The 144,179-nt window shown below is 39.3% G+C and overlaps 1 protein-coding gene across 12 annotated transcripts; it reads left to right on the forward strand.

Moving 5' to 3' along the window:
• The first annotated feature begins 17,241 nt into the window (after positions 1 to 17,241).
• LOC137277737 (unconventional myosin-IXb-like) lies at positions 17,242 to 113,938 on the forward strand. Of its 12 annotated transcripts, XM_067809646.1 has the most exons (46): positions 17,242 to 17,457; positions 25,423 to 26,418; positions 50,455 to 50,549; positions 53,627 to 53,689; positions 62,369 to 62,468; positions 70,592 to 70,692; positions 71,699 to 71,753; positions 72,975 to 73,052; positions 73,631 to 73,720; positions 74,266 to 74,379; positions 75,075 to 75,173; positions 79,119 to 79,253; positions 79,551 to 79,672; positions 80,225 to 80,366; positions 80,645 to 80,735; positions 81,364 to 81,465; positions 82,792 to 82,867; positions 86,530 to 86,736; positions 87,102 to 87,141; positions 87,261 to 87,374; positions 87,624 to 87,704; positions 88,676 to 88,786; positions 89,343 to 89,465; positions 89,848 to 89,997; positions 90,343 to 90,521; positions 90,942 to 91,121; positions 91,568 to 91,741; positions 93,203 to 93,260; positions 94,639 to 94,740; positions 97,756 to 97,972; positions 98,410 to 98,496; positions 99,396 to 99,494; positions 103,339 to 103,610; positions 103,839 to 103,955; positions 104,603 to 104,848; positions 105,502 to 105,607; positions 105,929 to 106,002; positions 106,289 to 106,475; positions 106,783 to 106,911; positions 107,216 to 107,321; positions 107,523 to 107,654; positions 107,926 to 108,061; positions 108,203 to 108,333; positions 108,711 to 108,862; positions 110,058 to 110,076; positions 113,393 to 113,547. In XM_067809646.1, exons 2-46 carry the CDS (start codon positions 25,534 to 25,536, stop codon positions 113,445 to 113,447), a joined length of 6,132 nt encoding a protein of 2,043 aa, XP_067665747.1. In that variant the 5' UTR covers positions 17,242 to 17,457; positions 25,423 to 25,533; the 3' UTR covers positions 113,448 to 113,547. The 12 variants fall into 12 exon arrangements, with proteins under 12 accessions (XP_067665747.1, XP_067665736.1, XP_067665737.1 ...); XM_067809635.1 differs by lacking the exon at positions 110,058 to 110,076 and having other exon boundaries at positions 113,393 to 113,938; XM_067809636.1 differs by lacking the exon at positions 110,058 to 110,076 and having other exon boundaries at positions 98,419 to 98,496; positions 113,393 to 113,938.
• Positions 113,939 to 144,179: the final 30,241 nt, after the last annotated feature.

Below are 144,179 nucleotides of genomic sequence, written 5' to 3' on the forward strand. Positions count from 1 at the left end.
CAAGAATACCCGGTGATGATGTTCAAACAAGACCTATGTACATCATATATGATGCTTATTATCACGTAAACATAAATGTTGTCATTGTAACCTTTGTTTATGACATCAGAGTTAGTACATGACGTTACGTCGTAAAGATTTCTCATCATATACTGGACAAAAATAGTTAGGGATATATGAAAATTTTGAAATTATGAATAATAATGTATTTATTTATTGACATACTGATAAAATAGCAGTCATAAAAATACCAATATCCTTAACTGATTTTGTCCCGTATATATCAACAAAGTAATGATATAAAGTGGATTTATCATACACCAAGGCACATACACGACAAATATTAATTGTACATAAGTTTGTGATCTTACATGAAACAGCATAATTCGTGGTTTTCGATTCAGTCATTCGTTCATTACAGTGATCTCTTTCATTTTTTTTATTATCTGACAGTGAGCGGGATAAGTGCAAGCCTTCCATGAGTCACCGCGTTGTTATCTTTTTTGATGAATTTTCCTCGTCATTTGTGTTACAGAGGAACAGATTACACTGTAGTTATGTGACCATACGGGGATGTGAATCGATATCAGTATCGCAATCCACGTTTCTGTTGTGTCGCGATGTGAACGTTCCTCTGGAGGCTGAGAGGGCAAAAGCATGTTCTCGTCCTCCACAACCGCTCTGACACGACTTAATCCTGGCGTTCTATCATGTTTCGATGGCAATATTTAATTGCAGCAATTACATTTCATCCATTGATGTGATTTATCATGTCATTTACAAAGTACTGTGTCAGAGAAAGGCGAATAAATAACGTTAGTCAGTAAGTCCTGCTCACATTTGCAGAATTTGTTTTCATATAACAAATATTTAATGCGCTTCGTAGCTACGAGGAGATATTAATTAAGACAAGTTTTCTCTCTGTAAAGTAAATCAAGAGCCTATGTGATGCCTCGTGTCATTCTGATAGTCGCAGGGTTTGTCCTCAGAAACCTTCCTGGGGAACACTTGCTCAATTTAAACCCAGAATGTGTAAACGGTGGTTGAGTAACATCGTGTATCGCTGTCCTCTGTTCGTCACTATGGTTATGCGTCCTCTGTTCCTATGCTCTCCTCTATGCCCATGATCGCCTGTCTGCCCATGTCTACTGTATGGCCATGCTCTCCCCTATGCCCATGATCGCCTGTCTGCCCACGTCTACTGTATGGCCATGCTCTCCCCTATGCCCATGATCTCCGTATGACCACGTCTACTGTATGGCCATGCTCTCTCCTATGCCCATGATCGCCTGTCTGCCCATGTCTACTGTATGGCCATGCTCTCCCCTATGCCCATGATCTCCGTATGACCATGTCTACTGTATGGCCATACTCTCCCCTATGCCCATGATCTCCGTATGACCATGTCTACTGTATGGCCATGCTCTCCCCTATGCTCATGATCTCCGTATGACCATGTCTACTGTATGGCCATGCTCTCCCCAATGCCCATGATCTCCGTATGACCATGTCTACTGTAGGACCATGCTCTCCCCTATGTCCATGATCTCCGTATGACCACGTCTACTGTATGGCCATGCTCTCCCCTATGCCCATGATCGCCTGTCTGCCCACGTCTACTGTATGGCCATGCTCTCCCCTATGCCCATGATCTCCGTATGACCATGTCTACTGTATGGCCATGCTCTCCCCTATGCCCATGATCTCCTGTCTGCCCACGTCTACTGTATGGCCATGCTCTCCCCTATGCCCATGATCGCCTGTCTGCCCATGTCTACTGTATGGTCATGCTCTCCCCTATGCCCATGATCGCCTGTCTGCCCACGTCTACTGTATGGCCATGCTCTCTCCTATGTCCATGATCTCCGTATGACCATGTCTACTGTATGGCCATGCTCTCCCCTATGCCCATGATCTCCGTATGCCCATGTCAACTGTATGGCCATACTCTCCCCTATGCCCATGATCTCCGTATGACCATGTCTACTGTATGGCCATGCTCTCCCCTATGCTCATGATCTCCGTATGACCATGTCTACTGTATGGCCATGCTCTCCCCTATGCCCATGATCTCCGTATGACCATGTCTACTGTAGGACCATGCTCTCCCCTATGTCCATGATCGCCTGTCTGCCCATGTCTACTGTATGGCCATGCTCTCCCCTATGCCCATGATCGCCTGTCTGCCCATGTCTACTGTATGGCCATGCTCTCCCCTATGCCCATGATCGCCTGTCTGCCCACGTCTACTGTATGGCCATGCTCTCCCCTATGCCCATGATCGCCTGTCTGCCCACGTCTACTGTATGGCCATGCTCTCCCCTATGCCCATGATCTCCGCATGATCATGTCTACTGTATGGCCATGCTCTCCCCTATGCCCATGATCTCCGTATGACCATGTCTACTGTATGGCCATGCTCTCCCCTATGCCCATGATAGCCTGTCTGCCCACGTCTACTGTATGGCCATGCTCTCCCCTATGCCCATGATCGCCTGTCTGCCCACGTCTACTGTATGGCCACGCTCTCCCCTATGCCCATGATCACCTGTCTGCCCACGTCTACTGTATGACCATGCTCTCCCCTATGCCCATGATCGCCTGTCTGCCCACGTCTACTGTATGGCCATGCTCTCTCCTATGTCCATGATCTCCGTATGACCATGTCTACTGTATGGCCATGCTCTCCCCTATGCCCATGATCTCCGTATGACCATGTCTACTGTATGGCCATACTCTCCCCTATGCCCATGATCACCTGTCTGCCCACGTCTACTGTATGACCATGCTCTCCCCTATGCCCATGATCGCCTGTCTGCCCACGTCTACTGTATGGCCATGCTCTCTCCTATGTCCATGATCTCCGTATGACCATGTCTACTGTATGGCCATGCTCTCCCCTATGCCCATGATCTCCGTATGACCATGTTTACTGTATGGCCATGCTCTCCCCTATGCTCATGATCTCCGTATGACCATGTCTACTGTATGGCCATGCTCTCCCCTATGCTCATGATCTCCGTATGACCACGTCTACTGTATGGCCATGCTCTCCCCTATGCCCATGATCGCCTGTCTGCCCATGTCTACTGTAGGGCCATGCTCTCCCCTATGCCCATGATCGCCTGTCTGCCCACGTCTACTGTATGGCCATGCTCTCCCCTATGCCCATGATCGCCTGTCTGCCCACGTCTACTGTATGGCCATGCTCTCCCCTATGCCCATGATCGCCTGTCTGCCCACGTCTACTGTATGGCCATGCTCTCCCCTATGCTCATGATCTCCGTATGACCATGTCTACTGTATGGCCATGCTCTCCCCTATGCCCATGATCTCCGTATGACCATGTCTACTGTAGGACCATGCTCTCCCCTATGTCCATGATCGCCTGTCTGCCCATGTCTACTGTATGGCCATGCTCTCCCCTATGCCCATGATCGCCTGTCTGCCCATGTCTACTGTATGGCCATGCTCTCCCCTATGCCCATGATCGCCTGTCTGCCCACGTCTACTGTATGGCCATGCTCTCCCCTATGCCCATGATCGCCTGTCTGCCCACGTCTACTGTATGGCCATGCTCTCCCCTATGCCCATGATCTCCGCATGATCATGTCTACTGTATGGCCATGCTCTCCCCTATGCCCATGATCTCCGTATGACCATGTCTACTGTATGGCCATGCTCTCCCCTATGCCCATGATAGCCTGTCTGCCCACGTCTACTGTATGGCCATGCTCTCCCCTATGCCCATGATCGCCTGTCTGCCCACGTCTACTGTATGGCCACGCTCTCCCCTATGCCCATGATCACCTGTCTGCCCACGTCTACTGTATGACCATGCTCTCCCCTATGCCCATGATCGCCTGTCTGCCCACGTCTACTGTATGGCCATGCTCTCTCCTATGTCCATGATCTCCGTATGACCATGTCTACTGTATGGCCATGCTCTCCCCTATTCCCATGATCTCCGTATGACCATGTCTACTGTATGGCCATACTCTCCCCTATGCCCATGATCACCTGTCTGCCCACGTCTACTGTATGACCATGCTCTCCCCTATGCCCATGATCGCCTGTCTGCCCACGTCTACTGTATGGCCATGCTCTCTCCTATGTCCATGATCTCCGTATGACCATGTCTACTGTATGGCCATGCTCTCCCCTATGCCCATGATCTCCGTATGACCATGTCTACTGTATGGCCATGCTCTCCCCTATGCTCATGATCTCCGTATGACCATGTCTACTGTATGGCCATGCTCTCCCCTATGCTCATGATCTCCGTATGACCACGTCTACTGTATGGCCATGCTCTCCCCTATGCCCATGATCACCTGTCTGCCCATGTCTACTGTAGGGCCATGCTCTCCCCTATGCCCATGATCGCCTGTCTGCCCACGTCTACTGTATGGCCATGCTCTCCCCTATGCCCATGATCGCCTGTCTGCCCACGTCTACTGTATGGCCATGCTCTCCCCTATGCCCATGATCTCCGCATGATCATGTCTACTGTATGGCCATACTCTCCCCTATGCCCATGATCTCCGTATGACCATGTCTACTGTATGGCCATGCTCTCCCCTATGCCCATGATCTCCTGTCTGCCCACGCCTACTGTATGGCCATGCTCTCCCCTATGCCCATGATCGCCTGTCTGCCCATGTCTACTGTATGGCCATGCTCTCCCCTATGCCCATGATCGCCTGTCTGCCCATGTCTACTGTATGGCCATGCTCTCTCCTATGTCCATGATCTCCGTATGACCATGTCTACTGTATGGCCATGCTCTCCCCTATGCCCATGATCTCCGTATAACCATGTCTACTGTATGGCCATGCTCTCCCCTATGCCCATGATCTCCGTATGACCATGTCTACTGTATGGCCATGCTCTCCCCTATGCCCATGATCGCCTGTCTGCCCATGTCTACTGTATGGCCATGTTCTCCCCTATGCCCATGATCTCCGTATGACCATGTCTACTGTAGGGCCATGCTCTCCCCTATGTCCATGATCTCCGTATGACCACGTCTACTGTATGGCCATGCTCTCCCCTATGCCCATGATCGCCTGTCTGCCCATGTCTACTGTATGGCCATGCTCTCCCCTATGCCCATGATCGCCTGTCTGCCCATGTCTACTGTATGGCCATGCTCTCCCCTATGCCCATGATCGCCTGTCTGCCCATGTCTACTGTATGGCCATGCTCTCCCCTATGCCCATGATCTCCGTATGACCATGTCTACTGTATGGCCATGCTCTCCCCTATGCCCATGATCGCCTGTCTGCCCATGTCTACTGTATGGCCATGCTCTCCCCTATGCCCATGATCTCCGTATGACCATGTCTACTGTATGGCCATGCTCTCCCCTATGCCCATGATCGCCTGTCTGCCCATGTCTACTGTATGGCCATGCTCTCCCCTATGCCCATGATAGCCTGTCTGCCCATGTCTACTGTATGGCCATACTCTCCCCTATGCCCATGATCTCCGTATGACCATGTCTACTGTATGGCCATGCTCTCCCCTATGCCCATGAACCCGTCTGCCCACGTCTACTGTATGACCATACTCTCCCCTATGCCCATGATCTCCTGTCTGCCCATGTCTCCTGTATGCGTACATGACCCGTGAACATCAGGGTTAGAATTGGGTTTTAGCAACCCAAGCATGCCGCCAGGTGTCAGGCAGGTAGACTTGGTTGGCACATGTCATCGTACCATAGATCGGTGCCCATGATGTTGATTACTGAATTGTCAATACAAATGCAGACTCGATTTTTGGATACTGTGGCCATACAGTTGAAATACTGCTGAGTAAGGCGTTAAACAACAAACAAACCAAATCTGTGCCTGTATGCCATGTTGTTGTATGCCTGTGTATGGTTCTCTGTGGTGCCACTTCGATCTTTATTTCTGTTCAGTGCCCATGGTATTCTTTGTTCTCCCTTGTGACCGAAGTCCTCGAGTTACGTCACAATCTCTGTAGCATTTTGTCTATGCTTACTCAAAACTACAAAATACACGTTTGGACAGAGACATTAAAACTTCTCCCGCTGTGTTGAAAAAACAATATGTTACTTGACGTGCTTCTTTACAAGCATGCATCAGAATCGATTTAGTCGTTTACAAAGTCAGTAAACGCACTATTGTGTCACAGGATGTTCTGGTATACTGATCACTTGAATTGACTGCCTGGTCTGCTTATAGATCCCAGTCGATATGCAGATGTACTGCTGCTGTACCGTGTTGCATCAGACGCGAAATACCTACATTTCATGCACGGTACATAAAATTAAAACTGTGTTTAATTTCCTCAATGATCATTAATTTTACAAAATGTCAGGTGAGCTACATGACTTTGAACTGAAACCTTAACCTCGGTTTGTTGAGTATTTCAACATCAGTATTTTACCTATTCCAGAATACATCGCCATTGTTCAAGAATCTCTCATTAGCGGTTGTATTCCTCGTAAATCTTGTATTATAATGCTCTCACTGGGTAGGAAAAGAGGGGCTGTCTCCAAAGTCACATCGTGAATTAATATCACTTGGTCGGGGAATGTTGGGTGGAAAGCACTAGCGGACAGCGGAATTTTATTGATGATATCGATTTCAGCAAAAAAAGAGCTCTTAATTCTTTACCAAAGCGGATGCACGTCCGTTCATGCTCAACAAAGCTTCGAAATCATTAGCAGCCCATAAAATACGACGCTCCCATATTGTTGTGGTTACCCGAGGAAACTGGAAACCCTTGCATGCGAAATTATTAGTTTGTGTTTTGGTTTACTGGTTTGTCTGGTCTGGTTTACTTTATATTTCTGACCTGATTTTCTAGTTACCTTTCGTTTGGGGTGAACGGAGTTATCGGCGCCTCGAAACAAACATTAGATTTTCACTTTAAAGCTGGTCAACTTTTAGCCGTAGAACCGAGAAAAGGGTTATCGACCTCCCATATAGTCAACCATCTGTTTATGTGGGTTCCCCATGTAGTCAGTGGTCTTGTGTCTACGTTTCCTATTTTATTAATCAGTGGTCTATCCGGTCATGTTGCCCATACTGTCATTGGTCTGTGTATATTTGTGTCCCACAGTCAGTGATCTATTTCATTGTGTGTTTTTATATTATCGTACGGATTATTTATCCATGAGTCCGGTATAGTCAGTGGTCTTATTATCTAAGTGTCTCGTATAGTCAGTGGTCTTTCTGATGAGTGTTCCGCATAGTCAGTGGTCTATCTGTGGATATGTGTTCCGGATAGTCAATGGTCTGTTATCTAATCGTTCCGTTTAGTCAGTAGACTGTTTATCTAAGTGTCCCGTGTAGTCAGTGTTCTAGTGATTTCCGGTTCTCATACAGTGAAAAAGGTTCCTTGTTTATGTTACACTAAACAAAGACAATTAAACTTCAACTACTTTTTTGAGAACATTTAAGAGCATCTAGTTCAAGAAATTGCAAACAAAAATTTGCTTATAGGTGAAGCCAAAGGACTCCAACGAAGCTATAGGTATCCTCTGAATATTTATCTGATGGGACATTACGAAATACAAAACGATATCACACTTCCTTGAATCATATAAAGATCAATACAGACAATTGTGTTAGGTGTGTTTAGCAGCTCGTGACTTGTACTTCCTGGTTTGTGTGGTAATGACTGTATGATGTACGGAAGGACCTCATCACCTTTATCCTGGACAGGGACACTGTCTGTATATATGCTTAGTTACATGTAGTTGAGGCGTTTCTTTCCCCTTCAGCATATACTCAATGATTAGTTCAATGATCAGACGCGTATATAGTCGTTGCGTCTTTTTGTCGCGTGTATCTCTCTAAACACTGGACCACTGGGAAGCCTAGCAGTTAAAGCTCTCGCTCGTCGCGCCTAAGGAGAAGTTCGACCCCACGTGGGTACAAAGTTTGATGCCAATGTCTGGTCTCCCCCGCCGTGACATTGCTGAAATATTGACAAATAACTAACAATGTTACACTGTTAGGTATGCTTAAACATATAAGTTGCTGTGGGTTAGCATAGTGGTTAAAGCGTTCGCTCGTCAAGACTCGGGTTCGGTTTTCCATATGGGTACAATGTCTGATGCGCATTTCTGGTGTCCCCGTAAAAACGGCGTAAAACTAAACTCACTCACTTAAACATATACACCAGTATGTAAGTCGCACCGATCACACCATCCCACCCACCTACCGACAAAGCCTACCGACTTGGTTATTGATCAGGGGATAGGATTCTCGACCCATGACAAACTCCAAAGTACATTAACTATTTGTTTACTAATTCCCCATAATGGTGTTGTGCAGCTTGAGATAGCATGCAGTGGAGGCCAATGATATGCAGTTCTCACTTCCGACACAGGGAATAATGTAATCCACACACATGGGATATGCAACCACGCCAATATCCGACTGCAACCAACAGTCAACAACAGGAAGTGGGTCCGGTAAAACTATACTAGACGAAAGATTCCATGGAAGCCGTTAATCAGCACCACGACGATGCAGCCTGTTACGTAGTACCACGGCTTTTAAATTAATTTCATTCCTTTTAATTATGCGCGGTAAGTAAAATGTTATTGATCCACATAACAACGAATTTGCAAAAGTGGTATATGTGATAACTATGGCAAACGATCGCGGATGGTCATATAACTCATGAAGTCTTAAGGCTAGTGCAAACAAAACATCTCCTGAAACACTAGCAACGACAACAACGACTACGACAACAACCATGACGACGGCCTCGACTACAACAACAACGACGTTGATGACAACGACTACGACAAGGACAACGAAGACGACGGCCTCGACGAAAACAACGACTACGACAATGACGACAGCATCATCAAAGACGACGGCCTTGACAACAACGACTATCCATGCACATACACGTCTATTCAGACGAATTTATGTCTCATTTTTCGAATAATTTCTTCCTTTGAGTTGCTAGGTCATTTGTAGCCTGTCTCACAGTCCCTGAACCACATTATTTTGCCTACAGCCAAGCCTTCTCTGCAGTGCTTAAGCCGTAAATGAAGCAAGTCTAGATTTCCTCAGGTTTATGTTCTGAATCTTTGGTCTCCTTGGGGGCTCCTTTTCAATTGAAATGGGTTTGTTAGTTACTATCAAAATTATATATATTCTGAGACTAAGCACTGATCTACGGAATTCGTTGCATTTGGATTTGTAAGAAAAACCATCATTGCAAATTGCAGTGTCTCGTAAATCGACATAAGTTATAGAGCATTTTATTGGCATTATCTACGTTAGCTCCAGTGTGAGCATCTCATCCCAGTGTACTATAAAACACATCTGGCAGGGGTAACGCTGTGTATACGTTAAAAGAAAGGACGAAGGAGGCCCACCTTGTCTCTGACCTCATCAGTCTTCCTGTCACGTGAATGTGTGTCACGCACGGAAGGAATGCACGCGACTTAGATCTCACGTGACCATGACATCGTGACATGGATAATTAACACTCCGTCCGTACTTCTTCTACCTTCCCGAATGAGGCTTCTGTGAAAGTGGGATTTCAGAGGATTGTGTTGGATTAGGGACCAAATCTTAAACCAGACCTCACGTTCCTTGTCTTCTCACCCTTCAAGTACATGCACATACTCTAACAGGTGGCCGGTCCTGTACTTAAGACTGGTAATCAGGAACCTTTGTGGAGATTTGATCCCATGCTTAAAATGTCTGGCGACGATTCTTGATAAAGAAGCAACTGTACGAAACACTCTACTCTGTCCTATAAAGATCACATTGACGACTGAGTGTCCTTTATCGTGCCCAAACACTGTAACGAGAAACACAAAAATTCATAACAAACTATTTCCCTCTAATGCCTTGTGTCATGGGTTAAGGGTTATATGCATTTATGTTACCTGTGAGGCAAAGCAATAATCAGGTTTACAGGCCGACGGGAGAATACCTGAATGTAAAGTCCAGTGAGGAATCAAATACCTTACAAATCGCACCTGGCTGTGACGCTTACCTTCGACTGCTGATTCATGGGGACGATGTCAAATTTCTCCCTGATTATTATACTGATTCTGATTAAGATCCATGTATTGATATCACGCAGAAAGAACGTACGACATTCCTCCAACAATGTATACTGACCAACGTGCGTTAATTTGCGAAATTTGGTATTAACCCAATTAGGTAATATACAAAATCACGTTTTCATGTGATGTAACTGCAGTCATACAAAAGATTTCGTGTAATCCTAGCCTGAGTTTTGTCACTATACGTGAAAACATACTACTTCTACATTCAGCATGATCTGTGAATGTAAACATTGTCATCATCTCTCAAGATTGTCACGAATTTTGTACCTTCGTGCATACGTCATCTTTTACTGTCCCATTGGATGAAGCAAAAAATAAAATAAAAAAAATATTTCCTGTACCAATAGACATCTCATCTAAGGGCAGAACCCATTGCCACCACGGAAGATGCATGTTTCTGACCATGAATCTCTATCATAGTGATGATGCCAGGTGTTTGTGAGAAACGTTTCCCATTCATAACTACTCGTCTCTTTCCGTGACCTACAAGAAGAGTCGTTCGACCATTCGTTACAACTCGTGTCATTCCACCAAGCCGGATGGCGCAGAGGTCACGGAAAGAGACGAGTAGTTACGAATGCCGTCCGACTTGCCGGACTGACACGAGTAGTTACGAATGCAACATTTCCCCCTTCCTAATTTGAGTGCGCATGTGCGTGCGTTTTTGACTACCCAATCATCAGAAGCGCAGTAATCCGCTGTTTTTCAGCACCAAACCTCTCTTCGTAGATTTCGCCAAAGTGGTCACCGTCTGAGACTTGCATTACTTCGGCCTTTCCTCCCCAATCATGTTACTCGTAGTGATACAAGTGGATGACTGTTCAACACCAATTCACATGTGTACTCACTCTTCACACTTAATTATATGAGGGCAGTAGATCTTATTTCTGTGGTTCTCATCACCCGACTGACTGAAACTTGACCGGTGTTTTCTTTCTGCTGAGTGTGAGTGAGTTTAGTTTTACGCCGCAATCGGCAACATTCCAGCTATATGGCGGCGGTCTGTAAATAATCGAGTCCGGACCAGACAATCCAGTGACCAACAACATGAGCATCGAGCTGCGCAACTGGGAACCGATGACATGTGTCAACCAAGTCAGCGAGCCTGATCACCCGCTCCCGTTAGTCCCATCTTACGTCAAGCATAGTCGTCTTTTATGGCAAGCATGGGTTGCTGAAGGCCTGTTCTACCCCGGGACCTTCACGGGTCTGCTGATTCGAACTCAACTGATCTTGGAATTGCTGGCCTTCTGGGTCGGTGCTGGGATGGAGGCGGTACAAGACGCTAACCATAGATTTTGGTTGGGTTGGGTTGATTATTCAACCCGAAATAGACCAGCTATAATTGCGTGGTCTTTAAATAATCGTGTCTGGGCCAGACAATCCAGTGATCAACATCATGAGCATCGATCTACGCAAATGGGATTCAATGACATTTGGCTTCAGCCAAAGTCAGAGAGCATGACCACCCGAACACGTTAGACCATTTCTGACCCGACTCTTGTGTTATGGAGTAAGGAAACGTGTTCATGGTTCATGTCATGTCTAAAATTGAGACAGTAACATCTGATTCAGTGTGTTATGAACAGCAAAAGAAACGCATCTCTTGCTTTTTGTCAAGTTTTTAAATAGAAGACGAACATGAATGTTTATTCTTGTGAGATTTAATGTTTTCGGAACCTGCGTTTCTTTTGCTATTGTCTGTATTTGTCTCTGATGCTTCTGCTTGCATGTGTCATGTATTCAGTGCTGACAACAAACGATTATACTGTTCATATTTCCATTTCCTGAACAGACACAAAAAATATATGTTTTTAAGACATTTTTTTCTTATTTTTCAATTTCAGATTTCCCACAGGCACCCAAAGCACAATGAAAGTCTACTTCTTTTAGTTTTAAACCGACCCACCCAACTTGAGATCATGATGGCTACATGAAACACATAAATGAATTAGTTACACTCGTGACATGATATAGATTCGCCATATGAAATCATGGTCACGTGTTATCTTATTGCTCAACACAGTTGCTGCGATTGCGACTGATACTTAATTATACATGTGTGCAGGACATGATGGTGGCCTAGGTCAGTCTTGGTGATCACTTCCTCCTTCTAACAGTATTAGAGGCGGCGGGGTAAAAGAGATAAAAGCTGTCGCTCGTCACGCCGAAGACACTTTGATTCCTCATGGAATACAATAATTTCTTGTGTCCCCTGCCCTGATGGAATATTGCTACAAGCGACGTAAATATAATCTCACTCACACTAACAATTTTACATTACTCGATAAACATTACACCAGTAGGTAGGCCAGTGCATATATACCAACAGGTTTACATATGTACTATGGGAAATATCTATACAAATACTGCAGTGTATGTAGTTATACGTAGACACCACTATGTGTAACTATACAAAGTTATATCCATGTTGGGATACTTGTATATCTTCTGGGGACGGTGGGGTAGCTTAGTGGTTAAGGCGTTCGCTCATCACGCCGAAGACCGGGTTCGATTCCAAACATGTGTGAAGCCCATTTCTGGCGACCTCGCCGTGATTTAGCCGGAATATTGTCACAAGCAGCGTGAAACCCAACTCATTGAAAACCTTCAGGCCGAGTTCATGTGTTAGTATATTTAAAAAAAAAACTACAATACGAGATAATATCACCTGTAGTATAAACGGGTGAGAGTCCATCAGGCCATCTGTATTCACCTTTCTACTCATAGGTCATCTGTCTCCAAATTTCTACCCATAAGTGATCTGTATCCATATCTCTACCCATAGGTCATCTGCATCCATATCTCTACCCAGACGTCATCTGTATTCATATCTCTTTCCATAAGTGATCTGTGTCCATATCTCTACCCAGACGTCATCTGTATTCATATCTCTTTCCATAAGTGATCTGTGTCCATATCTCTACCCAGACGTCATCTGTATCCATATCTCTACCCAGACGTCATCTGTATCCATATCTCTCTCCATAAGTGATCTGCATCCATATCTCTACCCAGACGTCATCTGCATCCATATCTCTAACCAGAAGTCATCTGTATCCATATCTCTTTCCATAAGTGATCTGCATCCATATCTCTACCCAGACGTCATCTGTATCCATATCTCTATCCATAAGCGATCTGCATCCATATCTCTACCCATAAGTGATCTGCATCCATATCTCTACCCAGAAGTCATCTGTATCCATATCTCTCTATATATATCATCTGTATCCATATCTCTATCTATAGATCATCTGCATCCATATCTCTATCCATAGGTCATCTGCATCCATATCTCTACCCAGAAGTCATCTGTATCCATATCTCTATCCATAGGTCATCTGTATCCATATCTCTTTCCATAAGTGATCTGCATCCATATCTCTACCCAGAAGTCATCTGCATCCATATCTCTACCCAGAAGTCATCTGTATCCATATCTCTATCCATAGATCATCTGTATCCATATCTCTCTCTATAGATCATCTCTATCCATATCTCTAACCAGAAGTCATCTGTATCCATATCTCCATCCATAGGTCATCTGTATCCATATCTCTTTCCATAAGTGATCTGCATCCATATCTCTATCCATGAGTGATCTGCATCCATATCTCTATCCATAAGTGATCTGTGTCCGTATCTCTACCCAGAAGTCATCTGTATCCATATCTCTCTCTATAGATCATCTGTATCCATATCTCTATCCACATGTCATCTGTATCCATATCTCTATCCACAAGTGATCTGTGTCCATATCTCTACCCGCAGGTTATCTGTATCCATATCTCTACCTGTACACCATTTGTATCCATATCTCTATCCATAGGTCATCTGTATCCATACTTCTATTCACAAGTGATCTGCATCATGTATCTACCAATAAGTCACCTGTATCTATACTTCTATCGATAGGTCATCTCTATCCATATCTCTACCTGTACGTCAATTGTATCCATACTTCTATCCATAGGTCATCTGTATTCTAACCTCTATCCATATCTCAATATCTCTACTCACAGGTCATCTGTATCCATATCTCTACCTGTACGCTATCTGTATCCATATCTCTCTCCATGGGTAATTTGTATCCATATCTCTACCCAGAAGTCATCTGTATCCATATCTCTATCCATAGGCCATCTGCACCCATACTTCTATCAATAGGTCATCTGTATCATGTATCTACCCATAAGTCACCTGTATCTATACTTCTATCGATAAGTCATCTCTATCCATATCTCTGCCTATAAGTCAACTGTATCCATACTTCTATCCATATGTCATCTGTATCCATATCTCTTTTCATAGGTCATCTGTATCCATATTTCTACCCATGGGTCATTTGTATCCATATCTCTACTCATAGATCATTTGTGTCCATATCTCTACCTGTACGTCATCTGTATCCATATCTCTACCCACAGGTCATATGTATCCATATCTCTACTCATAAGTGATCTGTATCCATATTTCTACAAATATGACATCTGTTTCAATATCCTTGCCCATAGGTCACCTGTATCCACATTTCTACCAGTAGGTCAGTTGTGTCCATAGCTCTACCCATGGGTCATCGTTGCCCATTTTTCTACCCACAGATCATCTGTATCCATATATGTGTGTTTTACCCTCTATCCTTCCACATCCTCAAAAGCCCACCTCTCGCACACACGTGTGCAGATATATCCACGTGTAATTGGGTACGCATGTACTCACGAGGCGTGTAATACTAATACAGCGTTTTGCATGCAGTAACGTGTACATTTGTTCTGAATAGGTAAAACAGATGGTGATATCGATACCGACGGTATACCAGGGAAGTAATATCTGGATACATGTATTCTCGGTCTCGGTGGGCGCTCCAGCTGAACCCTCCTCTCACTGTGGTATAATCCCAACCCATTTGTTCAATATTGGTGTCCCTAGACACGAACTCTGTAACATACATGTAACTATATTGTGTAAACAGACCCTACCGAATATATTTGGCACTTAAATCCTTATGAACTCTGGAGTGATTTAACAAGTCTAGATTGCCGAGATCAGCTGTAGAAATAAACATTGCTCATGACTCCAGCTTGATTATAGTTAGTATTTTTTAAATATATATATATTCAGTAATGGAACTTTATTTCTGTGGGTAAATCTTGGTTTAGCATGTCGCCATAGTTCCAGGTCCGTGGTAAGCATGATGTAATTTACAGAGTATATATATTTTATTATTTGCATTTTTTGCTTGTTCAAGTTACAAAATGTAACCACACGTCTGACTTTAAGTTCGGAGTGAAATATCCTCTTAAAACTCGGGAATAGCAAATAAGCGATCTGCACCACACAGTACGTCCTCATTATAACGAGCGGTGTGTTTAAAACTTTTTCTTATCTCAAGCGTTTATGGTGGCTATCTGTATAATAATTATTCTCGGAAGATTAGCGCTTTTCAAGACCACAATACTACTATCCCGGGGCCAACGTAAGTGAACACTATTAACACCGCCCAGCGTTACTCGCTCAGCTCCACTTACTTCCGGGGTGATTATCTCTTCCGTTTGGAGTGCTTATCTCCCAGTCGGGATGACGAAGCCGGTCGAGGTGTTACGTCCCTGCTATACCGTGATATATGACTTATGCACTTACGTGTAGTATATGGATGTTAATATTAGCTTCTATTTCTGAAAACATTTGGATTTTATGTATGCGTTCTTAAACACATGACGTTCTTTAAAATGATCGGTATAGATAACCTAGATTAGGCCATTTAATTAGTCATCAGATTTTCATTCTCCAGACTGCTAGGAAACGTGCTGTTTATGAAATATATGTGCAGTGAAGCCTCGTTCATCCGGAGGGTTGTGTTTTTCAGCAAATTCGTCCGGATTGTATATACATGAAAATGGCTCGGGCGTCAATCCACAAGATAATTCACAAGAGGCAGTAATATTTCGATATGTATAGTGAATTTCAACATGTAAAGAAACGAGGCTCACTTGCAACAGACCTCCACATATTCAGGGATTTGGAAAGTTAACTTTGACAATGGGCCATTTTCAGGATTATTAGCCATTTTCTGAATTTCGAATGGGCTATTGCCCTTTTATCAATAGTGAACTTCAAAATTTTGATGGACCATGTGCAAACTGGCCCATGGCCCCTCTCCTAATCCCTACATATTTGCTGTACATATCAACTTGAGGATCTATATTGATTTGAGGCGTTTTCTAATGACGGACAGGGGAAGACATCTATTAATGTCTACATTCTGGCTTTATGTCATATATTAGTTGTAGACATATTGATAAAAAACGATATTTTAGGGGGAATAGTTGTTAGTCTGGTTATATATCTGGTTATAATGGTGTTTGCATGTCTATGTTGAATCGGGTTTGGGTGGCTCAGGGCCATGACCCCTCCACGATAAAGAGTATAAAAATAAAATGAAAATCCTAGAAAATATTCACTCGCTGAGCATGTGTAATGCATGAATTTAAACATTTAGGTTGATTCATTATATAGTATGGTCTCAAAAGCAGTAGAACACTTCCATTGTTTGTTTTTTCCCCCTAGTTTCTTTCGTTTCGACAGAGACATATTTCATTATACTTAAGGAAAGTCCATCATAAACACAAACTGTATCGGCTACATTAGAATATATTGGTTCCAACATCCTTATAAAGAAACAGGTAGGGTTGAACACACCTGTGTGCAGGGTACCGTCTGCACACCGGACAAGTAAAATGGATTAATTTGTCGAACAATATGCATGATTTTTGATACATGCATTAGTTCGTATGAAAATGTGCTCTACATTATTCACAAGGATTTGTGATGGTTGTTATTTTTTTCAACTCGAACACATCAGCTATCAGCGTTGGAATGTTAAATTCGACAATCGTTCGAGTAATATGTTAGGCAAAATTGAATTAGAAAAAATACGATGTCGTGCGTGAAATTGGTGTGTGATCAAACTACACAGTAAATAATCTGCATATATTCAAATAATAATCAATGGACGCAATGGGAAGTTGCCAGTTTGTGTATTTAGTTACGTAACACTCAGCACATACACACACGAAAAATGACGCTTCTGTCGGAAGGACCTGTCGAATATTGACCAATCAGAGCCAAGTGTCGCATTCGCTGCGGGCTTCTAATTTACTGAGCCCGCAATGAGTAATTTGTGTTTGCTAGACGTGTGGAGCTTACAGACACACGTTTAGAGACCAGTTGACCTAGTAGGAACCATGTATATCTGTACCCAACTTTGTATGTAAGGAGGATGTAAGATCTCGCCATGTAGACCAATTTGTGGACTGCAGAATGTTTGGCAGTATCGGCAGAATTGAAGCAGCGGGGTCTTGGAATATCCAGAGATCGTGAGTACCCATTTCCGATCAACCACTTGCTTGTTTACTGTCATGGGCATGAGTCGAGTCAATTAATGCAGCCATGTATTTAATTTCTCAGCCGAAGCAATGCTGCTTGAAATCTAGTGTCCTACATTCAACTTGGTGTGATTTAGTGACCCTACTCGCTGTGACATGAAGAGCCAACATATTTCTGTTACACCCTCTTTGCTTCCGCATGAGTAGCGGCGCCCCAATTCAACTCTTTGTCAGACTGGAAGATTTGTGTTACTGAATAAATCCCCGCGTTATATCACTAATAGTCGTAAACGGATCATGTAACGCTAATACTGGGATGTATTCTAACTTCGACGAAGCGAATGCTTGTTAATTTACATTAGAAATTATTCGTTGAAGTGAGTGTTCGTTTTTAAACGTTTGTTTACACAATTTAGGCATCTTACAACACGATCAGCCAAACCTTTCTAGGTTGGGTTCAGGGTAGGTATTTCACGTATTCTGTGTATCATAGGTTCAAAGGTAATTTTATGATCAGTAATATCATGTCACAACGTCGTATGTTAATATGTCAATGATGGTAAAATAACACATGGATATAAACCAAGAGCTTATTTTACTGTCAGTGGTCATAGCTATGGTATATTACGAGAAAGAGTGTGAAGATGTGTAATGTTGGTATGATCTTTACACTTATCACTCAACCTGAATGTTGTCCCATGTGTCTGGTCAGGTGAGATCATGTAGATACTAAATAACTGTGGTGATAGCAACTTTCCAGTATTACTAAATTTCAGGAAGGACAAATAAATGTTCCTTGTTGACAATACTGTTACCATTAGATAGTAGTCATGTTAGTAGATACCAACTCTCTGACACAGATCATTTGTCAGGACTTACAAAACCAAGAATGTGAAATGTTCAACATACACCTTACTGACAGGTGTTTTGGATGTATGGTCTACACCTCTGGTGTAAAAAATGGTTATTCACTCACTCACTTTGCATAGGTGAGGTCAAAGGTTCAACCACACTGCAGTGGTGATTAGTACCTGTCTGACGTTTGTGTTGATTCCTTCTTCCGTGCCTGGTCGTACGCCTAGGGGCATGATAATTAGGGTTTACTCATATATGCCTCACATAACATTCATTGATTGTGTCTTAGCAAAATATGCTATAAAATTCCTTTTTGCCCTACATTGTCAAAACAGACTTTCTATTCTCATCTTATAACAGTTTTGCAACTATATTCTACTTCCCTGTGTTGTGATCAAGAATTCAAAAAGTATGTGTTAAATGTTGATTTTTCCATGTTTACGTGGTTCTTTTTCAAATTTTGTTCATATTTAATAGTATGGCCATTAAGCACTGACTCTGCGTGCTATCCACTGTGAATACTTTGAACATTTGCTTAGAAAGAATATATTTATGTATAAAGTTCATAATTTATGTTTATTAGACATATTTTCTTGTTAAAATTGTGGTAGAGGTTGTTGCTTTCTATGATGTATGAAAAAGTCGTGTCAAATATGAAAATATTTATTTTGTGGTTTCAGATTTATTTTGAGCATTATAAAAGTGGCAAAATAACTTTGTTGAGTAACACTGACAGTTTTAGATGTATGTTGACTGCATTGAATTTCTGTATGTCAAGTCTTGTTTCCCTTCATTCATGTACCGGTAATCACAAAGTTCTTCCCTGTATCGCGTGTACTTGTATAGTCTCAGTCTGTGGCAACAGGTTTTCTGTGTAAGATTGAAGTTGTCTCCCAGTAACATTTTCAGTAGATTTTGTATACATTATAAACTATTATTTGCCAAGCATGTGAGATTTAACAGAAGTTTGTTAGACTTGATTTTTGGTAAAGTCACTGACTACAATCTGACATCAGATTGAATTCTTTCCTGTATGGCTTGTTCCAGCTTTGGCAAAGTAAACTCTAGTATGTGTTAATCAACTTTTTATACTGATACTGAGCTAGTCCACACTATCGCAAACAATCACAACAGATTATAGTGTGTTTTTGTGTTTAATCAACATCAAATGAAGTTCAACATGTTTCTGTTCCATGGCATTATAAGATGCTAATTCAGTAATTGTATGACAGCACAACTGAGCATTTACACTCAAACACCACCTAGATACTCCACACCCCTATCAAAGATCAAAGATTGAGAAGCATAGTGAACTCATTCATGTTTTCTGCCACCTTTTGGGATTTGTATAACCACAATGTTCTTTGAAAAAATCCAGTCAACATCTACTTCATCTGGCAGTTTGGTTTGTCAAGCAATAACTACGACTGCTGTGGTTTAATTATGTGCCAGCCCATGTATATCACTGTAGCTGTCTACTTAAGGTGTTTAGGTGAGATTAACAACTGCACCCCATTATGATTTAGCTGGTAATCTGGGATGGTGGTTGTGTTCTTACTGACTCACTAGACTGTTTACTGTATACAAAGATGTGGCATGCTGTTGCTGTCTTCAAGGTGGGCCTCTTCAACAAAGGTGTAAAGAAACATGGACAGTACACCATTTACTTTTGAAATTTAACTTTACCTTGACATACGGTACAAGTAGGCTGGTTTATTAATAGTCAATTAACTTTGAATATTTTTCAGTAGGTATTGCATACTAATAGTACTCTGTCCCTGAATATATATAATTTTGATAATACCTAATAGACCCATTTAAATTGAAAAGGAACCCCAGTCATTTGGGAGGTTCAGAACCTGGGGAAATATAGACTTGCTTCATTTAGGGCTTCAGCACTGCCTGAATGGCTAGTCAGTAGGGAAACTAATGTGGTTCAGGACTGTGAGACAGACTTGTTTGCTTTGCTTTCCTTCTACCTGTCTGTTCCAGGCTCTAATTACAAAGCTCTGTATCAAATAGATATTTGGTTCACATTGCAGCCAAGAATTCCGTCTGATGCAGTGACTTAGTTGATATAATTTTCATTTTACCGTGATGGGTTGGATTGTTGTTCATGATCAGATTGTCTGGTCCTAACTACTGCTGAGTACAGAGTTGAACAAACAAAACAGTGTGCACTGCAATTACCCACATGTACAGGTTAAATAATTCAGAATCAAACAGATGTAACCTTTCAAAACTCTGTGATCTGTGACTCTTATATCACACTAGGAAACCTAGGACACATATTACTTCCTGTAAAGAATGTTATCTAGTAATTCAAATAACACTGCATGTAGATGACGACTTTTTGTAAACTGTACAAATACTATGTACATGCTGAGGTGTGAAAAACACTTAATTTATATCATGCTTTTTTTTAAAGGTGAATGTTGGTTAATATTGGTTAAAGATGTGGTTTACTAGGGTAATTGACCATGTGTATGTTTATACTGTGTGGCTTAATTATGTATGCAGGCTTGGAATGGAAACAGATACATAACAACATGAACAAAAAACTTAAGGGAAAACAGGTGTGATGGTTTATGATCTTTACCCTTTTATATTTATCTGGTAGGATTATTGTGAACTTCACCATTAGATATTTTGTGATTGCAATGAAGAGAAGGGGACTAAATTGCCATCTTCTCGGTACCGTTAACTGAAACATTCAAGGGCTTTATGATTTTGCTCAGAAAGAAGATAAAAGTGGCACTGGCATACCGACTGAATGTACGGTGACATTTTATGGTTTGTCAAAGTCCGTATTCCTGATCAGATTATGTAATCCAATAAAATTAGTGTGAATGAATTTTTCATGCCTCACTGATCAGTGTTGGACATGTCAGATCATGTTGTTAAGTTATGAAAATGTAATATCATACATATTCAGTAAAAGTGTCTAATCTTTTTAGATATTATTGATCTTTTGTGTGCTACTGCAGAGCAAATTTCAGTGCTTACAACAATGTGTGTTACACTCAGTTCATGTTTTCAGTTACAATTAGTGATTTTTATTCCAGTGAGCTGGGGTGGTGGGGTAGCCTAGTTGTTAAAGCATTCGCTCGTCACACCGAAGACCTGGGTTTGATACCTCACATGGGTATAGTATGTGAAGCCTATTTGTGGTGTGTTGCTGGACTATTGCTGCAAGTGGCGTAAAACTAAACACATTCACTCACTCTTCAAGTGAACTGACCATGCCAAACACCTTGACCGTGTGGATGGGAGAAATAAGGATTTTTAGAAACTTAAAAACCACCATTAATCATTGCATGTTACATAGGCATTATTTGTGGTGGTTTATAATTGATTTATATTGATAGTAAACAGCGAAAGAGTTTTTTAAAGCATTTTTTTATTTCAAATCGAAGGAATAATTGTGTTTTCATCAATGCATATTTTTGAGTCAGTGGAGGGAAGACATAAGAGTTACAAATAAGAGTTACATATGTGAGTATGGTATAGTAATTAGTAGGCATTGGCTACTGTATAAAAAAACTCTTTGTTTTTATGGTTGTTTTAAGCCTTCATTTTGTTGCCTACATGACCAGCATAATACTGTACATCTATAGAATAATGCCAAGTATAATTTGAAACAATCGTGGCTGAAATGTACAAGACAGAAAATAATCCAATTACCCCGTTTAGTGAAGTTTTAGCATGTTTAAAGGAGACAGTTTCCTCTCCTGCACTGAACCTATTGAAGTAGTAGAAGCCTTTGAACTGTGTGTATGATTTAATTAGTGGATCTAGGATGTAGAACATGGGTTGTTAGGTTGGAATGGTGGTATAACACAGATTGTGACTAATTGATGTCAGGGTTAAAAGGCCAGGGTAGGGGTCAGTGCTGGTTGTTTTAACATGAACATGATGTACTTTGTGTATGAGTGCTATCATCACGACAGCTGGGGGCTTACCGAGGGTTGGATTTGGATGGGAGGTGCGTGGAGTCAGATAAGTGTCGGTTGGAGTCATAGATTCCATCAAGTTTTCGTGTAGTAAGGAAAAAGAATTAACCTGGTGATGGAAATAGCTAAGTCTCTGGAAATCAGTTTCTATGCAAAAAAATAACATTTTTTCACACACTGACTTTAGGCAAAGTATCAAGAAAGATGTAAGGATACTTTAGCATGTTGCTTCAAAGAATGTTTAAGTACCTAACCATTGTTCGGTTCTGTCTTTAATTGAGCAAAGCTTGCAGGAAATATTTAGTCGTAGTGTGTGTTTAATCCATGCCAGATTGTATTGTTACATATACACTGACAGAGATAGGTCTGTTGCCTGACTTATCTATCAACAAGATACTCATCTGTAACACCCTTCCTTATGTTATCAGTGTTACCAATAACTGTGTGAGGAGAGGACAAGCAGGTCAACAATTGCAGTAGTTTAATGTATTATTGCTTATACTGCAACATCTGTACCAGCATCGTACAGTACCACAGTGGCATTCCAGACATGCACAACACTAATGTTCTGAGGTCACACATAAAATTGTTTCATGTTTTGTGAGAAGGGTTTGTCTCGCTGTCTGTGACTGATATATATGTTCTATCTGTAATGCAAAATCTTTAAATGAAGGACGTCTAATTTAACTTCGATTTCATCACATTAGGGCCTCTTTTTCAATAAACAGAGTTGTTTGTTTCTATCCAATATATATAGTTTCAGAGGCTGAGTGTTAGTCTAGGGGAGCGTTAACAGATTTGAGGATCTAGTATGATAAAATCTCATGTGAAGCTGTGTTTGAAATGGATATGGGCACTGACAAGTTTCTACAGAGGAAGTTTATTTATAAATAAGAAACCAATGATAAAGTACCTTCATTTTTTTTTCATTTCATTGATAGGAACTTGAAACTATCATCCAAGCCTGGTTTCAGTGTCAGCATCTGATATTTTTGCTTGCTTCTCAGCTTCCTTTCATATGAGTAGTGTTCTACTGTCAGGCATGAGAGATCAGCTGTATACAAAATTACGGGCCTTTTTAAGAAACAACATAGATTTTCACTGGAGCATTTCCAATGTTGTGTAGACGTTTGGTCAGTCAGTACACTGCCATCATTTGTAAAGTTGTTGTTGAGTCAACAATCTGTTTTACCATCAGTATTTTATTAAATCCTTACCAGTAGTGTTGGGAATTGGCAACCAAATCCACTATCAATTATCAGAGGGCTTGTGGTGAACAACTATGAATTATAATAAAAATGAATACATTTATAATATAATGAGCAATTATAAGGGATTTTCCCCGGTTTTTCTTTCAAATTTTTTTTTATAACTAATACTGTCTTGCAATGAAATGAATGCATGCAAGAAAGACACTGGAATTGAAATTAAACAAGTGGATAAAATTTTACAGTGCGCATAGGTTTGTGCTTTTGAGTGTTTATTCATGAATATGCGTCAGATATGATGGATAGTTTACTAGTTTATGGGTGATATACCCAAACAGCAAAGTTCTGATGGATTGAAACACATTTTTTCAATCGATAATCATTTTTAATCCTTCATTCAATTGATTTTCAATTATTTTCAGTCACTGGAACACCACTGCTCACTAGGTTTGGTTTCAATATATTACAGTATCTTTACTGTTTATACTCTGCTGTGTTACTGTGTGTAACTGTAGGTATATCTGTATGGATGTGATGTTGCTGTAGATTGACTTCCTGGTTGCCTGGTTGTATCCTGACAGATAAGCATGATGATATATTTGGGCTCTCTAGGAAGTGAATTCCTGCCTTGAAAACAACTCTTATATTCAGAACCTAGTTTTACATGTAGGCTGCACAGGTCACCCAGTTGTCTCAATTAACTCTGAAAACAGATTTTGATGGAGGGTGATTGTTAGTAACTGTGAATTAAGCATTCAGGTAACAGGCTCTTAGTCTTAAATATTCTATAATTGCCATATTTTCTGGACCTGTGTGTGTTTTTTTTATCCAGGGTCTATATGACAGACTTGCAATATGTTTGTCACTTGTTTTTTTTCATACTAGAATATTTTCTCAGTGTTTGGTACAATTACTGGAAATTTAAAGTCCATACATGTAGATGGTTGGGGACTGCTTGTATAATGTTCATTACTTGTTGCATATTTAACTTGGTATTCACAATCGACAATATGCTTGATGATTAATTGATTCATAATTTCATGTCTCATTTTCGAAAAGTTGTATCAATGTATAAAATATATGTATACTGTGTGAGGAAACATCTGTGTACTAACTACTCTGGCTATCATTACAATTTACATAACAGCTTATCACAAAGGAAAATGGTAATCTGTGTGTAAACAGTATTAATATCAATTGAACCATCCAAAAGGCTGGTATACATCAACTAAGGGAGGTGTTCATGCATATATGACAACCATAATGTCTGTTGGCTTTGACCAATCCAGCAGTGTCTTTAGGTAACAAGTTACTTTAGCTATTGTCAACACTAGTTTAGTATTGGCAGTACACATGGTACTGTAGGTATTGGAGTTTATATTATGAATGTTGGGTTGGCTGGGCCATCACTGAAGAAAGTTACCATCCTTTAAAACTGCAGGTAGTGCAGATTTATAATAGGATGCAAGATGGAGAGGGCATGTGTGGTATCAGAAATACATTAACTTTTCAGTCAGTATTTGGGTTAGAATTATTCTCCAGCAAACAGTGGTGTCTTGGTTGATGCATGTCATTGTATAAATTGTGTACATCCCTGCTGATGATGTCAATCACTGGATTGTCTGATCCAGATTTTACTATTACAAACTCATTATATAGGTCATATTTTGCAGAGTTTTATGTTACAAAGTACTATATGGTGACAACCTCATTTTATGTTTGTGAAAGATTATTGTCCGGCAGCTTGACAATGGTACAAGAATCTGTATTAAATTGTCACATTCACTAAATAAAAGAAGTTGTTATCCATAAAGTTTGTGCAGTATTGTACCTCCCAATTTTTGAAAAGACAAACAACACATTGAGTTTTTGTTTAGTTATTGCTTTGGCTTTGTTCATTGCTTGTTTCTTGTTATTTAATGTTTGTTTCTGTGTTTCAGATGTAACTAAGATGTAGCGGAGTGTATCATGACGTTATCCAATATAGAGGGCTGTGTGTGTGGGCCGTTGCCAGCAGTGTATTACAGCATGTTCAGTTCTGTGAAGTAACCATGGCCACCAACTATGACATCTGTCCTTCAAGGGTTCAAATTCTGCGCCAGCTTAGTAGCATGGAAACATTCATGGTCAGAATTTACACAGGTTCTCTGAGCCAAGAGACCGAATTTGTCAGTGTAGAAGCGGAAAAAGGCACTCCAGCGTGTGATGTTGTCAAAGTTGCAGTTCGCAAGTTGAAGTTGGGGAACAACCCCCACAATTACGAACTTGCTGAAGTGTTTTCATCTGGAGGTCAGTTGTGTAAGGAAAGAAGATTGGACCCAATGGATAACCCGGTTCGAGTCCAGCTTCTTTGGCCAAAGGTCATCAATGCTGAAATTGATAGAGGTCAAGGCCTTTATACGGGATACCGTTTCTACATCAGAAAGGCAGATCCTGAAACACAAAAGGTTTCAGGATGGGTTGAGTGCAAAGATGCCAGTGTAGTAGACTCTTTCTTGAGTTCCTTTCTGAAGCAACCAACAAGCAATAAGGAATACACTGATTTGTGCAATCTGCCAGATCTGAATGAGAAAACATTATTGGAAAATATAAAAGCTCGTTTTGAGAATGCCAACATCTATACCTATGTGGGATCAATCCTCATTGCTGTGAATCCTTTCAAGTTCTTCCCAATATATAATCCGAAATATGTGAAAATGTATCAGAATAAGTGGCTTGGGGAATTACCGCCACACATTTTTGCAATAGCAGATGCTGCATATTCCACAATGTTGAGGACTAAACAGAACCAGTGTATAGTGATATCAGGAGAGTCTGGTTCGGGGAAGACGGAAAGTACCAACCTGTTGCTTCATCACCTGACAGCTCTCAGCCACAAAGGGCTGCATGGAAGTGGGGTGGAACAGACCATCCTTGGGGCTGGGCCAGTTCTGGAGGTGGGTAGTTGAAATAATAATTAGGTGGCATGTCTTTGTGTAGAGCAGCTGAATCCAGTATTTGGTAGACATCATTTTCTTAATTTCAGTGCATTTTTGACATCAGTTACATGTATGATTTGTCTGAACTTGCTAAATCAAGAACCATGTCATGTCAAGATTCATTCATCAGAGGAGTGTCTTGCGTTGGTTCAGGCCACTGGGTGTTGGTGACTGTGAAGTTTTACAACCTGAAGCCCAAGTTTACTGATGAGTTTAAACAGTTTATAGGAATGTGATTAGAATCTGATGGGATGGGTGACGAATATTGACAGATTGGTTATGATATGGAAATTTTACTTGTTGTGAAATCTGTTACAATTTCTTGCAAGAAACATTTTGATACATCTCGACCACTCCTAGCAGAACCATTCTCCTGTGGGCAGCTGTACATAGTTTATTCTGCTGTCATCAGTGCTTGTCAGTGTATAGAGGTTCCGATAAGATATCTGTTGTTAACACTAGTGCCAAGTCCCTTGTGGACAGTTCCACTGTTCTTGAAGCAGAGTGTTATCTGATTCTACATACTTTCCAGATGACATCGCAAACCATGTGATGAAGTAGAATATAGAAATTGTGATGGTTTGAATCTATAATTAATAAAAACTGACTCAGCAGATTATGTATGACTGCCATTAATATTCTGGTATGAGCTGCACTCAAAGTTCAGGGGTCTGGGGTGATTTACTCCAGTTTAATGTTATCTTTAATAGGTTCTGAGGTTTGGAAGTATCACAGATAAGACATCAGTATCTTTCTAAGACATCAAATGTAGCATGGCAAGGTTGCTTACTTGGCTCCCTAGTGTCGATGCACATGTGACCATGCACCATCAAGTCATAACCATGTCACCCGTGAAGGTCCCGGGGTTGAATAGGCCTTCAGCAACCCATGCTTGCCATAAAAGGCGACTAAGCTTGTCGTAAGAGGCGACTAACGGGATCGGGTGGTCAGACTTGCTGACTTGGTTGACATATGTCATCGGTTCCCAATTGCACAGCTCGATGCTCATGTTGTTGATCACTGGATTGTCTGGTCCAGCCTCGATTATTTACAGACCGCTGCCATATAGCTGGAATACCGCTGAGTGCGGCGTAAAACTAAACTCACTCACTCACTCACTCACTCACTCACTCACTCACTCACTCACTCACTCACTCACTCACTCACTCACTCACTCACTCACTCACTCACTCACTCACTCACTCACTCACTCACTCACTCATAACCATGTGTGATCAACCTGGATGTTCTGGACTATATTTTGCTTCTGTGTCATGGATCCTGGACCCTTTGGTCAGAGTTGGCAACTGGCTGTGAATGTACATGCAGCTAACAATAGAAATATCACACATGTGATGATGCCCATTTTGACCAGTCTATCAGTCTTTGACCACATGTGTCCTTGAGCTGGGGAACAGTGGCGCTTCTGGCACCAGTTGTTTCCCATGAGTTAACCTGTGGTCAGAGTTTGTTGAGGACTTACTGTAAGTGTACCTACTGGAGCCGTAGTGTTTGTTTGTGTCCAGGAATGTCCATGTTGATCCCAGCTGTCTCATTAACTGTGTTGCAAACACATAGCCTGCTGGGTGTGATGATTCATGTCCACTGTCTATCCTGCGAAACAGTAGTATAGGGGGCAGGTGATTCCATTCAGCTCAGGGACTACATCAGTCAGAAACTATAGATACCTTTGATTTGTTAACTGTGAAAGTGAATTCATATTATTCGGTTGACAAATGATGCTTTCAAAGTACATGTGTAAAGAACAAAGGTTAACTATTTATTATGCTCAGAACCACCTCCATCGTAACAGACTCTTTTATTGTGACTGTCAAATTTCGCTGTGTCATCTTCTTACTTTCCAAGGTGTCAGCAAAGCTTTTTTGCTTTCAGCTATCACAGTAATTTTTAGGGTTTGTTGCTTTAAAAAGGGACAGCTTGCAGTGTTTACTCTCACCATTTTTTATAAAAATGGGGTCTTTGGATCCATGTCTAAGTTTGTTTTGTGACAGAAGCCTATGTATGTTGTAGGTATATAGTTTTCCTGTGAGTATATAGCTTAGTGATGTTTAAAAGAAATGGTTCCCTGTAATGTTAATGATGGGTTTGATCAATTATTTACTGAATACAACAGAGGTTAGTCTAGATTCAGAGGCTTGCATTTGGAACAATCAGGTTACAGAATCGATCAAAATTAATGATATTTTAGCTGTGAATGAGTTTGGATTCTTTCATTTCAGTAGTGAACATAAAAATATTTTCTTTTGCACCAAATAAGCATTTTACTGGCTGTATTTGACAACACAATGCAGTTGGTGTTTGGTAAAGCGATGTGTGGGCAAATGTGTTGTATACATGGCAGCTGTTGAATCAAAGTGCCCAGTGTATATGAAGAAGTGACTGTCCTCCATAGCCTGGGCCTCCATTGCCTGTCTTCATAGCCTCTCGCTGGCTTCAGTGTGTTCATAGATGATGACGTGTATGTCTATCGTTTCACACAACACACCATTCATGTCATAATGTGCAAATCTGTGAGCCCTTTGTCATGTAATTTGGTGAAATATTCATGATGGAATATGTCAACCAATTATTGGTGCATTGTGTTGAGAGTAGCCATTGATTCAAATTAAGCTATGTAGAAGGTGTGTGAAGTATGTCGGACGGATTTCAAACACTATTTTTGACCTGTGGCCTCATATTGCAAAGTGGATTCTAGTTTTTATTCTGGGAAACTCTTGAAACTGACCTTAAAGTGAGTCTGCAGTGAGTGCTGCCTCAGTGTGTTGTAACAGAGTTTAGTAGTAATTGGGGTTGTAGCATGTTGACCTGTGCTGATATTTCCCTGTGCCATGTTGATCAGTGATAGCCATGTCGCAGATCCATTTGTCTAAGACTAAATGTTGAGAATGTTGAAGCAGTAGTAGTTTTCTCAGAAAATCAAATTTTATTTCATTACCACATGTGCAAATGGAGACTGACTTGATTGTCTCTGGTGATGTCAAATCTAGCTGGTCCATACTTGTTGTTATTTACTTCAACCTAAGACAATATTCACCCACATATAAAGTGAAGAAGGTGACAAGTGAAACAAACAACATCATGGACTGAGGTGTAATAAGAAGCTATATCCACCACCTAACCTCAGCATGAAGCATATCAGGGAGGCCATGTGTGTCCTGGATTTATGACGGGGTTGGCGTATCCTGGTGTTGGCAGCAGCTTGTCCAGGTGGTTAGCCACTGTCAGCAGCCTGGGATATACTACAGACTGTGGTGTGCAGGCATACCTTCCTCCTGACTGGTGTCACAGCTGGATGTAGACCTGTGGAGAGCCTTGTAGGGAAGTCAGTAGAGGAAGTCATCCTGGAAACTGGTTGTTTTCACGATTTAAATCAGGGTATGACTCCTTCCACCTTCCCAAGTTTAAGGGAAGTCAGTAGAGGTTGTTTTCACGATTCAGAGTATGACATCTTCCATTTACTCTAGTTGACTCTTCCATCCCCCCACCCCGAACCCCCAGATACGGGGTTATGTGCATCTTTGAAGGGAAGTCAACTCTCTGACCATTTGTTTTCAGAACATAGTTCATTGTGTGATACCTTACAACCACTCTTGAACCTGAAAAAGCAGTGTTACCCATTCCTTGAACCCTGGGTTGCAGTATGACCCGTCCCTTAAACCTTTAGAAGCAGTGTTTCCCACCTGTTGAACCTTGGGATGCAGCATAACCCAACCTTTGATCCTTTAAGAGCAGTGTTTATTAATTCCTTGCACCCAGGGATGAACCCCCCCCCCCCGTGATAGTGTAACCTTACCTTGAACTTTCAGGTGCAGTATGCACCCTTGAATGAGTGTTACTGCCAGTCTGCACACCAGTTCTCTCTTCAGAATGTTGTGGCCATCAATCTACCCCCAGTGGGTGCAGGTCTTTTGGGATCCTTGAAGGGAAATCATCCTGGTGGAAAGGTTTGTTGTTCAATATGCCTAGTTAAGCTTCCAGTTCCCCAGCATGACCACATAGAACCTGATAGGACTTGTACACAGGGAGTTCCTGTTACTGACTGCAGACTGGTCACTTTAACAGTATCGTTCAGTGTGTCACTTGCCCTGCTCCTCCCCCACCAAATTTAGCTGTTATTTCAGTCAGACCACAATGTGCAGACTTCAGCCTCTGTTATTGATTGGTCTTACATCTTGTTTCAGTTGGTAATATTTTGAAACTTTGCTGCTCAGAACACTCCTTTGTCGAGAGCATGATGAGCCCAGTGCACTCTTAAGTGTGAAGGCTAAATATATATTCTTTCATATGATATTGATATGAAATCAGTTAACCTGTGAAGAGAAGATCCAAAGAGTATTATGTCACAGCAAAAAAAAAATGTCATAAAGATAGCTAAATGAAGTGTTTTATTGGAAGCTAAACTTTAGTACTGTTAATGTATTTCTTGTGATTCCACACATTTATGATTATTCATAAAGTCCAAAAGCAGCCCTCGATTTAGGAGATATTAACTGACTTGCACCAGGTGCAACTTAAGATAAAAACATAGTTGCACCAGCCAAATTCCTTTAAGAGTGCCTTTATAAGTTTATTGTTATATGTAATGAAAGAAATATGAATTATTTAGATGTTTTATTTGGAAGTTTACCCACTCAAAATTTAACAAGGGTGTATTTTGTTGCACCAGTCAAGTAACAAACCACCAAAAGTGCAGAATGAGGATATATTCCTTGTGGTTTACTCATGCTCTTATGCTGAGGAACACATATTAGGCATGACAGTTTTAAATTGTAAAGCATAACTTTTTGGGGACATTTAAGTGAGACATGCATGCTAAATAGGTGTTAGTTGATAGTGATTGTTAAACATGTCACTATCCCTGGTAAAACTAAACATTAACACAGGTATGGAATATGGTCACAACAGGTGTGATGATCCTAATGCTTTTGACAGATATACTTCCAAAATGCTGATATTAAAACTTGGATAACACTGTTGATAAAAAGGAGACTGTTGTCACCTCTGTCGTGTGATAGTGCTGGTAAGTAATAGTTACTCAGCTTGTACAGACCCTGAAGCAAACATATGCATGAAAACCCATGCAAGTCTAGTTTATGTGGCAAGGCTAGTTTTCGAGTTTTTTTAATAATAAAGAAAAAGTCTCAGGGTACCTCTTCATTATGTTACATTTTTTTCATTATGAGCTGTTTTTTCTTTAATATAGGTTGATTTCATGGATTAATTTTTGGTTTAGCAGTTACCTTAATGCAATCTATCAAATGATTCTCTGTCATCTGTGATAACAGTCATCATATCGTTTTAGTTCTTTTATAAGCAAAGAATTGTTGAAAACTTTGCACATTTTGTCTGAGAAAGACTATTTCACTATTAATTCTCATGTAACAGTTCATGTCCTGATATATGCATGTATTGATTAATTGCCATTAGGTGATTATATAGGAGATGATCATGGAGATAATTAAAAAATATCAGGGTAATGTCCTAATTTATTTTATGCCTGGGAAAAGACTCGTTGGCACAGTTAGTGTTCACTTCAACCTTATAGGATTGCATCATCTTGACCTTGTATTTTAAAGATGGAAACTTTGATAATTCATATATGTAATACATGTTGTTGATGTCTTATATGTTGACAAGACAACATGAATTCGCATTGCCATATCTAGGAACAGAGCAATGCCAATGGTTTACAGCAGCAGTGTCTGTGTGAGATGTGCAGTCAGATGGTACTGTGTTCCTGGTGTGGGGTTGGAAGAAGATTGTGTGGGTGGGGCTGAGGAGATCCTGTCAGCCTGAGGTCATTGTGACCTACAGTTGAAGATACAATATCTGGCTTGATGTCTGATCTATAGCTGCTCTGCTCAAAGTCTTCATGGTCTCGCATTTTGGTGTTAAATGCTTAACGTTTGGATGAGTTAACATTTACGTCGTTTGACATTTGATGGAGACTTTATGCATGGACTGTAACCACTTTGTAGTGATTTGGCTTTGTTGTCACAGTTTATGTAAACACTTTTCAGGATATGAAGCCATGTAGTAGGTTTTTATTTAGGAATAATTTAACACATTAAAGGATTCATTTCAGAACAGCTCGAAGATTATGAATGTATCAAATACCCTGTGACAAGCCCAATTATCATGCAGTAAAAGCAACAGTTGCAGAAATAATGTTACATGTTAACAAAGAACTGAAGTCACATGTACATGTTGTTCAAACATGCATTATCTCCATGCCCCAAAACACTTTTGAGATTAGCATTGTGAACAAAGCCTTATTTTCAGTAAACTTTACTGTTATTATTTACATTCATAAGCAGTGCTTACTGGACCAAACAGAATTTGGTCTGAATATATTAAACAATATTCCTGTTTGCTCAAATGATCCTGTAATTCTGTGCTGACCTTTTGTGCTGGTATAAGTTCAAGAACATTATTTACTATCTATGTTATTGGATGCTCACATTTTCAATTTTCCATTGTGACGTTTCTGTTCTTAGTTCAGCTTGAGGGCTAGGTGAAGCTTGTATATTTCCCTGACTGGCACATTTTCAATTTTCCATTGTGACGTTTCTGTTCTTAGTTCAGCTTGAGGGCTAGGTGAAGCTAGTATATTTCCCTGACTGGCACATTTTCAATTTTCCATTGTGACGTTTCTGTTCTTAGTTCAGCTTGAGGGCTAGGTGAAGCTAGTATATTTCCCTGACTGGCACATTTTCAATTTTCCATTGTGACGTTTCTGTTCTTAGTTCAGCTTGAGGGCTAGGTGAAGCTAGTATATTTCCCTGACTGGCACATTTTCAATTTTCCATTGTGACGTTTCTGTTCTTAGTTCAGCTTGAGGGCTAGGTGAAGCTAGTATATTTCCCTGACTGGCACATTTTCAATTTTCCATTGTGACGTTTCTGTTCTTAGTTCAGCTTGAGGGCTAGGTGAAGCTAGTATATTTCCCTGACTGGCACATAACTTTATGAAAATGTTATTCTTATTTTTACACCATGAAGCCATATTTTCCCAATATCATACATTTATGCATATATGGGTTTGTATTGTTTTGCTTAATGTGCATATTTAGTCAGTCTCGCACTTCCAGATCCACAATATTTTCACTACTGCCTTGCTCTCTTTGCAATGTTAAAGCTCTACATGAAGCATGTCTAGATGTTTATTTTTGTTACTATCAAAATTATATATATTCAGAGATTTAGCATTAGTCATGTTATGCATCATGTTTGGTAACCTATTACAACCATTTCCATTAACCAGTTCCCAGTAATACAATAGAGACATCCTTCCCAAAAATATTTGAAACTGAGCTTGGCTTCCTGCATAGTGTTTGGTGGAATTTAGTGGTAGTTAATTCATATGCACACTTACTATCACTGGCAGAAATTGCCAGACCAAACAGAACGGTACTATACTCAGGCTTCAATCTAGGGGATTACTCTGTATGGACTGTCATTTGCAACAAAACAGTGACTTGTATTTGAACCCATGTAGAAGAGATATCTTCCAGCTTTTTAAGGTGAACACGTTTTTGTATTGCCTGGTGTGTAGTATCTTGATACTGATCGCTGGATCGCTGAGGCAGTGGGACGATGGGATAAATGTTATGAACGTTCCCATCCGCTGTTGATAAACTGCATGTAAAAATAAATACAGATTTTTTTTGTCCCAAATGTTTTGTGAGAGATGTACCCATTGGCCTCAATCTCAGACTGTGTCGCTGATGACTTGTGTTTGCATAGTGATGATGCTTTTTCTGCCCGGGTACTTAAAGCTGCTAGAATAACAGTGTGGATATTGTGTAGGTTGTACATATTGACAACTGTCAAATATTTTCTGGTTTGATGATTACCTGCTTATGGGCTGTATGTATAAAACTTTCTCAAACAGCATGTTCTAAAAATGTGTGCGTGCAGTATTTGCAAGTCATGATAATGATATCATTTGTTTAATGAGCGAGGAGCAAAAATGTGTGTTCAATTGATTCTTTACCAAATTTTTTTACAAAAATGTAAAGGTTATGTAATTGATGTTGTCAAATCTCTTTTATTCCTTTCAGGGAGCCTTGAAATCTATTACTCTAAAGTCTTCTGGTATCCTAGTTTTATAGATCAGAATAAAACAAGAATATTGTTTATAAATACTTAGGACCAGTAAGATAGATTATGCTCATATCTGTTTGGATAGTTGAACATATATATTTATTTGGGTAGTTTTATTATGTGGGTAAAGCCATGCTCAAGGAAGAGTCTGATGCATTAAGTCATCTTGTATGGTTAGGTTTCAGATGATATACATGTTAACTTTCCAAGTAACTCATGGAGTAAAGGCTCAGAACTGTTCCTGAGCAACCTGTTTTGGTTTAACAACAAAATAAACTACATAATATCTTATTCTTTCAAAAGGTTGAAAGCCAGATGTTCTGATTACAAAATGTCAATTTGTATTAAGAAGTAAGACTTTTATTTGAAAGATGGTAATTTGTAGTTGTGTTGGGGCAGATTTTACAGCTTTTGAAATTTGCAGTAGTTCTCCAGACCCAAACTACTAGGTTGGCTAGAGGACACATTGGTACTAGTCATAATTAACCAGTTACATTTTAGGTGATTATGAACCAGTCACCAATGCTTCACTTTTACTGAACATACAAACTGAACAAACTTGACAGATAACAAATATTCTTCAACATTTTTGCCCCATTAAAGCAAGACTAGCTGTAAGCTCTCAGAGTTAATGTAATAAAATTTCCATTTCTTCTCTGAATTAGTTTAAGAAAAACAAATTCCTGAGTGTGTGGTAATCATCCTGAGCCAAGTCTTACAAACAAAATGACATACTGGATGGGCCTGGGATATCGTCCAATACAAAGGCCCATTACCTAGTTTTAGAAATTTCCCAGTTTTTCACACAGCACAAACACTTTCTTTGCGAAGCAGCGCTGTGAACAGGTATACTTACAAATACATTTCGTGAAGACATTGCCGACTGACCTACTTTGGTTTTGTAATGAAAAGCACAACAGGAAATAATGCTTTTGTTTGTGACATGGGTATTGTTTTATTGAAATACTCATACCGAAGCATCAAATATCTGTATAGTTGAACATGGATGAATGAGTGAGTTTAGTTTTATGTCATTTTCGGCAATATTCCAGCATTACCAGAGCGAGGGACACCAACAATATGGGGAATCAAACCTGGGTCCTAGGTGTGATGAGAAGACACTTAAACAATTAGGCTACCCAACTGTCCCTGAAACATGCCATTGTAATAGGGTACAAACAAGTTTGCCTTTGCACTTCTAAAAGATATTGAAGTTGGTAATGTTGTTTACAGGTTGGAAAAGTGATTCTGATGTTTCAGTGAAGTTCAGCATATGTTCGATATGTGTTAACTCATTAAACTGTGATAAGGAAAATATTTAGAAAAAATGATTATCAGTATGTAATGGCCATTTGTATTTTTATTATGCTCGCTAACAGATGACGGGTTGAAGCTATTCCCCAAACTTATTTCTTGGAAAGATTATTTTGCATCCAACACAATCTATAATAAATAGTGAATAACACCTGTTAGCAACAGTGATCTTCAATAGGAATGCCACCAAGGTGATTGGAGCAAAATGTGGGAGCGCTGCTGATGCAACTCAAACTAGCTAAAGCAATGTTTACTTTCTCACTCAACTAATGTGAAAGTGGTAGGCAACAATTACGTGTCAGTTGTCGTTCATGATTCGCACTAATCTCTGACAAACACATAATTTAAAATCTCGCTTTTTTTCAGTTAAGTGAGAAACAACAAATGACAGTTTCACTGGGAATTATGTAATAATGTACACAACGCTAGGTACCTTGTATCCATTCAAATGTGTGTCCCTGTTTTATCGGTGTCAGCTGAATATCTATGCCAATACAAGTCATGTTTGTTTATCGCTTTATGGGTATGCGAGGTCATCGTCACCTGTCGAGATTTGTGTTTCATGTGATTCTTCTCAAGATTTATCCTCTTCATACTTCATGTTGTTAGAGGCTTGTTGAAACTGGAACTATTCCTAATCCAACTTGAGTAGTTGGACTTTTGTTTGGGGGTTGAGTTAAGGGCTGAGCTGTTGATCCACTTGTACACATCTTAGTGACTTGTGTTGTGTACAACAAGTGTTAAAATGTGTGGTTTTGAATCTTTAAAGTGAATTATAATTATCGTTATTGTTTTTTTGAAAATTACTTACCATTATCGGTTTGAACTTGTTTCTTATGTCAGTAAGAAACTATTACATAATAGACATTTTAAGTGATTTTGTAACTTATGAATTGTTTGAAACTGTTTAACCTTTAGCCTGCTGAATTAATTTCAGCATAAGGCGCTAATAAGAGGGTGGGTGATTTCAAACACTCAGTGCGTCACTAAATAAGGGACAACTGAAAAAATATTCAGCTCATTAATACTACATACAAAAATAAACATTATTATCAAAAAATATCCAGGTAATTTCAAACGTACAGATATTAATTACAAGACAAACATAAATACAGTAAATTTTCCTGAATTTACCTGAATTACTCAATTGGTAGCCGGATGCGTTTTATACTAGGAACCGTATAAATTGTCCAATTATCGCAAACCGATTTCAATATTCGTATTACTGATATTTCATAAGTATCTGACTTTAATTTCGTATATTTGAATCGGCAAATATCCGCGCGACGACAAATTAAAAAATAATTCTGAAAAAAAAATAATCGAAAACGTTCGTCGTAAACAAATAACATTTTCGATGTCATAACAGGTCTTACTGAAATGGCACTATTACGTTTATTTAAACGTGTCATGTAATGAAAATAGCAGAATAAAATACATGATTCATAAGCATTCATGAGTGCAAATATCAAGTTTTATGGTTCATTAATTTTTGCACAAACCCACAAAAAGACGGTGTTAAATCGTGTTACGCATACTAAAAAACAAACATGGCGCGCTTCGTCGAACTCCTACATAAAATATAGCATTTTTGGTCAGAAGAAAGATTACAGAACTCTTCTGTGTAAGACCTGGTGAAAGAGGGAGAATTTCTCATTCTACAAGTGTTCCATGTATCATTTTCCGTTTAGTATGACGAAAGACGGACGAAAATTAAGATCGTGAAATCTAACTTGTTTTCTAGTAAGTGCAAAGGTCACCGGATGTGATGTCACAGACGGGGATTGCCTGATGAAATTCATTCGGTATTGAATATGAACAGAAAAGTTGGAGATATTTCGTCTGAATTTAGCACAAATAACTGTTTAAAGTGACTAATCAGAGCTCATAGAATTTTCTTGGTGTATTTTTTACTATATAATTCGCACATAGCCGAACCAGTTTGACCTTGTATGCTCCCGTGACCCGGAAACAGTAGTCGATCAACACTGCAGATGCAAGTTTTTCAGTATCTTTTATTTGAATTTTTGTTCATATTACTTTATTGTCCACTGAATATAAAGATAGCAAAGATATAATTGTGATGCATGTTGATCCCAGCTTATTCCTTTTTTCACATGGTCCAACACAGAAACGTGTACAAACATCATTCTCAACAACAGGTGCGCGGATATGGGCGTGGCATTTGTGTTTCAAAATAACATTCATGCTTTTCTTTTTATGACGATGTAGTGTAGTAAGAACTGCAGTATACATGTTTTATAAACAAAAATATATTTTCAGTTATAGTTTCACATGATATCGGAGGTGATTTGATAAAAATTGCGTTTATATTACATGATTGGGAAAGTTATATGTCTCACTTTAGAACAAGTTGAATTACATTCATAATTTTATGCAATGAATTAACGTTCTTGATGAATAATTATGATAGATTTGTCAATGCTTTATGTTTCATAACTGGTTACAACTTTAAATCTTTTCATATACTTTAATATGTTAAATGATATTAATAATATGACAATTATTTTTCTCTCTCAAACAGACAAGGGCAAAGACACTTAAAATCTGTCAATGCATTAGCAACGTGTAAATAACCAAATTTTAATTAATGTCTTTCAGTAATGTGGAAAGCTGACAGTTTTGCACAATTTTTTATTACAACTACATGTATGCCATAAAATATATGGATAGATGTTACAAATTATTTTGTGTATTTTATTTCTTCATAATATCGTGCCAAAATGTATATCAAATACAAATGGGTGATGAGTTATTTTTGTTTTCAACAGTACCACTTTGTTTGCTGAATTATTTTGAATCGCATGTGACAAATAATGTCAATTATGTTGTTGAAGTAACAGTACATGTAAATTTATCAGAAAATGTTATCATTTGAAAAAAAAGAAACCATATACATATAAGAAGTTATATTGTCTCTGGTGAAAGTAAACAGGCTTCATATTCTGTAAATATATATTATTCTACCTTATTGTCTTTTCCTGGGTTTAGGAGCAATGTCACAATATGAAATGGGTCTAATGAACTTTCAAGGATTGTTTCTGTTTGCTGAAGTGTCTGATGGTGATATACTCCAATTATTTAGTGTTCAATAGCCATCATGAAACAAGAAACATGAAGAACGGTCTTCCTTGAATAACAAAATGCCAAGGACTGAGCAGTCTTCCGTTAAAGATCTGGAAGCATTTGATATATATGTCTTTGCCATATACACATGGCAATGAAAAAAATCCAAACTGAAATCTTAAAGAATAGCTCCAAACTGGACAACAAAAACCACTCACTGCAGAGCTCAGTATTAGGAAAAAAGAAATTTACTTGCCACCACATGATTACCTTGATGCCAAAGACTAACATAGGTTGCACCTCCTACTCAACACTTAATTATCTGTCACTTGTAGTTTTGACATTCCATATTCAAAACATCACTACAACAAAATTATTCTAGGTCTGGTATGATAATTTCATATTACTTCATGAAATTTCATCACAAGAAAAAAATGAGTCTGTCTTTCGATCACTGTCAGTGTAATCACTGCTCCAAGAGTTTGGATCATCAGTCTGTTTCCCAGATGAAGTCTGTTTTAACAGTAAAATATGAACATAGACAGTGTGCAAGTAGGTAAAAAGTATGGCCATAAACATGAGGTACATTTTGCAGTTCAGATTGCACTAGTGCAATATCTAAAAGCTGTATGGAACCACGGAGTGAGCCACATGACATGATTTTTTTATACAAATATGCACACACGTCAATCAATTTGATCTGAAACATTACCTGCATTCAGAGACCATATATTATATGGTCTCTGCTGCATTATACTAGGCAGAATTAACTTCGAAAGCTCTGCTGTTTGGAGTAACAAAATAATTTCAATTTTGCTCCAAATTCGTGAACAAAAGATGTGATGTTTAGCTGTTTTAATGTCTAAAATAAATACTGATTCACAAAGACGATGACAGTTGTTTTCTAAGCAGTAATTAATTTTTATGACATACATTTACTGTACGTTACATTCTCACACTAGCTCTGGTTTCGTTCGTTTCTGCAAAAGGAAAAATGATTTTTTTTTCATGACATCTTCAATCATCAAAATTGTACTTCTTGTAACGATATACACAGAAGAATATTCTGTTATTGTTACGACACACTGACAATTTATATGTCTCCCCGTGTCAGAACATTCTTTGAAAAAAATAGACCACGAAAATCATCGACTTCGGATTTGCTAAACTAAAGATCAACACATCGACGGCTAACTTCAGGAGAAATACTACAACACAAGCAACAAATGACAACTGCTATTGAACACAACTAACAGTAAATGACTGAGGATGACTGAAAGGTAATTCTGGTGTATAGTATGGATCTTACGGGAATTTGAATCAGTTTAGAAAATGTATCAATGGTCGTTTTCCAACTCGTTCACATTTTACTTCCACGAGTGCCATGCCGTGTACGTGCTTCCGGTTTCATCAAGGGTGGGTACAATTACAAATATTGTGATACCGTTTCATGATCTGCATTATATAGGTATTGAGTCGTTTTCTTTCAATGTATATGTGTTCAGATTCGGCTTATGAACGCATATTTTCAAACATCCTTCGTATCTTGTAACTTAGAAAGACCGCGAGTTTGGCCACGCCCTTTCGGGTCACCAACGGCTGTCAACTTTGTGAATGTTGGAAGGTTTATCAAACCAAATCAAAATAAAATCGCTAAATCTGGTAATTTCTGTGCAGAGGCAATAACATTTACCTATTCACACCGTGTAATTAATTCCAGATAAAATAATTGGATATGTCAAAAGGATGGCACATTTTCTTCGGCATCACGATACATGTGGAGTTGTTTGTTTACCGCCGTTGCCATGATCGTTTCTATTCGTCCAATCGATGATATAACATTGAGATTGGTTTTGTTTATATTTATTTGAGCCGAAAGTTACTAATTTTTAGAAAATGGGAAACTTATGAGCTTTCTCTTCGTCAAGGAACAAAAAATATCGACTAAACTATCAAAAAATATTTCATTATGAAGAAAATATTAGACTGGGTACCACATGGCGTGGTGCGCTGGAAGTCAACAATGGCCGTTATTTTCGACTGCGTGCCGAGAAATTCGGCGATCTCATTTTTAATTCGCTGGCGTTTCGTTTTAAGGTATATAAACGTATTGAACATTACATATTTAAATAGGTGAGAATTAGCACATTCCATACATAATTCATATGACACGTAAATCCGACTCGTTGAATAATTATTGCAAGTTTTATTTGGAGATGTCATTATCCTGCACTCCTGTCGAATGGGTTCGACGGTAGCATTGAGAGGATTAAGCTCCAGAAGGTACATTATATCACTTTATCTTCACAACCAAGCTAGTCATTTAGAGCCAGTTGGCAATTTCGATTCTAATAAACTGAATTTTTAAAGACATTTATCAGTGTCTATTCTAGAACTGAAAATCTAAAGGGGATGTGTCGTCCCCCTTACTTAAAAAGGAGGGGTGATTTGGAAAATGTAGAGGGGAATACCTGTATTACCGTCTTTCAAAATAGTGTGGATTTACGAAAGTTATTGCAACCACCACCACAAGTGAAATTATGGCTTATTTTATTTTGGCTACAATAGTCACATATCATAGCACTAAGGTCATTTTGAGAGAGCCATGGCCATTCTTGCAACCATTTTTTTCTGAAAAACACTTGGTTTTGTTTTTTTTAAGAGTTGGAGGGACCGGGGTCAGTTTCGGGGTTTTGCTCGCCTTTTGATTCACACGTCTTTTTAACGGACGTATTGGTCTGGGGAGACATGGTGGACACTTTTGCTTTCTAAGTGGTATTTTGTTTGAAAAAAAGTCAGTTATTTTCATTCTTTTCCGTGACATTATTCAAATTACCGCAAACCGTTATAAACAAGAATTTCGTATTCATTTGTCGTCTGCAACTTCAAGTGATAATATTGCCTGATTTCGAAAATGAAGCTAAAACGAACTGATGTTTTTAAAACAGATTGATGGAACTGTATTTTGCAAGTGCTGTACACAAGCACTATGTTTAGAGTTCATAGTCTAATGTTGTCAATTAATTAATTAATCAAATCATAACTTCATCGAAAAATGTTATCTATTTTAATACTGATATGAATGGAATTTCGTTTCCCCAATGCTGATAGTATTTATGTTTACATGTTGTTACGCGAACTTGACTCTATGGCTGACTCCGATTTGAAAAGTTATTCCTTGTCAATATAAAGCTTTTCTTGTATGTTTTTTTGAAAGGTAGTTAGGGAGCAAATTACTATGAGCGACAGGTCTCGCTCTGTTGTTTTTATGAGGCACAATTTGATCATTATAAGTGCGAATCGCGCAATCGCGCGTCCTAGAAAAGACCATGATTTATCATAGGCTGTTGTGATGCAATAAATTTTTAATGCACAAACATGTCTTTACACAGGCTGAAATGTTCAGAATGTTGATCCGTTAGTAATCAGTACATAAATATGACCACTTACCAGTATAGGGAAATGTATGTATTTCTGAGTTGTTTGGCAATTTCCCTGAAAGTTATATCTCTAATATGTGTCTATAACTGATCACTATTTATTGAACGATTCTTGTTCTCTAGGTCTGCCTCGATAGTCAGCCCTGTGTAACAAACACTGGCAGTGTTGTCCAGTGTATTAAAACTCAACATGCTCATTACTGAAGTTTGTGTATAAAACTGGCCATCGATTGTGCTTATTACAATGGCCATATATGGCCAATTATAGTTGACTGAATGGAAGTCTGCATTAATTGGATCCAGGTGGAAGTTAGTGGAGCCTGTTACAGACGTCAACCACACATTGATGGTGTTTAACCAATGTGATGATGGCCTTATGATTGAATGACATTGAACAAGGACATTTATATGTTTGTGATGAAACTTTGGCAGTAATTGAATTCTTTTCAAAATTGCAAACTACCATACTTCTGTCATCCAGTATGACTTGTTAAGAAAATATTTTGCAGCATCTTAATGACAGTAAGCTTTGGTATTGACACATAAAAATCTATATTGAAGACTTCCAAAGTTTATGATGTTTTTTTTTGTTAGTTGGAATTGTTGAAATGACTTAGACTATCAATATAACACTAGACTTGGCTGCTTCAACATATTTGATAATCCAGAAATAACTGCTTACCTTCATTAATGAATGAAAGCTCCCTGCATCCACACACACAACCAAATAGGCTGTCTAGACCTTTGAAAATTCAGGCAAATTTAGGTGTAGAGAACTGTTAAGATATATCCAGTAACTTATGGTGCTGAATTACATGACAGATTACAAAAACCTTGGCTTTAGACATACAGTATGGTTCAAAATTATTGAGAATAGCTAAAGCATTTCATATTATTAAACGAGAACAAATCAGATAAAACTGAATGTATTGTGAAAGTGAACTGACCTTTTCATGTTGTGTAGGTAACAATTTAATATTTTATCAAGTCTCCTTGAGCTTCACGGCACAGTCTAAGACAGGTAGGCATACTTCCTATCAGAGAGGTTAGTGTCTCGTGAGTTATGCTGTCCCAGTATCGGACCTCTTCTCTCTTCATGTCTTCAATTTTTGTCAACCCCTTTTGATTCACACATTCCTTCATCATCCCCCAAATGTTCTCAATGGGATATAAGTCAGGACTATATGCAGGAAATGGTAATGCAGTCACATTTTTCTCCTGAAACCACTGCTTGGCATGTTTTGCGGTGTGTTTAGGATCATTATCTTGCTGCAAAATCCAGTCATTTCCATAAAACACATGTGCACATGGAAGGAGAAAATTATCTAATATGTTAGTGTAGCGTTGACTTGTCAGGTTTCCGTCAAACACACACAACGGGGTCGTTCCTAATAAGGATATCCCTCCCCATACATGAAACTTTGGGCTGTATTTAGGTCGTCGATACAACGGTGCTGACGCAGACTTTGTCCATATTTTCACATTATTGGGATATACCCATATTGAGCTTTCATCAGCAAAAATCACATTTTCCCAGTCAAAGTTTTCATGTGCCAAACACCACTCAACACGCCTGTCTTTATGTTCTTGTTTCATGAGAGGAGAAGGAATTCCAGTCTTTTTCTCCCATCCAAGATCAATCAAATTTCTTCTAACTGTAGATTTTGATACAACTGTTGATCCCCTTTCTGTCATTTCATACCTGATGTTGGAGATGCTTGCCCTTTGCTTTTTAGACGCTAAAATTCCCAGCCGGACGCGATCTGAGAAGTCCAATTTTCTGGGTCTCCCTGCTCCTTTCTAGTGCCCCAAATCCTTTCCCTCTTTAAAATTCTTCCTAATCCTATACACAGTTGAAAGAGGAGTTCCTGTTCTCTCTGCCAATGTATTTACATCATCAATTCCTTGATTACACAACTCAAAAATCAACCTTCTTTTATCTTTAGCAGACATTGTTGACAGTGCTGAGGAAAATGACGTCTGCTACAATTTCAGGGGAGGTAACTCTAATTGTACTATACTCAGTAGGCCAAGATGAGTTACCTCCCTTATACCATTACTTAGTTTTAAGTATCAGTGAATCAGTTGAGGTGTTAGGATAGCTCAAAGTAAGAAGAAAAATTCTCAATAATTATGAACCAGACTATATTTGTAGCTGTTGTGTTCAAAACCTTTTTCTCATGCATCTTATGTGAATAGTTGGATTTCATGTTTCCAAACTTAGTCACAAGCAAGATATCTATTGGATTGGGAATAAAGATGTTTTTCTATTCCAGGAATCTTTTCAATGAATTGTCTGTTGGCTTTTAAACTTCACACTCCAGCCATTTGTTGTTGGCATTCTGTAAATAATCTGGCAATGGATCTTGCGATCTCATGATTGACATCACAAGCATTGATCTCATTCTTGATACAATGACATGCTAACATGTCATCAACCAAGTTAGGGAAGCTGGCTATCGGATTCTCTAGCCTCCCCTTATGACAAGCACAAGTTGATGGAGATTTATTCTAACCAAGGTCTTCAAGGGAGTCTGGCACTGTATTTTTCAATACCCATGTCCTTTTGCAATCCCAGAAGTGATTCAACTGGGTCAGCTGCTAAGGATATTAAGACATAGTGGTTGACTATTGGACCTGGCACCTTCTATTGTGGTGGCATAGTAACAGTTCCTTCTATATTTTGACTGACCTTGTAGTGTGCTGCTGAAGCAGAGATACAGCTATCAGTGTCTGGTTTGACATGGGGAAGGTGGCCTTGATGCATGATGTATCAGATATTATCAGATATTGCCAGCTTTCCATTGGCCCAGACAAGGTCTTAGTTCAGACCTCTTCCTTCTAGCACTGCAACTAGTTGGCTAACATCACTTGCTATTTCTTGATAAGTTCATGTGAGGCCAGTTCCAACACCGTCTGCTTGTCAGTTGGTAGTTTTAGCCTACATAAGGAGTTGAAAAGTTTTTGCCTTTATCAGCCACAATTTGTCCTTTTGAAAAGGTTTTAGTGCTATTTTGCAGACAATTGCTTTCATTGATAGACATAGGTATAATTAGTCAGGGATAAGTAACAATCTGGACCAATTGTTTTATTACCCAAATGTCATGATTGGTATTTATCATTAACCACTAGTACAAAATATGGCTATAAAATATTTGGATATGATCAGTTGCATCTACTCCTGAAAAGCAGAGGTTACAAGACAGACCAGTGTTTTAGGTGACCCTGGGTTCAGGCATGCAGCTGAAGGCAAATGCTGCATTAAGTATTTGTCACACATGTAGACTCAGGTTGAAGAAGTAATCTTCTGAGACTGTTCTGCTCAAACAATTTGGCAAATGTTGTTGATGCCATTTGGTACATATGGAAACATGATCTCCTGGTATTCTTCTACATAATGTTTTTTATCTCTAGACTGTCAAACCTCCTACCGTTTGCCATACATACCATAGTCTTGTCATTAAGTTTATGACTTAAAGTCCTTGAACCTTGTGCCAGACACAGTACATGCTGATGGTAACAAACTGTTTAGGAACGTTGATATGTAATGTTTGTTATGATATACTCAAAAACAAGAATGCCAGAACATGTGCAGATGTAATAGCCTAATGAAAGGAGTATATGAGTTGAAAAACATAAATAGCCTTGAAGAAGATTGTTGATGTATCATTACTGCCTCTCCAGACTACCTTCACCAGACCACGTTGATATGTGATGAAGGTTACCATAACCCATGAAATTGGTTCACAATTTCAGAATACATTTTTCTTCATTTCAAGGATCCTGACATGAGGGGTTTACTATGAAAAAAGTCTATTTCGGGCCATAGGAGCTGTTCCATTAGCATGTTGTGTATCATTTACTCATACTCAGTTTACATTTCAGTGGGTGTATATTCAATTCAACAATGCACTGATGTTGTGATCAGGTTATTCAAAATCTCTGTTTTCCTCATGGAATGTTTAGTGAGTGAGCTGTTTAGTTTTGTTCAGCACAAAAGGGCATACACATACAGAATTGACTGGTAGCTGTCGCATTTCATGGACCTATCTCTGCAACTGTACTGTCAGTTCAAATTCTGTAAATATGACAAAGTGTACATCAACAAGGAAGTCCTATGCTAAAAAGGAAGAAGAAATATACACCTTGATTATGAAGGTGTGAGCAGGTGAAAACTTTTACTGTAAGCTAATCTTGTCCACACAAGGAAGGCATTCAGCTCTAGATTATGATTCAAGCATGACCAGTGATTTAATGGTTAGGTATTTAGGTGACAGGGAGGGAAGGTCAATGAACTGTGACCAGTGATTTATGTGTGGGCTCCAGGCTGTGCAAGTCGTGGCCTCAGTTACCACCCAAGGGAAGGACCTTGTAGCTCTGTACCTGATTCGGGAAGTGTTTGTGTCTGGGAAGGGTGTCTGTAGCTCTTGCATCCTCATAGGTCATGGGGCAGAGTTGCCTAATGGCACAGATTAATTATCCTCATGGGTACAATGCATGATGTCCATATCTGGAACATTGTTAAAAGTGGCGTAAAACCATACTCACTTGTTAGGGCACTGAATGGTTAGACAAGTGCACTGGTGTTTTATTCAGAGACTAAAGAAATATCTACAAGAACAAGGTGCTTTTCTCCCAAATATTTTACATAAACCAACGACTTTTAGGATTTGACCTACAGTATGGTTTTGAAGTAACTGGTATATTTGTGTTTATTACTTCAACCATTTCAATAGCTGAACAGACTTATTTGGAATATTAGCTTTACAGCTTAAACTAGAATAATAATACTCTTTTGGCTGTCTGTGAAGTGTTTGTTTCAGGGTATTTTGTGTTTTAAATGGTATGAGGAATCTGTTTTGAAGAATGACCTGCCTCTGACCTGATGAGAGTACAGTCAGCCTTGCAATCAGTTAATCCTTGCTGTGGGCAATTTGTTTCTCCAACTAAACATACAGTCTGCGTCATGGAATCTTCAGTTTCTCCTATGCTGGTGGCCATGGAATGTGGAAATGAGGACCGGAGGTGGAGTGATAATTTGATGGGTTGCCCATCGTAGGGGAACTCTGTCTTTATGGTTTCTGCTTCTTCCCAATGGAAAGTTGTCTTTGATGCCAGTATTCCTGTCTCAGTTGTTGAGTTCCCCCCTCTCTCAAAGATTGATCTGTTCTACAGAGATTGTTCCTATGCTATTTTTGCCTCTTGTGGTTTCCAGTGAAGACCTGTTCAAGGAGCAGTGCCAGTGTGCACAAAAATAGAATATTAAAATGAAAGCAAATTTCCTTATGTTAACAGGTATCATGACATGTGGTTTGTTAACTTTCTGTAGTTACAGGTCCATAGTAGCTGATGGTCTTTTTTGTGTGATGAAGAACAGTATCAATGGACAGTAACTGTCACATGGAATTATTATAAAAGAAGCACAAATGGTCGAGGGATTAGGTCTTAGTTACATGCACACTTCAGTTTATATATCTCATATGGTTTATATATCTAAAGTGAACACATGTAGAAATGTTTTGATTTATGTAGTTAAGTTAGCATGTCCTTATCATCACTCAAGTGTTGAAAATGAGGTTACAGTCAACTGTAGACTAATGCCTAGTTTCTGAATGTGTAATTTTGATAGTAACAAATAAACCCTAAAAAGGAGCCCCAGTGAGACAGCCAAGACCTGAAGAAATCTAGACTTTCTTCATGTAAGGCTTTAGCATTGCGGGGAGGGCTAGGCAGAATGGAAAAAGATGTGGTTGAGGGACTTTGAGACAAACTAAATCAAATGCTGTAACAGCAAATATGGAGACATGTTCCACGGAATGATCTTAGCGCAAAGATGACTGTATCCCATACTTTAACATTGGCTTACAACTGTTATAAGGCTGCTTCTAGGATATGGGCCCAGAAAGTCTGTTCATTTGAAAATGTAGCTTGATACATGTTTAATGCATTTTCCATTTGTCATTGTTGCTGGATTTGAAAGATGAAGTAATCTGTGCAAGTTTGTTACGTGATATCAGCATATGTTACATGCATGATGGGATAGGTTGAAATTTAACAAACCTATTGGGTCTCATTGTAAGGCCGCTCCTGTGGAATTGTTCATTAGATGGAGGTAGTATAACATCTGGGTTGATATTAAGGGATGTTGGCCTGGGGTTGAGGCAAACTGGGGTTGAGGACAAGTACTCAAACAGGGGGCCAACCACCTGTGAAAACTGACGATCTAGGTGGCAGAGAATGATTTGCCTGTGTGATGGACAACTTCAGTTCCTTCATTAGACCTAAGTTTTTAAGCATGATTTGTGATGTAGTGGAAAGACCATGCTAGTTTGACTCATTAGAATACAGAGGTTAAAGCAGGCCTTAATGGTTCATATCTGCAAAGAGTTTGCAAAAAAGCATGAGCACCTATGTGTCCAAATATGGTTGCATTGATGCAGGTTTTCTTGAAACTCTTGGATTTTATTAATGTCTGCTCAAAATGTAGCTATTTAATTTCGCATTGATAATAAAGTAGAGTCATCTTTCTTTGCTTTTGCTGTTTATGAATAGTCCAGGAAACACTAATATCAAGTAACATGTTGATTTGTTCTTTCATAATTACATCATCACGATTATTTCATAAAAATCAGGGCAAGTGGAAAAAGAGTGGGGACATGTAACGTTTTTAAAGTCGCTTGCTCTGTGACAAATGGCTTTTTTTTGTAAACCCTCTCGGCAATGCTAAAGCTCTAAATGAAGCAAATCTAGATTTCCCCAGGATCTGAATCTGTCAAGTCACTGAGGTTCCCTTGCAGTGGGTGTATTTGTTACAATCATAAATATATGTCCTCATTTAAATGGAGAAGGGAACACATGAAAGTACATGTGTTCCTTGATTTATTTGCCGAATTTCACCCACAGTGCAATACATACCTTGAGAAGAAACCTGGAAAAGACTAAAAAAATAGATGTACTCTCATGTGTACCCTTATTCATTTCCATAGGTATACAGGGGTAAAAAAATTCCATCGCCCAACGCCTGGGACAAGTCAGTTTTCTTTTTGGGCAATGAAATAATGGTATCTTAATTGTTCGTGGACTACTAGATAATTTCCAGTTATGGTTTCAAACTGCAAATCAACTTTGATTTTTATTTCAATTTTCATATCTGCTCATAATGTAGCTAATACATTTCGCAATAATAGTAATTTAGAACTATCATTCTTTGAAATTTATCACTCTTCAATAAATAGTCCGGTAAACACTAAAATCAAACATTGTGTCATGAAATCAGGAGAAGTGGAAAATTAGTCTGGACAAGTTACTTTCTTGAAGTCACTAGCCCAGTGGCAAGTCCCTTTAAGAAAACATTTTGAACCCCTGGTATATATTCAGGGACCAAACATCTACATTTGGTATAGCAGTTCATCACTGCTCTTGAAGGACCTAGTTGTAGTGGTTTTCTGATTAATTGAAATAATGGAAGATTGGTTGCATTGATCGCGTGACCAAGCAATTGATCACACATGGGTACAATGGGTAAATATGTGAAGCCCATTTCAGGTGTCCCCCCCCCCCAGTCGTGATATTGCTGGAATATTGCTAAAAGCAACATAGTGCTAAACCCATTCACTCACTCGCTTAACATTCTGTAATAGTTCTCAGATGGTGTTTTTAGCATCATAACAATTTGCCAGTTTGGCCAGGAATAGTCTTAATGTTATTTGAGTTTGATATTGTGTGTATGAGTTTTTATTCCCTTCTTATGATGTTAGTATGTTGTGATCAAATGTTTTGTTGTCTTTGTCAGTGAACCATGAGATGAATCACACATGGTCAGTGAATATTTGCGCTGTCACTGCTTTGTTTTATGCAGAGTTGTATGGAAAACAGTGTCATCAATAAGCCTTTCAGTGACTGTTTGATGTGTACACATACTGCTAAATAGAGATGCAAAGACCCTGTGTCATTACAGGAGCCATTATTCATATGGTCTTGGGGAGGCGACATTGATTTATATATTTATGTCATGTTTGATGTTGCAGGCATTTGGAAATGCAAAAACAGTCCACAACAACAATTCCAGTAGATTTGGGAAGTTTATTCAAGTCAACTACAAGGAAAATGGAATGGTCCATGGGTAAGTGTTCATGAAATATGGATTTAAAAACTCTGTATGCAATACAAGCTGTTGATCCTTTATATTGTAAGCATATGTGGCCCAGTGGTGAGAGGAATAAGGCTATGTTAGGCACATAGTTTTAGGTTCAAATCCTTAGTCTTACGTTTGTTGGGCAGCTGGCGTATGCTTGTCATAACTCGTTCAGTGATGGTGGGTTTGAATCCCACAGTTGTCCTGAGGATGTTTTTATGTGGGAGCACTTTATTCCAAATGCTAGCTTGTCTCCCTGAACCACATTATTTTCGCTACTGCAAAGCCTTTCCTGCAGTGTTAAAACCCTAAATGAAGCAAGTCTTGATTTCCTAAGGCTCTGAATCTCTGGTCTCCATGTTTAATGTAAAATGAGTTTGTTTGTTTGCTATCAAAATCCTATATTTTCTGAGATTAAACGTTGGTCTATTCAAATAGTATATATCTCAAGAGTGGTTAGTGTCTGAGGCCTGCAACACATTTGACATTTCTCTAACCTGTTGAAATACTCTTCAAAGTGGTGTTAAATCAAACTCTTCTGCACACTTAAACACAAACCTAAAATATCCCTGCTGTCTTGAATCTTAGACCCCAAGTTACATAAAGCCTATGAGGTGAGCAGACTCTCAAAAGTGATCAGCAGTAAGCTCTGCTATCCAAAATGTGATCTTTGATGAAGATCATATATGGCTTGCTGATGCCTCATCCCCAACCAGGCTAGTTGAGCCAGACTAATATGAGAGCCAGGGACACTGTATGAGAGCTGCCTAACGAGAACCTCATCACCATCACCCTCGCTCTTTCATCCTGTAATCACCAGTAATGAGATTACACCATCCAGGTTCTGGCAATGCATCACATTATTAGATCAGTGAAAGCATGTGAGAGATGTAACAGGGGGATGTGTTTTGGTCCCCTGCTCTTGTTTGATGTTGGTGGGTGGATTGAGTTAGGTGAAATATTTATCCATGACCTTGTCAACATAGCTTTCGTAAAAAGACAGATATGAAAGCATGTGTTATGATTTTGTAGAGAAATGAATAACAACTTGTTTGAATTGACTCTGTTGAGATGGAAGGAAAAGCCATGATGGCAGATAGCTGTCAGAAGCTGCAGCACTGCAGTTACTTCACAGAACAGATTTTTATCATTAAATTTAGAAATGTATAGTGTAAAATGATTAAGGATTTTTCACGAAGTTATGTTCATATTAGGAAGTCCTCTCAGTAAATCTGTTCAAATTATTTCCATTTTGCATTATGCTTTATGTACACTTTAAAATTATTCAATTTTCATTGAATCTATCAGTAATGATTTGGTTCTAGTTTCTGAGCTATTGTCATGAAAAGGAATCATTTTGGGTGTTATATATTTCTTCAGCAATATTTGTTGCACGTTTAAATTAAAGTATTACATTCATGGAACATTTGCATTAAATATCCCTTTCAGACACAGCAGCTAAGCACAAGTCGCAATTACTGTAAGACAGTGATCACTACTTTTTACAACTTTTATTGCATCTGCTTGAAAGAAAGGAAAGAATTTCATGTGAAGTTTATGTGTCTCTGATAAAAGGAGAAATGTAGTTTTGATTGTTATTGAGGTGGATACACTGCCAGCCATTGACTTCCTGTCACCAGGCCTTGGCGTGACTGACTCACGACGGAGATGTATGATGCAATGTAGTTGTAGTTGAAGTAGTGGGAGGTGGAGAGAGCACTGCTGGGAGGAGGGAGTCATGTTGTGTGATGCAGTCAACAATGAGAGTTTGTGAGTGTAGTTTTATGCCATACCCAGCAATATTTCAGCTATATGGCAGAAGTCTGTAAATAAGCAGTGTTCCAGTCATGGAGTGTGAACCAGTGGTTGATCGCAGACATGGATACAATCAGGGTACGATTCCATGTAATCATCAAGTCACAGATTTTCTAAATAACCAATTATCTAAATAACCAATTGTCGTTTAGCTGTTCGACAGGCATGAGGGAAGTATCAGGTGTGGTAATGTCTTCAGAGAGGGAGATGTGTTTGAATTCCCAGTTGGGAACAGGATTGAGGTTCTTGGAAACCGTTGCTGAGTGTGGCATAAAACTAAATTCACTCACTCACTCTTGGAAACTGATCTTCCACACAGTCACCAGGGTAGGGTGAGAACCATGGTAAATGTGAGACCCTTTCTTCCCCAGAGTTTCTAAAGGTTTTTTATCTTTTAATGTACAAGCCAGCTCCCCCAATTTTGTACTCCACATCCACCGGGTGTTTACTTGCATTAAGCTATATAGTGACATGGTATCAGCAATAAAAGTCTTCAGTTAACTGACCCAGAACAGATAATGATCTTGTTTGTTGTCTTGAGAAGTAGGGGAGAGAATCTCGCTGCATACACTTCCCATGTAGACTAATGCTTAGTTTATCAATACATATAATTCTGATTGTAACAAATAGACACATTTAGATTGAAACAGAGGCCCATGGAGACCAGAAATTCAGAACCTGGTGAAATCCATACTTGCTTCATTTAGGGCTTTAGCATTGCAGAGAGCTAGTCAGTAAGGAAAATAATGTGGTTTAGGGACTGTGAGACAGACTAACATGTGGAGCATTACGATATTCTGCAGTTGTATTGTGTTTTGTTTTCTGAGCATGTACCATGTCTCTGTTTATATAATAAAAGTTGTTCTGCAAACAGATCTGAAATGTTTTACAAACAATAGTTCCCATTCAGTCCAAAACTGGTTGTGTTATTTCTGAATGGTGGAAAGGATTTATCTGTTTGTGTGTGGGAATTCAAAACCCATTTTGTCTGAAAAAACAAAAATGACAAAAGATTTGCTTGTCTGACGATGAAGGTATCTTTTCAATATCTGGTCTGAAACATGATAATAGTGATCTCAAGATATTATTTCCAGTTGTCATTGCCTTAAGTGTATAATTTGAGAGTGTTAAATAGCCTGTATAATTTAATTGTGTTTGTCATGTTTTGATTATGTAAATATTTCTGTTTCTTAGAAGATTATGAGACATCCAGTGATAAAACATTCCTGATAAAATTCTTATCTTTCCAGAGCTATTGTTGAAAAATACCTACTAGAGAAGTCAAGGATAGTTTCACAAGCAAAAAATGAAAGGTGAGTAACCTCATGTCAGTTTGGCAACGTTTAGTGTTTATTTGACAGTAGCTATGACTATGTCTTTTGTTCCAAATGTTTACAATGCCCTTTTATTGCAATATGTGACAAAACTCGTTTTGTTATTTCACGTTTTTGTATCCAGTGACCAGATTGTACCATTCTTCCTATCTTATGTACATCAGGGCTTATTGTCATTCAAATGTTATATCATATACTACTCAACTGAAGTTTAGGAAAACCAGGTGTTCTTTAAAGTCTTTTGAATAGAGTGTGTACTTGCTGCTCTGGAATTTTACCACAATGTCCAAGTTTCATTATTACCATTGTGAATAAATACTACGCAAGTTCTATGTACACCAACTTGCAGACTGGCAGAATTATTTGCCAGCTGAATTCACTGGACCATGTGATAGTTATGTACATTTGTTAGCTGTGACGTCCTCGTACATGACTTTCTGACATCTATACATTGCTAATTGATATGTTGACTATGTCAGTCTGACATCTTGTCATCTTAGAGGCTTCTAATTTGATATCACATGCAAGGACCGTGTACACCTTCATATGTTCAAAGTAATTTTACCGGAGTGTACACCTTCATATGTTCAAAGTAATTTTACCGGACACTAAGACGTGTCCTTCACTAGATTCATCTGTTTAACCCTTTCAAGTTAACTTATGAACCTATGATTAGTTTAAAGAGATTAGTTAATGATATCAAAGCTTGATGTAACTGCTCTCTGGGGCTGTTTGCCTAATGTTAACTGTATGCCTTGAGGGGATAGAATTGCAGAGTTGCTCATTCACTGATTATTCAATGTGTGTGACCTATTAACTCACCACTGATGTTCTCATTTGAGACTTACAGTTTTTATAAACACTTGTAATTATTACATCAGCAAATATTGACTGTTGTGCTTACGTAACTCATTTGGGGTTGTGGGCTAGCACAGTGCTTGAAGTGTTCGCTTGTCATGCTTATCAGGTTTGATTCCCCATGTGGCACAGTGTGTGTTGTCTCCTGTAGTGATACTGCTGGCATATTGCTAGAAGCAGTGTAAAATTCTCACTCACTGACTATAGCTCAATGGGGTTTGTAAGTTACATTAGGAACCCAGTTTTCTTAGGTGTACTTGGATAACTTGCCCTTTTCTTTTTAATTTGTTTATCTGAATACCTGTGTGGTTTCTAGGTGATGATTATTATCCAGCATCTTGTATATGTTATCTTCGATGTCTAGCTCTCTACCCAACTGGCCATCATAAACGATGTCGAGACTCATGACTTCATGAAAGTTTTATGAGCATATCTTATTTCAGAGGTAATAGAAAAAGGCTAAAATGTTGCATTTTGATTGTAGATTCATTATAAAGCTGTGTTTGTAATGCTGTTGGGTCATAGGTGTGACTGGTGTTGGAGAAAAAGTGCAATAGGTTTCTTGTGATATTGGATCTTTGCTGGATGTGGAGAAATGCTTAAACTATTTATTGGTTAAGCAGGCTATTAATATCATTTGTGATTATGGACTCGTTGAATAGACCCATGATGCCCAGAGATCTTCTTAATAACCATTTCTTACTTAGGTTTTGACTAAAGTGCTGTTGCACAAAACTGTCTTAGCACTAAGGTGATCTTGCTAAGAACTCCCATGCCTTATCATAGACATGTTACAGTTTGCTCTGTGCATTAGCACCTGTGCCTACCAATTTCTACTTACCAAGACTGTCAAAATTTAGTACAACTGAAGATTCAGAAAACTACATTCTGGAGTTCTTACATAGAGATTCAAGTGCTTATTCACAGCATTAATTGTGTAATTCATGATACCTACAATGGAAGCTGTCTAAACCGGCACTCAATGGGACTTAAGAAATATTCCGGTTTAGACAATATGCCAATTGTAGAGCTGATGATAAATGTACATGCTACAGACAGGACTGAGATTTTATGCTGGTGTTGACAACTTGCTGGATTGGGCAGATACCGGTTTTCACAGCTTCCACTGTATAAGTAAAAAGCCATGTCAGTTAGCATTGAGGCAACATTGGAATCAGCTGGATTCCCCAGAAATGAATGCCTGTCCTATTAGACCAAAGTTGCCTGAAGGCAAGTTAGGTTATGCCGTCTTGGCACAAAGCCTGACAACCTGTCAACTGTAAAGCATGTAGGCAGATCAAACTCCAATATGGAAATAATGTAAGGATTCAATCAGTCACATTGATCTCGCTACCAAGCTGGTATAAATATGTATTTTCAAGTCTTATGTTTTATTCAGTTCCTCTGTTATTTGATGTTAGTTTTCTATGAAGAAAAGCTTAAACATTTGTCCTTTGTGTCTTTGGTTTGTGTGACATTGTATTGGCAGTTGTTATTTATAGTTGAACCTGAACCTATTATGGCAGTGGCAAATGTGTGTGGGCGAGTGTCTTAGTGGAACCCAAGGTTTTTATAGTTGGGCGTAACCCATAATGTTGTTGGACAGACCATGGAGGTTTGGTTGAGTCAAACCAACATTCATAGCAGCTCAAAGGAAGGAGATATTTTGACAGGGAAACTGCCCCAGTGGGGATGCAGGGATGGCGTTGCCCTCAAGTTCCAAATGTTTGTCATTAGAGACTGAAACAGAGATAGGGGCTTATACTAGGCTCCTAGACCAAAGCAGATAAAAATGATATCATTTCTGGTCATGGAAATTTCTATCTTCTAGTGTGTTATTACAATCCAGCTGGAAGGTCTTTAGACTTGTATTTAACCTGGGATTGATTGGGGTCTGATAACTGGGAAGAGTTAAAGCAGATAGGTTTGGTTACCACAAGGGATGATTGGCATGGACTGCTTGGTGTGCCATCAAACCCTGATGACAGGGCACAATGTGCTGTCAGTATAAATAATTCACCCTGATTGCTCTTATTGTGAGTAGTGTGTCACATCCAGATTGACTGAAAACATGGATGCTTCATTTGACAAAATAGTGATGCTGAGAATACACATTGAACTGATTACTTAATACACAGATGCGCTAACCACACTGATGCTCAGAAAACACTTTTACTATAATTCTCTGAATACTCAACCAAACTGATACTCAGAATGCACCTCCATACGGATGCTTAGAATACACATCCATACTTATGCTCAGAATACACACACTGATACTCGGAATACACTATCACACTGATACTCAGAATACATAACCACAGTGATGCTCAGAATACATGTCCACACTGATTCTTGAATACGCTACACTTATGCTCAGAATACACTATCACACTGATACTCAGAGTACACAACCACGCTGATACTCAGAATACATGTCCACATGGATTCTTGAATGCACTACACTTATGCTCAGAATACACTTCTACACTTATGCTCAGAATACACAACCACACTGATACTCAGAATACATGTCCACACTGATTCTGGAATACACTACACTGATACTCAGAATACACGTCAACATGGATTCTGGAATACACTAAACTGAAGCTCAGAATACACAGTCACACTGATGCTCAGAATACACTTCTACACTGATACTCAGATAATACACAATCACACTGACTCTCAGAATACACAACCACGCTGATACTCAGAATACACGTCCACACTGATTCTGGAATACACTACACTGATACTTAGAATACACAACCACACTGATTCTGGAATACACTACACTTACGCTCAGAATACACTTCTACACTGATACTAAGAATACACAATCACTCTGACTCTCAGAATACACAACCACGCTGATGTTCAGAATATGTCCACACTGATACTCAGAATACACAACCACACGTATGCTCAGAATGCACAATCACACTGATACTCAGAATACATGTCCACACTGATTCTGGAATACACTACACTGATACTCAGAATACACGTCAACATGGATTCTGGACTACACTAAACTGAAGCTCAGAATACACAGTCACACTGATGCTCAGAATACACTTCTACACTGATACTCAGATAATACACAATCACACTGACTCTCAGAATACACAACCACGCTGATACTCAGAATACACGTCCACACTGATTCTGGAATACACTACACTGATACTTACACAACCACACTGATTCTGGAATACACTACACTGATTCTGGAATACACTACACTTACGCTCAGAATACACTTCTACACTGATACTAAGAATACACAACCACGCTGATGTTCAGAATATGTCCACACTGATACTCAGAATACACAACCACACGTATGCTCAGAATGCACAATCACACTGATGCTCAGAATACACATACCATTCATTAAAAATTCTGATGATTTTTGATGTACACATCCACAATGACGGTATACTGGCATGCTGATTGCAGGAATAGACATCCCGACTGTCGCATGTAAATCAATAAACATTATCAGTAATGCTGCATAGCGCTTGCTCTATTGTTCCCATCGAATAATTCTACAGTTCAAGCACTTGGTTTGTTCATTGTGATTGTCACCGTCTTCATGGTAGCATTATCATGGTGCAGCAAGAGTAACAGAACCCTCTTTGTAAATGTCTCTGAAGGGTTAAACCAGATATGGTATGATAATCTTATAATATGGTCACTGGTTAAACATGGTATGATGTTATCAGTTTCTTGATAATTATGATAAATGGTTCTGAAATATGGTCATGGTGAATGCTTTTCCATGTCTTTTGGTTTGAAAACATTTTAAGCAGTGAAACTTATGTTCTGAGTATTGTAGATAAGCACCAGGAAAGAAATGACAATTGAGCAAGTGCAGGAAATAAACACACTTGTACATGTCTGTGTAGGGATCATTTCCCTGACTGTTTCAACTCTGACCTCCTTTCCTGTGTTCAGTGTTAGCTAATCTAGGAGCCATCTATGCAAGGTGGTGACCCTGTTACCTCTGATGGTGTGACTTTCCCCATGTAAGGGTGGACCTGATGAGGAAGTTGAGAGAACACACAGAAGGAAACAAACCAGAAGAATTATTGGAGTGTTCCTTGCTGCTTGCCCATACTTTGGATGTTTACATGATTGTATCAGCTCCAGTAGTTGTTTTATCAGTAGAGCCAAGATGCCACTGCATTCATACTGCTGAGGGGTTTTATCTCACTATAAAGGCTTCCACACTTATCTCTCGGTGGGTTCTTGATGGAATCGGGGAGAGAGGATCAGATTCCTCCTCTTATTGTCATGTTGCTGTGATACTCTTCTTGTGGTTACAAAAAACGTATGTCTCTGTCATAGCAAAAGTTACCTGCTGGAGATAAGGGTAGAAAGTAATTCCGTCAGAAAAATATTCACTTTGTTTGTGTTACTTTTGAAACAACAATAAGTGTATATCCAGTATGTGAAATGGGTCACAATTTGTCCTGGTTGTATGTACCCAGGAGTGTTTCTGTGGGGGGGATGAGAAGCTGATATAGCATGAGCATGTCAGATTGTCTTTTGGTTTTTCAGGTTAGGCTGGAAACATTTCCTACAGGTCATTGGACAGTTTGGGGTTTTGGAGTATATTCTTACTCTTTCACCTGTGTGATGAAGGAGTAAGAATACATTCTTAAATGTTGGGTTCATCAAAATAAAGAAGTTGACATCCTTAAGTTCTTGCCTTTTTTGTGTATCACTTTTAAATGCTGTTTTAAAATACATATTGTTTTCAACAGCTCTTTTCTTCACTGTGCTGAAATCTGATCGTCATAGGTTCAAATCTATATCTTGAGGTCTACTTTATTTTAAACTGAAATGTCAAGTGGGAATCAAGGTTAGAATGGCCCCAAGATTCCTGTAATGGAGAGAGTATTCATTCTGGGTGACTGGGTAGCTAACTAACAGCATGGACAGTGCTCAGTGGCTTCTGTGGACTAGAATTCATTATTTATGGGCCAATTGACTGGATTATTGAGAACAGAGTTACAAAACAATCAAACTAGTACAAGTGAAACACTTTTCAATGTACTGTTAAGTTGATCTCACTCACTCAAACTGTGTGTTCAGCCAGATAGGAGGGAGAGTGTTGCCCTACTCAACGCCTGGGGCTACAATGGGTCATATTGGGTCTCTCTGGCATCCATCATTCTCTCCAGCAGGAGATGGAGAATAGTTCACCAATCTCATATATAGGTCTTGGGAGAACACAGGCCAGCACAAAGAACCTCTTATGAGGGTTCATCAGATCAGACATGTAAACAATGGCCATCTCCTTCAGTTTAGCCAGAGAGGAAGTTATGTTATGAAAACACAAAAGGTTTGTTTAGTCAGCAGGGGAAGATTTTTTACTGCTCCATAATGCCATAGTTCCCTTGGATGCTGCTGAGATTTGAACTCGACAGTGGAATCTGTAGTTAGCATATTTTTAAAATTAATATGATTTCAGTTTTTTTTTAAATAGTAAATTTTTTTATGTCAGGCTTGAGGAAATTCTTTTTTCTTTTCATGTTAGTGACGATCACACATTAAAAAAGTGTGACTTTTCCACATTAAAAATGTGTGCTAAAACTAATGACAGCAAGTCAGCTGGTCATGTTGTCTCCAAATATGTAGAGATAATTTTATTGTGCAAACAGTCGAAAATTTTGATAAACTACCATGAGCAAGCAATACTTGATAATGCTTGTTTTTCTCAAAGAGATAAGCATATAGATAATATTGTCCCAAAAATGTAATTAGGAATTGTCACGAGGATGTCTTTAAACCTTTTGAGGTAAGTGGAGGGTAATTGTCTTTCTGAACTGAAAAAGAGTAGATATGCAAGTAAAGAAGTCTGTCCTACAGGTTCTGTAGGATATAAATCCAAGCATTAGCAAATCAAGAAAATGTGGCAAGTCCAAATTTACACAGAGGAGTGAAGAAAATTTTAGGGCTTCTTTTCATCATATTTTATATTTTTTTACTGTGAACTTTTTTCTGGAAAATATGTTCATTTTAGTGATGAGTTGCTAGTCTGCACTTAAAGGTGTTCATCTTCAGCTTGACAAAAGATGCAATGTTTACTGTTTATTTCTTTTGCCTTTGTGTTTGCAAAACATCCCCTCTCTATTTCTCAACATGTGGTTGATTTATGGCAGGCTGTTTTCAAATGTATATACAAGTTAATAGCTTAGAAATACATGTATTTTGTAGACTTGTAGTCTCACAGTATACTTCACAGTTAGGATGAATAATCTATCTACCCAGTAAGGTTCTGAAAGGAATGCTTGTAGAATAATATATCATGTATCTTGTATTTTATGCAGTTAACACATTTTAGGGTATTTTGAAACTGATAAGTGACTAAATAAATATTTTTTTCTAGATCCTGTTCGAACATGTACACAACATCCTACAGCCTTGGTATAGCTTGATAAAATAATAACTGCTGAAGGTTTCCTGGGTTTTCTACAGTTTACAAAGACAAGGGAAACCCCACCCATGGTTCTCATGACATGTACTTAGCCAGTTAACAGCTCCTCACAGGGAAGTCACAGCACAAAGTCTGTAGTAAGTGTGTACACCCTGTGAGGAGTAGCAGACCACTGACAGGAGCTCTTCAGACACAACTCCCAACACTTGCCTTTCGAACTCCATTATAATGATGGGTAAATAGCTGCCCTTGACTAAGACAGGGTGAAAGGAGAGTACAGCCTGTATGTGGTTTCTGTACCACCCAAGCTACTGAAGCTTGTGTTGGTTGAGACTCTGCTTAGGTAGCAGAGTGCAGCATGTTCTGTTATTTACCAGCAAGCTGTTTCGGACCGATTTTAGGATTGGGTTTGCTTGGATCAGGCTCTTCCTAAGTTATTGACCAGCACAATACTGGTGCTAGGTTTTCCTTTTGAATAGAGGTGTTAGGAATTTTCTCAGCATGAAAAGAGTCAATAGAACATGGAGAATACATTCTTTGCTTTAAGTTTGAATATTGATTGTCTGTGTTGGCCAGTCATATATTATTGATTTTGACTTGCTTGAACATACTATCAAAATTGGGACAGGGGAATGATTGGAAGAGATTTGGATGAATCATGAAGGAAAATGAATGACTCTTTTACACATGAAAACCCATATATTTTGCTTGTGTCAGACACTGCCCCAGTTATGGGAGTGACTTTAGTTGTCTGTGTCTGTCTGCATCAGTGAACAGGATGGTTTAGGATGGTAGTGTAGCCATACATGAGTGTCCAGGTCAGAATATCCCAGTCACTTGGAGAACAAATAAATATTCACTCACCCAAATAATAAAATCACATCCAGTTATTGAGAATAATTATGATTTACTTTAGCTTTTGGTTAGTTTTTATAAACTGAAAATATGAAGTGTATATTGATGAAATACACAATGACTTTTAGAAAGTGGTGCAATTTGACAAGTGTTATGTTTGGGATTGCACTTCCTTAGTATCAGTACGGGGGTGGTGGCCAAGTGGTTTAAGTGTTCACTGATGACAAGGGTTTATTTTCCCCAAAGTTACGAAGTGTGAAGCCAATTTCTGTTGTACCCTGTTGTGGTATTATTAGTCTATTATTAAGAGCAACATAAAACTCATGTCACTAGTAAGTTGCTAGTAATTTTTAGGAACAAGTATCATCCAGAATTCAAACTCATACTTTCAGATCAGGCACCAAGTCATGTGTTTTATGTGTGCATTGCATTTTTGGTTTCTGATGGTCATGGCTTATGGATAATGCTAATCTATGTTGTATTTATTTCAGAAACTACCATGTGTTTTACTATTTACTTGCGGGCGCAGACAAGAATGAGAGGGACTCACTGTTCTTATCCAAACCAGAAGAGTATTATTATCTTTCTCAGGTGAGTAATGTCCACTGCTGTACTGAAGCCAAACTTTTCATGAGATGCACTCATTATGACATGTTATGTCTGACATTTAATAACAACACTTCTGTGGCATTAATAGTATTTATTTTTAAATAAATAAAATAATTCATTTTGAAACAAAATCGTCTTCCTGTTTATAGAATATGTTAGAAGGGTCCTACACCTACAATTTTATTTTGTGTTAATGTCTTCTTGAGGAAAGAAGCCAAACATTTTTGAATTGAAGGCATTGCTCTTAATTGGGAATATAAGAACTATAAAAAACAAAAACAAACCCAAAACATTATTCAACCAAACAGCCAGTTTCTACTGTTTAACTTTGCACAAGCACTTCTTTTAGTGACATTTTCAGAAGTTAGACAGTTGGTTTGGAATCCTGGGTAAATCTTTTGGTACATGCAAATGATATATTATCAATAACATTCAGAGAGCAATAAAAACAAATTAGTTTAGAAAATCTTGAAACTTGTCCTTGGCAACCTGTGGCATAATTGTCTGACATTTTTGTTGATTGATGACCGAGTGTTGATGTAACTTGACACTTGTTATTACATCACTGTGATTACATCATTGGTCAGTGTAATGAATTCTATGCATGTAACTGACTAGACAGTGGGTGGTTAAAGTATCTGTGTGTGTATTGAAAACATGGGGTTATGTAACTGCCTTGTAGGTGGCAAGTTTTATGACAAACTAGCATCTGGTGCCATAAATTCAGTTATTATTATTAAATGTGAAATAATATATTTATGCTCAGTGCAAATCAAAATGGAGCTCAGAACAGTCCTAGATATCAGTTGGTACTAAGGCAGACTTGCCAAATCATTGTAGATTCCCTGGGGTCCTAAAGACCAGCCTTGCCACAAAAATACAGCCAGAAGTTTGGTTAAAACTATTTCCTATTTCTTTGAAATTCATTATGTAAAGTGACACTCTTGTTATACTGAATGTTTGTTATGTTGTTTAAGTCAAATCAGAGTGTCTTGATGGAGGTGCAAGTGACAGAAGGAAGTGATTGGCTGTTTCAGCAAAGTAGTCAACAGACATAAATATTTATTCTCATGATAAAAGCTGAATATCTGCTCTATCTTGAGTGGTTTAATTATTGTGGGAAAATATTAAACTAATAAATAAATATGGCGTAAAAGCTAAATTATTCAGCATGTGTTCTAATTGATTTTCGATGTATTCGTAAATACAGTATTTGAAATTTCCTGAGAGTATTAAACACAGCTCACACTGGTTTAATGAAATATCCTCTAAAGCTCCCCTTTATAACAAGGTGAACTCCTCCTGACATGAATGGATCAAGGGCTATTAGCTATCCAAAGGAGAGATCAAGGAAGGCCTTCTAATCTTGGTTCTGTGATATTGCCTTGATCTAAGCAAGCTCACCAGCCACCTGTAGATTGGATTGGAGCCACTTGCTGGGGGTCTTCAGGGGAGTTAGATGGGGGTAGAGGCTGTCAGTAATGACTTCATCACCAGTGGTTCTGTTCAGTGTATCAGTGTTCTTACCCTCCTGTCAGTACCTGGTTTCCTCTACACTGTTGTTACCCAGGCTCCTATCATCACCCACACCCTCTGCTCATTACTGCTTTAATTGGCTTCTCTAAGTTTGGAGATGTTTTGGCTTTTTGTGGACATTATGCTTATTATCAAACTGCACTAGAAACAGTATATAATTTTTATTATAAAAGTTAACAAAGAATATTATCAAAAACCAACTTGTTTGTGGTATCTGCAAGTGTTTCAGTTATAAATTTTTGCCCTTTATAGACCAGTGGATGAAGAAGAAAATATTTCATGTGATATGCATGTGCAACTTCTAATTTCCTAGTCTGATGAGGGTGTAATAATTCACCAGGTGGACTCCAGTATGTTTAAAACTTATGGCAGCAAAAATAACTAAAAGCATCCTTCCATATACCATGTGAAAATTAAATGTGTTTCACTGGAAGATTTTAAAGCATTTTAACACAAGTCCTAATTGCAGACTACATCCTTGATCCTGTTTAGTGCATGAATCATTGGAACTGACGTCTTAATTACATCTGGGAGCATGGGTGGCCCCAATATGCTGTGTTGAAATCCATATTTGGGCACACTGATAGGTTTGAATCCTGGCTGGCACTAATTACTTATATTAGGGTTTGCCAGCACAATATACCTGGGTTTCTCACTACACATCTGAGATGCACTTTTAATTGGGCTTTACTCAAACAATAAGCTGACGTGACGTCATAAAACTGGAATACTGTTAAAACCAGTGTTAGGCACAGCTCAGTTACTCACTACTGACAGTACGTAAGTCTTACTGTTGTTACTGTCTGTACTTGATTACCTACAGCTATTATGCTACAGCTTGTCATAACACAGTGCTACCAACACATGCTCTGCTCTATTGGGTCTATCAGTGTATATATTGAGTGATTGAAATATAACATAAATTACATCATTAGTATTTGTGTTTATTATTGATGGGGTGTAATTATGATCCTATTGTGATGTTGCAGCAGGCGTTTATGTAACATTGGACAAAGGGCTTCTTAGTGACCAGCAGTGACCAGTTTCAGTAATCAGTATTTACATATCTGAACACACTAGGATCCCAGAGGATTGATGATATTAGGGCTGAGGTCTAACTACCCTGAAGCAAACTTTGACATTTACACAGGGTCAAAGGTGGACTGATGACTGACCAATCGATAATGAATATGGCATGATTGACAGTTGATCAATATGGGTAATATTACTGAGGCATGTGATATATATTTCCTGATGAGAAAACAGCTTAGAGTGGATGAATAATGGTTAAAAGGTCTCAGTGAAATTTGTAATGTTGATCACTTTTCCTGCACAGCGTATGCATCAACTGTTTATAAATCCTCTGTGTGTGTTGGTTTCAGATGGTTTCTTTAAAAATTAATGTTTAATTTAATAAGGAGACAAAATGTGTCTTCGGAAAAGATGTAAGCTTGTTTTTACCAAGTTACTATAGATGTCAGCATTCATAAATTAACAGGGGACGAAAGTTAATTGCAGTTGATTAAATGTATTTAAATATATTCTTGAATAATCCATATAATGACTATAGCGCATATAAATGGCTATAACAAACACCCTAAATTGGCTCTCCTATTGCATATCGAATGCTGCAGTAGATACTTAGGTATTTTTTTTAGGAACTTTGGTACTTTCATTAATGAGGGCCGTGGTGTGTTGTGTGGTCAGAAGACGAGCTGAATCAGAATACAAGAGATTCCTTTGTTTTGTGTGAGTCTGCTTGGATTAGCTGTGCCAGGACGGTAGACAGGACATGGATCACGGTTATCATTATCATCGCTAGTGTGGCCTCAGATCTGAACCCCACCTCTTGTCACATATCTCCACTGGAAATGTTGTATTGTGGTGTGAGGCTGCACAGATACAGAATAAACTAACTTGGAAGCTTGATCAACAACTGGTCCCAAAATGAACCTATTTTGCAGACAACCCTGAAGCAGAAAAAGTTACTGTTGTGCACCTGAGAATTTAGTCTTGTTTCACATTCCCTGAACCATGATACTTTCCCTTCTGCTTAGCCCTTTCTGCAATGCTAAAACCTTAAATGAAGGAGTGTTCATCAACGACATCATTATATATCATAAAAATCAACCTTGAAGATTCCATAAGTTGATGCCCCTCCTCTCTTGAATGACAGAACACATTTTTGTGGGTAAACAAGTAGGAGGAAGAATGCATGTTGACGGCTTGCTAAATTATCCACAGTATATCAGTGTAAGATGTGTCGTTGCTGTATTGCAGCATGACCCAAGCAAACTACTTCCAGTAAACTTGGTTACGCTGGAATTTGGATGCTTTTGCTGGTGCATTAATGAATTGTTTCAGCCAAGGTTTTTTTATCTAATAATATGCAGTATATTAATGATCATTCTCCACATTCTTAAGGAAAATGTGGACTAGTTGTGCTACTACAGCATGTATTATCGAACAGATGTATATCAGCTGGCAGCCACTGAAGTAGCGAATACACCAAAGATTCTTGACATATGTCATTAGTCACCTGGCCTTACGCTGGCGCTTCATCTGACAGAGAGATTAATTTGTTGCTAAGCAACGGAATGACAAGGTCATTTCTATTTCACATATATTTGTCAAAAAGTGTTTATTTGTCGGAAAATGATAACACCATTAGATCATTTGACTACCCCAGGATATGCCCAAAACTGAATTTGGCTGAACATTTTAATTAAAGTCTGGAATAGGCATGTTTAATGAACACAATAAAAGCCAGTCTCTACGGTTTAGGGAGCTACTTAAGGTTTGTCAGCAATTTAGGTGCACACTTAGTTCATCACAGTAATGGAACATAGTAATAAGGCTTTTTTTCATTGCATGTTAAAGTGAAATTTGCAGAAAAACAAAAGAGATTTTGTATTTATCTGAAATTTAAAAAAGTAGGTGTCCTCACCTATGTATGTTAAGTTGATTTGGTCAACTACACTAATGAAAATATACCTCAAGGTAATATTCATGATGAAGCAGCTGATTGCTTCAAGGTTCAACCTAATCTATCTCACAGTCCCAGAACCACATTATATTCCCTCATGTCAGCCCTTTTTTCAGTGCTAAGTCCCAAAATGAAGCAGGTCTAGATTTCGTCAGGTTCATGCTGAGGCTCACAACTTACTGGGGCTCCTTTTCAGTTAAATTAGAATTATTTGTTTCCATCAAAATTATCTATATTGAGAGACTAAGCATTAGTCTAGGTCTGGCCAGCAGTGTGTGTTTATCCACAGTGTTGTGTTGAATGTAGGAGTAATGAACAATAAAAGTTATGCAATAATGAGCAGCAATGCTGTAACCCTTGGCAGTTTGTAGTAGCCACACCTTGGTATAATTAGGCAATACATACAGCATGTGAGTCCTTGTCAGCACTGAAGTCACAGTTTGTTTGCAAGGAGCTGGTTAAAACAATTAAGATCATTGTATAGTAACAGATTAGTTTCCTAAAGGTGGGTTTGGGTGATGAAGGTGGTGACACAAAAGGTGATTTTGTATGCAGAAGTTTCAATGGACTAATGATTTATCTCCAAAAATATATAATTTCATGGAAAGAAACAATTTTAATTTTGATTGAAATTGTAGATTGACATTTAGTCCCAGAAATTAGAAAATAAGAAATAAGAATATAATCAAATGTTTCTTCAAAACAAATCCAGACGGAACCCAGAATTTCAGGAGCTGAGGCAATCTAGACTTACCAATCATTGTAGACTAAGTGGAACTATTGAATATGCATTTATTCCCAATGGTCTGGGAGACAGATAACTGAAGAGGAGCCCAGTCTGATGGGTGATTGAGAAAATGAGTGTAAGAAACCTAAACTTGCTTTGATTGGGGTTATACCTTTAAAGTGTAAGCTGGGTAGAAGTGAAAATAATATGGTTTGGGTACTTTGAGACAGTTCCAGAAGCTGCTAGATACAAATGGGTACAGATCTTGGAGTCACGTGCTGGTGAAAACAAAAATAATGTAAATGTAATAGAATACATTATATATATATCCTGTTGCTTCCTCCATTTTCTATCTACCAAGTACGTGCTTGTGAGAATCCTTGACCTGTGTCAAAGCCATGACATTTTCTGCATATCATCATCTTTTATCACGAGCAAGAATCTTTACCTTAACACTAGGTTTATGACTGGGTACTCTTGACTTTTCTCCTGGGTTTCAAACACTGCTGTGGTGAAGCAATAATCCACAGTTTGTTCTGTCAATGTTACTGTAAGATGATGTAATTTTATGGTCCTTGCAGACACCTTGTCAGCACTGTGATCTTACATGGACACTTTGATTGTTTGAATTGAATGTAATGACATCTTCAGTGCATCCTTGAACCAACAAAGATTTATTACATGTGGTTTTCGTAATCCCCATGGTAAATATCCACAATGTCCATAGCTTATTTCAGCCTTTTTGTTTGTGTAGAATCACGAGAATGTGGAGAAACCTGCCACCCCCTCAGCTATAATTTTATGCTAATGGCAGTCAAATGAACCACTCTAAGTAGAACTGAGTAAAATATTTCAAACTGATTCCATAAATATGCTCTAAATTTTACCTGTATGTGTAAATTGATTGTACACATGTCAACAAAATTGCCTCTGATCCGTAGTGGAATGTTATTTGCAATAAATGTTTCTCTCATAAAAGTGCTTAATTTGGATAGTACAGTAAAAACATGGAAGATGCTATGGTCATGAGGATGGATATCTGCTGGTTTTCATCTTTTCCTTTGAGCCAAGTTCCAGATACTGGCAGTTGTGATTTATGTCCTGTCTGAATCAGTTACATCTAATCTGGCAACTGCTGGTGCTATCAAGCAGGTCCTCCTCCTCATCTCAGCTGATGTTGGAGAGGACTGCTGTAGGGCAGTGCCGGGCAAGTGGGTCACACCAGGCTGCTCAGGGATCCAAGCAAGATTATTGCATGGGTGTCTGTTCAGTTGTTATGGCCTCTAATGGAGGCTGGCAGCAGATTCATCGATGATGGAGGTATTTCCATGGCTGCTGATGTTGACTAATGGTGCCTGGCAATACAAGACATTGTTTTGATGCGATCCTTCAAATATTACTTAAATTGATGTGATCCGTATTATGTAATATAATTGTGTACATCCTCAAAATAATTTGATGAAGACTTATGAGGAACATTGTTTGAGATGAAACAGAAATAAAATAGTTGATGTTTTTTTTTTAAATATTTGGCATTGTTTTATGATAACCTGCCATTATAGATGGAGGCTGGTAGTGATAATGGGTATCAAGGTATTCTTATGCCTGGAATACAGGCATCAGTAGATGGTCTTTGGTAAAAGGAGTACAAATAGTGTTCCTAAGTTTCAAAAATCAATCATGATAAAACTATATACTCTCATAAGCAAAATCAATGTGGGTTTTGGCTTGATTTGCAAGAGAAATTGTGATTCTGGTGATATTTTATCAAGGTATCTAATTAATATATTTCTTTGAATGTGAAGTATGTGAGTATGTGTAGTCAGTCAGCATGCATGCATAATTATCAGTAGCCAAAACAAAATCGAGTTATCAGATTGGTTGATCATCATATTTCATTGCATTCTGATGCCATTATCCGGTAAGGACAATCTGATCTCACAATTACGTTTCCCCAAGTGTAAGCCATCCCTGGCTGTTTTGAACAGTACATGCATATGTCAATATGTGATGACCTTGGTCCTTCTGGTTGGTACATGCATGTGTCAATATGTAATGACCTTGGTCCTCCTAAGCTATACATGCATATGTCAATATGTGATGACCTTGGTCCCCCTAAGCTGTACATGCATATGTCAATATGTAATGACCTTGGTCCTTCTTAACTGTACATGCATATGTCAATATGTGATGACCTTGGTCCTTCTGAACTGTACTTGCACCAATGTATGACAGCCTTGGCCTTTCTGAACTGTACATGCATATGACAATAAGTGATACCCTGCCTTGTCTTAACTGTATGTACATATGACATTAGGTTAACAGTACATACATAGGACATTAAGTTAACAGTACATACATAGGACATTAAGTTAACAGTACATACATAGGACATTAAGTTCATTGGTAAAAATAAATATTGTTCTGCATAAAAATTTATTTACCAAGACAGGAGGTGTCAAACAAGACTTTTCATATCCCTGATACACTCATTTATGCCAATATCTGAAGACATTTTCACGAGAGTATGCCTTCCTCTTTCTGTTATATTAGCTAAAGCTCCTTCATTTTGCTGCATATGCACCTGTATGTCAGTGACAATAAAGTGAAGCACTTCAGACCTCTCCATCCTGTCTGACTCTCCCTGCAAGTATCCACCTGTCTGTTGTGGTGGGCTTCTCTTTGATGCAGTTCCATGGCAGGGAGACCTCAGTGTCTGTTCCAGAGCTGTTTGAACCTGTTTGAAATTCAAATACTGAATGTTTAAGCAATGTGGTTCCTTAAGGTTTTCAGGTTTGAAATTTGTTTTACGTCTAAAGGTGTTTTCAGATTTTAGAAAACTGATTTTGATTTCAGAGTGACTGCTACAGCGTTGAAGGGGTTGATGAGGTCGATGAATTTGCCAGACTCAAACAGTCCATGGAGATGGTCGGCTTCTCACATGAGACGCAGAAGAGGTTGGTGATATGGCAGTGAGGAAGTTTTACAGAAATAACCAATAGGAATATACAGAGATGAAATAAAAGATAATAAAGCACTACCTATGTGGTTTTGACCAGCTTTGTTAATGTTAAATGTGTCCTGAAGGCCATGATACGAAACTTTTTTTTGAGCATTCCTGTATGTTTGGGCTAGTAGACTTCCCTCTGATTGGTGAGTGTAGTGCTTTGGAATCCAGTAGACTGTAAAATAGTCATTATGAGCAACTAGGCAGGGTCACTTCACGTGTATTGTCGTAAAGTGCTAAAATGTATGGACAAATCAAAGTTTGGTGTGAAATTTGTTGCAAGCATCACTTTTCAAAGAATAATTTGGAAGACCAAATATGAAAAGTTACATGAATCCATACAGCTGTTCCTGCTCCTAAAAGTGGGTTCAACCTCTATTCTGTTGGTCAATGAATTGTGACAGTTCTCCTTGAGTATATGAGTGAAAACTCAAAACCCAAATGAATTGAGAAGTACAATGAAAATGTTATCTACGTTTGAGTAAATTACCATGAGAAAGTTTCTGTATATTTAGTTGAGTCTGTAGAAGGGTAGTTTCTTTATAGAATCCAAAGGTTCAGCAACGTGATAGGTCTTTAATCCTTGTTAGAAACAATCCTGTTGTGGCATGGAAACATACTCCAAGTTGGAGTGAGCCTCTTCATTGACCAAGATGTTCAAAGGGAGGCAATTCTTATGGGAGCCTCCTTGCATCAGGCTTCATTGGATCAGGTGGGGTCTGGCTTTTCTGTGTGTATAATGACACTGTAGAGTGTTCTTATATCAATCATTGGTTTGATGTCCATTCTCAGCTAGAATAGTTGTGAGTAGTCCTGAGTGCACCATGAAACATCACATATATAAACATAAGGAAGTTTTTCAACCAATTGATGTAGATATATGTTATGCACTTTGGTTTCCATTCAATGAAAGATATCTTGTTTGCCTCCAATGTATTTCCTTGTTTTGTTGACAGGATATTTGCAGTTCTGTCAGCAGTGTTGCACTTGGGCAATATAGAGTTCAGAAAGGTATGTAGGTAAATGTATGTTACCATACAAGTGTATCATTAAGGAAAAGTGTGAACAGGTGGAAAACCTGTCAGCATTCATTGATGATTCAACAAGGAAAATGTTATGTTATTGACAGATACTGAATGTCATTTCTAACCAGCTTTATGTGGAATTTCTTGATGAATAACATGCCATAATATAGAATGCATATTTACATGATGTTAGGTAAGTAAAGGTTAATTCAAAAGCTTCTGAATTGCGACTGTACTCTAATAATTTTTATGATGGTATGCAGTATTTTGCAATGAATTTGCATTTTCTTCTTGTTGTTTCTACTAATACGTCAGTCAGGATATATGATAAGTAATATTAACATAACTTAAAGAAATTTTCTTTCTTTCTGTATTTATTTCATTATGAGTTTCACTAAGTTGGAATAACTTGTACCAGGGGTTCAAATTTTTTTTAAGAGCGACTTGCAACAGGGCATGTGACTTTAGGAAAGTAACCTGTCCTGTCTAATTTTCCTCCTGCCTTGATTTTATGACACAATGTTTGATGTTAATGTTTACTGGACTGTTTATCGAAGAGCGATAAATTTAAGAAAACAGTAGCTCTAACTTACTATTTTTGCGAAATGTAATATCTACAATATGAGCAGATATGAAATGACATGAAATCCAGTTAGAAACCATAAGTGGAAATTATCTAGTAGCCCACCGACAAGTAAGACGCCATTATTTGATTTCCCGAAATAAAACCTGTCTTGTCCCGAGCATCGGGTGATTTTTTGAACCCCTGCTTGTACCCAATCCATTTTCTTGAATCAAATCAGTTATTTCCTTCTTTCAGTGCATGTAATCTTACTACCGCCTTTTAGCTGTATTTGATGAGACTTCAACTAATTAATTACAGTTCTTACAGGGAGCCTGTATGTATGGGTTTGGAATAATAGGAATAAGAGATCTTTTGCAGTGAGCATTAGCTTAGGGTTGATATTATCAGGAACTGAATTACCTCCCTTGCTGAGATGACCTGTGAAAGGAAGTGTAAATAGTCTGTGAAAACTCATGAACAAATATGAATTTCAGTGAAACATTAAGTGACATACATTTTGAAAAAGCAAAACAAGCTAACCCCAAAAGATGATAGAATAGATATGTCTTTTGATTAACCTTTGTCCCTGAGATATGATGTGTGTCCTTACGCTTGTATCATATTGCTGTGTTTGTGTTGTAGAAAGGGGATCAACACCATGATGAGTCTGTGTCTGTTAGGAATGAGGCCACAGTGGAGATCATCTGCAACCTACTCAAGGTATGTGCTGTGTATCTGTTACTGTTTGCAGTTGTCTGCTTTTGTATGCTAAATACACTAATTGCTGGACAAGGCTCAGGTACTGGTGCATAGTTACAGGACACACACGAAACATCATCATTTGCTGGCTTTTTATTGTGTCTACCTACCACATAGGAGTGTAGATCAGTTGTCTGTGGATGAGTACCTTTATATTAAAGAGATCTGATTTCATTTCAAGAGGTTACAAAAGTGCTTATTTTCAGTCCTAGCAAGTTTGATTCAAGGTATTTAATGTCCTCTTATGTTGACATTAAAACTCACATTTTATGATGTTAACCTATTAAGCATCTAATAGTACTTGCAGTATATGATAATATTTGTTGCACAGAATTCATTGTGCATATTTTCCTCCTTGCGTATGGAACAATTTTGATACATTATGATTAAAAAAAAATGTTTATTTTCAATAATTTTATCTGTGAATTGTATTCCTACTCGGAACTTCTTTGATATGTAATCTCTGAGTTGTCTCCCTTTTGAATATTTTTAACATTGACAGCTGCCTGTGTTGACTTGTGTCCTCCTGTTTGTATCAGGTTAAGGAGAAGACTGTGCTGGAAGCTCTCACGACCAAGAAGACTGTGGCAGGGGATGAAACGGTTGTCATCAACTATAAGATGGAAGATGTAAGATCACCCTCTGCACCTTCATACTCATTACTTCCATATCCGATTCAGTAGGAGAATTCCATGGCATGAGTCAAGGAATTGATACCTTTTGTTAAATCCAGCTAGACTGCAGAGTAGTTCAAAATTGTGGCTTGTGCCCAGTGACTAAATTCTAGTAGAAATGTACTAGTTTCTGGACTAGTTTAGCTTGTCTTGCAGTAGTGCTCAGTTGGCTGTGTCTTTCCTTGGAGTCAGGTTATTTAATGGTAATACCTTTGTGCTTTGTTGAAGGTCAAACAGGGTGTATAAATTAGCTTTGATTTTGGAGGTACATATAATGGATCTGCTTGTGTGTGGATGTCTTCATAGACAATGATAAACTGCATATGTTTTGCAGAAAATGAGTTCAGCATGTGTGTACTTGATTCAGTTTTGAAATAAATCTTCATTTCCTCATACAGAATCCACTTATTGAGTATTTCTTTTTTCAAGAACACTAATCGTGGAAGATACATATTTCATGTTCCACTGGATTGTATGCATGCATTTTTCTCCACTTTCAGGCAATCGCTACACGAGATGCCATGGCAAAGTGTTTATACGGATCTCTGTTTGACTGGATTGTCCTCAAAGTGAATCAGGCTTTGCTAGCCAAGAAACACAACAGTGAACATCAGGTACTCTCACTAACAATGCCTACAGATATTAAGTTAGTGTGTCATCAAGGTGCTGAAGCACTGGTGTTGAAAATGATGCCACACACTCTAAATATGTCTGATCTTAAACAACATCTCTTTCATCACTCTCTGGTTCAGGTATATGCTCAGAATTATTTTCTGTTCAGAACATATTACTAATGCTTGCAAACGCGAGCGCTTCATGCTGAGAGAATTCTGAAGCTGCAAAGTTCTGCCTATTCCTATTAACACCATCGAATCATCATATGAAATACAGCTCTGATTTTTTTCTCACAATTTTTCCTGATCTTTATCCCTTTAAAATTTAAGTAATGCATGTAATTTTTTGGAGTGTCTATAGTTTTTAGATAAGTTACATGTACACAGTTTATGCTACTTACATTTCAGTTTTATCTTCATCAGCTTCTTTTCCTGATCTTACTCTGTCTACCTGCACCTTCATATCAGAATATAGGTTAGCTCAGTGGTTCCAGTGTTTGCTCATCTAGCACAACACCCAGTTTGGTTCTGTAGACGTGAACAGAACCCCATTTTGGGTGACTCATCATAGTATGGCTGGAATATTGCTCAGAGCAGCATTAAGCCCGACCTTCGAAACTTATGACTACACAGAAAATGCAGAAAACAGTAGGTGCAATTATGGATTGATATCATGTGCCATATCCGCGTTTCAGGTGCCGAAGGAGGTGGTATTAAACACGTCTGATTCCAGCCAAGAGTCTAATGGCCCTCTTCAGGGTCAACTTGATTTGGAAAGTGATCCTTTGGCTTTGGTACGATTTTGTGCAGCTGAACTCTGCAACCGTTTCCCTCATTTCCTCTCCATCCTCTTGTTACCGCATGCAGTTTTGGATTTCTTTTCTGTGGTTCTTCTCAGTTGTTTTTCCTATCATGAGACTGTGGACAGGAACTCTGTTCACCTAGCTTATACTGCCTGCTTCCCATCTAACATTGGGGTTGTTGACTGAGTGTGGGAGGATAGGCCTGCATCACACTGGTGGAAAACTGACATGTTATCAGATTTATTGTTTAAAAATAATGTTAGGATCATAAATATTTTTGGTGATATTTTGATATGTAATTTTCTGCTTGGTATCCCAACAAAAAATATTCCCAAACTATTAATGATCCATAACATGTTTTTGTGCTGTATGTTATGTTTTGGTGCAAGATAATTTTTGTGGAAGAGGGAAAATATTTTATTTCTTGTTTGTTTATTTTGTCAATTTTGTTATTACACTTTTTGTTTCAATTATCTCTACATTTTCAGTTTAACTTTCGTCAATATGTCAATATTTTGTTTACAAGCTTATATTGTAGGATTACCTATATTTAATGAAGCATTGTGTTCTATAACATCATCACATGGGTCAATGTCATCAGGCCCCATACTGGGGGATATGAGAGAATGTGGGCTGTCTCAAGAATATAGTGTTTGTGCAATCAAGAGTTTTTTCCCGGCATTTCATAATTGCTTTTTTTCACAAATCATCACAGATAATATTTGCTGCAACTGAAACTTCCACAAATTTTCACTTTGTCAATATTTGCTTTTATCACATGGCAGACATTGAGATGGCAAGGAAGGATAGTAAGAGTTCACTTGCTACAATAGAATATCAATTCATCTGTACAGTCTACTTCATTCTTTTATATATGATTTGTATGACAGTAATTTGAAGGTGATTTTGTTGTATAGTTCTGTGACCCCACAAGAAACAAGACCTCTTTTTCTTACAAATGGGCGATCCCCTGGTACAATGTTCAAATCAGAGTAAACGTATAGTCAAGATTATCACATATTCTGCTGAAGTTTTTCAAGTTCAGTTCTCGTCGAACTTGGTCAGTTGTGTTGAGTACCTGAGTTAACTAAGCATAGTTCTGTCCCTTGTTTGTACTGGCATCTGATGATGGTGGTTCCAAACCCAAGGTTCCTTCTGATTGTGATTCTGGTGTGGCAGCACAATTTTTGTGCTTCCATGTTTCATGGAAGATATAACCGATTATGGATTTTGTCTTGTCTCCCTCATAAGACTGATACAATCACATGTCACTGAAAAGATGCTTTAAAACAGAGTTATGACTCGATGATTATTGTCAAACCATTGTATTAATTGGTTACAAAAAGTCATCAGTTGCTGATCCTTGAGTCTGTGACATGGTGTGGCAACTCTTCTCTTGTATGACAGCCCCTCATTGCCCCTTCCCACATAAGTAACAAGCACCTGCATACTAATGAGGTCTATGGTTCTTCTGTTACGTTTCATTGTTTTATCCTTCATTGTTCCTTCTTTACCGTTTTCCTGGTTTGATTTTTAAAGGAATGAGCATGGGTATTGATGTTATTTATATTACTTCTTATCCCCCGCCTCAACATGATGGAAGATGTGACAGGTCTTGTACTTTGTCCCTGATATGCCTGTCTTGTCAGCCCTGCAAACAATGTCATGATGTATGGAACACAACAAAAAGGGTCAATTCTGAGGGTTTTTGCTTGACCTTAAATTTACCTGAATAAGAAATTGCTATGAGACCTTGTATGCAACATGACTAAGGCAAGATTAATTTCATATCTGTTATGATAGTTTTGTTACTTTGTCATTTTTTCACTCATTCATTTGTTCATCAAAAGATTAGGAACTTGTTTCCTGACGTAATTACATTGTCATTCATGATGCATTGTACATGTCCCGATATGTGTATGTTTTGATGATCTGACCTTCAGAATCAAGGCCCTTGAATTACAGTCAAGTCTTGTTAATCTTACTTCTGTTTATCTGACAATCGGCTATATCTGGCACTTTTGTAGGTTACAAATTGAATAAACATACTTTGGTTTCATTTATTTAGTCCGACATCCTCGTTAATCCAACACTTTGCTGTGCAATGAATGATGTTAATGAGACTTGACTGTACATCATCATTACATTCTACAATCATCTGTGCCAGAATGGCTTCGAAAATTTGAAACAAATATGCTATCTAGTATGGAACTGAAGTCCGTCAGAGGCATGTTTTCTGACATAAGGAGGAGGTGATCTTGGACACATGGACAGAGTGCGATTAACCCTATACAGACTACCCATGCTTTTAACACCTTTGGGGATTCTGTGTTTGAATTGGTACCCAGAAACCTGTGCTAGTCATATCTGGGAATTTAATGGATGTGACTACCAGACTTAATGGATGAGACTGTTGATGGTGTGGGTCATTGTTCACAGTATCAATCACTGGCTTGTCTGGTCTAGCCATCTATTTACATGCTGCTGGTGGAATATTCTTCAGTTTGGCATGAAAGAGTCTGCTGTAGTCATTTTGGCGTTGACACAGATGATGATCATTGCTATGGCGGGGGATATAGATGCTTCTTCATGTCATTTTCCTGTTGTCATGGTTGTTTGTCATTTGTCATCGTCAGTAGGTACAGTAGCTTTGTTTATCTCGACATGGTAAGTACATGACATTGGTGGGTAGCTTCAGAGCTTGACGTTCTCATGTTGATGTGAATCAATGATACATTATGGCTGTCACATGATATACTGGGAATTCATCAACACATTAGGAAAAACTGCAGTGCCTGCTGAGAAGAATCCTTGAACTGTTTAACAGAATTACTTACTTTACAACATTTATCCTGCTGACTTAAAGCATAGTGTATATGTGACGGAATTAGCCATGTCAAAATTCTTCGGGACTAAATTGTTTTTTTATGTTTTTTTCATTTTAGAGGATTAAGAAATACATATTATGGACAGCTAATGATAGTTGATTTCTGAGACTGAAATTAATGGAAAGTAGTGCTAAGAGCCAAATTAATTCTGTTATGGCAGATTTTGTACAGGTTTAAAGGAGAGAGCCATGAGTATCTTAGTTCACATTAACATGTAAGCAATCAAACTGATTCATGCATGTGGAATTGGTTTCATGCAGTTCTTCTTTTCAGCTTCGTCATGGGTTTGTTTCAGTTATTGACAAGATCATGTTATTTATTGGTGAAACAAGTGTTAAATAGACACTGGAACAGTATGTGGCAATGAGGCTATGGAAGCAGCATTCATACAATAAGGGTTATTGTTATTATGATTGAATGTTGATAACTGGAACCTTGCCTTCAGTCCATACAAGACTAAGTCGAATTTTATGGTGACTTCATGGTTTTATTGAGAAGTAACCTGGTACTGAAAATATGTTAGGATTTTGAAATATTTTTGGAAAGTGTTTGGTGCATGTTTTAGCTTAACAACCCCAGCATAATTGTTTTGCTTTGAACCTTTGAACCATGATGAAATCTGTAAGTGCCAAAACTTACCACTATTAACGTCTGTCCCCCTTCTAAATACACATCTTTACATAGTTTTAGAAAAATAAATAATACCCTGTGTTATGTTTTAGCATGTAAAATAAATCATGCTCATTTGCAGTGAATGAGTTTGCCAACCATAGCTTCTTGGTCTGTGTTTCTTGCCTCTTTGGAATATGTTGGAGTTTAACATTGTGCTGAATTGCATCCCTTTTGTGCATCAGAATCTGCTTATTGTGGGTTCTGTGTTGGTTTGATGGCTGTAAGTAAATGAATGAAGTCTTCAAGGCTTGATATATTGAAATTTTGTTGAGCCATTTTGAATGTTGTGCACCATCATAGTGTTCAGGATCCGTGCAAGGTATTCCTGCAATGTGATGAAAATAATGGGGTCCTTATGTGCTCTGGTTGGTTATAGGGAAACTCCATAGGCGTCCTCGACATCTTCGGCTTTGAAGACTTTGGCAAGAACAGTTTCGAGCAGTTCTGTATCAATTTTGCCAATGAACACCTTCAGTACTACTTTAACCAACACATCTTCAAGTTTGAACAGGTAAGGATTTCTCGCTGTAGATACACATTTTTCCTCTTATTTTGCTTTGAAAGAACATAAATTTCTCTTCATGTGTAACAAATTACATTTACTGGTTTGTTTGACATTCTTCCAATTATTCAAGGCAGTGATCAAACTAATGGAATCTTGTTTAATGTTGTGTAAAGATAGTAAGATGGGTAAGAATGCCACAAGTACATTACTACTACACATTTGGTAGGCATTTATGTTACAAGTATACCAGATGGACCCAATAACCTCATCCTTGCTGTGACAGTTTCCTTTCTTGTTTCACAGGAAGAGTATCAACGTGAGGGGATCCAGTGGAAGAACATTGAGTTCATTGACAACACAGCTTGTCTAGAGCTGTTCAGCAAAAGACCTAAAGGTCTCTTCTGTCTCATGGATGAAGAGTGCAAGTAAGTTCACTTAAATTAAGGTCTTAAATCCCTCAATACATTTGTAGATTATTCAAGACTTACAGGAAAATGTAAGCTCTCGTGACTTGACTGTCATTCAGGCAACATGACTGATAATTCTTGTGTAGATTGATGTTTATGACATTGATCACTGGTTGTCTGCACTGGACTTAAGTTCTTATGGACTGCTGTGATATATGTAACTAATGTTACACATTCTCAGTTAAGTACAGATGCTAGTACTTTTGTTGGTTTGAGTCCCATGTGGTATGTGAATCCACACCCTCACAGTCATGCACCTAATCTCCAGCACACAAAGTTCGCCTCCTAACAAACTCAGCTGCACTAGTCCTGAGTGCAAGGTTAAACAGCAAATAAATTAGTGAAGTCACATTTCAGGAAGTAAAATGATGATATAATTTTTTAGAAGCTATGTTATGAGACTCTATATTTCCTGGACTACTTTTTAGCACACTTGCAGTTTTCATTGAAGAGGTGTGGTGTGGCCACAACCAAGTGAAAGAATTGTATAACTCCTGTCTTCCTTGCCAGTTTTCCTGGTGCAACCAATGACACAATGCTGTCTAAGTTCACTCACCAACACACCAACAACCCTTACTACCAAGTCCCACAACTCAAGGAGAGGGCCTTCGTCATTGTACACTATGCTGGAAAGGTCAAATACAGTATCAAGGTCAGTGATGAGACCTGCCTCAATGTTCAGTTTTTAAATGTATCTTCAGTACAATGTTCTGTTTTGAACTCTACAGGAACAAAAATCTTCATGAACTCAAAATGAAGTTCAATTTCAGAAAGGTTTCATTGTAGTTTATTTTTCATATGTGAAATTAACATTGACAAATATGTTATTGCTTTGCAGACTATATATATATATATATATAAAATTTTGTTGTATTGCTAGATTTCTTTGTACATGTGCTCCCTGAGTTCTCAAAAGGAATGTGTTTGCAGGATTTCCGTGAGAAAAATGCTGATCTAATCAGAACAGATATAGTTGGTGTTCTAAAGAAGAGCAGTCAGTCTTTCGTCCGGGAACTTGTAGGTTAGTAATTTGAACCAAAGAGAGTTTCATTGGTGATTACTGGGAGATTCTGCATTAGTATTGTTTCTCAGTGACTTTTGATATTCATGTGGGGTGAGTCAAATGTACCTGGTGCAATTTGTAAATTGGTTGATTGTGTGTGACCACTGATGTCATTATTTGTTGGTCATTATATCAGCCGCTCTTGTTTCTGGTCCAGATTTCATAATTGACAGAGCACCTTGATATAGTGTGTGTACTGTTGTCTTTGGCATAGTGACCTGCAATGATCAGTTAAATTGGCCGTCAGCCACCCATGCTTGTCTTAAGATAAGACTAACGGAATCAGGTGGAATCACGGAATCTTTTTGACTTGGTTGACATGTATTTTGTAACCTGTTTGCATAGATTGATGCTAGTACTGTTGATCACTGGATTGTCTGGTCCAGACAGACCACTGCCATATAGATGGAATATTGTGGACTGCAGCATTGAACAATGAACCATCAAACCAGGTTTGGTATGAAAGAATTTACCTGAGACCGTACAGAGACATTCAGTTAATGGTCTATGTGAGGGCAGTTAACAGGTATTTAGTCAGGCTGAATGATATTAAAAGGTGTGGATAACGTTTTTGTTTCTACCTTAGGTATTGATCCAGTTGCTGTGTTGCGATGGTCTATAGTACGAGCTTTCTTCCGATGCTATCATGCGTTCTTCCGTGCTGGAGAAAGGTACAGAAAGAATGGAGGTGAGTTTCCATGTATGGTGATCAGGTATTTGCACATACATCTCTTAATAATGCATTTAGGGGCGAGGGGATAGCCTTGTGGTTAAAGGGTTTATTTGTCATGCTGAAGGCATGGGTTCGATTCCCCACATGGGCACAATATGTGAAGCCCATTTCTGGTGTCCCTGCTTTGATATTGCTGGATTATGGCTGCAAAGCGCCATAAAACTCACTCACTCACTCACTCACTCACTCACTCACTCACTCACTCACTCACTCACTCACTCACTCACTCACTCACTCACTCACTCACTCACTCACTCACTCACTCACTCACTCACTCACTCACTCACTCACTCACTCACTCAGTTAGTTAGTTACTCACTCAAAATATTGTTTGAAGATCTGAAAGGGATGATCATCAGTGACCACGCCTGTTGTAGGTCAGGTTCTCAGACTTCAAGCATGTCATGTCATCCTATCTCAATTTCATAGACAGACGTGTGATTATTTACAATCATCAGATAGCTGGACTATGGCTGTATTTTATGCAACAATTAAATGAAATAAATATTGACAGTCAGGGACCCTATCCACAAAACGTTTGTAGCACTATTGCATTTGTAACCCCATGATAAGGTATACAGTTACAATAGATAGTGTTGAGAATTGATTGAAGTCTCACAATTGATTCATTAGAAACGAGCAATCATTAAAAAAAATTGGTTGGCCTCATTATTCAGATTATTGATTGCAGATAAGTATGAAGAAAACAACATAAGGGTTTTTTTATTTTACAAAGAAACTGTGCAAATTTCACTTCCAGTGTAAAGTGATTCAACTTGCTCCTTTAAAGTGATGGCTAACATATCAGGAACATAGAATTACTATATGAAAAATTCAGTCATGACTTTTCAGTAAGTGAAGTGAGTTTTCTAAGAATTATATGTTTTCATGCCTTTACATCATCAAGTGTTTTTCGAACAGTAGTTCTAAGATATCCAAATTCCAAGTTTTTTTTTTGTGTTCAATAATAATAATAGGTGATTGATTGGTGGTTGTTTGGTCACTGTGTCCTGTCTTAGTTTATTTCGGTTAATTCAAACACCACTAACAATAGATTGTGATGTTAAGCCTGCTTTGTGGATTGGGATCCTGGAAGTGAGGTTTCTGGACCTGCTGCCATAAAGTGGTCACAGTGCTTTCAGTAGGTCTATGTTAAAGTACGGGAGTTAAGATCACTGTAGTGCTACAATCATTTTGCAGAATGGGGCTTGATCACAGCATTATTATGCATATAATGATGACGTTTTTAGCTTTGCTTGAAGAGTTTTTTTCTATTTGCAGGACCTGAAAGGAAAAAGCTGAAGAAGAGATTATCCGATTCTCAACTTGAAACCAGTATTGGTGAGAACTTGTTAAGGTAAGGTTGTAGTGTGTCTGTAAGAGAGTATTGATGCATTGTGTAATATCAGGCACTTCACGTAATAGTCATCTCACATCCAATAGTCCTTATGTATTGCTATGCAAACCCAGGACACCAGTTGTTTAGTTGGTTCTGTCATATTTAGCACAGCAATATTATATCTCTGAAATATCCATGGGTATTCTGCAGAGTCTATTAGTTCCTATGCAAACAGAAATGTAAACGAGAGAAAAAGATGTTTGTGATTTTAAAAAGAAAATTGGTAACAGTACTTTTGTTGACCTAAAAATATTGATGTACAGTATCTTGGATCTTGAATTTGTTTGATTCATTATTTCTTCTGTAGGTTAATTTTTAAGATCTAGAATAATAGCATGGCTCCAATACATACCGTGCAGAAATGACCTCTATTAAGTTCCAAGCAGCATTTGACCAGATTTTATATAAATGTTTTGGAAAATGCTTACCGTGCTTGCAGAACATGTACAACAATTAGCTTTCAGGCGCAGAATTTAGTTTTTCTGTTTGCATTATCTATGTACATGATTAACAGTGTCAGCTGGCACAGTCCCCATTACTGATGGGGAACTAGTTGTATGTGAAGTATGGTGTATTATCATGTGGTAGGCTCACTGTTTCCCTCCTTCCTGAGCCTGTGATATTCACCACACATGAACCATACATCTTACAGTAGTGTAGCCTCCGCTAGCTTTGCATGAGACTATTCTGTCAGTAGACAACTTTTACATGTCCATTTCATGCTCTCGTCCCTTAGATTATGTGGACTCTCCCGGAATGAGCTGATGGAAGGATCCATTGTTAAGAAAAAAGGGGAAGAGGGGTAGGATTAGCTGACATCTTGTAGATAGACATCATCAATTACTCATTGTCATGCTCATTGAAATTAGTGTTAACATTCTTGCAACTCATGTTTTTATTCGCTGAACATAAATTGCTGTATTTTGGTTACAGGTTTGTTTTCTCACAATAGTTTCATACATGAATAATGTGATAAAGAATACTATCAATAATTTGTGTTTTCAAAAATATAAATATTAAAGACTATCATGAAAGTAATATTTTATTGTGTATATTTAAAAAAAAATGTTATGGAATATGCTTAATCAATAAGCTAAGAGTAATTTATGACTTTCTAGTTTATTTTTTTTTCTATTTGCTTAAAGATTTTACCATGTGGCTCACACAATGCGAGTACTGCATAAGATACAGTAAGTCCAGGCTTTGAGGAATGCACTGTCAGGTTCATTCATGGGGGAACTTGTCGTGGACAACCAGGGGAAGGGGAATGTCATGTTGGCTCAGAGAATGGGAGGGTTGGATCTGCTATTGATACAGTAAAGGGTGATGGTTTTGTTGTTGGAAAAGGGTAAGATCCCTGTTGTCAAAGAAATTGGAGGGATACATTTTATCGCATTGAAGGGAGACTATTCCTTATGTGACAGCAAGGGGAGGATACTGTGGTATGGAAAGGGGAGTGATCTCTCATCAAGTCTAAGGGAGTTCTCTTGCCATAGAATGGGGAATGAACCTAGCCATCACAGGAAGGGAAACATATTCCTGTTGATGATGTTGATGGAGAGAGACCTTTGTTCCATGAAGAACATCATTCTTGAAAATGTGGAAATTTAGTTGCCACTGAATGAAGGTTGCTGCCAACAATTATTTTTGAAATTAGAAGAGAGGGTAGACATCAACTGGTATTGTACTTAAACACTGACAAGTTCCTGCCCAGCTGTTGGCAGTGCATTCTTGAGCTGTGTGACATTTGATAACTAATTCATGTAGGTGTACTACTTACTCGCATGATATTCAGGCCTAATGTGTGGCATATCAATCAGTTAAGTTAGGGTTGAGTTTGCATGAAGTTTTCTCACTACTACAAAACAGAAGTGTGATTCAATTAATTTCTCTGCATGATAATGGTAAATAATTGTGTTGTTGGGGTAAATAATACATATGATAAAAAATATGATGGTTCTTAATTTTAATGTTCATATGACATCATGTGGACTTTACAAAGAGATAGATAGCTTGATTTACAAAGAACAGGATCAGCAAAGTCTTAATGGTCCCGTGTATAGTAATATTTTGTAATGTTTGAAATGATATTTTGAAGGGGACATAAAATCATTAGTTACGTATTTGCTGTTTGGTTTGTGGTAGGTTTTTACCTTTCAGGAAGTTCTCTGAGCCTTGAACTGATTCTGTACAAATAATTGGTGCATCTCTTTCTATATCTAATTTGATCTGAAGACATTTGTACCATCTATAAAAATTACACTGTTTATATCATGGGTACCCACAGCTTGACATTGACAGAGCAGCACATGTCATGTAGTTTCACTGATGACAGTAAACTAAACAGTTGATACTGATGTGTGCATGTGTGTCCACTCACACAACATAACTGTATTGGCATGTTAACCACTTGATCTAAAAACTACAAAAACTTCTTACTTCACAAATATCTATACAGTTTCACTGTTCATATCTAGCACCATTCACAGTATTTTAATTTAACATGTGGCCAAGACCAGTACAGCTCCAAAATAACAAGGTTCCTTACTGTTTAGCGCATTTGTCTTAGGCGTGTGGCAGCTCTTAGGAAGATCATTTTTGAAGACTGCTGCAAATGTAAACTAATTCCTGATCCCGATTCGGCTAATTACTGGCATAAGTTCCCTGGAAATAATGTGGGACAGGTCCTCAGGTACTTAATGTTGCTATATCCTGAATTAAATCCATTCATTCACCCCCCAGATACTCAAATCAAACATGTATTTAGATTTAACAAGTGATTTCATTCAGTGACATCACAGAGAATTAGGATGTGGATGTGGACAGGAAGAGTTATGTTCCATTAGCGCAGGAATGATTGAATATACCATGTGTCCAGTATATTTCTCAGGATTATTATGTACTAAATGTGAATATTGGGTAAGAAATACAATAGCAAGTAAGTGGTTGATGTGTTCTTCATTATGTTCGGTGAAGCAATTAATATGTTATGACGAAGTAATTCTTTGACATGTTTTGATCATGTCAACAGTGAAATCATGAATATTTGATGCAAGTGATCAATGATAACAAATTGATGAAAGGATATGTTTTGATTCGCTGGATACATGAGCGCCAATGTTCATATAGTCATTAATGAGGAAATTGTGACTGGTTTGCACTGGAGTTGAAGAAATAGGATCTATAAATGATGTTGCCATGGTACATTGGACCGGCAGTTTCCAAGTTTGTCTGACTTAACCAGTATATTCCTTCAGTGTGCTCCTGTGTGTGCTTGTATATTGTGACATTTTCACATCGTAGTTGCTGTCGCTGTATTGACCCTTACTTGACCCTTATAGTCACAGCTTCATGCATATACCCAAGGGATTGAGAAGCAAGAGTCAATATGGCAAATAAAACTGGTATTCTGCCAACTGCAGTTAACATTAAATACTTTTTGCTTTATAAGTATTTACTGGCAATATGTGATTGTCCCCAAACCCCAGACTTCCTTTAGTGTGGAAGTTTGAATTTCGACAAAATATTTAGCAGAAACCAGTTTTGTTATTAGCTTCTGTACAGATTGTGTCCATCATGTTTTGTGCTTACTCTTTTATTTTGCTGTTTTGTTTATCTAGTCATCAGCCGAATGAAGAACGCTCACAATCTAGTCCGCATGCTAGCCCATCGAATGCATGCCCAGCCACTGTTGACGAGTGTTTTAGCGACGATGACAGTGTTTTTATGAAGCAGCATGGTGACTTAATGCACGAAGAGAAAATATTGGAGTCCCATATGTCTGCTGCAGACACTCGTGTCATCCGTAAAGCTGCAAAAATCATTATGTATGTTGGTCTTTTGTATGACATGTAAATGAGGGAGATTATATTCAAGGCAGTTTTCATGCAAATAGCGTTACAGTCAAACATTTATTTTTGTATATGTGCTATCAGTGGATCTCTAAATCAGCCTCGTACCTTTTTCTGTTGATTTTGTTAGTAATTATTTTTGATTTCCCAACTGTTCGTGCACATGTAGAAGCTTAAAGATACATTTTGGTAGATGTTCTGACAAATGTATAGATGCTTTAAGAGTGGAAATTGTGCTTCGTGTTATTGTATAGTCTTGTCATTCAGTCGATCTGTCTGCACAAAATGATGTTTCAATATGTATTTTATTTGTGTATGATGGTGACTTGTGCTAATTTCAGGAAAAGCAGGTCATTCAAACCTAAACCAAGACCATCTCTGGTAAGTTCAGTTGGAATGAAGATTCTTGTATTAAAGTCTTAGAATCTATGGACTTCACTTGATGATCTGGTATTGTACCATTCCTATCATTGAGCTGGTGGTAACATGTTGTGTTTCAGAGTTTCCGCGACATCAAGACATTGAAAGCCATAGCCAGCAGAACAATGATTTCCTTTGGTGGCACCCGTGTTGGATCCAAGAAACAACCGCCTACAGTTGGGGCTCAGTTCCAGGTGAGAGATTTCTTGCTACAAACATCATGTATTGTGGCAGAGTGTATTTCATATTTCATAACTGAAAGTTCATTTTATTCCTTAACAGCATGTACTGAAAAGTTTTGAGCCTACAAGAACTAACTTTGATCCAAGCCTACATTGAAATTTGTGTAATATTTACTAGGCTGAGTTGGAGGAACTGAACAAAATGTGACCAGACTCAAGACAGACTGTTGTGTGACTCCATGATATTCTTGTTTGTTTCAGTGGTCCCTGTCAAGGCTGATGCATACACTGAACAAAGCAAACCCTTTCTTCATTCGCTGTATCAAGTCAAATGCTGATAAGGTAAACAGCATACCTGTATTTGACTTACTATTACAGTGGCAGACACAGCCACTAGTCTGCTTGTGGGAGAAAATCTACAATTGTGGTCAATTTGTGCCAATATCTAGCTATTTTAGGTGAACCTTTTGTCTAATTTGAGCTGCTTTGGGTACAAATGAAGTATCCTCCTTGGATAAGCACACTCAATATGTCTTGAAATATAATTGTGATAATTGTGAAATGTGTTTAGTCAAGAGTCGCATTGCCCTAGCTGTTTTGTTATTAGATTCCATTATATGGTATTCTAAGTAAGAATGCCAAGTTTGTGTTTCTGTTTGTTTGGCATATCAAATATAGCTGTCATTTTTCTATATGGAGATATTTGGTGATAATAGTAGCTGAGTGTAGAAGATAGTTGAATTTTAGAATAAGTCGTCTACAAACCGTGTTGGTTATGGATTGGATGGTCAGGCTCAGTGAAGTTGTTCATGTACCATTGGGGCAATAGGGTAGCCTAGTGGTCAAACTTTCCCTATGGATGCCAATAACCCGGGTCTGATTCCCCACGATGATAGAATGTGTGAGGCCCATTTCTGGTGTTCCCTGCTGTGACATTGCAGGAATATTCCCCAAAAAAGTGTCAAGCCATAATCACTCATTCATGTACCATTGTACCTTTATTCTTTGCTTGTAATATCAATCACTGGATTATCTGAACAGCATGCCATCACACAGCTTGAACTTTTGCTAAATGTGGCATTAACAACAAACAGTATATATAATGGGCAGCAATGGAAACTCTAGTTTTGAAAAAATGAAATATCATAACAGTAACCATACTTTATGCTATGGTTTCTTGATGAAAAGTCAGACTTGTATTCCTTTGATGATCAATATACAATTGAGCATTGATTCCACATGGAATGGTTGTTGTTGTCTTCTGATGTGACCCTGTGTTTTTTTAGTGTAATAATGTGCTATTATTCTCCCAGGCTCCATGTGTGTTTGATGATGAGATAGTACTGAGACAGTTGCGATACACTGGGATGCTGGCCACTGTGAAGATACGACAGTCAGGCTACAACTACAGGCTCACGTTTGAGGTAATGCAAAGTCAATATTCTTTTGCACACGTGTAAGCTATATCTTAGATTTTGTACACGAGAAGCCGAATGTAATGGTAACAAGGGATATTGAGACGAATTAGAACTATTTTTATAAATATGAAACTTCTTTATACTTCAGAAGAAAGAAGTTTTATATCCATAAGAATACTCCTCAGTCTTCATCTACATAACTTCTAGAATGCCAAGCAAAGAAGAAAATGATATTGTGGATAGCAACTTCTTTGTGATTCATAAGCAACATTTGTATGTATTATATATGAAATACATGACAAAGGGGAACGAAACAGCCTTAGAGAAGTATATATGTTATAGCAGGTGTCATATATTACATTAAACTGACATAAAGGTGGAACAGTTCAGCTGCCTATCAAAGAAGATAAGATATTGAGACTGAATCTGTAACTTAGCTCTATAACAAAATGTTGGGATGATTTCAACAAGCAGCTGTTCTGTAGTGTTTCAGCTCGTGACTGTCATTGATATGCTTGTATGTTACGATAAACTGTCATAGTGTGGTAATTTGTGACTGCAGGAGTTCATCCAGTTGTACAAGATCCTGCTGCCTAAAGGACTTCTCAGCTCACAGGAGGATGTCAAGATATTCCTAGAAAGTATGGATCTCAACAGGGACAACTACCAGATTGGCAAGACAAAGGTATAGCCACGTTAGTGGCTACTGTGTTCCACCATGTTTTCAGGTTCTTGTTGAGGCATTGTATGAAGTGGAGACAGTGTGTCATTTCATGCAGGATGATGATAAGGAGATGTTTTAAATTCTGTCATATAATTTGAGTTTTCATATTGGCATGGAGATTTGCTTTGACTGTTGTTGGGGTGACCGAGTTATCAAGGTGGGCTTTCAGCTATATTTACTGTCCCCAAACCTAATCCTCCTTTTGTGTTATTGAGATGTGGGAGGAGTAAGAAGAAGAGATGTAAGAAGAGCTGATTAAATGCAGGACAGGACCCGAACCCCTCATCCAACTTTTAGCCTTTGCCTGTTTTTGAATGTCACATGTTTGAGTATCATCATCCAGGTGTTTTTGCGTGAGAGTGAGAAGCTGATGTTGGATGAAGCACTTCATCGTGCCATCATGGAGCGGGTCATCAAGATACAGCGGTGGGTTAAGACCATACTAGAAAGACAGAACTACACCCGGCTACGAACAGCAGTTGTCCTAGCACAGGTAAGGTTATTCCATGCATGCAGCTGACCTCATTTCATTTCACTTAAACCACATCTGTGGTCTTTTTGTCTTGTGTCTACTAGTTGTAGTTGTTTATTGATGGTACTCAGTGTTTCCCTGCCTAGTTCTCAGCATCAAGATTATTAATGAGTTCGTACATTGCATTAGATACACTATAAGAAAATTAAAAGTACTGAGACCACGTGCATAGTTGATCATCCATAAAAACTTGTCATTCCTATTTCTTACAATTTCTAGAATGCCTCTCAGTCAAATATTTGTTTACTGCCCATAATGTTTATGTGAGAACAACACGTACATAATGATACCCGACACTGGTTTCAGAAATGTACAAGACGATGGCTTGCCCAGAGAACTCTCTCTAGTCTCCGCCTGGAGTTTGATGCTGCTCTGGCTATTCAGCGATGGTACCGGGGTATCACTGTCCGAAGATGGTACCTGGATTATCAGAAAAATGTCATTTGTATACAAACAGCAGTCAGAGGCTTCCTCGCTAGAAAAAGGTAAAGCTGGATTGATGCACCTCGGTAGGGCTGCACTGGATGGAAACATCCTTCACATGTTGATATGCCTTTGCAAATCACTGATCATATGTTACTCTGTGCTCAATGAGTTCTCCATTATATTACTTTGCTTTGAAACAGTTATTGCTGATATGTAACAGGCAATAATCCGTGATGTAGTTTTTGCAAGCTTGCAATTATTTATGATATATAAGAAAGTTATGATCAGTAATTCATGAAATTTAAAAGCAATAGTTCTTTAACTTGAAAGAATCTTGAATCTTGAAAGAAATAGTTGTTCTTTTTCCTCTTGTGTCGTGTAGTAAAGTAATGATTGTACCTGAACTGTTCCACTTAAAGCATGACTATGGTATATATAATATATAATACTTTGTTAACTAGTTGTCATGTTTGCTCCAGACATCACCAAATGTTGGTTAACCGTGACATGAAACGGAAGGCCGAAGAAGAACAAGTGCGGCAGAAACTGGAAGACCTGCAGTCATCCACCAGCGATGAAGGCGTGCTGCTGAAGGGCTCCAGTGCTGAGGAGCTGTTGGAGCGTGAATGTGAAGCATTACACAGGAGAGATTCAGAGGAGTGAGTACATCCTCCTCTGCAACTTGACAAAGGTGGTGGAGAAGAGTAGAAGGGTCAAGTGTTTCCTCAGCATTCTAATGGTCTGGGTTCTAATACCTGCATTAATACAATGTGTAAAGCCCATTTCTAGTGACCAGCTGGAGTAATTGTCAAAATGGCAAACTCACTAACGTTGTGGAGCTCCTGGTCACATTTCGAAAGCAATCTTATCACACAGTTGATTGTAACGTTGATGTGGCGGTCACTGAGTGATTAGATGACGTAAGACACCAACCACTTACTCTCTATATGGATTGTTGTGATCTTGGGAAGTATTCGTATATGTTGAACTATTTAATAGTGTTGATACTGATTTTTTTCGCAAATGATTGCAATGGATAAAAATGTTTTGATGAACACTTATGCAGTACTTCCTTTTGTCAAATGTGTGCTTTGTGTGTTACCAGGAGCAGTGGTATCCTTGAAGATTCTGAATCAGAGACAACATCTGAACCCAAGAGCCGAGTTGTGTCGGGGACATCACCCCCCATCACCCCTACCAGTTCTGGGTCAGGGTCAGTGTTTATACCTCGCGGAGAAAATAAAGATGATAGCTGGGAACATACCAGGAGCCCCGGGAGGTAGGGACACCAAAGTGGAAGCGGATGTCAGTAACACTGTTGTGGTGAACTGAATGTGGGTTGTAGTACAGGGAATCTCAGTAGGATTGTCATAGGGAACTCAAATAGAGATTCTTGTTCTGAAGGTCTCAGCATGACTGTCATAGGGAAACTGATGCATTGATTGTTGGTCTGAAGATTGTTGGTCTGAAGATCTCAGTGTTCTGGAGATCTCAGTAGGACTGTCATAATGAACTGATGTAGAGATTGTTAATCTGGGGATCTAAGTAGGACTGTCATAGGGAAGTGATGTACAGATCTCAGTAGGACTGTAATAGGGAACTAATATATAGATGGTTTGTTCTGAAGATCTCAGTAGAACTGTCATAAGGAAGTGATGTAGAGAATGCTGTTCTGAAGATCTCAGTAGGACTATCATAAGGAACTGATGTAGAGATTGTTGTTCTGAAGATCTCAGTAGGACTATCATAGGGAACTAATGTGTAGATTGTTGTTCTGAAGATCTCAGTGGGACTATCATAGGGAACTATAGTGTAGATTGTTGTTCTGGATGTCTCAGTAGGACTATCATAGGGAACTGATGTAAAGATTGTGGTTCAGGAGATCACAGTAGGACTATCATAGGGAACTGATGTAGAGATTATTGTTCTGAAGATAGAAGTCAGTAGTACTAGCATAAGGAACTGATGTAAAGATTGTGGTTCAGGAGATCACAGTAGGACTATCATAGGGAACTGATGTAGAGATTGTGGTTCAGGAGATCACAGTAGGACTATCATAGGGAACTGATGTAAAGATTGTGGTTCAGGAGATCACAGTAGGACTATCATAGGGAACTGATGTAGAGATTATTGTTCTGCAGATAGAATTCAGTAGTACTAGCATAAGGAACTGATGTAGAGAATATGTTCTGAAGATCTCAACATGACTATCATAGGGAATGTATGTACAGATTGTTCTGGAGACCTCAGTAGGACTATCATAGGGAACTGATGTAGAGATAGTGATTCTAGACAGTTGTAGGGAACTGAATAAAGGTTATGATACCGAAAATCTCAGCAGGAACGTTTTAGGGAACTGGTGGTCAAGGAGGTCTCAGTGGGAATGTATTAGGGAACAGAAGTTGTGGTTGTGTGGTCCTTTGCTCTTGACTCTGGCAGCTCAGGTTCTGTAAGATCTTGAAAGACTGCAATGACATGATTTGTAGTATGAGGATTTTCTTTTATTGTTCCAGAAGTTATATACAGTCATATCCTGATGAGTCGAATCGCTGGGGACCAAAGAGTAAATTCGACATATCATTGTATTTGAGACATTTGGTAGAAAAAGAAAATGGTCGGGACTGACAGCTACTTTGAGACACTGGCATTCGAGTCATCAGGATTTGACTGTAATTGCAGACAGTTTATTATTCACAAAGGTGGTGCATAGCAACTTGTGTAACATTTGTAAATATTTCAGAGTGCAAGAACTGGCACGGGCCTTCCAGTCTCAGCCAAATACACCCAGTAAGGATGAGGTAAGTCATTGTATTGGCTAAGCCTTTGCACTTACAAGTCATAGACAGACACACTGTTAGAAGGCATAGGCATTAGGATGAAGTGGGTGAGAGTAGGAGAATTGGGATAGGCCTTGCAGTGGATAATTTCACAATGTCTCATTTGGAAACCATCTCTTTGATGACTGGTATGATATCTTTTAATGTTGTCAAGTTAAGGTTTTATTGCTTTGGCGCTCAATTTCATCTTAACATCTAAGATTTTGGTGAGCAGGGATCATTGTTGCTAACACTTTACAGCTCTGCTTCCTTTGTATTATTTGTGAGCACATATTCACAAAAAAAATGTGAAACCAGAGTTGCCCCCCCTTGTCCAAGTTGTACCAGAGTAACCTCCCATGTCCTCTTGTTTTGGGTTATGTTGCATGCGGTCACTAGGTTATATCTTCCCCACTATATATGTTTTTAACAAAGTAATTTATACTTGTTGATTACATTCTGTTAAAAATGATCCCATAGTATTATCTTATTTTGCAAAATACTTTTTTATTTAACGAATTATTTTATTGTGTCAACTTCCTTTCAAACTTTGTTGCATAATTTCAAATAATTGTCACAGCGTAAGAAAATTATTTTGAAACCTTTTTTAATTTTGTTTGCTCTCTTGTGATCACAATGGCTAGTCAATGATCGGTTACGTGCGTCACTTCCTATGGGGAAAATATCAAATATCACATTGTAGGAACGTTATTTGGATTCCTTTTTAAATTATTTTTGCTTTTTTTTGCGTTCGCAATAGCTAGTCACTTACATTGTGCGTTAAATAAATATTGAAGCCAGAAGCTAGTTTCAAATGGCATGTGGCACCTGCAGAAGCCGTCAGTTTCACTACATGTCTCTCTTGTTATGCAGTCACACACATCTCTGTGCTCCCATATTGTATTGATGTCATATGGAGCATGTAGGGTGGTTGCATGACGTGATGGCACTGGTAACTTGGCGCACACAAACACTGTGTGGTTGCACAACTTTCTCACAAAATGTCTATTTTTCTGATCTTTGTAGTCTGTTACATAATAAACTGTAACTGTTAACTACTGAGAGAATTTAAGATCAACAGTTATGTGTGTAATGTCCATTTGATCTTTTGGTGAAGATGTTCAACTTTCTAACATGTCTGTATCGTTTCCAGTGCATGGAAGAAAAGATAAATTAGAAATGATTTCATTGTAAATAAGTTGGATAAGGTCAGATGTGATTGTCCAGAGCGATGTATTTTGTAACATCGTAAGCTGTTTAGGGAATGCATGTTGTAACATAGATAAGCACAGTTTGCACTTAAAGCCATTTAAACTGGGCTCTAATTTGACCATGTCAACTCCTCTATTGTGCCAATCAGAATGACGGCAGGAAGTATTTTATCCGCCGAGGATCTCAAAGATGGAAACCCAAAGAGCAGAGCCCAGCCCCTCTAGCTAAACAGGAGTCTTTCTCCGATATGGTGAGGCATCGTCCCCGTTTGCTGCCGCTGCAGGCTAGCTTTGTGTCCCTGTTTGACCGATATAGTGTCTTCGTGCGGGACATTACACTATAGGTCTTATCTGGAGAACATCTTAATAGCGGCATGTTTGTACAACCACTGACAGTATATTATTCAGACTAGCACAGGGTTTTCCCAGAATTGAGGACGACCAAGCCGAGCATTGTAAGTCTTGTTTCAAACAAACATTTTGAAATTGTGGAATTACCAATAACTTCTTTGAGAGGCATTGAGAATTTCGGTCAGTAAGAAAGAAAAACTAGCTACCTGAAGAAGTTGTTCATCTATGTATTGCTACGCGTCCTTTCAATTACAGAGTTATAGTTGAAAGTATATTTTGTTAGGTTTCTGTCCGAAATAACTGATAATTTACTTTGGCTTTGTAAATTGGTGTCTGCCTACATATTATGTAGGATGACTGCATTGAAAAAATACAGTTACTGAGTCTGGGAAGACCCTGTATTTAGTACTGACAGTAGTGTCAGCAACTTGGTCTCTAATTTTGATTTATTGACATCTCAATTACTTACTAACTTTTTCAGATTAAACCAGTTTTTAGATGTGATACAGAACCATTTAGTGTTGGCAGGCAGGCACATTTTTGAGTTGGTTTTTACAGTTTGAAAAAAGCTGAATATTTTACATATTTGTTAGCATTTTTTCTATATTTCATACCTATAAAAACCCACTCTGATAATACTATTTTAAGTATTGTTTTGTTTTTTTGGAAATTGTACATCAGATAAAAATGGATTTGCTGATTTAAACAATTTCCACAAATTTGATGGGACAGGGTTCATATATTTCTCCAGATAAGAAAATTTTATTCATTCATCTTTTACCAAACCAATGTCTCATTTGTCTTTCTTCATCTGTCTGTGTCTGTCTTTGTCTGTCTGTCCCTTTTATTGGCACGCCACCTTGCTTGTATCATGTATTGTCATGGAAATCAAACTGTGATGCAATCTAGGGTAACTTATGTACCTTTGAACCTTTGGTGGAAACAAATTAATTTTGTTTAAAAGTTTGACTTGCCGCAGTGAAACTGATGTGGATGCCATTGATATAGGTAGATAACATTTGGAAGTAATTGGTTGTATAGTGTTAATTATTTGAAACACAAACTATTCTGAAACCGTGACATGTATTTTGACTGGAAAATATAGCAGGAAGTGCTTCTTAATTTCACCCAGTTCTCTTTATGTTAGCTTTTCCTTCAGAGAATTCTTTTTCACTCAAACTGACAATGCTTCCTTTTCTGTACAAAAGTAGTCTCCTAAATTCAATTGCATCTTCGTGTAATCACTAACTGTTTGTACAGTTCTTCATGGCATCCATAGTTTAATCAGTTCACAAGCTTCACTGACTTGGTCATGCTTTCTCTGCACACTATCATCATTGTGTCATTTGCTCTTTGAAAACATTGGGACACAAGAACTTTTTCTCAGGAAAAAAAGACCTGAATATGTACAGTATATAGAAGTTACCCAAATGTGATATGTAATTTAGGTTTTTTCAGGTTCATATATACAATTAACAAAAGTAGGGAATATTTCATTTTGCGAGCATACAACTAGCCGCTGCCAGTGAGAAAAAGCAATATATATCCATACAGATTAAACATTTCCAAAAGAATGGAATCAATTGTCACACTTTCCCTTAATTTCACTTCATCATCTGTTTTGTCCTTGGCTTCATCATTCTCATCTTGCAAATTCAGTATTCCCTACTATTTTTTAAATGGTATATATGTTAGAAAATGAGGGTTGCAGTTAGTGGTTTCACTGCTAACATGGGTACAATGTGTGAAGCCATTTCTGGCGTTCCCAACCATAATATTGCTGGAATATTGCTACTAGTGGTATGAAACTGAAGTCACTCACTCACTCTTGCTATGAGTGATTTGCTGTGCCCAAAGTTTTACCAAAATATCAATATGGCTTTCTCATGGAAAGAGAGATATGTTTATAAATTCGCATATAATGTTTCATCAGCATCAAGCACTTATAGTAAGTGATTTCAATACCATGGTATCCGGCATGTATACACTGTACCTTAAAATAGTTAAACTGTTGTCATTAGTACCATCTACTTGTAACAGTCTGTAGCACAGTTCTTTTAGGGTACATCAGAACTCTTTTCTGATTTTGTTTGATACTTCAGTTAGGTCATTTACCTGGAAATTATATGTGTGAAATACCTAGTGAGTTCATTGTGTCAGCAACAGTCTTTGATTCTTTGACATACACACAGCACTCCATAACATTCCTGCTCTACTAGCTGAAGCACTAACTTGCAATTACGAATTGTCGACATTGTGCAGCTTTTGTTTCTGGCGAAAACTGACGATCCTCATTTCTCCAGTTTTGTAAAATGTTAAATACTCTCATGCTGATCGTGTAATTGAAATACTTTGCAATCTGCATGGATAATAGAGTTTTGTTTTTCAATTAGGTTGTGGTAATGCCAATTTGTCTCATAACAGCTTAGAAGTGATGAGGTGGAATGCCTGTCTGGAAATACCATGGCCATTTGCTTCTGTTTTGCTTTGGGAATGCAACGGAACATACATGTATTTGGCATTTGTTCACAAGGGTCACTTTGTTTGTCTTTGTTTGTCTATGTGTTGACTGATGCGGTGATTGGGGAGAACCCCTGTCTAGACAGTTCGTAGTAATATGTGCTAACTGATAAACCTAAGGTCTACTAATATATATCTAATTCACTAATTACTTACAACCGGTAAAGTTTTCTTTGTTAGCAACTTATACCAGAGAAGGAGATTCACTGAATTCTTTTGTTAATTTTCTCTTTATGGACCAACACTAGCATATTGAAGGATTCCACCACTGAAAATTAGAACATCATTGTCAAAGAAAAAATATGAAAGAATGTGGAATTATAGTATCATAAGTGAAAGAGACGAAAAGCAAAATTTATGACATAAGTTTCTGAATGTTTCTTTTGACCAATCAGGAACTGTCCCCTACTCAGCCATCGGACACATTAACCACAGCATTCCCCTTGTCCCCGGACAAGATACAAGCCATAGAACATGTAGTGTCCAAACACAAGGACAGACATGACCAGCAGCAGGTTGATGGAGACAGACTGCAGCCTGACGTAGCTGGTGCCCCTCCTCATCTTAGTCCATTCCACAGGGTGAAGAAAGGCTTCAAGAACATGATGGGAGGTGAGTTGTCATTGAGATCTTGTCTTCTGCTGTTCGTAGGTGCTTCTCTCTGCATTTCAAAGTTCAACAAACCAAGCTGTGTATTTGGCATGGATGATGGTGTGTTTGGTTCCTGAATTTCGTGTTTGATCTTACCCTCTGTATGTTAGTGCATGGTTAGTTTTAAAATTTGTGGATGTGTGAGTTTGTTTGTACTTTCAATGTCTAAACGAAGGATAAGTAATCAGATGGTTTCAATTCAGGTCAAGTGCAACTGCTAGCTGACAAAGTTAATGGGTAGACTGATCCTGATTTTAAGAGTAAAGTCTAGCTAACTGATGTTTTGACATGTTCTCAGATCATCACAACTTACTGCATGTTCCTTTGAACCTTTGATTCGCTTTTGTTTTTCACATGATTGAAAATGTGTGTAGTGTAAGCCAATTGTTGATCTCTAGATTTTATAGACGCCAAAGGTTGTGGTCCCTCAACCCTTATCATGCGCCACACAAGGAATTCATTCCGAACTCTATTTCGCGACAAGAGTGAGTTATAAGCGTGTGTCTGGACTCGTCCAGTAGTGATACTTTACTGCACGTGCCCACTAATCCTGACACTCTCGACATGGCATGCACAGTGTTTCACTCTTATCCAACTCTTGGCTGCAATGATTGTCTCAAATGTACCAACTTCTGGGTCTGAAACTATGGAAAATTCCTTTTCAAATACAGAATGGTCATTTCTGTCTGTACAACATCTTGCTTGGATACGTGAATTATCAGTAATACTGTTTTTTTCTGTGAATGATCCCATTTTTTCTTTCAATCCACCCTCTCTTGTTGAAATTTCATTCTGAGAATGAAATCTTATTGCCAACGGTCTGATCTTCAAACTACATACCGGTTTCTTAGCTATATATGAATGACACTTTAAATGAAGATTGTGTGTTTAGTCTTTCTAAATAATAAACCACTGTGCATAACTTTATCATTAACTTGCAAGCAGCACAAATGTGTGGATTTCATAGCCACTTTAACATTTTCTCATTAGAACATCTGAAGATCAGTTAAGCAACAGGCTGGCTATAAATTATTCTGAAATGAAAAATAATATTAGATACAGTTCCAGACAAAATCTTCTTTTAAAAACAATATGAATATTAGATTTGTGATCCAGTGCATTTGCATGCTTTATTTATAACTGAGAAAGAATTTGAAGAGAATGGCACTGACTCAAGATTCAGGGTCTAAGTGTTGATTTCTATGTTTCCAAGGTGATAGAAACATTTAAGACCCAGTTTGTTAACCAGCGTTCATAAATGAGTCAACAGAACTGTCAGGTAGCGACCCATTTCAATAGGGAGCACAGTTCCATGTTTAAGTGATCTTTGACAAGTAATATTTTCAAGTGAGTGGGTGTAGACGATGCTAGTGTTGTATTCCAGGCAAGAAGAAAGAGAGAGGACACACAGACAGCGATGAGGAATCTGAGGAGGCCGCCTCACCCAGCAGTAAAACATCGCCCAGTAAACGCCCACAAGATCGTAAGTGATCAGGAATGGGCTCAGTGTTAAGTGACTGTGAACTTCTCTGTAAACCTGATAGAGGTTGTGGGGTAACTTAGTGGTTAAAATAGTCGCTTGGCACAGAGAAGGGTTTGATTAACTATGGGAGGGAAACCCTTTTCTGAGGTGCCCATCAGAGTTGTAGGGATATTGTGTAGAAAGTGGTAGATCATCATACTCAGTGTCAGCCATGTGTTGTTCTGTCTTTATATGTTCAGTTATGGTTAAAGGCCAACTGTTTATCAGAGTGACATTCGTAATGCCATGTAAGAACTGAAAAGAATCAGTGATGTACCAGTCAGTCTTTTCCAGTTCACTACATGTAGGAGTGTCTGACAAATAATACTGAGTAGCGATATCTGCAAGGGGATGTTTTAATAATAGTTCAAAAGTAACATAGTGTGCTGCCTGAAGGACCATTGGCATTTCCTTGTGAACTGGAGCCTTTTCCATGTATTAGGTGGATACTCTGTTGTATATCATTATTGCTGACTGGTTAAGATGTATATCTTACCCAAAGTAAAAGAAGAGAGTTGTCAAGTTCTTTAGGTTTCCAATGTGACTTATGGTTGCTAGTACCTTAAGCAGCAAGTGATAGCATCTGTGGCATTTGAAGAGAGGGAATCTGAAGTCACCCATTCAATTGTTACCACAGCTTATTCAAAGTTGGTGATGGTGGTGTAGCCTAGTGGTTAAATCGTTCATAAATAAATTAGTCATGCCGAAGACCCAGGTTCGATCCCCACATGGGTACAATGTGTGAAGTACTTTCGTGGTGTCCTGGTGCCATGATATTGCTGGAATATTGTTGTAAATGGCGTAAAACTGAACTCACTTTAAAGCAGGTTAAAATAAGGATACATCAGTATTAACTTGTTTGATAGGTTAGGGGTAGAACCTACTCTGAAATGTCTTTTTTGTTTGTTGTAAGGAAGTTGGTCATCCATAAGGCTTGCCCTTATTTCTCTCAAAGAAGCCGAAGGATAGATCAGTTTGGGATCCTGGAAATTTGTCCCTAAGTCCTACTTTCTTGTCATGATGTTTTCATATGCATCATCACAGTTTCAAAGGTTTCTTGTGTCTGTTTTCCTGAAGTGCAAATATGTCAACTCTACTGAGAATAGCAGTGTTCATGTACATAATAAGTAATGTATGACATAAACAATTACGCATGTTTGCTCCATGTTGTGCTTCTAACGTCAGCAGTAGACGCATGCTACTTACATCATAAACACTAACAACAGTTGTCCTTGTAACATGTCTTCACGTGATGGGCCAAGACCTGCCTGGTCCAAAGAAATGGTAGCAGCAGCAGCACTATCGACAGAGTTAATTCAAGGCTAATCACCTAGCTGGGCAATGGCATCACGGACCTGCATGATCAGAAGCATGACTCATGTTTGTATCAACAGACATGTTTTTCTTCCTTCAGGGTTCCAGAATAGGGAATATTCTTTTCAATTAATTTGGGGAAAAGTCAGTCAGTCTCTTCATCTGAACTTTGAGTTACTGGTACAAACTTTTGTGTTATATGTGTGTGTTTTCTTCATAGTAGTTTTTCCAGGACTTGGCAGCTAACATACTAATGATTTAGGGGACAGTAGTGTAGAATACAGATATGCACTTGTTTCAGTATTTTAGCCATTTAAAAAATGGAAAAAGGCAACTGTTATGGTGATTTCATTTTTTTAGCATTGAGCAATTATGGTAAATATTTCTTCAACATTAGGTAGATATATGGTCCTTGGGCTGTTTTGTATGCAGAATGACTGACTTGCACTGACATTGAAGACTTTTATCGTTTAAAGTTCGAGTGTTTCCTCCTCACTTCCTGGTGTTAGTGTCAAGGTTGATATTTCTGTATGTCTTTTTACAGCCAGTTCTAAAATGAACATGGTGTAGAAGAGATGATTGAGGGTCTACATGTGTGTCATAGTAGCATCAGAGTAATAAAGACCTGTCAACTAAGGCAGGAGAACTGGAAGTCAAGAAGATGCTGAGAAAATTTGGTGTCTTTTTCACACTTTTATGTTATGTTTTTGAAAGGATGCAATGATTTGGAGTGTGTTTATAACAAGGATAAATTTTCAGAAATTCATAACCTGTTTACGTTACATCTGTTGGAACCCTCGTGTAAGTAGATTTTCTGAAGATGAGCATATAGGGAGAGATGCCTTTCTGATTAAATTAGTGTGTAGGGGACTCCATTTATGACATTAATCCATGAGTGACTTCAACCTTGTGGACAGCAACATAATTATGATAATCATATTCACACATAGTGTACTACAAGAGGACTGATGATCAGTCAGTTGTTACACAAACAAGCCGCACTTGTTCAGACATGTGCCATCTGTATGTGAGATCGGTCTTTGATAAAATGTTTTCACCAGGTGCGAAAGGTAAGATCTAAGTGTAGCTATTTTATGTACAACACTGCAAGAAATTTGTTTTGATAGTTTCAAATTTTAACTTTTCTAATAAGTTGTATTTTTTGCATTTAGAAATAAATAGTGTTGTTTATCTTAGTCAAATTTGAGATAAACTGCTCTGAAACTGTTATGGATGTGACTTCTTTGTGGGTAGCTCTTCACCAGTCAGTTCCATGCCAAGTTGAATTCCAAGTTTTAGTTTGGAGAGGAATTTGTTTCAGGCATTGAATATCTGTTACTGCAATTGATTGTCTGTTAACTTTGAGACATGTCTTTAGGGAAATCTCAGTAAAGTAAGAATCTCTCAAGTGAATTGTTGATTTACTCATACTCTCATGAGCATTGTCCTTATCGTGTTGTAATTGCTACATTCGTAAGAAGTTAAAGCTTCCATTCTCTCACTGATCATGTGACTTGCACTGTCATCTCTGTCACAGCAGCTTTCATTCTTTACTACTGGCAACAAGCAGTAGCAGCTGTCTTGTAGTGTCAGAGGCTGCTAGCACACATTTCTTTTAGTTTTTTAAAGTATAGTACCACTAATTTATATGAAATGAAATGGTCTGGCATAGCATCCAGTTATGTGATAAGTCCACAGCTTGACTATGTAAGTGACTATTCACCTGATCCTCTTGAGACAGAAAGGCATTTTATATTAGGCTGTGAAAAGAGACCCTTGGGTATTCTGAGTTGGAATAGGTCTCCTGCAACATTTAGGTGGTTAAGGTTGTCTGTACCTTTCTAGTATGAAATGTTGCTCATACTGTTGATCACTTGATTGGTGTAGACTGAATAAACTATTTGCCGCTGTCATGTAGGTGGAGAAATACTCATAGTAATTATTATTTTAAATTTTGTAACAATCTACTGAGGCAGTCACGTTTGACAAGAAATAAGCAGGGATCCTTTGGTTTGTTGCTATGGTATTTGCTATGGATATGTATACTACTTCCTTGTTTTTGGAAGAGACTTTTAAGTTAATTTTGATTTCCTTTTAACCAGTCACAACACAACTGAGCCCAAAATAAATTTATTGCCTGAACTCTGATACGCTAGTGCAATCCAACACACGTATAGGGGTCCCCATATGCAAATAATTCAAAATCTAGTAGAGGTAATTAGTGATGGGTACACATGTGAAACTTAAGTGGCTTATTGGATAAAGTGTAAGAAAACACTTGACACAAAGACACATGTCCAGATGTTGAATTCACCAACATCCAGTACACACCTGAAGAACTCTTCATACTGAAGATTGTTTTGTACTTTGATCAGTTATTATGACTTTATTTATTTCTAAGTATCGGGTGTCACACAACAATATGTCATCATGATTATATTCCAGCTGATACTATTAAACTTCTCTCTGATGTCCGTATGTTTTCCTTCAGTGGGTGTGTCAGTGTTGCCCCCTCACCCAACGACCACGCCAATGTCACCAAGATCCCCCATGAAGGAGCGTAATGAGAGAGACTTCCAGATTGTGTCGCAGCATGGCTGGCAGCGGGAGAAGAGGAAGAAGAAGCGGCGTCAGCAGCAGGGCCAGGTGCAGTCTCGTGGCAACTGGAAGGTGGAGGGGACGTCTCAGTGGCAGTACCCAGCAGAGCTTGTCATCACAGACTTGCAGGAACTCATGTTTCTGGATGAGTTCATTGGAAAGAAGGTAGGGATGGCCTACAGAGATTTGAGATTAATGTGTGAAATAATTTTTTATTCATGTTAATTTGATCTTGGAAAGGTGCACTGTCAATCAAATTTAGGTATACTTTATTGTCCCATAGTCCTGAGTATGTATTTTCAAAAACATAGAATCCTGGAAATGGGTGTTTCCTTTGAACCCATGATTGTCAAAATATTTTTGGGCTCTCTGTATGTTTGCGTTTGATTCCAGCATGAAGAAGTGTTCAAGAATGAGGGCAAGCGGGCGACAATCTTTGATAAAATATTTCAGGGAGCTATAGAAGAATTCCGAAAAAATTTAAAGGCAATAGTTGGAACAGAAAGCCAGGTAAGTAGTGCTACTTTAGGTGCTTGAATCCTCAAAGAGGATGAACATATGAATGTTGGCTTATTTAATTTGATGATGTCAACCCTTTATTGCAAGGTGTTCCTTATGATAAAGAACTTTACATTCATAAATGATCTTATTCAGTGCTACTGTCAGTTGAGACAGTTCTTGGGCAGTACGCTTGAACATTTCAGCTTTCAGAATACTAAAGGAAATATGTGAATGTGTTCTGTGTCTGAATGGAGTTTCAGCACAACTGGCCATCAGTGTCTCAAGTTTGTCTGCAAAGTATTGCTTTTGGTGGTTACAATGTGTAGGATTGTAGAAGATGCCACAGTTGTCTGTACTTGCCTTATCAAACACAGGTTTGCCTAGTTCAACTGAAACATTGCTTACTGTGGCTGAAACAAACAGTCAGATGCTTTAACAAAAGTAGTTAAGGGCAAAACGGGGCTCAATTACTTTATAAATGGTGTAGAAAAAGATGTTTTTCTGAGACAAAACAATGTATATATTTTGTGAAAATATGTCAAAGCAGGCTAATTAAGCATTTATAAAATGTTTTTTTTTTGATAATGCTTGTTACTTTGTTAGAAGAAATGATGGCTGTGCATTGTTAACAAGGATACACTGGATTGTGATTACAGAAGGATGCTGTGTATGTACGGTATCGTGACCTGCTGTCTAACTTTGAGCAGAGCCTCAGTGCGGAAGTCAAGCATGAGAGGACTAATGCCACATTTCCTGTCACTATGGGTATCAATGCATTTCGGGGATTTCTTGATGAGTTCATAAAAAATCATGCAGGGAAAAAGAGAGAAGAGAAGAAGAAGGATGAGAAGAAATTAGAAAACAAGAATGCTAAGAAAGATAAAAACAGGAAGGATGCTGTTGTGAGTACTACAGTCCTGTTCAGATACTTGACGTCTGGCAGTTGGTCCTTCCAGCTTGTTTTCATTTAGATTTCAGAAAAATTACTCAGATATTATGATATTTTGTCACTGTGATTGTCTGCTTCATTGTAGAATAGAGTTACTTCAATATTCTTTTATCAACACAATTGTTGAAATGTATATACTGAAGAACCATGCTTTATGAAAGGTTGACATCCTTAAAAAATAGCGTCATTGTTGCATTATTATACTGAATGATTTTAATGCTGAATTATCACCTTTTGAACTACCTTGAGAATTTCTATAACAACATGTCTTTGAATATAATTATAGTGTGTTGAAGGGTCGTTCAGCGTTTTGTGTGTGCTTCTCAGGATGGTTTATTTAGTGTTTTGTTTGATGTACCAGGATGGATTGTAGAGTGTTTTGTATGCATGTTTCAGGAAGGGTTGTTGATCATTTTATTTTGTATGTATGTTTCAGGAAGGGTTGTTGAACATTTTGTATGTATGTTTCAGAAAGGGTTGTTAAACATTTTGTGTGTATGTTTCAGAAAGGGTCATTGAATATTTTGTATGTTTCAGGAAGGATTGTTGAACATTTTGTATATATTTTCATTAACGGTTGTTGAGCATTTTGTATGTACTTTTCAGGAGCATCTTGGTCACAAGTTTCTGCAGGTTCAGTTCAACATTCCCACGTTCTGTGAATTGTGTTCCTCCCTCATCTGGATCATGGAGAAGGGACAAGTTTGTCAAGGTAGCTACCACACTGTACTCCATATGCTTAGCCATTGTATAGACAGTAGCAGATTACTGTTCTCAAACTGTACTTGTTGAGACTAAAAGATTTTGAGTGTAGAGGCTATTCCCAGTAACCGTTTCATACATACATTCAGACAGACAGATTGATGTAATGGAACATATTGTTTCATATAGAACTTGTTCACATATTTATTATTCAGTGATGATATTTCATGTGTCCGTGAATTTTTAGCATGATTTAAAGATGTCATCAGTTTTATGTCAAGACATTAAAAGTCAGATTTAGATTGTACATTGTCAGTTGTCTTGTTTTCAGTGTGTAAATATACATGTCATAAAAAGTGCAGCACCAAGACGATGCCAACCTGTCGGGGAGCTCTAGATACTCAGGTGAGAGCACATCTAGCGTTATATGTCCCTTACCTCCTCCACAGTAATTCACAGAAACTCACCATCCCAAATTGTCATACGAGTGAGTGGGTGGGGTGATTGATTGAGTTAATTATATGCCGCTTATTGCAATATACTAGCAAAATCATGATGGGGATTAATCTCAATTACTGGATTGTCTGGTCCACTGTAGTTGATTTACAGGCTGTCATATAGCTGGAATATTTCTGAGTATTGCAATAAACAGCATTCAAGAAATCAGTTTCTTAAGTTTTCTTTGTTGCAGGGAAAGGTGAGCTCTCAGATATTTGGTGCTGGCTTAGAGTCGCTTGTGTCCGAGGGTTGTAAGGTGCCGAAAGTGGCAGAGAGGTTGATACAGACGATAGAGATGCATGGTATGTTCACGGAGGGCTTGTACAGGAAGTCTGGAGCAGCACCGAAAGTCCGACACCTACGACAGATTATAGAATCAGGTCAGTGGAGGTATTTATTGATGTAAAATACAGATGCACAGACCAGTGGGACCAGACCACAAGTGGGAGTATCTGAAGCGATGACCTCATTGGGAGATCAATGCTAGCTGATACATTTCTCTATGTGAAGGGGCAGTGGTTTAGCCTTGTGGTTAATGCGTGTGCTTGCCATGCCGAAGGCCTGGGTTTGATTACCTGCATGGGTTACAATGTTTGGAGCCTAATTCTGGTGTCTCTGCCATGATATTGCTGGTATGTTGCTGAAAGTTGCGGTATTTAACAACAAACTGATCTTGATGTTAACCAGATATTGATGCTGTGGACTTCGAGGAATATCCAGTCCATGTCCTCACCTCCACACTCAAGTGCTTTTTCCGTGAACTGCCAGAACCTCTCCTCACCTTTGACCTCTATGATGATTTCCTCAGAGCTGCAGGTATGTGCATGTTGATCCTCATGCTGTTAATCATTGGATTGTGTCATCCAGACTCAATCGTTTACAAACTGCTGCCATACGGGGGGAATATTGCTGAATGTGGCATAAAACTAAGCTGACTCTTTTCTGTGTGTATAATGTGTAAGAAATGAGTATTTATCATTGTAGTGATTCATTCAGGAACAAATTTGCAGAATTCTACTTACTGTTGATGGTTAAATAGATTATGTGTTTCTAGGTTTGATGTATGGCTTCTGTTATATATCTTTACAGATAATCTGATCTCATGTTTTCTTTTTGCCAGAGATCAAAGATGAGAAAGAAAGAATCCAATCATTATTTACTGTGATAGAAAGACTCCCCAAGGCCAACTACAACCTTTGTGAGAGGCTTATGTTCCATCTAGCCAGGTAAACACCATTAGAAAATGTCCTTTAATCAGTTTGGTGACATTGTTTTCAATATTGTTTATTGTATTTTATGACGTGATTATGAAGAGTTTTCAACTAAAGTCAAGTGTCATTTCTCAACAGAGTCATATAAATAGAGTTCAGAAATGAAGTTTGTCCATTTGGAATATATGAAGTATATGGTTGTTGCCCCCTTTGCAGAGTTGCAATGCATGAAGGCAGCAACAAGATGTCGTGCAACGGCTTGGCCATCATATTTGCACCCTGTCTGTTACGAAGCAATAAGGTGATGCAGGCACAGGAGAGCCTCAACCAGGTGCCCCGACAGACAATGTGAGTATTGGCATGATTCAGCTAAGCAGTGATGTAGTTAACACAACACCAGCTGGAATGGAATTTAGTTATTTCAAAAAGATGAGAAATTGGTGACAGAATGTTACATATGTCAAAAGTCATTGCTGGGGTTTTGTACCTTTTTACCAAAGTAGTGTTCAAACTGATTTGCTGGGATATAACTCAAATTAAGCTTGCATTCACCACCCCATAATGTGATAGAGTAATGATAAAAGTGTTTTAAACTCACGCATGATGTTGTGTTTTGCAGGTGTATAGAATATATTTTGGGAGAGCAACTGATGAAGGTGAATGCCACTCTAGAGGATATCCACACATTGGAATCGGCAGAGAAATCTGCTGCTGACCGATTGTCCTTTGTCCGAGCCAGTATCAGAGCCCCCAAGGTGAGTTACCTTCTGTGTTTTGCCAGTCATAAAAAAAGTATTTTGCTGATGACATCAATTCACAGGTAATCAATCTATATTCCAGGGTCCTTGTTGTAGACATTTATAATCTTCTCTTCATGTTATGTTTCATGTCTCCAGTCAAGACCTGTGTCGATGCACAAGCCAATATCACCCATACCTGTCAAAGAAGAAGAAGAAGAGGAAGAGACTCTGCTGATAGAAGAAGCACGGGTTCTCTCTGCTCATATAGCTTCCATACACAAAGAAAAGTATGTCAGTGATGACTCATAGCAGACAAAAGAAACCAATATGAAAATACTTGCCTCAGGTTTTCGGTTATAGGGATTACTGTGTAAATTCTATTAACTAGTCCTTCATTCAAAAGAGCAAATTTAATAGTACCTCATTTTATTGATCTGTGTTGTCTCCGGAAACAAGATGTTAATAGTATTACATCAATCAATTACACAACTGTTATTTTCTCTTAGTTAAATAGCCTAGTGGTTAAAGTGTTGTCATGTCAACTTGTCGTGCCAAAGACTCATGTTTGATTCCCCACATGCGAACAGTGTGTGAAGCTCATGTGTGGTGTCGACCGCAGGGAGTAAAACTAAACTCACTTCCTCCCTCTCTCCTCCTCCTCCAGGGATAACCTGACGACCCGACTGCCAGTGCTGGAACCTCGACAGGCTAGCTCTGATGAGGACATGCTGACAGGCGATGAGTTCGAGAGTTCCTTCGACCCCATGGATGACTTGGAAGATAATGAAGAATATGCTTCAACGTTTGATCTGCCAGGTAGGTTGGGAATGCCATCTTCTGTACATGTACAGCAGTATATGTCCATAGAGGTCGGCCACATTATATGGCTTGGCGACATGTATCATGCTCCTTATCCTCATGAAGAACAGGGTTCACACAGTAGACAGTAGAAATGCTTGCAGTATAAATTCTGTCTTACGGAGGCCTTGAAATTGATAATCTTAAGATTATAAATTTTCATATAAAAAGAAAAAAAACCACTTCTGAAATATGTTTAAACATTAAAGGACACAATTTATTGAGAAGAAAACTATCTGTTTATTGTCTATAGTTGCAGAGCTCTTTTCTCATGATAAACAGATTCCAGCTTGAGTGCTGTGTTGACAGTGAACAATTTCATAATAGTCTTGACTAGCATAAATATCTGCATTTGAATGTCACATTTGAACGAGGCAGCTGTTGCCTTAAATTTTGTGATTTTGAATTCTGTATGAACCCTTTTCATGTGTGTGTTATAGCCCAGATTATATTGAATGCATGAAATGTATGAAATAGTGATGAAATAATTAATGTTCATTTGTATTAAAGTATACACTTAACTACTTATACTACCACAGTATAAATACAGAAAGCCTGCCCCATATGACACCTGAATCATTAAGATATATGTACATATCAGAGTGTACACTTAATGAGTGTGTGGACAAATATATTCTTCATGTGTGTAACTAGATTACATTTGTCTCTGTCTTGTTCATCCGCTGTGTTGTTTCTTCATGTGCCTGAATATTTGTATCTATCTCCAGACTGTCTGACTGTGGTATTAATCAACTGTTGAGGCATTGAAGAATTTTAAATTTTAAGCAAGAAAATATTTATGTTTGTTTCTTTGTCTTATAGCATACTTCACTCAAAAACACTCAGTGCTCTCCTAGTTCTTTTGTAATCCTTTACTTAATCAGCCATGCCATGATAATATGTGAAGTCAGGTATCCTTAACTTCCTTGGAGTAGTTCATATTAGTCTGAGAGTAAAATGATTACGTGATATTTATGTTTTGAATTCATTTGAAAGAAGTACCAGTGAAGCCAATGACAGGAATAGATATTCAGAAAATGAGTGTTTGTAGCTGATGGCACATGGGGAATGTTGTGTGCTTTCTGTTGCTGTGCTTCCTCCTTCCTTCTTTCTGCATGCAAATATCATTTGCCACTCCTTTGTTTCGTTTTAGCTAAAACAAATGGTGACAGGTAAAAAGTCTTCAGTTTATGAGCTTCGTATATATTGGAATTAACTACTGGTATATAAACACCCCTGCCCGTGTGTACAACAAGCCTATATGGAATGGGATCACTAACCTGTAGAAGAGATACTTGGATGCTGGTGGCTAGAGTTAACTTCAGCCCTCATTGTGTAATTCAGTAAGATGGTCATGGCTTCTACCTATAGATAAGGGTAGACCTCCAGCTCTACATAGATCTGACAGACATGACTGTTAGGTGTTACAGATTTGGCAGATCTTCGGTTGGACCAGTGATATTGGGAGATTTGATGGTCAGGGCTGGTCTTGTGTGATAGGCTTGGCTGGCTTTAGATTCTTGGCTGGCCTGATGGCTGTGGCTAGTCTAAGGACCTTGAGTAGTCTGATGGCCTTGCCTGGCCTGATGACTTGTGGCTAGTCTGATGACCTTGAGTTGTCTGATGGCCTTGACTAGTCTGATGGCTGTGGCTAGTCTGAAGAGCTTGAGTAGTCTGATGGCCTTAGTTGGTCTGATGGCTGTGGGTAGTCGGGGGCCCTTGAGACTGATGGCCTTGAGTTCTCCTCTAGGACTAGTCTGGTCTTTACAAATTTGGCCTGTCAGTAAGGATTGGGATAACTTGTGTCATTATTTAAACTGTGTAAACATTGGTATATGTGACACAGGAAACGTGTCCATAAGTATATCTTTGTGTGGATATAAATATACACAATTATGTCACTTGCACAGTCCTAATCTGATGTTGCATATTTATGTATTTCAAAACCCCCACTTGCACAGTACTAATCCAATGGTCGAAACATGTTTGCCAATAAAGGAATGAAGATTCAGAGATTTATAAGTTTTATCAAAGTCATTTCTTCATATTTTTATTGATGCATAGACACCAAACTCTCTTACAAGTGTGATGTACAAAAGTTGGCACATGATGATCTCCATGAAGCTATGCCCAAAATGATATGTGACAAGAATTGGTTGACCATTTTCATTGATAAGATGTATTTGACCCTTTCAAATACCCAGCATTATTTCAGCAGGCAGTAAATATATCTAACAGTCATCCTATTTCTTTGGGTTCACTAATCATGAGAGGGCAAACATTTCAGTTTTTGAATATGTTTTTACATAATAAATTGTCATTGCACATAGTTGTATCTGGTGCTATTGACCGCCCATGCTTGTGAAGTGGTATTAAATCTTCTTTCCCATAGCGAGACCAAGTCTTCTTAAGTTCCATAATTTGATGTACAGAGTTGCATCCCTTAGGCATGTCAGGTACCTGTTATTGTTGGTGTGATTTCCGAGGTGCTTGGGTGAGTTTTCTGGGATAGCCATGTTCAAGGTCAGCACTTCTCAGTGCTTCCTTCCACATGTAGCTGACACTGATGAAACTGAACTGTCAAGAGTGATTTGAGCCAGACTTAGTCTCTTAGTCCCTTACATCAGTCTTTTGACAGGAAGAGAGTAATGTTTCCTATATGGCATGGTTCTGAGTATGAGGGCTGAAGCTGACTGTTGTCTTTACTGCATGTTGACTATAGCCAAGTGCCTGGCTGAGAACACATCGAAGCTTTATTTTGGAAGTATGCTGCTTTTCTGAGATCCAAATAGGAACGTGTAGATTTCTGTAATTCAGATCCATCTTGGTAGAGCAAGTGCCATTTCTTCTTGTAGTTTGTAGTGAATGAGAGTTAAGATGCATTGCAGAGACCTATCTTCATACTCCTCTCTATGACTGATATGTTTGCTGTGTTAGTCCTTCCTTTCCAAAGAACTCTTCCTCACTGTTGAACTCTTCTAGCTTTGATAAATGATTCTTTAGTTTCTGTCAGCTGGTGCTGTGATTGATGATGGTAAGTGTTTATGGCTGATTGTGGCTAGAGACTTTCTTTTATATGTATTATCATTATTATTAGTATTACATGTTATCACAGAAGGTTAGGTTGGGGACACTAGTGTTGTGGGTAGGATCCTTCACCTCAGCATGGTATCTCGCTAATGGTAATGGAGAAAGATCTTCCCTGTCAACATACTTTGTTTAAGTATGCTTAATGGTATTTAGTATATTTCCATAATTTAAATTCCAGTCATCCAAGATAGGAACTGATTGGTCCCGTGTATATTTGACCTGTATGTTGTATGTCTGTACCTACAAAGACTTGCACATTGTGTACACAGGAATGCGTTAGAATGATCAGGAGGATGTTTGGTTTTTCGAATCTAAAATTAATGGATTCTTGGTTTATTTGCCTTACCTTATTATATTCAATAAAGGGTCAAAACTTAATTTTAGCTATAAGCGTCTTATACACAACAAATAGTGTAATTATTTCAAATAAACTTTGCATTGTAAACTAATAAACAGATATGGCTGCAGACCATTCAGCTGTTAGTGAAAAATGGCGCATTTTCAGTCTAAAGTTACTTCTTTTAGCAAAATTTTAACTTAAACATTGATGGATAGTGTGTTGAAGAAATTGTTATCCTTGTGTATTTTCATATCATAAATATCACTTCTTACGATTAAAGCCTTTGTATTATGATATCCAAATACTTGCATAATACAATGTCTTCAACGTATATGATATGGAAATATCAAGTTATGATTTATATCTCAAAAGCTAATTGTTGAACTATGTAGAATAACAGCAATGTTTGTCATGCATTAGCTGCTCAACTGAGGCAAGCTGTTGTCTCCTGATTTCACCACTTCCAAACTATTGTCTTTCCCTATTCTTGAACTTAAAGATACTGATCTGAGATTAGATTAGATTAGAGATAAAATGTCAACCTGTCGTCTCTATTAGTTAGATGCACATGACTAGTTATTTACATGGTTCATATTAACTGATGCTATCTGTGCTGAACTGTTTAAAGGCATGTTAAGTCGAATGCAGCTTTTTCAAATTAACATTCAGTTGCAATTCTAAGGCAATACTGGGAGAGGAAGAGAACATTTATAGTGCTAAAACGTTTACTTTGAAGGGCAAGGTTTTAATGCCTGACTACATGTAATGTCACATTTGTTTCTAAATGAAGGTTCAGGTCACTTGACTATACTACTACCACTACAACTACTAATATATACTTAGTATCACATAAGTTCCAGTTGCACTGAACCACATCATATCACTCATTCACGTTTACAAATGTTATATTCATTTAGCAATGCAAAAGTAATTTTTTTAAATAAAATATGACAGCAGATATGTATTTTGAACTGTTCAAGATTTGCATTTAATTGCTTCAGAAGTTTTTCCAAAAAGTAAACCACAAATTTGGATGATTTTCTTGTTCTTTGTTTCAGTCAGTCCCCCGTCTCTAGTACATCTGACAAAGAGAAGAACGATTCAACCGTGTAAGAAGCCACCATCCAGGTACTCTGTTGCTATCAAGAAGGCCAGGTTACAGTATCAGTCGTGTGGGAGTCTTCTCGAAGATGAACTTGACGATGTGCCTGTGCCAACAATCACTGTACAGAGGACTGGTGTGTCGGGATCGTTCGTGGACCACATGGTCATCGAGTCGAGCTTCTTATCAATACCAGACTTTAAGAACCCAGCTGAGGAAGATGAGATCATGGTGTGATGCGGTGTCAAAGCCGAACTGTGATTGTTTCAATTGTGCCAGTAGGCAAAACAAGTCTTTCATGTTTGGATTGGTCACAGAGGCCTAAACATCAGGAGGAAGTTCATCGATCATTTATTTCCTTGAGGCTTTTACTCATCAGTTGTTTTGCTTCGTATCTCTGCTATGAAGGTGTGCGAATGAGAAAGGAGGATTACTTCCCTTTGATAGTCAGTGACGGTTAAGAAGACAATGTTGGATTCCCTTGTGATGGAGGCAAAACTTCCCCCATGAGATTCAAAGTCTGTGATTGAAAGACGAGCAATTCTGCGTTTGACAGAAGTCAGTGGCACTTCTTGTGAACTGGGTGACTGGTTGACTGAAGTACTTCAAGTTCGTATGTTCATGTTAGGCTGCACATCTTGACACAACTCATGTTATTTATACATCCTTGTTGAAACATAATCCACACACATATTTATATACACTGTAGGCCTTTGAGCTCAAAACTGAGATTTCAAATGGAAAATCATGAATGTGTGTATGACAGAGCAAACTGTTGAGATGTCTGATACAGGGATGAACCCTATAGACAATGATATGTATCTGATGAACAGGAGAAGTGTTTGTCAATGGAGTGAAAAACAGTTGAACCCTTGCATTTGTTAGAACTGTGTTAGTCTCTGGAACTGTATGTTGAGTTTCAGTGTCTCCAGACCTGTGAATATCTGAGGGTGAAGAGTGTGTTTTTCTTTGGACATAATATGGATCCATGCTGCGTGTTGAGAGTGAGGACTGGGTGTTGACCGACGATTGCCTTGTGTCTAAGGTGCTAAGGGAGTGGCCAAGGAAGATAGCCATGACCACATGACATTATTTGGGAGGGGGGTAGTGACACTCAAGAACATGTTTGTCACTTGTTGAAATACAGTCACATGGATTGACATCTTTTGGAGTATTTCCAAAATAAGACTGTGCACTTCAAAATATGATCAATATGTTCTTCAAACCTGTTGGGATTGCCCATCATTGCTGACACCATACAGCTCCTGCACAGTGTACTGCTGTGAGGATCTCTTGTTGCCATTTCCATGTGTTGTTACCCATTTCTTTGCTACTTTTGCTTTCCTCTAGAATTGCTCAATTATGTGCCAAGTTTTAAATCTTATGTGATACAGCACAGCATTTTAACTTTGTTGGTCTGTCTTTTAGAGGCTTTTCAATATCACCCACTGTTACTCACTGACCGGAACTCAAACACAGATATAATACAAGTCAGTTTATTGTGGATGTTGATTTGATTTTAATCCATGCTCTAAGTGTATTTGTTACAAGTTTCTTGTTGTGTTGAAGTTGTTAGTTAGCTCAGCTTCATGTTTGGTCACCAATCATATAAGTACTGCTTATCAGCATCATTATGTACATTTGTGTATGTATGTCATTCATTTGAGAATCAGGTTGCTTTGGAATACATGTTTCATGCCATGACATTTTGTTTCGAGTACTACCTCCTAAGAATAATTTCTGTTTTTCCACATTTCATTCCATCATAAGCTCCTTTAGTTAGTTACTTTATTTATGCAATGGACATGTAATTTAACTGATTTCAACAAAATACAAAAGATATTTTGAATGTAACCCTTCTTTTTTCTCCCCTTACCCCTCCCTATATATGTGTTTTTTGTAAGTTGGTGACCAAGCATATTATTGAGAGTAGCTCAAGGGTTTGCCCTCAAGGGTAGCTCAGTGTTCTGAGGTTTTATTTCTTTGTGTTTAATCTTTTTCTTTGTTTTATAATGTGGTTAAATTATAGTTTAAATATGGATACTCACCGTGTCAGCCATACATCATCATATAGAACCTTACAGTTCCAATTCTTAAGTATTCAAAATAACTTAAAACATTTATATCAAAATGATACCATAATATCATGATGTGCAGTAAACAGAGGTGTAGGGAATGTCTCATGATGGAAGGTCATATTCCTGTGTTGAGCTGCCCCTTGTGGCACATGAAGATTTGGTTCTGGTTGTAAGATGCAGATGTTTTCTTGGTCCTGTTTAATAGCAGTGTTGATGCTCATGTCCACATTCCTGTCATGGAGTATATACGAGAGAGTGGTAGAGCAGTTGTGGTCAGATAAACTCTGGGAAAATACAGGAACTCCACAACTGTGATAGCCATCTTCAGCCAACAGAGGCATCCATGTTTGTGCAAATATGTTTTGGGTTAACAAAATTGTGAGCATCTGATGTATTCTGCCTTAGGATTGTACCAATGCTCTTTACTATTGTCAGGATGTAAACTCAAAGTGCAAAGTGTATAATGTTTTCATTCTCAGGAATAAAGACTTTTTATAGTGTTAGAGTACAGGGAACTCCCAGAAATCAAAAGCAAACATATCAGATGTAGATGGAACTAGCCCATAATTATGATTTGAATGGTTTAAATCAAAATAGTTCACATACAGTATGTCTTCTCTTTATCAAATAATGTTTTTAATATTTTATGGGATTATTATCCTGTAAGCAAATGCCAGTTGGTGCCAAAATGTTCGGATCAAACATCCACAACTTAACTGTTTCATAAGTTTTAGTTCATCTTGGTCATGATGTATGGACTTTTATTCGCTGATATAGGACAGGAACACTTTATACTCATCAGACAGTTAGTGAAATTCCATAGGCAACTTGCCAACTCTCTTGATCAACAGTTGGGACAGTCAGTATATGTACATATGTAGATAAAACCTGTACCATTGCCTGTCAGTGGACAAAGCTATGTCCTTGAATGCATGTTCCACTATGTCCATACAGCTGTGTTCATATTGTGGCTCTAGACAGGGTCATCCCATAATGATCAAACAGCACTCCTTCCTGTTCGCAGGACTCTCCTTCAGTACTGTCCACACAAGTGTATGCAGATAGCTGTGTGTTTGGATTACCTGGGTTAGTTGATGATGGTGGAAAGACTCTGCAAGTTTATCTTATGCGTCAGCACAATCCCCTGTCTCAGTGGTACATCCTCTTGTCTTGTTGTTGAGAACGGGGGACTTCTGCATGGATATTTATTGAAGGATGAGGGTACTTTTCATCCTCTCATGCTGTATTGGCTTAGAATCAGTAAGACAAAACTGCCATGTGTTGGAAAATATACCTTGTACTGGTGCTTGAACAGCTAGAAGATAGATCCTTAGACTTCCCTACAGATTTGTATTTTTGTATAAGTAAATTTCCAAGAAAATTTCAGATTTTTAGATTAATTGTCTTCTTTGAGTAGTCCCTAAGTCAGGTTGCTTTCATTCTCTGTTACCCTATTTGACCCTAATACCCATTAACTTCATTTCTTTTCATATATCAGTCTGTGAGGCTATATAGTTCATATTGTTTGTTATTATCAATACATTTTAGGTATCAGTATGTTTATATATCTTTCATTTCCTTCTTGTTTTATTTGTATACAATCAATCTAAGGTTACCATTACGCATTCTTGTGTCATCATCGGGTTTTAGAAAAAAAACTTGGATAAGAAGGATGAAATTTTCATAGTTTGATTTCTGAACCACTTCTACCAAAATGTCGCCCCAATGCTTCAAAATCCATCTATTCTGATTGGCAAAGTACATTTGTTAAGACATATTTTATCACAATGTGAAAAGCTTTGGGGACAAGTTCTTTCAACTTATGAAACCCCTCTCCAAAGTCGATAACATAGATGGCAGGTCTCCAGCTCCATGACCAAATTGTGTACAAAACATCATAAATATATCTTCTGGATATGTCGCTGATGAGAAACAAGGAAGTATTTTTGTGTCCTTATTTCTTCCTGCTCATGATGTGTACAGTGCATTATGTGGTATATTCCTATGTCACTTGACAAGTCAGTGAGTACTTTTTAAAAAAGGTAGTTTTTCACTTTGTCTCTAAGGTACATGGCAGAACTATAACTCGTTAGGAATGATCAATTCTATTTCCCCCACTGGTCTATTGCGTGAATACACATGAATGCTTGTTATTCCAGTATGCATCAATACGTACGAAAGAATTCTGAATTGGAAACAAGACTACAGCTACAGGATTTTATGTGTACCACACAGTTAAAGGCTTTATTTGTACCACATTTTGAGAAGTTCAAAATTTTCACACAGCTTTACTCAGTCTGTTTTATAAGCATGTTTCTACCACATGTTTACAGCAGAGTGAAAGGCCTCTTCTTGTGCTGATACCCAAAACTGAGTGATGCCTCTTGGTGCTGTGAAGAATCAAACAACTCCTGTGGTCAAACTGAACCAGGAAAATCATATCTGCTTAGAGTATTCTTTGATATATATTTGAATTTATACATTGTTAATGATCAGTCATATTCTTTTTGTACGTGTAATGCAATGGTCACATTTTTTTGTCTTTATGCAGAAATCTGTTTTTTCTTGATATTAGTCAACATTTTGTATCAAAAAGCAATATTGATATTGTGCAGCTTTTAAGTCAGAGATATCTGATTCAGATTGCCATGTCCAGTGTGTATGGTGGCAAATATGCAAGGGCATTTTGGTGACAGCAGTGTTACTGTATCAGATGTGTCACAATTTGGTTGCTCTTTATTTAAGTTTCAAATGGTTTTGCTTTCACTTTACTGAAATATTTTTTGAGATTGGGGACTTAGAAGAAAATATAGGTTATTGACGGTGGTGAGCAGCTGAAATAATCTGAGTTTGTGATTCACTTTTGTGGTACAGTCTGAAGCAAGTGGAAAATAATATATGAATGTTAAAGTATGCAAGGAATTGGACTTTTTATCGACTTTTCCAAATTCCAAGCGTTGATTGTCTCACAGGTACTGTTTGTAAAATGGGTGTCGAGCTTTCTGCTGAAATCTGTGGATAGATTTTTCTTTCAGAAGACAGAAGATAGGGTTCGATGGGCTTGGTGCCACAAGACTAACACAGAAATATCATATATTTCAATACAGGTTTGTCTGGAGACTACATTGCTGAAACAACACCAGTATTTTGTTACAATTTCTTCCAAACCATTTTTGCTTAAGAGATGAATGTAAGTATTGCTTTTTCACAATAGGGTTGATATTTTAATGTGTTTTAACATCTTTATTTGAGGTTTTCAGATACTGCATATTGAACCTGCAGTTCACATAACACAAAAGTAAGATACAATTAAAAAGATATTTTGTATGGATAATTTTTATAGCATCCATTTTATTTTCAAGATAATATTTCTTTCAACATGATGTTTGTATTTTCTTTTATGGTGGTTCCATCATGTAAATACATTTCATTATCTGGGGCTTCACAAAAAGAATAACTTCAAGCACAAATCATTCTTAGCTTTCATTCCTGCGCTGCTTGTGTGACAATTTAATGGAGATAAATCACTTGTGTTTTCTTTATTGCTCAAGAGAGATAAATGTTGCTTTATAAACATACCTTTCTACAACGCAGTTATCAAATCACAATTAATGAGGGTGAAAATATAATAACAGCCAATTTATGCAATACACTGTTGGTTATCTCATTACAAAAGCAATAAGAAGGGGGAATAATGATGAGCTGGGACAGAACTGGGCCAGGGGGTGACAGGGCCTGTGATCATTGCTGCTGGATGAACAGCAACATTGTAATTACTTGTATCCATATTGATTAGGTAATACTCATCTGGATGTATTTATTCAAGTGGACGTTCAAACTCGTTGATTGAGTCTGTATATTACTTCTCTGTGATGTAGTCGATATAAATTCCTCTTATGCTGCTAGTAACATGCAAGTCATGTGTCTGCCAAAATACTATGTTCATTTTGTCTTGGTTATTTGTCTGTACAGTGCTGTGCAGTTAAAACTGCCAAATGTTTGTAAATAAACATGTATGTAATTACTTATGATAATAATAACAATAATAAACTAAATGTAAAGAATCATCACTCAGACATACTGTTTTTGATTCAGAAGGTCTTGGACATGTGTTGTGAAACAGAGCTGGTAATTGTGTAGTTAGTGTGTCACATTGGAACAAAACTAATGGACTTTGTGTGTGGTGAGAATGATATTACTGTTTATGCCACCTTGTGTGAAAGGATTTGACAGTACATTTGCCATTAAACTGGATCCAGACAAGACCCAGGTACACTGGAGTGAAGAAATCACTTTTATGAAACCTTATCTTATAGAAAGATTGGTATTTTGTTGTCCACTGTAACTGTCCAAAGTTAACCTGGCCATGTGCTTTGTCTTGTGATGGGAGGCTTATATATATATATATATTACACGTGCGTGCGTGCGTGTTACCCAACAGTGCCTGTGAAAGCTTTGGAGAAGTGATCCCAAAGTGATTTCTGTGTGCATGTGAGTTGTGAGCAATCTCATGCTTCCAGTTGCTTTTATTTCACAGGCGTTTTAGATCTTCTTATGTGGTAAAACCAGTTTATGGCTGGCGATTTGTGTGGTGTTATATCAGACGCATGGCATGTTAATGTTATAAGTAGAAGTTGTCAAATTGAGTCTTATCAGAGGGCATCACTAACTCTGCTAAAGAGCCCTTTAGCTACCCAATAATGTAGTTTACAGGCTAAATGTGTTCCCAGGTGTCATTTTGTCTAAGAGAAGTGAAACTTTGTGTTAAGTGATGTTTTAGTGAATGGTCATATATATGAGAGAAAAAATAATGTCACCAATTTGTTAAACGAACTTTGCAATGTTACGTCAAGGCAACATAACCCTTTCCATAATCAAGAAATGTCTAAATCTGTGACCGACCTTTGATGGATTGTGTCATTCATGTAAAGAAACCGTGTGAAGACAGAAATTGCTTTTTTCTGAAGGCTGTATGTATGCAAATGTTATTGTGGATCGTGGCTGAGAAAAACGCCAACGCTATTATTTATTTGATGGAGGGTTGTCAAACAATTTGTTCATGATAAGATACATAACTGCCCTGACAGTATAGTGTAACAAGTGTCATTCTCGATGTCGCAGTGACTATTGATGTATGAAATCCATTCCGATGTCGACCAAGCAGCTGTTCGGGTATTCGTTGTTCTTAATAAAAGCAGGGATGCTCTACAACAGGGATAGGTCAATCGCTTGCTTTCTTTACCATTTGTACTAATTAACGTGTGCCTCGCCATGCTCCAACGCACACAGTGACTTGGCTCGCTCCCAGTGCAACTTCAGTTGTGTTTAACCAGGGAGACTATATAGAGTACTAGTATATACTTTGTAGATAATCCCTGGTTTAACAGAACATCAGCCATAGTCTATTCCCCTCATACGAATTAAAGGTGTATGTGAAAGATGTATTTGAAGTAATAACTAGAAACACTCAAACAACGGCGTATAGTATTTCAATGGCGGATCAGAGCAGATCGGCGATATCTCACATTTTTCACACACCTCAAATGCACCCTAACATTCTTTTTTAGAATATGAAGCTGTCATTATTACTTGCAAACACATTTCAGCTGATAGTATATTCACCTCATATGAATTAAAAGTGTATGTGAAAGATGTTTTTGAGGAAGCAACTAGGAATACTAAAACAACGGCGTATAGCATTTCTATGGCGAAATGTCATATTTTTCACACACCTCAATTACACTCTAACAGTTTTTAAGTCATAAAACTGTCTTTATTACTTGCGAATACCTTTCAACTAAAGGTATGTTCTTCTAAAAATTAAACGAATGTGTGAAAGAAGTTTTTATCGGCACAATTTAGTCTATCTTCGCGGTGAGTCGAGAATAGAAGCCAGTGAGCTATAACTTACCGACCTGAAACTTTACAACAAAACTACAGTTCTAATACGGACACTTACACCAATTATTTCACTTAAACTGAAGTGACAAAATAGTTAACCTATCTTATACATGTTGGATTTCAGTTGTTATAACACCCAGCGAACTTAATCAGCTGTTGAAAATAAACCGGGCTCAATCTTAAATACTACGCTGCCACCATATTGGCTACACTGGTTACGTAACGACCCGAGACATACGTCCAGCGGCTTTTCGAGGAGTTTCTTCTCCCCCTCTATATAGGCTCCCTCATATAAGAGAACATTATCTTAAATAGTGAATCCAATAGTGTTTCACTGACATGTTGGTCTGAGATTTTCCTGATTGTATCAATGAAATAACTCAAGGTGCATAACATATCGAAAAATGCCAGACTTACACAACTGGGGAAGATTATGTTTGTCAGGGAACATACACTATGGAGATAAGTAAATATTTCTAAACAAAATAGAAATAACTGATAACGTCCCGCTTGTGGATTCTATGATAAAATAGGTCCCTAGCAGTATGCGTTTAGTAACTGAAGTTATTGACTGAATATGACATCATACATGAGCAACATTCAAAACAAATATCCTTATGTGTCAATGGGCTTGGAGGGTGGGAAAGACGAGTGGACTGACGTCCAGTGCGTGTAGTAGCACAGTGCCCACGTAACCATCATCTTTTATAAGAGAATGTTCATAAGGGACGGCATGATGTTTTCATTCAGGGAAATCTCCCCTGTCCATTATTCAATTCATGTGCAAATATTTCTGGATCCCGATACGCAGAGAGTACGCAGTAACTTTATGTTGCATCAAAGGCTTACGAAGTTCGTAGTGCTTCGAACGCACTAAATAGTGATGGTCGCGTTTATGTAATGGAACTCAGTGCTGTCAAACTGGTCAGAGCTTTTGTTGCGTTTTTAAAGATCAGGAATATAAAAATATAAAGAATGTATACTGCCTGGTATAGTATAGAAAAATCAATTCACGATATCAAATATCCTTACGCATCTGTGCCAGCACCACAGGTTTTCATGCAGTTTCTTCATTAGCATTGTTTTCAGTGGTTCCCGTAACCGACACAGTAATAGATTGACCTCTTGTCATTTTAAAGGTGCATGCATTTTCCAGTTTTAGGTGATTAATATTTTCTGATGGAACATGATATTGAGAACGACAAATGAGAGTTGTCGCTTATCTTGTCTTGCGTTAAGTGAAATGAATGTATTTTGTGCAGATAAGGACATAATAGAATGGGGCAAGGAACCACCACAGTGATCCCTGAGATCCTTTATGTGAAGAACATTAATACAAGATATGCTCGCATGACCTGCACACTCTCACAGATACATTTACATATTCCCCGAAACTCTCGACCCTTCTAAAAGCAGCAATATTTGAAACATGTTAGCCAGAATCTATGTATCAATCTATCCTTGTTATCGAACAAGTGAGTTAGGGTCAATCCATGTTCATCACGCTTTGTCAGTTTGAGGTACAACTCCAGGTATTGTTATCTAGAATGAAACTCCCACCGAATATCCTTTCTAATGAAACAACGGGTTTGTTCAGCCTTTGGAACTGTACCATTGTGTAACATTTAATCCATTGAAATAACATTAACTAAAGTTTTGTGATGGTTTGTAAAAGCACCACATCACATAGGGCTCGATTTTAATCCTTTGTCATTGCCAAGATAATCGGTACTAAAAATTGACTCATAGAGTTAATGGTTGTCCAAACAATACCTCGCATTCTTGCCGATCCCTAGTGAAATAACTATTAATGTCATATGAACGTCCTGATAACTCTTAACGCGAACCAGTATGCAGGCTTGATGTAAATGTATTAGGTGCAAGCAAACGTTTTATTGTTGAAATGGTAACCGTTCTAGGGCTTGTTGTGAAGGGAAGTCTCGGTGTTAAATGGCTATTGCAGTAAACGCGGAAATGAATTCACATTGGTCATGTGTTCTTGTTGGTATGTCAACCGAATTCATATTTTGATCGTTTAAGTAGCATACCCATAATCCCAGGTCAGTCACAACAAATGGTTTAAAAATTCATGTTGAGGATTGGTTTCCGAAAAATGGACCTATTTCTGTCAGTTTTGGAAGGGCGGTTTGCATGCCCAACCGTTTTCGTTGACAAATGAAATTCAGAATTTCTGCATTGCTACAAATAGAAATAATGAGTCACTTCTCTTTAGCATTGAAGTTTCTGCCCAAAGCAAGGTCCATGCTATGGCTACAACTGTATTATTGGTATGTGTTTAGTAATCGACATCACACAGCCGTGCTGCTGAGAACGTATCCTACACCACTACTGACAAAGACGAAGGCAAGTCAAGTGTCCACCCGTTTCCCCCACTCCGGACCCCCACCCCCCAACCCCCAACAGTACCCACCAGAAATAAAAAAACAAAACGAATAAGAACAAACAAGAAAAATCAAACCAAAACAGTTATTGCAGTATATCGTAGAACTAATTGCATAACAATTGTGCTCGTTATGTCCCTCAAATACCCGTTTGGAAGCCTTTGTGGGGTTTGCATCTTGTAACTGTGATCAAAGAGCTTTTCAGTCATGTGAAGCTCTTTGATATCCTTCTAGAAAGACCGTGCTCGATTGTACTATAAAATGTAGCTTCCAGTTGCTCCAGCTGCTGGGAAAAGGGACGAGGGTCAGTGCAGAGTTATCCTTCTTGCTTCACACTAATTTGCATGCATTTTTTATGGTGACGTTTGTAACGCAGATCTAAACGTGAGCCCAAATGGAGGTGTCATTTAAATCTCTCAATCCCAGCCCAGGCACGACAAACAGGTGATGGAAATTAACTGGACAACCGTTATTGACAGATAAACTTCTCGACGAAATTACGGCAATTAATGTGCCCTGTATGTTCCGTCAGTTTGTCCAGTACTTTATATGACTCCTTTTTATCAGCGAGGAATGTTATTCTTGCAAGCTCACAACCAATGAGATATCGATGGAGTCACGTTAAAACCAAAATCACTTTGGATTTTCCTTTGTAGAAGCTTGGGATTATGAATATGTAATACTGAGTTGTGCGTAAAGTTAATTTGAGATTTCTTTGCGCAACAATAAAAGGTGCTGGTGGTGTTCAATATATTTAGTACTTGCAAGGTTTTGTTGACAAAGGACGTCCAGCGCGTGGTTGTTTCAGTCTATAATCGTACTATACGTCAAGCTGAAAAGGTTTCCTTTCTGACAACACCACGTTCCTGTTATACAGCTGAAATATGCTTCAACGGCTCCTACATCTTCACCAGTCTTCATTCATTTCTCTTACTATCGGCTTGATCGTGCGTGCCTCTAACAATGAGGGGTGTTCATATCACAATCTTGAATATTTTCTTGTACAGAGCGACTGTTTTACGCCGTCGCACACGAATACGTAAATTTCACATTGAATACGTAAATGAGACTGTGTCCATATCACAGCCTGCAACTGTGCAGTGTATGGAACGAGCGTTACGTTGTTACAAAAGGTCGTCCAGTTCACTCATGGAATGCGACTGTCCACAAAACGTGCTTACAAAATAAATGTTGTTCTGTCAATAAAAAAATGCTTTGTCAGAATCAACATCGACCAGTAAACTATGTTGTCTGGACATCGTCTGTAGGTCACTATGATCTAGTCGGGATGAGCTCAATACTTTTATTACTGGGTTTTCTGATACAATTCCGGTCTTCCATAAAGATCTATATGATAACACAAGGAAGATATGATAAACTGTAATACCGGGGACTGATCGGCGGTTGTTTCTTGGTTGTTTTGTGCACCATGAACCATTAGTGTGTCTTTTATCCCAGACGCGATTCCTCCATAAAGTACCACAGTCGTGGAGCCGTTCTTTACTTGGTGACTATATAAAGCCGATTTACATGCACATTTGTACTCGTGAGTAAATCTGCATATGTGCAAATATATAGTGAGTTGTATTACTTCATTTTCACCTGAAGTTAAGTTAAAGGTGTAATTAAGGTATATATGGCGAACCTAGACACACATCGTGAAGATTCCTCGGGTTGTTAATGAACTTCAAAATGGAAAGCTTGTTGCTCATCGGAGAAGGGGAATGAACTGATCATGCGTACGGCGTTACTGATTGGTCTGTCAAATGGAAGATGGCATGCTAAAATATACTGAACTACAAAAGAAACGTCGCACTTTTCAAAGTCATTTTACTCACACCTGATGGGATATTTGATAGGTTGACTCACAGTTTATGCTATTGTAACATTACAAATATGACATTGACCATTCATAACACATCATTTTAAAGAAATGAGATTTCTGAGTAGGATTCAAACTCATACCCTTTCCGTGAACATGGTAATGCTCTCGAACGCAACTTTCTGAAAAGCATGATGCACGTGCAAATCCCTGGTCTAGTGGGTATAAAAAGGACCCCAAACCATCATCCTGTCATTCGATTCCTGATCACTGTCACCATGCCACGTTTGACTCGAAATCAGAGGGAACAAGCCATCGGACGTCTTCACGCTGGTCAACGTCCACGGGTCATTGCCAACGACTTCAACTGTAGTTTTCGGACAGTCGAGAGACTACTGGAGCGGTACAATGCAATCAACAGCACTAACGATCGTCAGCGCAGTGGCCATGCCAGGGTAACAACAGCACGTCAAGATCGTCATCTTCATCGGGAGTACTTGCAGGATCGCTTCCGCACAGAGACAGAATCGGTTCGAGCGACTGTTTGAACCCACAACAGACCCATTTCTGCAGCAACAGTTCGTCGTCTGCTGAGAACTTTCAACCTGGCCTGTCGACGTCCTGCTCAGGGTCCTGTCCTGACAGTTCGACATCGTCGGGAACGTCGTCTGTGGGCCCAACAACATCGGAACTGGCGCTATCAGCAGTGGGGGACTGTCATCTTTTCAGACGAGAGTCGTTACTGCATATCCGTGGCAGATGACAGAGCTAGAGTTTGGAGAAGGAGGGGTGAACGGTACATTGATGCATGTCTTATGGAGAGGGACTCGTGGGGAGGACCAAGCATCATGGTTTGGGGTGGCATTGGATTGAACCACAAACCTGGACCCCAGGTCTTGCAGAATATTGGTCCAGGTCGAGGAAATGGAGTGACTGCTGTCCGTTACATGGATCAAGTGTTAAGACTGCACGTTGTGCCACATTTCGCCCGTCATCCAAACCACGTGTTTCAAGAGGATAATGCACGTGCTCACACAACCAGGATAAGGAGGGACTTCTTCCAACAGCACAACATCCGCACATTGCCCTGACCTGCTCTAAGTCCAGATCTAAACCCAATTGAGCACCCATGGGATGAAATTCAGAGAAGGATGAATGACCTTCGACCAAGGCCGACAACTGCTGCAGAACTCACGGCAGGTTTTCTCAGAGTGTGGAATGCTATCCCCATGGCCTTCATCAACCACTTGATACACTCCATGTATAGGCGTTGCATGGCAGTTATCAACGCAAATGGTGGCCACACACGCTACTGACTTCAACCCTGAATGTCAAGGACATGACCTCAGCATGTGGCACCATGTGTTGTCAGACTTGTTTCTGGAGTACTTGTTAATCAACAGGACAAAACAGTTCCTTCAATTTCAACCTTAAATAGGAAATATGTTTCCACATAAATAAAACAGTTTGCAATACATACATGTACGACGTTTCTTTTGTAGTTCAGTGTATATACATGTCTACGTAATGTAAGACATTATTGCAGCTCAAAATGTCAATCACTCCATCAACTGATCAGACTTAAAGGGTGTAGGTCATTGGTTAACTCTGAATTCGAACGGGTTAAATGACGTGAACGATACTCGCTCATTCACTCCTTTCTGAAAAGACAAAAGCGAAGAAACTGGTTGGTGGGTTGTTTCTTGATTGTTTCGTGCACCATCAACCATTAGTGTGTGTCCCAGACCCTATTTCTCAATGGGCTACCACATAAGTGCCTCTAAAGAATGGACACAAACAAGCCAACTCAGGTCAGCTTGACACAGATCTCGTAGACCGAATTCCGTTAACGAACCCGGTCCTTTATCTCCTAAATGACGAGCACTGCATCGTTGTTTATTATAAGAATATGTCAAACATTTCATGGTAATCTGTATATTGATAGATCAACCTTGCATTATTGCATTTCAAGAAGCACGTAAGCCTTTTGTAACCTTGATATATGTAACGTATTATATAAATTCTTGTATCTTTGAAACTTGGGCTAATGGTCACTTTTATGTAGAAACATAAGATCCTGACATTTCAGACAGTTTCCCAGCAAAAGTGCATTTTTTATGCCAGAGAAGCCGAGGAATGGAAAGAAGGAGAGCTTTTCACCAGGAACAAGCACACCTCGTTTTAACAGCCTACATGTATTTCAAGATATTGCTAGGCAGATGGTCACTTCGTGTTTGAAAACCTAGGAAAAGATGACGCCCATTTGAAGCCACAACATAACGTCTATAAAAGTTGGCATGAAACATTTGATAGAATTTATGATCGCAAAACACACCTAATGTGAGGTATAAAAAAGAGGAAAAATGTTGCCAGCAATTTCAAACATATTCCAGCTACACGTGTTTCAGAGCCCCCAATAAACTGTTTCTTGACGAGACAAAGCTGTAACCCATGAAGAAGGAACACCGCCTCTTGGAGATGATGTCTCACCAACAGCCATGTCGGTAACTGGCTAGCCAAAGGGAGTGAGTGAGTATAGTCGTAGGCCGCTGTTAGCAACATTCCATCAATGTCACGGCGGCTGACACCAGAAATCGGCTTCGCATATTGTACTCATGTCCTGGCTAGCAAAAACATTTCACTCGGCTCTCGCGAGGAGAAGAGGCTACATGGCCTCAGTTCCGAACGTTAAAACTTCAATGGCGGTTGTCTTTAATATACAATCATGATCCGTCGGTACTATTTAAAAGTGCATGCACGTACATGCGGCACAAAAAGCTAAACGAATGTACAAAGTTACACACTGCCTATAGTCGTCATTTAGTTTTTACCTTCATTTAGTTTTTATCTTCAAATACAGGCCAAATCCATGTGTGTCATTATGCAGCCTGGAAATTGACGAGGTGAAATGATCTCCCCACCTACAGGTTCTGTGAACAATGCCTTGATTGTAACATGCATCCTCACAAATGTACGTGTATTTTAGGCTTTGTAATACCCTTACCGGTTTGGTAACAATCTGTTAATCTTCTAACATGTCAAACATGTCCGTGACATAAATCTTTAACAAATTGTACGATAACACTGATACCATATTAGAAGAAACAAAAATATCTTTCTTATAGATTTTGAACATATTTATCTTTAAACCCAGACTTAAAAAATCAATATTTCAGAACAATGTATTTTTCACTGAAGGTGAACAAGCGACAATGCCTTTGGAACAAATCGAATCCACCGGATTCAGCAGAAATGATAAAAACTGATTACTCTGGCCTTTGTCTTTTGGAATCACTCACGACAACGACTAAGAGAGCATGCCATAAAATTCCCGTGACAAGTGTTATGTTTGGAGCAGGGTATCTAGGAGGATAACGTTATCTTGAAAGCATTGCCCAACACGTTCCATTGAACTCAAATCCACCCCTTCGAAATCTTCCATCATGACACATTTGTGATCGCGCTGATTCATAGCATCTACATTCTAAATCAGTCAATAAGGTTGCATCAATGTCCTCTGCATTTGATAAAGATGTGAATTGTTCCCTCCCGAACACAGTATAAATCTGAGTCAAGGAATGATACTTCAGGATTTTGCAATTGTAGACCTCAGCAGTGGTGTTTCTAAAGGAGCCCACAAAACTCACCAAGACGTTCTTCATATTCACTTGATTTGAGATGGGATTTCGCGTCTAATAAACGTGTGATGTTGTTTTGACATTCGTTGTGAAGATTCAACTGTTTGAATTCATATTTTACAATGAAAGATATCCATAACTAATTACAATCTGATGTGCTGTCAATTTCTTGCTGGTTGCCAATGATTTAAATTGTAAGTCTTTTTTCTTCTACATGTCATTTTAGGTAAATCGTTTGATTATGTATCAGTGTATTAGAATCTGATAAAATGAACAATCTTTTGCTATTGGAATACGTTGTATTGAGAACGTTAATATATGAATGGAATTTCAAGCTTCCTGCCGAGGTTGCTCACTTTAGAGACACGATATGTATGTTTTACCACATCCCATATGGAGAGATAGTGAACCACATCTATGTGAATGTCAGCACACAATTTATTTGGTCATAGTCGTTGACGTTGCCTTCAGCGAGGACCAAGACACTGTCAGTAGTATGGTGACAGCACATTTCCGAGGTGACGTAACGTGACGCAACCTCGAAAATATGCTGCCACCAATGACGTCACACGGGCATGACGTCAGAACGCCACGACTCGCCTACCCAACCATTGACGTCACAGGGTAGTGTGACGTCACAGATAGTCTAGAGGGCATCAGTGACGTCATACAGGCATGACGTCAGAACGCCAAGACTCGCCTACCCAACGATTGACGTCACAGCATAGTGTGACGTGGTCGCACAGAAATAAGTGTATGAGGTCACAATGGGCATATGGCTGTATTGTGTGAATGCGTGCGTGCGAGCGCACGTGTATTACGTGTGTGTGTGTGTGTGTCAAATAATACCATCCTCATGACGTCAGACTACCACTATTCTCTATTGCTCTCACAGGCATTTTTACCTCATAAATGCACCATTAGCGTGCCATTAACATTTTTTGAAGGAGACTAGGAAATGTCGTACAGTCCATGTAAAGCTCTCTACAATACCAGACCGTAAGACACATTCCTACGCACTCTTAATCACACGACCACCCCCGTCTGTGTAAAGCTCTCTACAATACAAGACGGTAAGTCGGTGATATTCTACATAAAGGTAATAAGTGAGGTACAAAACGGTAAAGCAGCAAGAGGAGGAGTAGTGTCACATTCTTTACCTCGTATCATCAAAAAAAAAAACAACGCGGGGAAATGAATGGTGATTTTGAAGGTCTGTAAATGTCGTACTGTCAATGTAAAGCTCTCTACAATACAAAACAGCAAAACAAATGTTCCAAGACACTCAAAAACAACACGCCCTTCAGTGCATGTAAAGCTCTCTACAATACAACACGGAAAGACGGTCATATTCTACCAAATACAAAGAAGACATAAGAGTCGCACAGTCTATGTAAAGCTCTCTACAATACAAGACCACGCGAGCACCATATTCTTCATTTGTTTAAACCACCCCAAAATATATACCCACGAGGTAAACAACGTCGACACATGTAAATAAAACACAACAGAGGCTAGTAAACAAATTTTATTCGTAAATACGCATAGACACAGGTACAACTCACAAAACAGTTCTCATGTCAGACTGGGCAGGTAATTTTGAGAAATGCGCACGAAGGACTGAACCTGTTGTGTTCAAAGTCTATATCGTCTTCTGCAGACCATTTCCACAGTCTTAAACCACACCATGCACATACTACCTTGTCCGCAACGCCAGAATAAAAGAACCCTCTCCGGGCTAGTTGACTTCCCTTTTGAACCAGTTGTTCAGGCCAGTCCTGGAAAGAAGTCATCCTGGCGTAGCCGCTTATCATTGGCTCGTGGTAGTAGTTCTGGCTTAAATCCGCCAACACTTTCCTCGCTTCCCCAACGTGTCTCCGAGAATGACCGCAGCTATCTTTCACTGTTTCACCTCTTCTCTCCATGTCGTGAAACGGCGATTTAGAGCCAGCTACCGCATTATCGTCGTTGAAACGCGAGAGGCCATATTTTCCATCCACTACTGACAAACTGTCTTCGTTTCCAGCGTCCAGCAGTGATGTCGACACTTCAGACTTCTTATTGCTGAAAACTTTACATCTGTCTCCATCCCTCTGCCCATCATATGTATCGGGGACGTAGTAGCTGGACATTGCTCTGCGGACCACTCAAACTACGCGTCCTCACTCTCGAACAGATGACTTCTAACTGGCTTCTGCGTGTCTGTCGCGCGTCATCCTCTCGTCATCGTCAGCGGTTACGTACAAGGCTTGGGGGAGGGCGTGACCTAAGGAATCGTCGTCCTGCCATTGGGCGGAAAGTGGCCCTGGACATAATTGTACCTATTACGTCCATTATAGGCGATATCACTGCGGGGCACTACCTCGCCGGACATAATTATGCCTATTACGTCCAACATAGGTGATATCGCTGTGGGGTACTACATTACCGGGTATGCGCTAAAAGTCACCAGTAACAAAGACCGGGAGGGTATGGACCGCTCGCGTAGACAACGATATTTTCAGTAACTCAAACAATGGTTCTTCTACCTTCTTTATATCCTCGGCCAGATCGGTCGGTGTGGTACCTTTCAGCGACAGGTAGCGTACGATCAGCACGCATAGAAGGACGGTATGCACTGGTAGCTTCCTCACGCACGTCAACCCCTTTTCGAGGAATTCCCTACCACGTGACTTTCTGGTAGCCATTGATCGAATTCTTTGCTCGGGTATCCCTTCCATCGAACTAGTATTTCTCTTTTACCCGTAGCCTTATTGACCCTTCGCTTCAACACTTTATCTACCTCATACGCCTCCGGCTCTGACACTACTTGTAACTCGTCCCAGTAAAATGTTCCTTTTATAGCATTTCTATTGTAGTCGCGTATTTTATAGGCTGCCGGAGTCCTATGCTTAATTTTGCTGACCACGTAAAATATTTCCCTGGTCCAGTTGGCCTCGTAACCTTTATCAAAATTCCCCTTACTCGTCGAAATTCTGACTGGTGTATCCGGTAATAAGTATTTCTCGCGTTTTAAGGAATTTAGCCTTTTATAAGGTGGTTGCTTTGACAGTATTTGCCGCCTGCGAGTGTGGTTCCATACCGCTATCTCGTCGAGAATATTTATCACGTCGCTAGGCTTACGTCCAATGGAAGTATGGTATGCGTTATTGTAGGCTTTCAATATTTTAGGTAATACCCCGACATACCGAGGTTGCGACACGGTGGTGAAATATCTCCATATACGGGTCTTTAGAGTTCTCTGAAATCTTTCCACGACGGAACATTTCACGTCATCGTTCTGGCTAGTATAAAAACATTTCCCCAGAACGTTCCTAACATAATGCTTAAAATAACCGTTGACAAATTCACTACCCTTATCGGTCATTAGACTATGGAAAATACGAGGCTTAGCACGGATCAGTATTCTTTTCAAACCCTCGGTCACCGTTTTAGCTCTTTTATCCTTGAGCGGTTCGGCATAAGCGTATCTACTAAACACATCTATGACGCATAATATAAATTTGTAACCATCGTTGACTTTACTAATACGCGACACGTCCGACAAATCAGCCTGCCACAACTGGTCCTTTCTACATATGGTAGCCGAATAGGGTGTTCTAGGAAATCGCTTGGTGGGGCGGGGCCTATGAAGACTGTAAGTGGGCTGTCGCTTTAACCAGACATTTACCTGGGCAGGGGTAGGCTTGATTGAACCCTTTCGTTCCCTTGCCTCTGATAATTTTCTTAAGAGACCGACCCGTGAATCAAAGCCCCTCGACACGTCATAATACGTACGTTTTAACCATTTTAGCCAATAAGGCTTAATAGCTTTTCCAGCTTTTGTCGATAATTGCCGACCCGGAGTGTCGCCCTTTCTTTTCTCTCTCTCCGACATTGTCCGAGCTCCAGCCTTCCTCATTACCTCGCTTCTTCTTCTGTCGCGACCTCCTCGGAGTGTCACCCCCCTCGGTGTATAACCTGTTTTTAATAGCGACGGTGTTCGCCCCAGAGTCTGCCATTCTCGACGACAGGAAAGCGGCTACTTCGTTGTATTTACTTCCACTACCCTTTTTCTTTCTCGTCAACTCGTGTAATACATCGCGCAAGCTCCCCGATCCTAAGGACGAACCCCTATAGCTCAAAGTTCCTTCGACCGACACCCCCAAGTCTGGATCGTTTTTAATAAAGTCGGCAATATCTTTAGCATCTCGCCTGTACGTTTTAGGTAAATCGTCCAAAACCTTAGAAAGCGTGACATCTAAACTCTGTGTTTTTACCTCTGGCGTAGCCACAGCTTTTGTCACACTAACGCCGTTGTCGTTTAATGGCTTCCGAGGCTTGTCGTCTACACTTCTGTTTAGCCCTTCCACACGTCGTGCTCTCGACTGTAAATCTAAAGCGTCCTCCAACAGAGCATTATAGCGCAACATTTTCTCGTGGAGTTTAACCGAAGACGTCCTATTCGGAATCACTCGCCGCTCGTCGTCATTCGCAACATGTCTCATTTCGTCTAAATTGTCTCGCCTCTCTTTCGATAAAAGAGCGTTTCTTTCGAGAGGAGAGTATCTTGACCCCGACCGTTCGTCTTCGCGACAAGAATGTACGAGTCGGGAATAAGCTGCCTGAGGTAGTACGACCATCTTAGTAAAGGAAGACATCGTTTGGTTATTTGGAGCCAGTAATAGACCCTACCACGCTCGATACGAGGTTTGTAACGACTGGAGCTAAAAGGGGTAACAACAAGGGTAATATACCACCCCTTTGAGCCAATATTTTCCTCTTACCAGCGTGCGATACTCTGTGTCTCTGGCATAAAGTATGAAGAGCTCTTTTCTTAAGATTTAACATGCGTCTTTGATCATCGGTCATGGGTAAATTGCCCGAATACACATTGACGGCTGTCTCGCTAAAAGCGTCTATGACCTCTTTGGGTAAACAATTAACGAGTCGACATCTGACAGCGGTCGGGGCCCTACATAGATAGTGTATAATGTCTGCGTTGGCTTTAACCCTGTTGACCGGCTTGCCTTTGGCGGCACCTTTCCTCTTACTAGTCGGTGTTCTCTTCTGCACGCCAGAGCTGCCTAATTTACCATTAGAACGACGCATATTTCCCGATGAGTCTGTACCCGTGTCAGAGAGGGGGTGTCGCTCTAACCGAGGGTATACATTAAAATGACGACTAAAACACGCGATCTTCGTATTTATTACCTTTTATTTCCTTTTCAGAACAATCTTGGGTATTGGTATAGGAGGTATTATCTGACCTCTACAGTTGTTGTTGTTGCGGTGCCGCCCAGCGCCCGTTGCACGCGGGAGAGTTCCGCGGTACACGTCGTCCTCGGCATCGTCGCTGTTACTACTGCTGGTGTCGTACATAGCGTCATCATCCATGCAATGCAGCGACGAGTCGCTGTCCCCAAACGAGGAACTCGTGGTGGTAGACGACGCTGTATCGTCTATGCTAGTGCTAGAGCCGTCGCTGTAGTCATCGTGTGACGTGGAAGAATAGTCGTCGTCATAACTGCTGCTACTGCTATCCTGGTCCGAGTCGGTCGTGGTCCGAAACGCAGCTTCCCGCTGCCTGCTCAGAATTTCTTTCCCCGATACGCAACTCTGAGCGTGGTGGCAATCCATGGTACTCACTTTTGTTTAGGACGGTACACGTCTATTTCACCGTATTCTCTGTTAAACTGTTTCCCGCGCACTCTAAACTCGTCGGGTGTATTCGGGGTTAAATCTAGCAGCATGTAAGTGTACGGTTGTGACGTGGCTTGGGCGTAAGCGTCTCTTATAAACCCCGACTGACCCGGAAATATCTGTCTAGCTAGATGTTCTATTTGGCTTCTATCCCGGGGATTCTTGTACACAACGATGTGGGTACAATTTAGGCTGATCGTTCTGTGGAAGGGTGTTCGCGCAAAAATATTCTGTTGTAGGTACAGAATGCTGGTCTGTCTGTGATGAGATTTCTTAACGAACCATCTAAGCAGCTCTTGCTCGTCCTCTTTGGTCAAATCACCCGCCGCGTCGTCCACGACTATCCAGTTATACTTGGTAGCGTCTACGTAGCCTTCCACGTCGTCGCTAATCTTTTCCACGAAGTGAATGTCGATACCTCCCCGGACGCAGATGGTTTTTATAGCGTCGTATACAGGCTGCCTTTCACTGTAGACCCACACAATGATGTCTGGTAATCTTTGTAGTAAGGGCCACGGACCATCTATATCGTTTTCTAGCATGTGCTTCACGAATGTGGTTTTACCCGCACCGCTAGGACCTCCTATTAAAAGTCTGAATATCTTAGGGAACTGAAAATAAATTCTGTCGACTAGACGATCTTGTCCGTCAGCGTGATAGCCATTCATGTTTACTCGGGAGGTGGTTGTCACAAAAGGCAGGGGAGAAGGGGACGACCGAGATATAAGTAGAGCGGAGAATATACGATTGTTTCGTCGTCGTGGTGTCGTGTCGCGTGTAGTGCATCGAAAATGCCGAATACCTACGAAGAATACACATTTCTAGCGTGAGTAGATCACGAGGCAATGCAGCGGGGAGAATGTACAGTCCACGTCAAAGGCATGACACGCTGTGCCATAGTTATGACACGTCGTTTCCGTTGTACGACTAACCGTTCGAAAAGTATGATACGATGTCTAACTAATTACTCGCGCATTGTTCCAAAAATATGACAGACCCTACCCAAACCATGTCATTTTGTCGCGGACACCGTTCCATAGATATTACTACTAAATGCGTGTGGGGAGAACGCATACCCGCGCAAAAAGTATGACACACCGTTCCAAAAGTAGGAAACACACCATTCTAAAAGTCTCAATCGTCGTTCCCAATTTACGACTATCTGTTTCTTTCAAAAAGGTGTGAAGTACATATTTTTCTAACAAACCTGTGACAACTCTCCTTTCCAGTCCCCAAAATCTCGACATATCCTCTGCTAGAGGGGGTGGAAATGTGAGAATAGCGACAGAAATAGACGAATAAACATTTCAACGAAACACACGATCCGTTCGTTTATTTTTATATCATCATGACCATTTTCGACGCACACGTCTTGAGGGGGTATGCGCTCGTTCAAGCACTGGCGTTGTCGCGTGCTGTCGAACCCATAAGCTCAGCCACGAGCTTTTGTAAGTCGACGTCTAGCTGTTTCACAGTACTTTCTTCTTCTTCCCTACTAGCCGTGGATGTTTGTTCACCGTGCTCGTCCTCGGTGTCGACGGTAGTTGGAGGTATTGCTGCGGTAGGAGTCTTCTTCTTCTTCTTCTTCTTCGTCTGTTGTTTCGTCGTTATGTCGCCTTGGTTTCTTTTGCGACACACTGTTGTTGTTGTCGTCGTCGGTGGTTTCTTCGTCGTCGCGTGTGTTTGTTCGTGGCTGGTGGTGTCGGTGGTGCTGTTGCCGCTGTCGTCGTTAGTGGTGGGTTGTCCCGTGCGGTTCGTGTCGTGATTGTTGTCGTTGTTGTTGTTGTTGTTGGTGGTGGTGGTGGTGGCGCGGTCTTTTCGTGACAGTCTCTTCGACTGTAATATGCTGTGACGTAGAGCCACCATGACGTGTGACAAGGCATTAGTCAGCGCGTAGCTGATTTGGAACACGTCGTCGTCGTGGTCGTCCTTACACGCGTGATGGTTCGACTGTTGAGACATGACCGTAGTAGCTATAGTACGCCGCCGGGCTGTGAGTAAGCGAATGGAGTGCTCGTAACTGGAGGCGAACGAGAGGTTTTAAAATAGAGAGAGAGAGACGAACTATTGCCTGCACAGCCCGGCGGCGTACTATAGCTACTACGGTCATGTCTCAACAGTCGAACCATCACGCGTGTAAGGACGACCACGACGACGACGTGTTCCAAATCAGCTACGCGCTGACTAATGCCTTGTCACACGTCATGGTGGCTCTACGTCACAGCATATTACAGTCGAAGAGACTGTCACGAAAAGACCGCGCCACCACCACCACCACCACCAACAACAACAACAACGACAACAATCACGACACGAACCGCACGGGACAACCCACCACTAACGACGACAGCGGCAACAGCACCACCGACACCACCAGCCACGAACAAACACACGCGACGACGAAGAAACCACCGACGACGACAACAACAACAGTGTGTCGCAAAAGAAACCAAGGCGACATAACGACGAAACAACAGACGAAGAAGAAGAAGAAGAAGAAGACTCCTACCGCAGCAATACCTCCAACTACCGTCGACACCGAGGACGAGCACGGTGAACAAACATCCACGGCTAGTAGGGAAGAAGAAGAAAGTACTGTGAAACAGCTAGACGTCGACTTACAAAAGCTCGTGGCTGAGCTTATGGGTTCGACAGCACGCGACAACGCCAGTGCTTGAACGAGCGCATACCCCCTCAAGACGTGTGCGTCGAAAATGGTCATGATGATATAAAAATAAACGAACGGATCGTGTGTTTCGTTGAAATGTTTATTCGTCTATTTCTGTCGCTATTCTCACATTTCCACCCCCTCTAGCAGAGGATATGTCGAGATTTTGGGGATTGGAAAGGAGAGTTGTCACAGGTTTGTTAGAAAAATATGTACTTCACACCTTTTTGAAAGAAACAGATAGTCGTAAATTGGGAACGACGATTGAGACTTTTAGAATGGTGTGTTTCCTACTTTTGGAACGGTGTGTCATACTTTTTGCGCGGGTATGCGTTCTCCCCACACGCATTTAGTAGTAATATCTATGGAACGGTGTCCGCGACAAAATGACATGGTTTGGGTAGGGTCTGTCATATTTTTGGAACAATGCGCGAGTAATTAGTTAGACATCGTATCATACTTTTCGAACGGTTAGTCGTACAACGGAAACGATGTGTCATAACTATGGCACAGCGTGTCATGCCTTTGACGTGGACTGTACATTCTCCCCGCTGCATTGCCTCGTGATCTACTCACGCTAGAAATGTGTATTCTTCGTAGGTATTCGGCATTTTCGATGCACTACACGCGACACGACACCACGACGACGAAACAATCGTATATTCTCCGCTCTACTTATATCTCGGTCGTCCCCTTCTCCCCTGCCTTTTGTGACAACCACCTCCCGAGTAAACATGAATGGCTATCACGCTGACGGACAAGATCGTCTAGTCGACAGAATTTATTTTCAGTTCCCTAAGATATTCAGACTTTTAATAGGAGGTCCTAGCGGTGCGGGTAAAACCACATTCGTGAAGCACATGCTAGAAAACGATATAGATGGTCCGTGGCCCTTACTACAAAGATTACCAGACATCATTGTGTGGGTCTACAGTGAAAGGCAGCCTGTATACGACGCTATAAAAACCATCTGCGTCCGGGGAGGTATCGACATTCACTTCGTGGAAAAGATTAGCGACGACGTGGAAGGCTACGTAGACGCTACCAAGTATAACTGGATAGTCGTGGACGACGCGGCGGGTGATTTGACCAAAGAGGACGAGCAAGAGCTGCTTAGATGGTTCGTTAAGAAATCTCATCACAGACAGACCAGCATTCTGTACCTACAACAGAATATTTTTGCGCGAACACCCTTCCACAGAACGATCAGCCTAAATTGTACCCACATCGTTGTGTACAAGAATCCCCGGGATAGAAGCCAAATAGAACATCTAGCTAGACAGATATTTCCGGGTCAGTCGGGGTTTATAAGAGACGCTTACGCCCAAGCCACGTCACAACCGTACACTTACATGCTGCTAGATTTAACCCCGAATACACCCGACGAGTTTAGAGTGCGCGGGAAACAGTTTAACAGAGAATACGGTGAAATAGACGTGTACCGTCCTAAACAAAAGTGAGTACCATGGATTGCCACCACGCTCAGAGTTGCGTATCGGGGAAAGAAATTCTGAGCAGGCAGCGGGAAGCTGCGTTTCGGACCACGACCGACTCGGACCAGGATAGCAGTAGCAGCAGTTATGACGACGACTATTCTTCCACGTCACACGATGACTACAGCGACGGCTCTAGCACTAGCATAGACGATACAGCGTCGTCTACCACCACGAGTTCCTCGTTTGGGGACAGCGACTCGTCGCTGCATTGCATGGATGATGACGCTATGTACGACACCAGCAGTAGTAACAGCGACGATGCCGAGGACGACGTGTACCGCGGAACTCTCCCGCGTGCAACGGGCGCTGGGCGGCACCGCAACAACAACAACTGTAGAGGTCAGATAATACCTCCTATACCAATACCCAAGATTGTTCTGAAAAGGAAATAAAAGGTAATAAATACGAAGATCGCGTGTTTTAGTCGTCATTTTAATGTATACCCTCGGTTAGAGCGACACCCCCTCTCTGACACGGGTACAGACTCATCGGGAAATATGCGTCGTTCTAATGGTAAATTAGGCAGCTCTGGCGTGCAGAAGAGAACACCGACTAGTAAGAGGAAAGGTGCCGCCAAAGGCAAGCCGGTCAACAGGGTTAAAGCCAACGCAGACATTATACACTATCTATGTAGGGCCCCGACCGCTGTCAGATGTCGACTCGTTAATTGTTTACCCAAAGAGGTCATAGACGCTTTTAGCGAGACAGCCGTCAATGTGTATTCGGGCAATTTACCCATGACCGATGATCAAAGACGCATGTTAAATCTTAAGAAAAGAGCTCTTCATACTTTATGCCAGAGACACAGAGTATCGCACGCTGGTAAGAGGAAAATATTGGCTCAAAGGGGTGGTATATTACCCTTGTTGTTACCCCTTTTAGCTCCAGTCGTTACAAACCTCGTATCGAGCGTGGTAGGGTCTATTACTGGCTCCAAATAACCAAACGATGTCTTCCTTTACTAAGATGGTCGTACTACCTCAGGCAGCTTATTCCCGACTCGTACATTCTTGTCGCGAAGACGAACGGTCGGGGTCAAGATACTCTCCTCTCGAAAGAAACGCTCTTTTATCGAAAGAGAGGCGAGACAATTTAGACGAAATGAGACATGTTGCGAATGACGACGAGCGGCGAGTGATTCCGAATAGGACGTCTTCGGTTAAACTCCACGAGAAAATGTTGCGCTATAATGCTCTGTTGGAGGACGCTTTAGATTTACAGTCGAGAGCACGACGTGTGGAAGGGCTAAACAGAAGTGTAGACGACAAGCCTCGGAAGCCATTAAACGACAACGGCGTTAGTGTGACAAAAGCTGTGGCTACGCCAGAGGTAAAAACACAGAGTTTAGATGTCACGCTTTCTAAGGTTTTGGACGATTTACCTAAAACGTACAGGCGAGATGCTAAAGATATTGCCGACTTTATTAAAAACGATCCAGACTTGGGGGTGTCGGTCGAAGGAACTTTGAGCTATAGGGGTTCGTCCTTAGGATCGGGGAGCTTGCGCGATGTATTACACGAGTTGACGAGAAAGAAAAAGGGTAGTGGAAGTAAATACAACGAAGTAGCCGCTTTCCTGTCGTCGAGAATGGCAGACTCTGGGGCGAACACCGTCGCTATTAAAAACAGGTTATACACCGAGGGGGGTGACACTCCGAGGAGGTCGCGACAGAAGAAGAAGCGAGGTAATGAGGAAGGCTGGAGCTCGGACAATGTCGGAGAGAGAGAAAAGAAAGGGCGACACTCCGGGTCGGCAATTATCGACAAAAGCTGGAAAAGCTATTAAGCCTTATTGGCTAAAATGGTTAAAACGTACGTATTATGACGTGTCGAGGGGCTTTGATTCACGGGTCGGTCTCTTAAGAAAATTATCAGAGGCAAGGGAACGAAAGGGTTCAATCAAGCCTACCCCTGCCCAGGTAAATGTCTGGTTAAAGCGACAGCCCACTTACAGTCTTCATAGGCCCCGCCCCACCAAGCGATTTCCTAGAACACCCTATTCGGCTACCATATGTAGAAAGGACCAGTTGTGGCAGGCTGATTTGTCGGACGTGTCGCGTATTAGTAAAGTCAACGATGGTTACAAATTTATATTATGCGTCATAGATGTGTTTAGTAGATACGCTTATGCCGAACCGCTCAAGGATAAAAGAGCTAAAACGGTGACCGAGGGTTTGAAAAGAATACTGATCCGTGCTAAGCCTCGTATTTTCCATAGTCTAATGACCGATAAGGGTAGTGAATTTGTCAACGGTTATTTTAAGCATTATGTTAGGAACGTTCTGGGGAAATGTTTTTATACTAGCCAGAACGATGACGTGAAATGTTCCGTCGTGGAAAGATTTCAGAGAACTCTAAAGACCCGTATATGGAGATATTTCACCACCGTGTCGCAACCTCGGTATGTCGGGGTATTACCTAAAATATTGAAAGCCTACAATAACGCATACCATACTTCCATTGGACGTAAGCCTAGCGACGTGATAAATATTCTCGACGAGATAGCGGTATGGAACCACACTCGCAGGCGGCAAATACTGTCAAAGCAACCACCTTATAAAAGGCTAAATTCCTTAAAACGCGAGAAATACTTATTACCGGATACACCAGTCAGAATTTCGACGAGTAAGGGGAATTTTGATAAAGGTTACGAGGCCAACTGGACCAGGGAAATATTTTACGTGGTCAGCAAAATTAAGCATAGGACTCCGGCAGCCTATAAAATACGCGACTACAATAGAAATGCTATAAAAGGAACATTTTACTGGGACGAGTTACAAGTAGTGTCAGAGCCGGAGGCGTATGAGGTAGATAAAGTGTTGAAGCGAAGGGTCAATAAGGCTACGGGTAAAAGAGAAATACTAGTTCGATGGAAGGGATACCCGAGCAAAGAATTCGATCAATGGCTACCAGAAAGTCACGTGGTAGGGAATTCCTCGAAAAGGGGTTGACGTGCGTGAGGAAGCTACCAGTGCATACCGTCCTTCTATGCGTGCTGATCGTACGCTACCTGTCGCTGAAAGGTACCACACCGACCGATCTGGCCGAGGATATAAAGAAGGTAGAAGAACCATTGTTTGAGTTACTGAAAATATCGTTGTCTACGCGAGCGGTCCATACCCTCCCGGTCTTTGTTACTGGTGACTTTTAGCGCATACCCGGTAATGTAGTACCCCACAGCGATATCACCTATGTTGGACGTAATAGGCATAATTATGTCCGGCGAGGTAGTGCCCCGCAGTGATATCGCCTATAATGGACGTAATAGGTACAATTATGTCCAGGGCCACTTTCCGCCCAATGGCAGGACGACGATTCCTTAGGTCACGCCCTCCCCCAAGCCTTGTACGTAACCGCTGACGATGACGAGAGGATGACGCGCGACAGACACGCAGAAGCCAGTTAGAAGTCATCTGTTCGAGAGTGAGGACGCGTAGTTTGAGTGGTCCGCAGAGCAATGTCCAGCTACTACGTCCCCGATACATATGATGGGCAGAGGGATGGAGACAGATGTAAAGTTTTCAGCAATAAGAAGTCTGAAGTGTCGACATCACTGCTGGACGCTGGAAACGAAGACAGTTTGTCAGTAGTGGATGGAAAATATGGCCTCTCGCGTTTCAACGACGATAATGCGGTAGCTGGCTCTAAATCGCCGTTTCACGACATGGAGAGAAGAGGTGAAACAGTGAAAGATAGCTGCGGTCATTCTCGGAGACACGTTGGGGAAGCGAGGAAAGTGTTGGCGGATTTAAGCCAGAACTACTACCACGAGCCAATGATAAGCGGCTACGCCAGGATGACTTCTTTCCAGGACTGGCCTGAACAACTGGTTCAAAAGGGAAGTCAACTAGCCCGGAGAGGGTTCTTTTATTCTGGCGTTGCGGACAAGGTAGTATGTGCATGGTGTGGTTTAAGACTGTGGAAATGGTCTGCAGAAGACGATATAGACTTTGAACACAACAGGTTCAGTCCTTCGTGCGCATTTCTCAAAATTACCTGCCCAGTCTGACATGAGAACTGTTTTGTGAGTTGTACCTGTGTCTATGCGTATTTACGAATAAAATTTGTTTACTAGCCTCTGTTGTGTTTTATTTACATGTGTCGACGTTGTTTACCTCGTGGGTATATATTTTGGGGTGGTTTAAACAAATGAAGAATATGGTGCTCGCGTGGTCTTGTATTGTAGAGAGCTTTACATAGACTGTGCGACTCTTATGTCTTCTTTGTATTTGGTAGAATATTGTCGTAACTGGGATTTGGGTGTTAGTAAACCCTCTGACCAGTTACCTGTTACGACGACCGTTCTGCCTTATTGGGGGTGCTGCCAGCTCTGGTGGCATTCTCGCTTGGTCTGTCCGGGGGGGTACATCTAGGAATAACTGGTCTGACGACCGGGATTCCTAACTAGCGCATATCATTCGTGTACTGGCACTGAGGCATACAATGAATAACTCAACACAAGTTTCTATACTCACATCGGTTTACTCGATCCCTCTCTTCATAACAATTGGTCTTGGCCTGGACAAGGTAGTGCAAGCTCTCGGGATGTGAGCGTTCTACTGTCTCTTCAACCCGCACCGCACCTCGCACATTTTTGTGCTGACGGTATCTTTTTAAGGTGTTCGAGCCTGCTCCACCCTTGTCACATGACCATCTACCATCTCTCTGATTCGTTAGAAGTTACATCATTCCCTGGTCTCATGTCGTACCTCGTGATTGGAAATCTCCCTTAATTCTAATCAGTGACTCAGCTTTAATTGCTACTTGACGAATCTATTCTGTTGTGTTGTTTGACATTTATTCCCTTTTTCCATCCCTTAATATATTACCCAATAGTAATAGCATTGGTGCTATGTCGAACTAACCGCAAATCTCAATGATAGATGTATAAATCGTTTCTTGTATACGATTGCAATTTTCAGGTGGAACTGAGCCCGAAGCGTCAGATGGAGGCAAATTCTGGGGATCCTGGGGGGTGGAAGATCGTAACGGTGGCTGTATTAAACCTAGGCGGGCCGGATTAGTAAAAATGTTAGAAATGATGGGGTGAAAGATCG

The sequence above is a fragment of the Haliotis asinina genome, chromosome 3, assembly GCF_037392515.1.
Source record: "Haliotis asinina isolate JCU_RB_2024 chromosome 3, JCU_Hal_asi_v2, whole genome shotgun sequence".
Classification (NCBI taxonomy): domain Eukaryota; kingdom Metazoa; phylum Mollusca; class Gastropoda; order Lepetellida; family Haliotidae; genus Haliotis; species Haliotis asinina.

What these genes read in the sequence shown, in the direction of transcription:
- LOC137277737 (XM_067809635.1), top strand. Translation starts at nt 25,534, where the DNA reads ATGGCCACCAACTATGACATCTGTCCTTCAAGGGTTCAAATTCTGCGC. An exon ending in TCACAAGCAAAAAATGAAAG is followed by an intron (nt 53,690 to 62,368) that starts GTGAGTAACCTC and finishes TATTTATTTCAG; the next exon opens with AAACTACCATGTGTTTTACT. An exon ending in TCACATGAGACGCAGAAGAG is followed by an intron (nt 70,693 to 71,698) that starts GTTGGTGATATG and finishes TTTTGTTGACAG; the next exon opens with GATATTTGCAGTTCTGTCAG.